General features: G+C 38.2%; 6 protein-coding genes across 9 annotated transcripts in view; 3 read left to right on the top strand and 3 right to left on the bottom strand.

Annotated features, from left to right (window-relative positions):
• Window positions 1-1469: 1469 nt before the first annotated feature.
• Window positions 1470-22931, bottom strand: LOC136676268 (uncharacterized). The gene is made up of 10 exons (XM_066653130.1): window positions 22642-22931; window positions 22204-22476; window positions 18923-19201; window positions 9860-10117; window positions 9422-9694; window positions 4310-4588; window positions 3104-3196; window positions 2930-3022; window positions 2054-2116; window positions 1470-1949 (listed from the first exon to the last, which is right to left on the bottom strand). Exons 1-10 carry the CDS (start codon window positions 22853-22855, stop codon window positions 1894-1896), a joined length of 1881 nt encoding a protein of 626 aa, XP_066509227.1. The 5' UTR covers window positions 22856-22931; the 3' UTR covers window positions 1470-1893.
• Window positions 22932-30750: 7819 nt separating this feature from the next.
• Window positions 30751-39460, bottom strand: LOC136676562 (H-2 class I histocompatibility antigen, Q8 alpha chain-like). The gene is made up of 7 exons (XM_066653658.1): window positions 39416-39460; window positions 39057-39314; window positions 38619-38891; window positions 32106-32384; window positions 31160-31417; window positions 30976-31071; window positions 30751-30878 (listed from the first exon to the last, which is right to left on the bottom strand). The coding sequence occupies exons 2-7, from the start codon at window positions 39268-39270 to the stop codon at window positions 30751-30753; spliced, it is 1248 nt and encodes a 415-aa protein (XP_066509755.1). The 5' UTR covers window positions 39271-39314; window positions 39416-39460.
• Window positions 39461-57019: 17559 nt separating this feature from the next.
• LOC136676300 (uncharacterized) lies at window positions 57020-64627 on the top strand. The gene is made up of 6 exons (XM_066653190.1): window positions 57020-57102; window positions 57613-57666; window positions 58026-58325; window positions 58743-59027; window positions 59344-59382; window positions 64212-64627. The coding sequence occupies exons 2-6, from the start codon at window positions 57615-57617 to the stop codon at window positions 64625-64627; spliced, it is 1092 nt and encodes a 363-aa protein (XP_066509287.1). The 5' UTR covers window positions 57020-57102; window positions 57613-57614.
• A 1638-nt stretch (window positions 64628-66265) lies between these two features.
• Window positions 66266-113624, top strand: LOC136676299 (acetyl-CoA carboxylase 2-like). Of its 4 annotated transcripts, none has more exons than XM_066653186.1 (57): window positions 66266-66340; window positions 69555-69646; window positions 70589-70768; window positions 70909-71109; window positions 76084-76222; window positions 76542-76680; window positions 77320-77429; window positions 77985-78066; window positions 78806-78904; window positions 79803-79912; window positions 80626-80736; window positions 81025-81234; window positions 81814-81984; window positions 82341-82502; window positions 83233-83396; window positions 83733-83883; window positions 84549-84652; window positions 85417-85498; window positions 85715-85860; window positions 88470-88620; window positions 89112-89246; window positions 89378-89524; window positions 89995-90183; window positions 90953-91053; window positions 91910-91998; window positions 92703-92827; window positions 93522-93635; window positions 93759-93872; window positions 94096-94185; window positions 94541-94659; window positions 95438-95479; window positions 97139-97162; window positions 98520-98663; window positions 99236-99335; window positions 99429-99536; window positions 99910-99966; window positions 100047-100088; window positions 100167-100382; window positions 100680-100835; window positions 101099-101302; window positions 102346-102501; window positions 102909-103031; window positions 103427-103696; window positions 103925-104022; window positions 104964-105084; window positions 105177-105287; window positions 105747-105890; window positions 106086-106206; window positions 106708-106804; window positions 107240-107336; window positions 107503-107638; window positions 107778-107955; window positions 108559-108671; window positions 108870-109024; window positions 109274-109444; window positions 109621-109757; window positions 110731-113624. In XM_066653186.1, the coding sequence occupies exons 3-57, from the start codon at window positions 70608-70610 to the stop codon at window positions 110858-110860; spliced, it is 7167 nt and encodes a 2388-aa protein (XP_066509283.1). In that variant the 5' UTR covers window positions 66266-66340; window positions 69555-69646; window positions 70589-70607; the 3' UTR covers window positions 110861-113624. The 4 variants fall into 4 exon arrangements, with proteins under 4 accessions (XP_066509283.1, XP_066509285.1, XP_066509286.1 ...); XM_066653187.1 differs by lacking the exon at window positions 66266-66340 and adding an exon at window positions 66697-66769; XM_066653188.1 differs by lacking the exon at window positions 95438-95479.
• Window positions 113625-113939: 315 nt separating this feature from the next.
• On the bottom strand, window positions 113940-124136 carry LOC136677191 (forkhead box protein N4-like). Its single transcript, XM_066654647.1, has 10 exons — window positions 124038-124136; window positions 122448-122515; window positions 119007-119173; window positions 118702-118793; window positions 118323-118415; window positions 117528-117649; window positions 117296-117392; window positions 116847-117054; window positions 115992-116345; window positions 113940-115178 (listed from the first exon to the last, which is right to left on the bottom strand). The coding sequence occupies exons 2-10, from the start codon at window positions 122510-122512 to the stop codon at window positions 114916-114918; spliced, it is 1461 nt and encodes a 486-aa protein (XP_066510744.1). The 5' UTR covers window positions 122513-122515; window positions 124038-124136; the 3' UTR covers window positions 113940-114915.
• Window positions 124137-137156: 13020 nt separating this feature from the next.
• LOC136676561 (unconventional myosin-Ih-like) overlaps window positions 137157-144179 on the top strand; it is a gene marked incomplete at its 5' end in the record, with an annotated part of 21153 nt that continues 14130 nt past the window's right edge. The window contains 10 exons of the mRNA XM_066653657.1: window positions 137157-137333; window positions 138005-138120; window positions 139051-139249; window positions 139507-139587; window positions 140726-140905; window positions 141313-141411; window positions 141622-141735; window positions 142398-142469; window positions 142742-142861; window positions 143491-143558. Of these exons, the coding sequence (XP_066509754.1) occupies window positions 137157-137333; window positions 138005-138120; window positions 139051-139249; window positions 139507-139587; window positions 140726-140905; window positions 141313-141411; window positions 141622-141735; window positions 142398-142469; window positions 142742-142861; window positions 143491-143558 (1226 nt within the window). The remainder of the gene's footprint in view (window positions 137334-138004; window positions 138121-139050; window positions 139250-139506; window positions 139588-140725; window positions 140906-141312; window positions 141412-141621; window positions 141736-142397; window positions 142470-142741; window positions 142862-143490; window positions 143559-144179) is intronic.

The following is a 144179-nucleotide window of genomic DNA, read 5'->3' as shown; positions in this document are numbered from 1 at the left end:
AACACCTCACCAGAAAGGCATCTGGACCAGATGCCCGAACCACCTCCACTGGCTCCTCTCGCCGTGGAGGAGCAGCGGCTCCACTTCGAGTCTTCTCAGGTTATTAACATTAATTTTTTCATTTATATTTACTACAGTAACACAACATAAGAACAAATCCATATTTACAACAACATTAAAATAAACACAACAATTTCCTGTTGTTGTTCCAGAAGTCCAAAACATTCTAAAAGTGTTTTCACACTGCACAGCAACCCAAACTTCATAGTCTATAATTCAAATTCACTTTCAGTGTGAACACACAATTCTGAATGTGTGAAAATTCCTCACAAATTATGTGTAATAAAGATTTGCAGCTGTAGAAAGATTTTCTGCATGTGTTAATAACTTTCGTACCACCGATATCACTTGCAGATTTTCAACAGTGAGGTTTCACATGTCTGTGATACAGGCTCACACACACTTTGTATGTTTGTGTGAAACACTGAAGTTACAAGCTCAAATCCCAGAAATCTCAGAAATGTGTTTTATGGCTGAGCTGACTAGCCAATCAGCACTCTGCCCACTCATTCACCAATCAGTACCCTCAGTACCACTCAGTAGCCAATCAGGCAGTAAATGATTCTAGCACATATTGTTTATGTGTGTAAATACAAACTGAATTCCAAAAAAGTTGGGACAAGGCCATTTTTTAAGTATGCATTGACATCTGGGACAGTAATTCTGGCACAAGGCGGATGTTGCAGATAATTCTTTCTTTATACAGTGTACGTCAAACTCTATCCGCTGTTGATAAATATTGTGGACCATTGTTTTAACAACCATCACAATACATTTACCAGTAATCCCCATTAACCACCAGGTGTCCTTAATCTTTTATTATTTGGAAAATATCACATATTTTACGTACATAGAAAATATTTTATGGATATTTATGCATTATAATAAATATGGTTAATTTTGAAGATATAAATTAGCATCCTGGAAGGTTATGCCTGCTTTGTATAAATGTGCTTACCTCTGTCAAGCAGTCTGCAGCACTCAAAAAATTAAAATGAAATGATGGCAATAAAAACCTACACAAAACAAAAAAGACTGTAAAGTCAAATATAAACAACTTGACACAAAAAAATCAAGTCTTACCAGGGGATAAATAGGAAGCAAATTTAACACAGATTGCTTTAATAAATGAAGGGAAAACATGCTGATGCTGAAATGTCATTTTAATAATAATTTTCAGCAGATAATAGACATTCACAGCCAGGTCCAAGAGTCTCTTATAAACCCAAACAATGACGTCCTCACACACAATTTCTCTGTTTTCAGATGAAGAAGTAAACAATAAAGCAAGTCCACTGCAGTTGTGAAGCTGAATTCTTGGTTTAATTGAATTAAAATTAAACAAATGGAAAAGTGAAGTAACATGGAGCTAAACGTGCACCTGTCACTTTCTTGGAAAGGTTGCAAATTTAAAACTATTTACAATGTATATTTACAACAATTTGTAGGTAAAACAACAAAGTTGTATTAAATCATGGCTATCTTTCACACACTGTCACAATGTTTTGGGAACTGGGGTTGCAGTAGGAAACATTAATTCATTTATTCATTCACTCATTCATTGCCTGTAACTTAAACAGTTCAGGGTTTTGCGGATGGGTCCGGAGCCTGGAGGGTGCACCAGTCCTTCACAGGGTGACACCCACACCTATGGACCAGTCCACCTGCCAACATGTGATTTTGGACTGTGGGAGAAAACCCATGCGGACACGGGGATAACACGCCAAACTCCTCACAGACAGTCACCCAGAGTGAGACTCGAACCCACAACCTCCAGGTCCCTGGGACTGTGTGACTGTGACACCTGCTACACCACTGTAGTAGGAAATTAATCTATAATAAAAGCAATGAACGGAAGACTTCATCTTCAATTCCACACCCTTCATTCTCTGTAAATACAAAAACAAAATTTCAATAAATAATTTATTATTCAGTCCCAGATAAAAGACAGTTATAGGAGAGTCTTTGGTGTTCACACAGCACTGGAACTGACCTGCAGACGTAAAGTCAACCTGAGAGAAGACAACCTCTGAGAACACAGAATCATCTGAAGAATCTGCTGAGCACAGGGAGTCATAATGTCTAATACTGTAATAAACATGATAATTTCAATTATGATAACTTTTGAATACATAATATTAATTAACGCTTATGAATAGGGCAGGTGGTGACCTGTACAGACCAAACTATGACTCATTTCTGGGGAGTTAACTGTGCTCTGAGCAGCCTTAGTGAACCAAACACTGCACACCTTATGTGAAAAAGGTTATGAATGCCTTTTAAAGAGTACATTCAGCTATTTTAATGTTCATATATATGCCCTGCAGTACACAGATAATTTAGAATGTCTATAGAAAAATGCTGACCAATAAAATAGGATGCTTCTGAGAAACTGCACATGAACCTAAAGTCACCAGGGGCAAGAGTATGCCAGAAGAGTATAAAGCTCCTCTGCATTGGGTTGTGGAGCAGTGGAACTGTGTTCTCTATAGTGCTGGGGCTTCAGTACATTTGGGATGATATGACATACAAGACCTAATCACCCATCATCAATGTCTGACCTCACTAATGTTCCCCAGAGAAGAGACGGCTAAAAGGGACAAACCCTTGATAAATATTGTATCGGAACCAGAGACTTCCTGGGCTACCAGCATGTACTGCGAGCTGCCCTGATTGTAGTTTTAGGGATTATTTTGAGGGTGTTTTACTTGCTACACAGCCAGCCCAAATACTGCCTTGTCCATTCACTCCTTTCTGCACTAGTGACCTTGTTAGGGTGCTTAATTATGTTTGCTTTTGGCAGTAAGGCAGTGTCTCAGTTCACATCTCTGTGTATGCTACAATAATCTTCATTAAGTTGTTTTCTTACCTGAGTTTCCCAAGATCCGATGAATAATAATGAGGAAAACAATTAAAGCTATAGTAAAGATGTAAGTATTCGTGAAAACTGCTGTCAGTACATCTGAAACACCAATGAGAAAAAGAATCTGTCAGGATTCTGAAAATACTGTTTACACTCTTCCATGAAGGAGGATTTTCTCACCATTTTTCTGCCAGGAGATCACTACTGGTTTGGGAAAGGAACTTGTTGCATGACACCCCACTGGACAAGAAGAGTCCCTCTGGAACCGATCCACTTTAGAAAGAAAGAGTGCGAGAGAAAACAGAGAACACAGCTTTCTCTCAGTCAGAATGATCTCACTCCCCAAACAGTGGGTCACAGGAAAAACAGGCAGAGAGAGAGAGAGAAGACAACCAAGAGACAACATTTGCATGATTAGATTACCTATTTACAGTGATTCTGGAGCATTCCACAACATTTCTGACTTGAAATGGCCTCTCTCCCCCCGCAAAAAACAAATACAAAAAACTTTTGATAATTTGGGTTTGTTAGTAAGTTTACAGAAGCATGATACTAACATTTCTAGAGTGAAACTTTAAACATGTACTTACTTCATACACGTGACATTTGTGGTTTGCTGTTCTAATCAAGGTCTTTATCAGCTGTAAACATAGTCCAAAATGTGCACTCTGTGGCTGGCCACAGTTTAGAAACATCATACAGCAAAAAGAACTGGGGTTGTGCATCACTGACCTAATAATTACACTAGCTTGTAAGTGCTAATGTGCACAAGAGGCACCCACATAAAAAAAGATAAGTGCACCCCTAAAAAATACAGACATACACAAAGTAAGAGAAGTGTACAGATAAAAAAGTGAAATGTATCCATAAAAAGCGACAAACACATAAAAAGAGGTGGACACAAAAGAATAACAGGCGCACACACACACACATTCAAAGTGGGAAGGAGAGGCGTTGATTGAAAATTACAATGTTGTTACTGATTAGCTGATGCTGGTGTCAGTGATTAGGATTTGACTCAAAGAGCTGATTCTTCCACCCCAAATCAGTATGACTGACACATGGTTAATGATTGGGAAAGCTTGGAGACGTCTGCCTATTTATCTATGTGTCTGACACAGTGGTTAAAATACAGAAGATGTATATATGCATGATTTGGTTAAAATGAAATGGAGCCAATGTGTTCTTTCTGTGGATGCTGGCAGCAGGAGTGAAAAATCTGAATTGACTCCAAAAAAAAGAAATTCATCATTACCTGTCAGTCCGAGGGAACATGGAGACAAAGATTAAGATTTTTGTGTGTGCATTTGCCTTTACAGACCAACTTAAGAGATAGGCTTTACAGTATATACATTCATATACCACACAGACTCAGCTTTATTCTACCTGTAGCCAGCCGTAGGGTTAGGTCATTTCTCAGTCCAGCGTGCTGAATGACACAAGTGTACTTGTCCCTGTCCAGTTCCTCAGGTGAGACGGTCAGAATACTTCTCTTCTGGAAAGTTCCATCTTCGTTGACCAGTGTCTCTCTGTGATTCACATCCTCATGAAGAACCTTTCCATTCTTCTTCCAGGTGATCGACACATCTTTGGGGAAGAAACCTGTAGCATGACACACCACTGGAGCAAAATAGTTCTTCTGAAACACATCCACTTCAGGAGGAACTGAGAAAGAGAGAGAGAGAGAAAGATTATCTTATAGTAGTGATCTTATTTCAAGGCCAACATGAGTACACTATAGGTAAATTTACTGTTGCAGAGACCCAGGGTCCTGGGCAAAACCAATTCCTAGTGATGCTACAGCCATTCTTAACTGAGAGTCACAGAGAGCTTAACTGACCACTCCCTCTCTTTTAACACATGACTTAACAGAACTGGGCAGTTATTGTTTGTTAACCCTTTAGACTTTTCTATATTTCTGCATAAATATGACCTAAAATATCATCCGAGTTTCACCAATATAACAAATGAGACAAAAATATTATTTATTTAATGAGAGAAATTACTAAATATATATACCAATCTGTGACTGGCAAATATGTGTGAAGCAAAGCCTTCAGCGTTTGATTTGACCCCCTTATGCTGCAATAACTGCAACAAAATATTTCCTGTAACTCTTGATCAGTGCTACACACTAGAGGTGTTTTAGCTCATTTCTACATACGGAACAGCTCCAGGTCTTCAGGTCCTTCCAGTCTATCCATTAGACCAGCTTTTCTCAAAGTGTGGTGTGCGCCCCACTAGTGGCGCGTGTGGGTATTGCAGGTGGGGCACAAAGTATCTGGAGAAATTAGTATTTCTTTATTAATGAGCCTGTCTTTATTAATGCCTTTCTGTTTTGCCTAAAAAAGCTTACTCAGTAAAAAGCACCCACTCACAATGGATTCATTAAACATAAGAAAAGAACATTATATAGGAGACCACGAGATTAACGTGTTTTGGCAGCGAGTCTGAGAAGGTGGGTCTTCTTTAAGCCTTAATTAAGGCACCTGTTGAAATATAAATCTGCTCCAGTCATCAGCTTCACTGGCCTCCAATTTACCATCAGAGTATGATTTATAAAGTTAGTTTTTACAAGCTCTGGGTTTGAGGTCAGTAACGAAAGCACAACAGATAACAACGATGGATACTTTCATAAAACAGTTATGAAAGCGGCTTGGATGTAACTTGTAGGGATACAGAGGAGGATCTGAGAGTTAGTTAATGTTAAAATTAGCTGTGGAATTAGTTGTGAGAAAGCGCTCTTAACATGCAGCAAGTTAATGTTAGTCTCTGGCCTTGTCCCAAACTGCACACTGCTGCTCTGAATAGTATGAAAATACATACATAATCACCCTTAGCAGTGCTTTCTGTAGTGTAGTACGTAAAGTTCCATAGTGTGTTGTTTGGGACACAGCGTCTCTAACATTAATGTTAATCAAATGCTGTTCCACATCATTATAAATGCAGTAATTGACTGCCTTATCTACATAGGAATCAGCTTATAGCTAATATCATGGTTCATACAGCTTTTCAAATTCAAGCACTTTTGAAGCACTTTCAAGGTAAACATTCAAGCTTTTCCAGCACCTTACTGTAAACTGTACTTTTTATATCTGTTTATAAACAGACTTTCCTTGCTATCTAAACTGTCTACATTTTTCTTTTTGCCCTGTGCTTTTGTGCACGAAATGTTTAAATGTGCAGGTTTACATTTTCACCTAGCATTGGCAAGAAAATTATGCAATGAAAACCAACATTCCCCAATTGTATCACACAGAGTGCACATCATTAAGCCTGCAAATTTGCCAGCTAGCAGTATACATAAATATATTAGTATTCACATGGTCTTGAAAATTCTCAACTTCGATGTACCTTTGAACCCTCAGAGTGCACACTGTGAAAGGCTGCAGGTGTTTTTGTAGACTTTGCAGAAGGCTACTCATGGGTTTTGTAATCGTCTTATCCATTATTTGTATTTGTTGTATTCTAGTCAGCGCTAATTAAAACAGCAGCTTCCCACATTTTGAAAGGGTTGATTCCTTGGTTGGTTGATTTCTCTGCCCTTCGTTGATGAATATGTTTCCTTTCTTATTGAACTCTGCAGAGTCCGATATTTGGCTGGCATCGAGTAAATGAGTATTCACAAACCTGCATACAGGTGCTGGTCATAAAATTAGAATATCATGAAAAAGATGATTTATTTCTGTAATTCCATTCAAAAAGTGAAACTTGTTTATTGTACTCATTCACTACACACAGATTTCAAGTGTTTATTTCTTTTAATTTGATATTTATAACTGACAACTTATGAAAACCACAAATTCATTTTCTCAGAAAATTAGAATATTGTGAAAAGGTTCAATATTGAAGACACCTGGTGACACACTGTAATCAGCTAATTAACTCAAAACACCCGCAAAGGTCTTTAAATGGTCTCTCAGTCTAGTTCTGTAGGCTATACATTCATGGGGAAGACTGCTGACTTGACAGTTGTCCAAAATATGACAATTGACACCTTAGACAAGCAGGGTCATTGCTAAAGAGGCTGGCTGTTCACAGAGCTGTGTCTAAGCTCATTAATAGAGAGGCAAAGGGAAGGAAAAGATGTGGTAGAAAAAAGTGTACAAGCAATAGGGATAATCGCACCCTGGAGACGATTGTGAAACAAAACCCATTCAAAAAAGTGGGGGAGATTCACAAAGACTCGACTGCAGCTGGAGTCAGCTGTCGCATTCCTTGTGTCAAGCCACTCTTGAACAAAAGACAGCGTCAGTAGCGTCTCGCCTGTCTAAAGACAAAAAGGACTGGACTGCTACTGAGTGGTCCAAAGTTATGTTCTCTGATGAAAGTAAATTTTGCATTTCCTTTGAAAATCAAGGTTTTAGAGTCTGGAGGAAGAGAAAACGTTGCTTGAGGTCCAGTGTAAAGTTTCCACAGTCAGTGATGGTTTGGGGTGCCCTGTCATCTGCTGGTGTTGGTCCACTGTGTTTTCTGAGGTCCAAGGTCAATGCAGTCGTCTACCAGGAAGTTTTAGAGAACTTCATGCTTCCTGCTGCTGACTATCTTTATGGAGATGCAGATTTCATTTTCCAACAGGACTTGGCACCTGCACACTTTACTTTACTTTATTTCATTTAGGAGACGCTTTTATCCAAAGCGACTTACAATGATAGTACAAAAATATAAAAATTAAAACAATGCAACCTTAAAAGACTATGTCTATATGCATCAGATAGTTATACAGGCTAATGTAGGTGTTCTCTAAAGAGCTCAGTTTTTAGGAGTTTCTTAAAAACGGCGAGGGACTCCACTGCTCTGGTGGAGGTAGGCAGCTTGTTCCACCATCTGGGAACTATGGAAGAGAACAGTCAGGATTGCTTGGTGTGGATGTTGAGTAAAGCAAGGTGACGTTCAGTGGAAGAGCGCAGTGGTCGAGGCGGGACTTAGGCCTTTAGGAGCAAGTGCAGGTAGTAGGGCGCCTGCTCTGTCATCACCTTGTAAGCGATCGTGCAGGCTTTATATTTGATGTGAGCAGCAACCGGAAGCCAATGGAGCTCAATGAGCAGTGTGCTCGCCCGACCTTAACCCCATAGAAAATTTATGGGACATTGTGAAGAGGAAGATTCAGTACACCAGACCCAACAATGCAGAAGAGCTCAAGACCACTATCAGAACAACCTGGGCTCTCATTACACTTGAGCAGTGCCACAGACTGATTGACTCCATGCCACGCCACATTGCTGCAGTAATTCAGGCAAAAGGAGCCCCAACTAAGTATTGAGTGCTGTACATGTTCATAATTTTCATGTTCATAGTTTTCAGTGGGTCAGCATTTCTAAAAATCCTTTTTTTTTTTTGTATTGGTCTTAAGTAATATTCTAATTTTCTGAGATACTGAATTTGGGGTTTTCATTAGGTGTCCATTATAATCATCAAATAAAAGAAATAAACACTTGAAATATATGGGTCTCTGTGTAATGAGTGAGTATAATATACAAGTTTCACTTTTTGAATGGAATTACTGAAATAAATAAACATTTTCATTATATTCTAATTTTATTACCAGCACCTGTACATTACTTGCAGATGAGGTTTGTAGAAAAGCATGCACACTCTCACCTGATCATCCCACTGACAGAAAACCTGTGACTAATTTCATAGACAAGATAATATCTAATCGTAGAGTTTCACATATTTTTGCCACTCACAGGTCTGTGACATTGGATCACTGTCCTCAAATAAATAATCTAATTCTTAGTGTTTTAGTTGAATCATTCTTATTTACTTTTAGAAGATATGTTTAAGTCTGATGAAGATTGAAGTTACATACACATGCAAGAACAAGTGGTTCTCACATTTTTTTTTTTAATCTAAGCACTCGTCTTTGAGTAGCAATGATCAGTGTACATAAGACAGTCCCTCTCCTCGACCCCCATCCCACTTAGAAGAAATTCAACAGATAACTGGAAGGAAATGTAGAGTAGTACCTCTCTGAGAAACATGAAACTACCGTTCTGTGGTCTCACACCTTCAGCAGTTTAATCTGTTTACTGCATGCCTCACTGGATGAAATGGTGCAGCTTTTATCTGGCGTTATGTGAGGTTATGTCACATTTTTAGATTTCTCACAAAGATAAAAAAAAATGAATAAATAAATAAATAATTTTAAAAACACATGTTCTGCCTTTTCTAATCTGTGTCCCACTTTTGATTTTGGGCCAAACTGTAGGCATTTCCAAACAATGTTGTATTTCTCTTTCATCAAACATCACTGACTTTAACTCACACTCCAGCACCATCCATATTAACTCACATTCAAACAACTAAGACTCTAATTAACATTCAAGCACCACTTTTAACTCTATGAATTCTTTCATGTGTTATTATGGTCTTCATATCTGTCCACCACAAATCAGCTATGAAGAAAAACCTTGAGCTGTGAGTCTGAACCAGGCCTAAATGATCTGCAGGTTTTGAGAGTCATGAGAGTGGCAGTGTGTGCATCAGATCATTTACCTTTCCTCTCCAGAGTGGATCTACCGTATTCCACATACTTCTGTAACCAGTCGATACAGGTGTTCTCCAAGTAGTTCTTAACCTGAGAAACCTTGTCTTCATTTTCCCACCTCTGTTTGGTTATCAGAGCTTTAGGATTAGATGCAGTCCAGGTTTTAGCGTTTAGATCCAGACTGAGGAAGTCTTCTCCATCATAACCAAACTGCATGTATCCCTTTTTTGGTCCATTACCATTCAGCTCACAGCCGTATATCCACTGAAGTGTATGAATCCCTGCAGAGACATGTACAAGACATTAATCCCAAATACATTATCTACTGATACAGCACTTCAGTCTGATCCTTACTCAGTTCAGTCTCTGGGACACAGCCATTCACATGAAGAATTAAAATAAGGTTAAACATCCTCAGTATGAATGAAATCAGCACAAAAACACACCTCTGGTCTGGTTGAAGCGCTGCATTGCTGTAGCCATGTTGACTTTGAAGGTTTCCTCGTGACGTTGACTTTTCTGTGTCTCTTCGTCCCAGTAATGTTCTTCACTGGGCTTCATCCACTCTGCCTTTGAGACCATTTTCCTGATCTTACTGTCATAGTACACAATCTGCACACCATCCACTAGTCCCACCACAGTGAACTCTGAGAAATTCATTCCTGGAGTTACTGCAGTGTAAATGTACTGCAGAGAGTGGGAGGCTGTCAAGACAAAAAATGAATGACTTAAATTATTGTGCAGAAACATTCAATACACACCGCGACCCTGAAATGTAGAAGCGGAAAAGAAAATGTATGTATGTATGTATGTAACATACAATACATTTTCAAAACTTTAATGAATTCGGTTACTTTAGTTTCTACTGATACACTACAATCTGGAGCAGCTGCATATGAGATTAAGCTCACTACGTTGATGTGAAATGTTGGTTAGAGTGGTGTTTATCTCTCAGGTTTGGGCTGTGGAGTAATGTAAATGCATTCTCTGTAGCAATGGTTCTTAAACATTTTTGAAAAATTACCACCCATTATCTAACCAAAACCTCCTAGTACCATATATAATCATATCCCAGAAACACACACACACCTCACGTGTACGCTGTAGTCATACATATGCATTTACTGCTTACCAGTTTAATGAAAGAGCTGAGCTTAATCATGCAGTGGAAGGAACAAGATCAGTGAACTTTAAACACAGATCTGGCTCAGCATCCATTTTGAGCTGATATTTTGTTAAAGTTTTTCAAGTGGAATTCTTGCCAATTATGGTACACGACTAACTGGTCTAAAGTCAGTGGCTGGCATTGCCTGATTCTCCACAAAATTATGCTCTGTAGGAGACATGTGTGCACTACAGACAGGTCAGTCAAATACATACATCCTGTCTATAAAACCATGCAGTTATAGCACCTTTAGAATGAGGCCTGGAATTTTTTGCTAAAATGATTCCTTTCAAAAAAAAAAAGGAAAGACTAATGGCAGCCTTTGTCTCAAAGCCTTTGTCTCCATTACCATGAGATAACAATCTGGGTGGTCCCTTATGTTATTCGTCAGTGAAAACACTGGAAATTTCTTCTTTGTGTATTTGAATTATCTGTGAATACTGTCATTTTATTCAACCACAAAATAACCTAAAAATAAAGTACTTTGAAAATGGCAAGTGATAAGAATTTATTTGTCACTGTTACGTCTGGTGACTTATTTGTGTTGTTTCTCTATCCTGAGTAAATGCCACAGGTGCTGCTGCTGATTTGCTGCTGGAACCGTGCTCCGGTTGGCTGACAGGATTAAGGCGGAACAGATTTAAAGCCCTGCTGGATGACTGAAAGAAGCTCCTCCTCTTCCTCCTGGTCATTGCTTCTTCCTGCCAGACTAAAGCTTGTGTGTATGTGCATCTGTGAACATACTATTGTTTGTGATTCAGCTCATGCTATTGTGTGTGAGTCAGCTGTCTAATGTGGTGTTAACCTCATAGTTCTCCTACTCATTTGGAAGCTGTAGGGGGTGTAGCCTTATTTATTTTCATTAAAGGGGTTGACTTGCATTCTGTTTATGTTAGGGAGTTAGGTAATGTTTTTGTATTTTCTTTCTTTATTGATTTGGGTAGGTAAGTTATATATGTTGGGTGGAATGGGATTTGTTTATTTTAGGCTTAGACCACTCCTGAAGTTTTGCTTCCATTGTCATCTTGGAGTAAATAAAACATTTGGAGACTGAATTCTGGTGAACCTGTCGTTTCCTTGGTCTGGTGGGATTGAAGTGTGAGGAGTTGGGGGAGATATATATACTTTTTTTTTTTTCCTTTTTACTTTATGTTGCGGCCTACCTAGACAGGCTGTAACAGTCACTGCATTTGTTTCATGAAGGAAAAAGCATGAGCATCATTTGTTCTGGTCTTGGGATAATATTGTCTTCAAAGACATATGTGTGAGTTTTGGTTTAGATGATTTAAAGATTGTAATTTTTAATTCTACTCAACAGGTACCATAAAACAACTACAGAAAATATTACGTTAACAGTTATGTTACATAAAATGCTTTAAAAGTTATTTATACACTATACATATGAATAAATATCCATATAACTACATTTCTGTGTAAACATTTGAGCATGCCAGTCTAATATAGATATGATAAAAGGTAAACACATCCTCTACATAGAAAATACTGTATTTCTTCCCAATTTAAGCCACAGTGACTTGTTACTAACTGACTTTAACTTTATGGAAGAAATACAAGCACACTTGCAAAAGTAGAGAGAGAATTTGTTCCACTGTATAACAAAACAAAAAACATGTAAACACAAGAAATGACATTTGAATATGACTCTAGCTGTTATTCATGCAAACCTATTACAGGAAAAATTGGAACATATTCTAAATAGCAAAATAAAAACAAAATTCTGGATTAACTTGATTGGAAATCTGTTTGTTAAATACAAAGTGTGGGCTTACCTGCTGATGCCAGGTGGATGATAAATGTAGAAAACAGAATAGATTTCATTATGTTGTTTTAATCTCAATGCGGTTGTAAATAAGTAAAAGCTATCACCTTGTGAATTGCAGCTGATCATAAACATTGGTCAGTGCTATTTCTTTTTTTTTTTTTAGAGCTTATACAAACGAGTCAGTAATGTGTGCCCCTTAAATAGTTGGATTCACTCATTAGAAGAGGTGTCGACAAGTGCATTTGCAGGGTAATGAATACGCGCAACTCTCATTGATACTGTAGACCTACATCAAGTCTACTTCCTTGTTATGTTTACTACTACTACTACTTATTTTTTGCTCAGATCAATATATATCTTATATAGGACACAAATACATAGATTGGTTCGTATGCAGTATAAGATAGTTATGCTTATTTAGCAGCTCCCTATGCATTTTTCTGCCCGGTGTATCCAGTTGTATTGGTGGCTTGCAAGTGAGTCAAGCTCATGCTTGAACTCTTTAATCAGTTGTTCAACAGAGCCACTTTTGGTCTTCTTTACCCAGTTCTTGTATACTTTATTATCAATAGGCATGTCTTCTTTCGTCTAATGTTCCTATCTTGCAGCTACAACACGGTTGCGTTTGGCAAGCTGAATCTCTTCAAAAACAACATTTGGTGCATGTTCTGTACATGCATTCTTTGTTTTCAGCACTACATGTGATACTTTGAAGCAGCAATGACAAGCTTCTTGTTTGAATGATGGCCCTATGTGCCATATGGTCGATGGAGCAGCATGTTCTCATGCTGGAAACAAGCAAAAGTTTTAAGGTCAGTGGTTTTAGCCTCTGTGATATAAAATGGCCTAAATCATACAACTGCCTGTATTTTTCTTTATACCTGTTTAAAAAAAAATAGATTAAGGTCAATGTAACGTATTAAGAAAAATAATTATTACTTGTGTTCCATTATGATATCCCTACTCTTAAATGTTGTATTACTAAAATTTTATCTAATGGTTTTCTTCAAACTTAATTTAATGTCAGTGTGAACCTATAGGCAATATGCTTATAAGTCTATAACCTTTAGATTACAGGCCTATCCTAAGAGTTAATGATGGGTAGCCACTTGGTCATTAAGTATAAAGTGAAGAACTCCATAAGACTGATTCTCAAGCTATACTAGAGTGTGTAAATTATGTGGTATACTGCATTGAAATGGAACATTTCCGTTTGATTTGCTTTCTCAGCCGCTCTGCAATGATCGCTACCCTTCTGTGTGGACTCATCTCGCCCTCAAATCTTACCTTTCTAAAATAGAGTGAAATTGCATCAAACTTATTTTAATGACATTTCATAGCACTAGACACTGTCTCTAAAAACATATTTCAAATTCCAATCCTTGAACTAAATTTCGAATCGTTCGACGGTGACCAAACACACTCTTTTCCCCGGACAAGTACTCATTTTGGGACCTAAAGAATGTATACAGCAGGGATTTCTAAATCGTCAGAATTGTCTGGGATTTTGTCTGCAGGCTTTCCTCTGTCACATTTCTTGTCATAAGCCCTAAATTCTTCATTAAAGTGTTCACTTTGATGACGTTGTTGAAAGGTGAGTAGAAGGAGCGAGGGATGAAGTGTTCACAGGGTCAGAGGGTTGAGAGCTGAACTGGGACACGCTTGTGCAGCTTCAGTGCTGTAGGTCCACCATCCACAACGGGCAAAATCTCTGGATTATTAAAGCCAGAACACCAGAACGAGGTGTTACTCAAAATAAACGAGGCTGTGAATTTGTTACAGCACCGTTTTATCAGTCAGACCCTTATAGAAATGTAAGTCAGTAATAAATATATAGTTCCCAGTGATGCCCTGTTCCTTTATAAAGTGTAGATTACCTGGTTGATAAAATATAAAGGTGCTTGGTTTTAGAAATGTTCAAAAACGTAAATGTTAAAATGTTACTTTCGGGTGAACGAGTTGCTTTAATATCATCTCAACACGGTGCTTCAGTTTTCAGTTGCGTGGTATGAACAGAAAATAACGGGCTTTCCATGATCATACACACCCTGTCAACAACTGACAAGATATTATTTTTTTTATAATTTGCTATTATTTGTCATCATTGTAAACAAAGACATTGATATGAAGCACCAAAGCTTCTCCAGACCTTCCAGTGACAAGGGTATGTATTTTGGGCTTTCCTGTTTCTGAATATGGCTATATGGATAATGGTGGTCTGGCTAAGCTAGGATTTCCTAGTTTCTGTTTGTTGTGTATTTAAAAATTAATATTTATTGAACCAAGGTTGAGACAATCACACTGTAGGATAATTTTAACATTTAGCTCTAAGTAATAAAAATGGACACTCTAAATTTATTACAGTTTGTTTTTACAAAACAGAGAAAGGTTAAACGATTTATAACAATTACAGTTTTAAAGCATTAATTAAATTCATTTTTATTTTGTGAGACATCGAAATTTCCATGTCATGTGAAAAACCCATATATTATAATAAAATGCACTTTTTTAGCTTCCTGGATGGTTATGCCTGCTTTGTGTAAACTTGCTCACCTCTGTCAAGCAGTCTACAGCACTATTTCTTGTGGCCCAGAAAACTCAAATTAAATGACGGCAATAAAAACCTAAAAAACCCAAAAGACTGTAAAAGTCAAATGTAAACAAAAAATCCTGAACTTTTAAATAGGAACTATATTCAACTTAGATTGCTTTAGGAGATGAAGGGAAAACATGCTTCATTTTATTTTATTTTATTCTATAGTTAGTTCCAGTTGATGCTAAAATGGCATTTTAAAAATAATTTTCAGCAGATAGTAGGCATTCACAGCCAGGTCCATGAGTCTCTTATGAACACAAACAATGACGCCCTCACACACCATTTCTCTGTTTTTTGTTTTGAAGGTACAAAACTTAGAATATTTACAATGTATATTTACAACAAGTTCACAAAGTAAAATAACAAAGTTGTATTAATTCATATTTCACACACTGTCACAATATGCTGGGAACTGGGGTTGCAGAAGAAATGACAAAAAAAATCTATAAAAATCCTGAACATGAGATTTCATCTTCATTTCCACACACTTCATTTTCTGTAAATACAAATACAAAATGTAATATCAATATACCCCTTTTTTACATTCAGTGATAAATAAAAGACAGTTTTAGGACTGTCTTTGGTGTTCACACAGCACTGGAACTAACCTGCAGATGGAGAGTCCACCTGAGAGAAAATGACCTCTGTGAACACAGAATCATCTGAAGAATCTGCTGAGAGTCGGATTAAGAAATCATGTCATTAATCTTAATGTCTAATACTGTAATAAACCATGTGATCATTTCAATTGCGATACATTTTGGATATATATTAACTAATGCTTATTAATAGGGCAGGTGGTGACCTGTACAGATCAAACTATGACTACTCTGGGCAGCCTTAGTGAACCAAACACTGCACATGGTATATGCACAAGTTATAAGCCTTCTAATGAGTACATTCAGTTACTTTATTGTTCACCAGTTTGTTCATAGAGATATCCTGCTGTACACACAGATACTAAGAATGTTTATAGAAAAACACTCATCAATAAAATAGGATCCTCTTGAGAAGCTGCACATGAATCTAAGGTCACCAGTGACAAGAGTATGTCAAAAGACTATAAAGCTCCTCTGCATTGGGTTGTGGAGCAGTGGAACTGTGTTCTCTCTAGTACTGGAGCTCCAGTACCTTTGGGATGATATGAAGGACCAGTGTCCAGTGACCTTGCTAATGTTCTCATGGCTATTTGCCAGAGGAGAGACAGCAAAGAGGAACAAACTCTCGATTAATACTGTAGCAGAACCAGAGAATTCCTGGGTTCCCAGCATGCACTGTGGACTGACCATGTTTGTAGATTTGGGGATAATTTTGATAATATATTAATAGTTTTAAGTTGTTCATAGGGTTTTAAATTGTTTATTTGCTGGTGTGTGTGTTGTGGCTTGGTGTGTAGCGAGATGTATTGTTCTACTGTTGCAGGGGTGTGGTGCTCCCGAATGCTGCTACACAGCCAGCGCAAATACTGTCTTGTTCATTCACTCCTTTCTGCACTAGTGACCTTGTTAGGGTGCTTAATAAAGTTTGCTTATGGCAGTAAGGCTGTGTCTCACTTCCCATCTCTGGACATGGTATAACATTCTTTATTGAGTTTTTCTTACCTGAGTTTCTCAATATTATGCAATGAATAAAAATGATGAAAAAAATTAAAGCTATAGCAAAGACGTAAGCATGCAAAAATAGTGCTGATGGCCCATCTGAAACACCAATGAGAAAAAGAATGTCAGTGTTGTGTGTCTGTCAAAAGATTCTGAAAATCCTGTTTACACTCTTCCATGAAGAAGGATTTTCTCACCACTCAGAGGTGTGTGATCTGACATCTGTTGAAATTTTTCCTGTCCAAAGTTCTGAACAGTGCAGGTGAACTGGTTCCTGTTCAGTTCCTCAGGTGAAACACACAGGACACTAATCTTCTGGAAGGTTCCACCCTTACTGACTATGTTCTTTTCAAGAGCCACGTTCTGATGAAGAGCCACTCCATTCCTCTGCCAGGAGATTGCTACTGGTGTTTGAAAGGAACTTGTTGCATGACACCCCACTGGACAAGAAGAGTCCTCCCGAAACCGATCCACTTCAGAAAGAAAGAGAAGACAGCTTTCTCTCAGTCAGAATGACCTCATTCCCCAAACAGTGGGTCACAGGAAAGAGAGAGCAAGTAAGACAGCGAGAAAGAGAGCTAGAGGGAGAGAGAGAGAGATATGGAGGACATAACCTTGAGACAACAATCTCTGGAACCATTATAAGAAAAGTAGTGAGCATTTTATAGCCGTGCATGGTCACCTGTTTACAGTGATTTTGGAGCATTCCACAACATTTCTGACTTAATGGCCTCTCCCCAAAAAAGAACTAAAGTTTGGGTTTGTTAATAAGTTTACTGATAAGATAAAAATAATCCTTTATTAGGCCCACAGTGGGGAAATTTAAAGTGTTACAGCAGCAAAGGGACAGTAAAGTACACTGTAAAAAAATTCTTGTAAATTTTACAGTAAAATACTGGCAACAGAGTTCCCAGCCATTTACTGTATTTTTACAGGAACACTACTGTATTTCAAATTTACAGCATATTACTGTAACTGAATAATACAATAATTTACTGTAAATATTTAAATGTACAGTAAATCCTTTGAGCAGATTAGCCAGGCCTTTTACTGCCTTTTTTTCAGAAACAGTACCTTTTTACAGATGAACACTCAGTAATAAAACCTAGTAATTATTATACACATAAATAATGAAATATAAAATATAATAAAAAATAGAAATGTGAAACACTCTGAAGAATATTTACAACTAATGAACATGACTATTGTACATGGAAATATTGCACATTGGTAGATAGATTGAACTATTGCACATTATATTGTAGAATATCACAGTATTGCATTAGTATTAAGTATTGCACAATGTATATATCATTCAAATAAATGAACGTTCTGTATTCTTAGTGTATGTAAAGTGTCAGTGTAGATGGATGCAAGTGGCTTACTGGGAGTAGTGATTGTAAAGTTGGTTGTAAACTGGTTTACTGAGAGAAGTGCTTGTTGTAAAATCTAACAGCAGCAGGAAGGTAGGACCTCACACACTTGGGATGAAGCAGTCGGTTACTGAAGAAACTGCCCAGTGCTGTCAGAGTCTCATGGGGTGAAAGTCATTCTCCAGCAAGAATCACAGAGCTGATTCTTCCACCCCAAATCAGTATGACTGACACATGGTTAATGATTGGGAAAGCTTGGAGACATCTGTCCATTTATCTATGGGTTTGACAGTGGTTAAAATATAGTTATACACTTTATAATATATATTATAAAGTGTATAACAGAACTCATTTTACTTAAGGGCAAGTGAAAGCATACATAATGGTGCCATGGTATTTACTTAAGGATACATGAATGTCATAATGTAAACTAAAAAACAAAATACAAACAAAACGGTAACAGAGAGACTACATGAATCTAAATTCTAAAAATGTAAAGAGCCAATGCTATTTGGCAAGTAATATCACCACTTTCAACTGACATAACAGCAACAAAAAAAAAAAGCCAATGTCAGCTGTCATTATGTACCATGTCAGAGAATGTTATAACACACTAATGTCACCAAGAATCTAAGATCTAAATCAAAGTTGACAAAAGCAGCCTTTATTACAATTGCTGCTTTTTGGAATAAGTGTTTATAAATGTTTATGTATACTTATGTCAGTTGTCATAAAGGCTTTATGTAGGTGTCATTTAGCCTTAAGAACGGCACCATACAGTAAAGTGTTACCGAAGAGATATATATATATATAGCAGGAGTCCGAAATCTGACTTGACTCCAGCCAAATTCATTTGTCACCACCTGTCAGTCCGAGGGAACATGGAGACAAAGATAAAGAATTTTGTGTGCGCATTTGCCCTTACAGACCACCTTAATTGATAAGCTTTACAGTATATACATTCATATACCACACAGACTCAGCTTTATTCTACCTGTAGCCAGCCGTAGGGTTAAGTCATTCCACAGTCCAGCGTGCTGAATGACACAGGTGTACTTGTCCCTGTCCAGTTCCTCAGGTGAGACGGTCAGAATACTTCTCTTTTGGAAAGTTCCATCTTCATTGACCAGCGTCTCTCTGTGATTCACATTCTCATGAAGAACATCTCCATTCTTCTTCCAGGTGATCGACACATCTTTGGGGAAGAAACCTGTAGCATGACACACCACTGGAGCAAAATAGTTCTTCTGAAACACATCCACTTCAGGAGGAACTGAGAGAGAGAGAGAGAGAGAGAGAGAGAGAGAGAGAGCGCTGTATAGTGTACTAAAACTAGTGTCCCTCTTGCACAGCTCCAGGGTCCCACCTCTGGTCATTTTCTTTGAGGAGTTTGCTCAATCTGTGTCTGTTTCCTTGGTAGTTCCAGTTTCCTCCCACCTCCCACAGAAATACAACCCCTGGCAAAAATTATAGAATCACCAGTCTCTGAGGATGTTCCTTCAGTTGTTTAATTTTGTAGAAAAAAAAGTAGATCACAGACATGACAATAAACTAAAGGCATTTCAAATGGCTAAAATTATGGAATCATGACAAACAAAATAACACTACAACACATCACTAGTACTTTGTTGCACCACCTCTGGCTTTTATAACTGCTTGCCGTCTCTGAGACATTGACTTAATGAGTGACAAACAGTACTCTTCATCAATCTGGCTCCAGCTTTCTCTGATTGCTGTTGCCAGATCAGCTTTGCAGGTTGGAGCCTTGTCATGGACCATTTTCTTTAACTTCCACCAAAGATTTTCAATTGGATTGTTTGCAGTCCATGACATTGACCTTATGTGTCTTATGTGCATTATCATCTTTAAAAATGATTTCATCATCCCCAAACATCCTTTTCGATAGATAGGATAAGAAAAGTGTCCAAAACATCAATGCGAACCTGTGCATTTCTTGAAGATGTAATGACAGCCATCTCCCCAGTGCCTTTACCTGACATGCTGCCCCATTTGCACTACTGTTGACACCGATTCTGTTTATATTGGTACTGTCACTTTAGCTCCTCATCACACCTAACTGTGACTTTTTCAATAGAACCGGTAAGCACTTGTTCATTTTATTTAGTTGTTATACAATTATCTTGCACTATTGTCTACTCTGCCTTGTACATCCTGCATCCTACCGCCTCCTATTTGTACATCCAGCATCCTACCTCCTTCTATTACAATTATCTTGCACTATTGTTTACACTGCCTTGTACATCCATTATCCTACCTCCAAATCAGGTTACTGTCTTCATTCAGTGTCCCATTGACTCATGTATGTCTATCAGTGAGCTGCTGGTATCGTATGTCCTGCACTTGTCTTCTGTTTGTTCATGTTCATATATTTATATATTTAGCTTAGTTGAATTTTGTCTATTTTTTGTTAAATGTTACTGCATCTCGGAGAAGAGAGTAACGTAATTTTAATCCTTTGTATGTCCTGTACATATGCAGAATTGACAATTCAACTCTCTTGACTTGACTCTTGACCATATCATCAAAATTTGCATGTTTTCTTCAGGCAGTCGTCTGCATAAATCTCATTGGAACGGCACCAAACAAAAGTTCCAACATCATCACGTTGCCCAATGACGATTCGAGATTCATCACTGAATATGACTTTCATCCAGTCATCCACAGTCCACGATTGCCTTTCCTTAGCCCATTGTAACCTTGGTTTTTTTCTGTTTAGGTGTTAGTGATGGCTTTCTTTTAGCTTTTCCGTATGTAAATCCCATTTCCTTTAGGTGGTTTCTTACAGTTCGGTCACAGACGTTGACTCCAGTTTCCTCCCATTTGTTCCACATTTGTTTTGTTTTACATTTCCTGTTTTCAAGGCATATTGCTTTAAGTTTTCTGTCTTGACGCTTTGATGTCTTCCTTGGTCTACCAGTACGCTTGCCTTTAACCACCTTCCCATGTTGTTTGTACTTGGTCCAGGTTTTAGACACAGCTGACTGTGAACAACCAACATCTTGTGCAACACTGCGTGATGATTTACCCTCTTTAAGGAGTTTGATAATCCTCTCCTTTGTTTCAATTGACATCTCTGGTGTTGGAGCCATGATTCATGTCAGTCCACTTGTTGCAACAGCTCTCCAAGGTGTGATCACTCATTTTTACCTGCATACTAACCATCAGCTTTAATCTGATGCAGGTGTTAGTGTTTGTAATTCCATATTTTTTTCCTCAGAATTGAGTGATTCCATAATTTATTCCCTGTGCTTCTTCTAAAACTCTAACTGTTACTGGCTCCCACAATTATTTTTCTTGATTTGTTTTAGTGTTTCTTAAAGCCAGAAAGTTGCCATTTGAAATGCCTTTAGTTTTTTGTCATGTCTGTGATCTACTTTTTTTCTACAAAATTAAACAACTGAAGGAACATACTCTGAGACTGGTGATTCCATAATAATTTTGCCAGGGGTTGTAGCTGTACCATACTCTATATTAATTGTAGATGTGGTTTGTAGAAAAGCGTAAACTCACACACATGATCATCCCACTGACAGAAAAAACCTGACTAATTGTATAGATAAATTAACATCTAATTGTAGAGTTTCACATACTTTTGCCACTCACAGGTCTGTGACATTGGATCACTGTCCTCAATTAATAAATAATCAAATAAACTATTTTGTCTCACATTTTCTTAGTAATTTAGTTGAATTCTCCTTATTTACTTTTAGGAAATGTGTAAATCTGATGATGGCTGAGGTTACATATATATGCACAAAATGTGGTTCTCACATGTTTTTCTAATCTAAGCATCTGTCTGTGAGTAGCAATGATCACTGTACATAAGACAGTCCTCCTCCTAGACCCCCACCCCACTTGGAAGATATTCAACAGATAACTGGATGGAAATGTAGAGGTGTAACTTTGTGAGAAATATGAAACTACCGTTCTGTGGTCTCACACCATCAGCAGTTTAATCTGTTTACTGCATGCTTCACTGGATGAGATCGTGCAGCTTTTATCTGGGGTTATGTGTGGTTATGTCACATTTTTAGATTTCTCACAAAGATAAAATAAAAAACAACTAAGACTCTAACATTCAAGCACCACCAATTTTAACTCTAAGAATTCTTTCATGTGTTATTACGCTCTTCATATCTGTCCACCACAAATCAGCTATGAAGAAAAACTTTGAGCTGTGAATCTGAACCAGGCCTAAATGATCTGCAGGTGTTGAGAGTCATGAGAGTGACAGTGTGTGCATCAGATCATTACCTTTTCTCTCCAGAGTGGATCTACCGTATTCCACATACTTCCGTAACCAGTCGATACAGGTTTTCTCCAAATAGTTCTTAACCTGAGAAGCCTTGTCTTCATTTTCCCACCTCTGTTTGGTTATCAGAGCTTTGGGATTAGATGCAGTCCAGGTTTTAGCGTTTAGATCCAGACTGAGGAAGTCTTCTCCATCATAACCAAACTGCATGTATCCCTTTTTAGGTCCATTACCATTCAGCTCACAGCCGTATATCCACTGAAGTGTATGAATCCCTGCAGAGACATGTACAAGACATTAATCCCACATACATTATCTACTGATACAGCACTTCAGTCTGATCCTTACTCAGTTCAGTCTCTGGGACACATCCATTCACATGAAGAATTAAAATAAGGTTAAAAATCCTCAGTATGAATTAAATCAGCACAAAAACACACCTCTGGTCTGGTTGAAGCGCTGCATTGCTGTAGCCATGTTGACTCTGAAGATTTCCTTGTGATGTTGACATTTCTGTGTCTCTTCGTCCCAGTAATTTTCTTCATTGGGCTTCATCCACTCTGCCTTTGAGACCATTTTCCTGATCTTACTGTCATAGTACACAATCTGCACACCATCCACTAGTCCCACCACAGTGAACTCTGAGAAATTCATTCCTGGAGTTACTGCAGTGTAAATGTACTGCAGAGAGTGGGAGGCTGTCAAGACAAAAAAATGAATGACTTAAATTATTGTGCAGAAACATACACTATATTTTCAAAACTTTAATGAATTCAGTTACTTTAGTTTCTACTGATACACTACAATCTGGAGCAGCTGAATATGAGATTAACTCACTATGGTTGATGTGAAATGTTGGTTAGAGTGGTCTATATCTCTCAGGTTTGGGCTGTGGAGTAATGTAAATGTATTCTCTGTAGCAATGGTTCTTAAACATTTTAGACAAATTACCACCCATTATCTAACCAAAACCCCCTAGTACCACCTAAAATCATATCACAGAAACACACACAACACACACACTTCACTTGTACGCTGTAGTCATACATATGCATTTACTGCTTACCAGTTTAATGAAGGAGCTGAGCTTAATCACGCAGTGAAAGGAACTAGATCAGTGAACTTTAAACACAGATCTGGCTCAGCATCCATTTTGTTTTGATACTTGGTCTTTTCATTTCTTTATCAAGTGGTAAACAAAGTTCGTCATCAGTTTTAAGCCACACATCTGATTGTGCTGTCCACAAGCTCGTATGGCAAGATGTTTCTTGGGATTTGGAAACCTATTATTATTTTTTACTTAGTTATTATTTATTTATTTATTTCTGTTATTATTATTATTATTATTATCATTAGAATGAGGTCAGGCACTGTTTTGTTGAAATAATCATGAACTTCCCATGAAAACACATCAGACTGATGGCAGCCAATGTTTCACCTAAAATCTCAGTGTGATTCCACTTCAATGAAAACTTCCCTTATATTCAAGTCACCCCTTGTAGTGTTCAACAATGCTCACCCCTACCATGAGAGGTGTTGGCTTTTGAAACTTTGCTGAGAACAGTGTGGGTGGTCCGTTTTGTTATTAGCATGGAAAACATTACATTATTTTTTCATGAAAACAAGCTGAAACATGGACACAAACCACAGCACATGCTTCTACTGTCCTTTGGACCAACAGAGATGAGTTTAAGCACAGAGAACTTGTGAGTGGTTCCGTATAAGATTGATATATGAATTTCACCTTGGGTAATAATTTCAGGTTGCATTTCTCAATGCAGGGGTGTTAATTTGTCCCAAGATTATTTGACTATTTCACTGTAGCATCACAGTTTCTTATGCAGTGCCATTTTAGGGCTTGAAAGTAATGCTTATTCAGCATTGGTGTCCAGCCTTACCCCACACTGACTGGTAATTCTTCAGATTTCCTGAATCATTTCACAATATTATGTATGGCAGATATCTTTGTTGAAATATTTGCCCGTGTCCCAAATTTTTTGAATGTGTTGCAGACATATTTTGTATTATTTTTTACAATACAGAATTATGTTTGTCAGTGAAAACACTGGAAAAATCTTTTTGTTCAATTATCATTTAAGTAAAATGCCTGGAAATTACATTTGTATTACTGTGTCAATGAACATGTACTAAATGTTAAAATGCGATTTGGAGTTAATGTTTACTTCAAGTGCAAGTCAAATTAACTAAATGTATTTCTTCATATCATTTTATTCAACAAAATTAACCTACAAATTAAGTGTTTAAATTTGTTTCATGAAGAAAAAGCTCTGCAAAAGCATGAGCATTGATATGTTCTGTTCTTGGGGGTAATATTGTCTCCATAGATGAGAGATTTGGTTTAGATGACCTAAAGATGGTGATTTCAATGTTATCATTTAATAAAATGAAAATTTTAATTCTTAATACTACCCAAGTTACCTTAAAATGTACCTAAAATTACCCTGAACTGGATAAGAGGTTACAGACAATGAATTAATACATGAATAATTTTAACTGTGGGGGAAAAAAATAAAACAAACATGCAAAAGTAATGCCGCGTTTCATATTCCGTAAGGTCTTTTTTTTCCCTCAATATATTAAATTCTTATTAAATACAGAGTAAACATACCTGTGTGCTTTCTAAAAAAAATGTTTCGATTTTGTTCAAATAGAAAACTATGTAAACACATGAAATTAATTTTGCATTTGATATATAATGTTATTCTTACAAACCTATTACATGAATAGTTGAAGCGATTTATTAATAACAATAAAAATAAGAATCTGTGTTTTTTAAAATTTTGATGAACTTGACTGGAAATCTCTACTTTGTAAATTAATCAGTTAAATTAGTTTTTAATGCATTTCACGAAATATCCTGACTTTTCTTAAAACAATGTTAAAAAAATTATTTGCTACAATGAAGCCTAAAGAACAAAAAAGTGTGGACTTACCTGCTGATGCCAGGTGGATGAATGTAGAAAATAAAATAGATTTCATTATGTTGTTTTTATCTCAATGCGGTTGTAAAAGAGTAAAAGCTATCACCTTGTCAAGTGCAGCTGCTCCTAAACATTGGTCAGTGCTTTTATATTTAGAGCTTATGCAAACGTGTCAGTAATGTGTACCCCTAAAATAGCTGGATTCACTCATTAGAAGAGGCATCCACACGTGCATTTGCAGGGTAATGAACAATCACAACCCTCATTGATGCTGTGGACCTATATCAGGTCTACTTCCTTATAGCCTATTACTTGTGCTCATCATTTAACATGTTCTGTAATATATTATTTGTATATTTAAAAAAAATCTGTGTTAAATAATGTAATATAATAGTATAATAATAATAATAGTACTTTATTCTTACGTAGAGCTTTTCTAAAACCCAAAGACGTTTACAATCATTGGTATAGAAACATTCAACACACAATCAGTACAGGTTCAACAGTTACAGAGATACATCAAACCAGGAGTACTATTACAAGGAACCTAAAATTAGGAATTTAGGCCGAAGGAAGGCCATAGGCAAAAGAGAAAAAAAGTGAGTAATTATAAATCATACACAAGATAAGATGTAAAAGATCTGAGAGTGTGAGAAGCTTGTAGGGACAGAGATCAGACCGACAGGGAGGTACCAGTTTGTTTAAAGCCTTATAGGTAAGTTGGAGAATCTTGAATTGAATCTGGTATTTAACAGGGAGTCAGTGTAGATCCTGCAGAACAGGTGTAATGTGGTCATGTGTGTGAATGTGAGTGAGTAGCCAAGACGCAGACTTCGGAACCATTTGGAGTTTATGGACAGAAGAGCAAAGGCCAACCAGCGAGGAGTTACAGCCTACTGGAAATAAATGCATGAATGAAGAGCTCAGCAGCAGACTGAGAAAGGGATCGTCGTATCTTAGCTACATTGAGCAGGTGGAAGAATGCAATTTTTACCACAGAGTTTACGTGGGCTGTGAATGAGACAGTAGAATTGAGGAGGACACCCAGATTTTGGACAGGAGTATTAGGCGAAATCTCTACATTACCAATGTTGAGAGAGAAAAGAGAAGTTTGGTTCAGGACTGACTTAGTTCCAATCAGGATGAGCTCAGACTTATCGCCATTTCTAGACAAGACAGATACACAGAGACCTAGACTAGACAAGACAGATACACAGAGACCTAGACTAGACAAGACAGATACACAGAGACCTAGACTAGACAAGACGGATACACAGAGACCTAGACTAGACTAGACAGATACACAGAGACCTAGACTAGACTAGACAGATACAGAGATACCTAGACTAGACTAGACAGATACAGAGATACCTAGACTAGACTAGACAGATACAGAGATACCTAGACTAGACTAGACAGATACAGATACCTAGACTAGACAGATACACAGAGACCTAGACTAGACAGATACAGAGATACCTAGACTAGACAGATACAGAGATACCTAGACTAGACAAATACAGAGACCTAGACTAGACATATACACAGAGACCAGCCTGATTCATTGTACAGAGACCAGCAGTGTACCAAGGAGAGGAAGTAGAGAAGGTCACAATTTTTTTCCTTCTCTACTCCCTCTCCTTGGTACACTGCTGATGTTGTGGCATTAGAGACTCAAGTGTCCCTAAAGGTGCCCTATCCAAAATTTTGCCAGCAAAGGCCGCATTAGCGTCTCAGAGCCAAACATAAAGCCATGGCCTGGGGCAGCTGTGGCCTTACAGATAAGCGATCACGAGGCTGGAGGGTCAGTCAGTTCAATTTCTGGCACCGGTAGGAAAAAAAAATACATTCACACCTGAAGTACCCTTGATCAAGGCAACTAACCCCCAAACTGCTCCCCAGGTGCCGAGGTGGTAGCCCGCTGCTCTGGGTTTTTGTATGTTCACTGCCATGGATGGGTTAAATGCAGAAAAACAATTCCTCTAAGGGGATCAATAAAGGCATGATGCCCTTCCCTTTGCCATCTTTCCCACCTGAACTCAAACTCCTGGCTAAACTTCTCACTTCTTGTCTCATTCTGTGTTAGTGGCTGTTTTGCAAAGGAACGTTTTTTTATTCTCAGTAGAGCAACATGTGAATTGTTGTGCTTTCCTGAATATTTTCTAGTACAATCCACCAATTTATACAATGTATTTAAAAAACAACAAGCTCATAATACTTTATCTGTTAATGGTGGCTTTCTTTCGTGCACTCTCCCAACGTTTTTGGGACAGTGGTTGAATTAGGAAACATACAGAATCTGTTATAACAGGATTGAATCTATGTCTTCATCTTCACTTCCACTCCCATAACTTTCTGTAAATACAAATACAAAACTTTCTGTAAAATATATCACTCATTTATCAATAAGTCCCAGGTAAAAAACAGTTTTAGCAGTCTTTGGTGTTCACACAGCACTGTAACTGACCTGCAGACGGAAAGTCCACCTGAGAGAAGATGACTTCTGTGAACACAGAATCATCTGAAGAATCTGCTGAGCACAGAGAGTGGGATTAAGAAATTATGAAATTAATCTTGTGGAAATTATGACAGCTTTGAATATACAAAAACTAATGCTTATTAATAAAGCGGGGGATGATCCGTTTAGATCAAATTATAACCAGTTCCTATAACAGGCCTCTGCAGCCTTATTGAGCCAAACAATGAACATTGTATGTGCACAAAGATATGAATGCTATTCACTATTAAGTGAAATTGTGTTCTCTGTAGTGCTTGAGCTCCAGTACCTACCCAGCTAGCAAAATTGTATCGGCCCGAATGTACTCGGGGCTGAATCACGCAGAGTCGGCATTGTCTCAGTCGTGATGTATGGCTGTAAAGCAGACCGGTAGTTCTGGCCCGAGTCTGGGAATCTCTCAGCCCAGACTTGGCCTAGTGTTGTGGCTAAGGCGCAGTTCAAATGACTCGGCCCAAGTCCGGCAAGTTATAACTAAATCTCACTAACCGGACCACAACCGAGTTTGAGCCAGAAATACGCCATAGGTGCCAGACCCGTCCCAGATCTGGCTCATTACCAGATATAATAGTTTATTTTCTTTCTATACACGCCCACCCTCCCTTCCCTCAGAAAAGGATAGAATCAGGTTCATGGAGAAATGACTGCTTTATAAAATAACTTACATACAAGCCCAAATCAATGCAATGAGATCAGTAACTGTGCTTTTCATACAACCTTGAAACAATGTAAAAATACAGCAATTGCAAGGTATACAAACAGTACATAAAATCAATAAATAGAAAATACATTTGTAACTGGAAGTGTCATGATTTTCTAAATCCAATTAACATTCAAATACTGTTTTTTTAAAGAAACATAATTGGTTTTACACCCTAAGAACTGCCATTTACATTCAGAATTTTCTTTAAAAATATGAAATTTATGTACTACACTAAGGCCATCAGGCCAAATAACAAAATGCGTAATATCCATAAATAAACATTTTACCAGTAGGTTTGGAACAGTTTAAAAACAAATTAAAACAACAGTTTTAATTTCCTCAAATGTGTGGAAATACACATTTGACACTTAGGCTAAGATTCATGGCATACATCAGTTCCATAAACAGTTTGCAAGCCTCTGTTGTGTTGTTACACTTTGTCAATACCTCACTGTCCTCAACAATGATGGCAACATCAGCTGTATCCTCATCTCTGGCAGCCTGGACAAAAAGGATCTTCAGGATGTGCAGTGTAGTGAAAGAACGCTCAAGTGTAGTCACCTCAGTTGTACTCCTTGTTGAATATAATAATAATATAATTATACAATTATAAATAATTAAACAAATAGAGATTATGTACATGTTCTGTTCACTCATCTAAATATATTAACCACCTGCATTTCTCACTGCACCACTAGTTTTCTTTCCGCTGCAGTCCATCTTTACTCAATTCACACATGACCAATGTGCGCCAGTTCATACTGAAAATGAATTAGTTCAACTTTCAGTTGATACTAAGGAAAATTAATTAGTTCATGTTTCGTAGTTAATTTTGAAAATGTTAAATAACTTCACAGCTCCAAAAATAAACTACTTCACATGCTTTTGTTTTCTCTCAATAAATAGGCTTCTATCTTTTTCAATATAACCTCCTTCAACCCATTAAACACCAGCCCAAAATCAGTGCAACTCTCTGACAAATTTATGTATATGGAATTCATTCATTCATTATCTGTGACCGCTTATCCAGTTCATGGTCGCAGTGGGTCCAGAGCCTACCTGGAATCATTGGGCACAAGGCGGGAATACACCCTGGAGGGGGCGCCAGTCCTTCACAGGGCAACACACACTCACACATTCACTCGCACACTCACACCTACGGACACTTTTGAGTTGCCAAACCACCTACCAACATGTGTTTTTGGACCGTGGGAGGAAACCCATGCGGACACGGGGAGAAGTATGTGGAATTATATTTAAAATATTACATTACACCAAAAACCAGCTCTGAGATTGAGAATGTATTTTAACCTACTTATTACTTAATGTGTTCTTAATGTGTTTAAGCAGTTTTATTTCTTATTTTATTTCTTATACTGAGGGAAGCAGTTCTGTGTGACCATGAACAGACTAAGATGCACCCAGATAACCAAAATAAAAACCCACAAAAATGCTCACGTCATCTTGTAAAATACACCATGGAACCACATAATTAATAAAATTAAAATACTCATGAAAGAGCGGTTGTCATATTATTTAAATGTTTTCTATGTCAGAGGAAAAAAGGGAGTAAGCTAAATTTAAACAGGTTAGCTAAAGTTTGTCATTTGAAAAAATGATTAAATATTATGTATGTGCCATATAGCAGTTAATAGAATAATGTACATAACATTAACAATGTTAACTACATTTGGGCGATACCAAAATACTGATGTATCCAAAGATATAAAATTAAATTGAAATACTTACGGGATGAAGCTGTTCCGAGGCCAATGAGAGCTGCTAGTGCACCACGGTCACAGAAAAGAGTGCGAATCTTCATCTTCATGTTTTTACAGCTGGTAGCTTCTGCCACTTTCCGGTTCTTACTCAGAGTTTATTCGTTTTAAAGCAGTCATTCTAGTCCAGCCATTTTCAAAAACACGTTTTCAATAACAAAAAGCCGTTTTCAATAACAGTTTCCTCCATTCAGCACGGCATTGTCTCTATATTCAAAATCATTTGTCGTTTGCGTCTCAGGCGGTATATCAATTTTCTAAAATATTACAATATTAACAAAGTTTACCTATAACTGTATGGCATTTAACAAGTTAAAATAATGATTCTGTTTATTTAACATTTTTTACTTCGTACTGTCTTTTATTTTTTAAATGTGGGCCACATACGATTAATATGCAGTATTTAATAAAATGCTCTGATCAGTAGTGTGCTAACTGCAATGGCAATCGACTCGCCAGTCATTAGGACCAATGTGCAGCCGGAATTGGGCCAGATGCAGGGTGCTGCATTCACGCCGTGTCACAGCCAGCCGACAGTGCCGAGCCTGAGCCAGAATCGGCCGAGATCTATCTTGCTAGCTGGGTATATGGGATGATTTACAGCACCACAACTAATCATCCAGCATGCTTGGGGTCACCATCTGGTAGAAGGATGTCTGCAGGGGTGTGGTGCCCCCGAATCCCTCTACACAGCCAGCCCAGATACTGCCTTGTTCATTTATGCCTTTCTGTACTTGACCTTGGTAGGGTGCTTAATAAAGTTTGCTTTTACAGTAAGGCTGTGTCTAAATCCTTTGTGTATGATACAATACTTTTTGTTAAGATTTTTTTCTCACCTGAGTCTCTTGAAATAATCCAATGAATAAAAGTGATGAAAATGATTAAAGCTATGACAAAGATGACAACATACAAGGAGTGTGCTGACGACCCATCTGAAACACCAATGAGAAAAAGAATGTCAGTGTTGTGTGTCTGTCAAAAGATTCTGAAAATACTGTTTACACTCTTGAACTGTTGAACCTTTACTCTGTTGAACATTTTCCTGTCCAAAGTTCTGAAGATTGCAGGTGTACCGGTTCCTGTTCAGTTCCTCAGGTGAAACACACAGGACACTAGTCTTCTGGAAGGTTCCACCATTACTGACTATGTTCTTTTCAAGGGCCAGGTTCTTATGAAAAGTCACTCCATTCCTCTGCCTGGAGATCACTACTGGTTTGGGAAAGGAACTTGTTGCATGACACACAACTGGACAAGAAGAGTCCCCCTGGAACGGATCCACTTCAGGAAAAGAGAGAGAGAACACAGCTTTCGCTCAGTCAGAATGATTTCACTCCCCAAACAGTGGGATAGAGAGAGAACGTGTTCCATCAATTGTATTGCAATGAAAATGTAGCATTTTTCTCTGGAAAAATTTAAGGAAAGTGGTGAGCATTTTATAGCCATGCGTGACTAAATTACATGTTTACAGTGATTTTGAAGCATTCCACAACATTTCTGATAGCCTGTCTCCCAACATTTTGTGTAACTTTTTAAAATTTGTATTTGTATTTATAGTTTACACCCAACTCATTGGTTTACACATTTCTAGAGTGAAACTTTAAACATGTACTTACTTCATACATTTGACATTTGTGGTTTGCTTTTCTAATCAAGATCTTTATCTGCAGTAAACACAGACCAAAATGTGCACTCTGTGGCTGTTTAGAAATGTCATACAGCCAAGTAGAGGAAAGATTTTTTTTATGTATTTAACGAGTATTTGGACTTTTAAAACCCTCCATGTACTGTTAACAACCCACCCTTTGCATTAAACAGTCATTCTACAATGTTTTTCAGCTGGAACTACATGTGATATCCTACCAGTTTCTTTAATAGAGTAATTCCTAAGCTGTGATTTAGGCCACCATACGTATTTAGCTGTACACAATATACACTCATCTGCCACACAGACTCAGCTTTATTCTACCTGTAGCCAGTCGTAGGGTTAAGTCATTACTCAGTCCAGCGTGCTGAATGACACAGGTGTACTTGTCCCTGTCCAGTTCCTCAGGTGAGACGGTCAGAACACTTCTCTTTTGGAAAGTTCTATCTTCGTTGACCAGTGTCGCGCCGTGAAACACATCCTCATGAAGAACCTCTCCATTCTTCTTCCAGGTGATAGACACATCTTTGGGGAAGAAACCTGTAGCATAACATACCACTGGAGCAAATGAGTTCTTCTGGAAAATATCCACTTCAGGAGGAACTGAGGAGAGAGAGAGAGGGATTATTGTATAGTTGTATACTTGTTTGAAGGCTAGCATGATTGTACTACAGGTAGTGTTTCTTGCACAGCGCCAGGGTACTACAGCCATCCATAACTGAGAGAGCAAAGTTGACCTCTCCCTCTCTCTTTTATCAGCTAACTTAACACCATTTGACAGTTATTGTTTGAAAACACTTTAGAATTTTCTACATTTCTGCATAAATATGACATACATTATCATTTTGTTCACCAATGCAACAGATGAGGCAAAAATATTATACTTATTTATTGATGCAAATTACCCAATATATACAAATCTGTGACTGGCAAATGTGTGTGATCCAAAGCCTCCAGTGTGCGATTTGATTGCTTCATACAGCAATAACTGCAACAAAATATTTCCTGTAACTCTTGTTCAGTGCTGCACACTGGGGACGTTTTAGCTCATTTCTTCATACACAACAGCTCTGAATCTGTGTGTAGCTTTATTCAGGTGGACTGCTTTCTTCAGGTCCTTCCACAGCCTTTCAGTTGAATTACGGCCATTCTAAAATATTAATTTGGTACTGAAAGTAGTATAAAGAGATGTACCTGCATTTTAAGTAACCTTTATTGAATCCTTAAAAGGGCACAAAGTACAGGAAGCAAGGGAAACGATAATTAATTTGGGCTTGCTGTGTAAGAGGTTTAGGAGTGTGTTTAGGGGAATTTTTGACCATTCTTGCAGAAGGTGCATTTGTGAGGTCAGACACTAATGTTGGAGGAGGAGGACTGGCTCACAGTCTCTGCTCTGATTCATCCCAATGGTGTTCTATTGGCTTGAGGTCAGTACTCTCTGAAGTCCTTCTACACAAAACTCACTCATCCATTTCTTTATGGAACTTGCTTTGTGCACAGGTGTGCAGTCAAGATCAACATTTCAGCTTTTATTTTCTGGTATTTACATCTGGATCTAATACACAGTTCAGAAGATAGCATATTTTGTCTGAACTAACCTATTAGTCTTGTGAGCAAAATATTGGAACAGTTAATATAGAATAAGTAAATAAGACTTAATATTTAGGGCGGCACGGTGGCGCAGCAGGTAGTGCCGCAGTCACACAGCTCCAGGGGCCTGGAGGTTGTGGGTTCGTTTCCCGCTCCGGGTGACTGTCTGTGAGGAGTTGGTGTGTTCTCCCCGTGTCCGTGTGGGTTTCCTCCGGGTGCTCCGGTTTCCTCCCACAGTCCAAAAACACACGTTGCAGGTGGATTGGCGACTCGAAAGTGTCCATAGGTGTGCGTGTGTGAGTGAATGTGTGTGTGTCTGTGTTGCCCTGTGAAGGACTGGCGTCCCCTCCAGGGTGTATTCCCGCCTTGCGCCCAATGATTCCAGGTAGGCTCTGGACCCCCCGCGACCCTAAATTGGATAAGCGGTTACAGATAATGGAATGGATGGACTTAATATTTAGTTGCAAATCCTTTGCTTGCAATAACTGCATCAAGCCTGTGAGCCATTGACATCACTAAACTTTTGCATGTAATGCTTTTCCAGGCTTACACTACAGTCTCTTTCAATTTGTGTTTGTTTTGGGGTTACTCCATTCAGTCTCCTCTTGAGCAGGTAAAATGCATCTTCTATAGGGTGTAAGTCTTGAGATTGATCACTTCTTGCACCTGATGAACTCCATTTGGCAGTGTGTTTTGGGTCATTATCTTGCTGCATGATAATGAATCTTGCTGCATTGTCTTTAAATTGACAGCCAAAATGTTTCTGTAGATTTGAGTTAAGTTTACTGCTGCCATCATCTGTGACATCATCATCATCGATGAAGATTGATGAGCCGTTCCCAGAAGCCATGCAAGCCCAAGCAATGACATTAGGATCCTTTAGGATCATGAGCATATCCTTTCTTTCTCCAAACTTTAGCCTTTCCACCACATTGGTAAAGGTTAATCTTTGTCTCATCAGTCCATAACATTTTGTCCCAGAATTTGAGGCTTGTCTCTGTACTTCTTGGCACATTCCAGCCTGGCCTTCCTATTCTTCTTGCTAATTAATTGTCTGCTTCTTCTGGTGAATTTTGTAATTTTGTTCATGAAGTCTTCTGCAAACAGTAGACTGTGATACCTTCATTCCTGCCCTCTGAAGGTGGTTGCTGATGTCACTAACAGTTGTTTAAGGGTCTTTCTTTCCAGCAGTCACAATGTTTCAAATGTTTCAACTGCTGCTGTTTTCCTTGGTCTACCTGTTAGACATATGCTACTTACTTACCAGTGATGACTTTCTTCCTCAGGACATTATAAACGGTTATACTGGCTATGGCCAATATTTGTGCAATATCTCAGATTGGTTATTCATCTTCTCCCAGCTTCACAATTGCTTGAATTTCACCCATAGACAGCTCTCAGGTTTTCATGTTATTTACAACTCTAACTACAAATGCTCAGTCTGCTTATGCAGAAACCAAATCTGAAACTGAGTGTAGAAATTCAGTGCTATTTATTGCTTGAATAATCAGTGTAACAGGACACAGCTGGGTAACAAAACACACCTGATGTTTACATGTTCCAATGTTTTTGCTCACAAGAAAAATAAATGGGTTCAGACAAAATGTGCTATCTTCGGAACTGTGTATCAGATCCAAATGTAAATACTAGGAAATAAAAGCTGAAATGTTGATCTTTTGTCTCATATTCATCATCATTTAATATTAAACCCAAATGTTTTCAGTGTACAGCAAAAATAAAGAGATTGGCCTCACTGTTCCAATAATTTTGGAGGTGGAGTAAGAGGACGAGCCCAGTTCCTGAAAAACAACCCCACACCATAATCCCTGCTGCACCAAACTTTACACTTGGTGTAATGCAGTCAGACAAGTACCATTCTCCTGGCAACCCCCAAACCCAGACTTGTCCATCAGACTGCCAGATGGCAAAGTGTTATTTGTCACTCCAGAGAACATGTCTCCACTGTTCTAGAGTCCAGTGGCAGCATGTTTTACACGACTGTATCTGATGCTTTGCATTGCGCTTGGTAATAAAAAGGCTTGGATACATCTGCTCGGCCATGGAAACCCATTCCATGAAGCTCTCTACGCACTGTTCTTTTTAGCTAATCTGAAGGCCACATGAAGTTTGGAGGTCTGTAGCGATTGACTTTGAAGAAAGTTGGTGACCTCTGCGCACTATATGCCTTGGCATTGTAGCGTATGTTGGTCATACACCGTGATACCTCTGTGAATATATATTTAACATATATATTTATATTTGTGTTTATAGCTTTGACCTTATTCAAACTCTTATAATCTCTGATATTTGACTTAATGATATTAATTAAAGTTTATAATTGGCTTAAGCAATTAAAACGTTAATAATTAGTTTGAGAATGGATAATAATCAAGCTAAGTGAGTTCTTCAGGATTTTCAGGAATTTTAATGAACAAACTGCATACACTGTGATTTCAAATAATGAAAGTTTTATTAACAAGAAGAAAGATATTTAATTAACATAGCATAACCTTGTAATCTCACGGCATCACCGCAGGGGAAACCGATTTGACCTTAAAGGTGAGCTAAGCACTTCTGGCTTGTGACTAAGATGTTGCTAATTGAGGTTCTATTACGTATAAATTATAAAGGGACTTAATCAGGCATCAGCTTCTGAAAATGTGAGAATTGAGCTAGCTTACTCGTTTGCCGTTTCACCGAGCCGTCGCGTCCTGCTGTTTTAACCTCCGTGTTCTGGGTTGTTTCTCGTCGTTCCCACGTCGTGAAAGACAGGCCCGCTTGTGAAGGAGATTCCCTTCCGGTTGAGTTAGAAGCTCTCGGCCTCAGGCGGAGCGGCGTCGATCGAGAGTTCCCCTTTTCGGAGATTTGCAGGCGTGGCTGGTTTCTCACCGGAGTGGAGTGGCTTCTTCAGAGTGTTAGCTCGTCTCGTTGCTCGGTTCTCCAGAAGTAATGCCCTCAGAAGTCAGCTTATAACGCTAATTAATCTATATATACCTTCAACTAATCTAAAAGGGTGATATCTTATTCTGGCCACGAATAAGTTTCACCTGCTTTGATTACTCGTGAGATCAAACTTAGATTGGGCGATAAAACATAAACACGATTAAAAGAAAAGAAGATATTCAAATCACTCGACGTATTAGTAAGGCTTCATACTCTAGCTAATTCAAGACGTCTCTTGTGAGCTTTGGTGAAGTCTTTAAGGTTCTTCTTTGTTTCTTTCGTCGGCGTGAAGGAGAAAGCGTCTCGCTTTGCAGAGGTTTGGAGCTTGAAGGGATGAACAAAGAGAACGCGTGCAGGCGTTCAGAGCAGAAACGAGATTAAGCTTCTGATCTTCTGAGTTGCGGTTTGAGCTGAGTTGAGCTTCCGATCTTCTGAGCTGCACGGGCGAACTTCTTTCTGTTGCGAACTATATTGTTCTCTGTCCTTGTATCCCGACTCAACTGATCTCAACTCGCTCCTTGATGTGTCGATGTTCTCTGCTGATCTGTGTGCCGAGCTGAACTGTTTTTCAAAGCCAGCGCGGTCACGCCCTAATGGGATGTGTCTTTTTTCCGATTGGGTGCGAGTTCGAGGCTCACGTGACTCTCACGAGAGAGAGAGGAGGGGGAGTTTGAATCAGCGATTCACAAAAAGAGTGGAAATTTCGCGTATCGAAATTTCTTATACATTTTAGTAACATATAACAATGAGTATCCTGGATTATTAATATCAAACATTTACATAAGATTTCATCCTGGGTACGTTGTGTTTACGTCCCAGTTACAATGATACGTTAGAAGTATTAATTCTAGTGTTAATTCACTTTTCTAATCAGAGACAGAACTTCTTTTCATGGTTGACAACAGTAATACACATCATTTCATTAGAAGGTGGACGTTCATCTGAGGACACAGAAAGTGACATTAATACATATTGTTTATACACATTAATCAGAATTTGATTTCATTTCCGTTATTGTTTAGGCGACCCCGAGCGAGGCGTAGTTTCACCAGTGTCCATTTGGGGTCACTGTTGGTCCATGCCGTTAGTCCGTTGCGGATGGTTAATGAGAGGTCAAACCGAGTTCACCCCTGCTAACCATTTGTTGATCCCTGCAAGTGTTAATGACGAGACCCTTAGGCGCCACGTCATAAAAAGGGGGCAGTAAAACTCCCCTCCTTGTTTGAGGTTCCTGTTTCTCACAAGCATCATAAACTGCATAAAATCTTTTTTAGTTCCTGAAGAGAGAAAGGAGGTCGGGGCCATGTGTCCTGGGAAGTGTCTTTGATGTAGATTAAGTGTTTCGTGTGTGTTTGGGGCTTCAGGGTCTTTGCACCCCTGCGGTTTGTGCCTTGGTCGCAGACGAAAAGGTCCTCTTCAGAATGGAAAAGTTTTAATTCAAAACTTTTCATTTCTTCATTTTGATCTCGTTGTCCGGTCCATACTCCACTACAGCATACTCTGACTACGCTCTGTCATTTTACATGGTTTACCACTTTGTGGCTAAGTTACTGTTGTTCCCAATCACTTCCACTTTGTTAAAATATCACTGACAGTTGACTGTGGAATATTTGGTAGCAAGGAAATTTCACAACTTTTGCAATGCAAATGTTGCATAGGTGGCATCCAATCACAGTACTACTCTGGAATTCACTGAGGTCCTGAGAGCAACCCATTTTCCACAAATGCTTGTAGAAGCACAAATGCTTGTAGAAGCATGCCTAGGGGCTAGGATTTATATACCTGTGGACATGGAAGTGATTGTTTTTTTTTTGTTTTGTTTTGTCCGTTTTGCATGTAAAAAAATAATATATATATACAGTACTGTGCAAACGTTATTGGCACTGTAAGTGTTTATTTGCAAAAAAACAAACAACAAATAATGCCCAACATTAAAATGAAACCAAATAATATTATTCCAGTGAGTGATTAAATTTTTCCAAATCTCTCATTATGGAAGTCTCTCCTCATTTATTATTTGAGGTTATCATCCAACACCTAGTTTTACTGGTTAATAAACAATGATTTAAAATAATATGTGCTGTTGATTTAAAAAAAATCATGCAATCAAGGAGAATCTGAACAAAACATTGTTCTTCAAACTCACTCACACCTACAACTTTATAGAAAACAAAAGCATTATAGAAAACAAAAAAACAAAATCAGCAATGAAGAAAACTTGGAACTGTGAGTCTGAACCAGGCCTAAATGATCTGCAGGTGTTGAGAGTCATGAAAGTGGCAGTGTGTGAATCAGATCATTTACCTTTCTTCTCCAGAGTGGATCTACCGTATTCCACATACTTCTGTAACCAGTCGATACAGGTGTTCTCCAAGTAGTTCTTAACCTGAGAAGCCTTGTCTTCATTTTCCCACCTCTGTTTGGTTATCAGAGCTTTAGAATTAGATGCAGTCCAGGTTTTAGCGTTTAGATCCAGACTGAGGAAGTCTTCTCCATCATAACCAAACTGCATGTATCCAAACTTATTTCTATAGTCATTCAGCTCACAGCCGTATATCAACTGAAGTGTATGAATCCCTGCAGAGACATGTACAAGATATTAATCCCACATACATTATCTACTGATACAGCACTTCTGTCTGATCCTTACTCAGTTCAGTCTCTGGGAAACATCCATTCACATGAACAATTAAAATAAGGTTAAACATCCTCAGTATGAATGAAATCAGCACAAAAACACACCTCTGGTCTGGTTGAAGCGCTGCATTGCTGTAGCCATGTTGACTTTGAAGGTTTCCTCATGACGCTGACATTTCTGTGTCTCTTCGTCCCAGTAATTTTCTTCATTGGGCTTCATCCACTCTGCCTTTGAGACCATTTTCCTGATCTTACTGTCATAGTACACAATCTGCACCCCATCCACTAGTCCCACCACAGTGAACTCTGAGAAATTCATTCCTTGAGTTACTGCAGTGTAAATGTACTGCAGAGAGTGGGAGGCTGTCAAGACAAAAAATGAATGACTTAAATTATTGTGCATGTACATGCACTCTATTTTCCTAATATTATAATTAGTGAAAGTTAGCTACATTAAAATTGACCTGGAGCAGCTGCATATGATGCGTGCACAAAAACTGATGCATGCACAAAAAAAAAAAAAACTGATGCATGCACAAAAACTTATGCGTGCACAAAAAAAAAAACTGATGCACGCACAAAGACTCGTGCACACACAAAAAGAAAACTGATGCACGGACAAAGACTGATGCACGTACAAAAAGAAAACTGATGCACGGACAAAAAAAAAAAACTGATGCACGGACAAAAAGAAAACTGATGCACGGACAAAGACTCATGCACACAAAAAAAGAAAACTGATGCACGGACAAAGACTGATGCATGCACAAAAAGAAAACTGATGCACGTACAAAAAGAAAACTGATGCACGGACAAAAAGAAAACTGATGCACGGACAAAGACTGATGCACGGACAAAGACTGATGCACGGACAAAAAGAAAACTGATGCACGCACAAAAAGAAAACTGATGCACGCACAAAAAGAAAACGGATGCACGGACAAAAAGAAAACTGATGCACGGACAAAGACTGATGCACGGACAAAGACTGATGCACGGACAAAGACTGATGCACGGACAAAAAGAAAACTGATGCACGCACAAAAAGAAAACTGATGCACGCACAAAAAGAAAACTGATGCACGCACAAAAAGAAAACGGATGCACGGACAAAAAGAAAACTGATGCACGGACAAAGACTGATGCACGGACAAAAAGAAAACTGATGCGTGCACAAAGACTGATGCACGCACAAAAAGAAAACTGATTCACGGACAAAAAGAAAACTGATGCACGGACAAAAAGAAAACTGATGCACGCACAAAAAGAAAACTGATGCACGCACAAAAAGAAAACTGATGCATGCACAAAGACTGATGCACGCACAAAAAGAAAACGGTGGCACACACAAAAAGAAAACTGATGCGTGCACAAAGACTGACGCACGCACAAAAAGAAAACTGATTCACGAACAAAAAGAAAACTGATGCGCACACAAAAACTGATGCACACACAAAAAAAACTGATGCACACACAAAGACTGATGCACGCACAAAAAGAAAATGGTGGCACACACAAAAAGAAAACTGATGCGTGCACAAAGACTGATGCACGCACAAAAAGAAAACTGATTCACGCACAAAAAGAAAACTGATGCACGCACAAAGACTGATGCGCAACAAAAAGAAAACTGATGCACGCACAAAGACTGACGCACGCACAAAAAGAAAACTGATTCACGAACAAAAAGAAAACTGATGCGCACACAAAAACTGATGCACACACAAAAAAAACTGATGCACACACAAAGACTGATGCACGCACAAAGACTGATGCGCGAACAAAAAGAAAACTGATGCACGCACAAAAACTGATGCACACACAAAAAAAACTGATGCACGCACAAAGACTGATGCACGCACAAAAAAAAGACTGCCCTCTATCTGCAGAGATGGGGTGCTGCTTTTTCCCAGAAAGTTGCTGCTGCAAACAAAAACGAAGCTAATTGCTAAAGCTAGCACGCAAAGCATTATGGTAGTTATGGAGTTTGTAAAGCTACAACCAAATGGCCGCCATGACAACGCAGGAAATGGATAAAACTCATGTCAGTATTATTAATTTTGAGTAAGTTAAGTAATTTTATACTGTTTTCCCTTATGCTAACTATATGCTTGTGTAAATTTAAACTACTGATTTACTCTTAACGTTGAGTTAGCCCAGAAGCTCAATATTGTATTGCAACTTTTCGCTTCCACCTTAAATTACCTGACGCTGGATTATAACTTACTCCTGAACGTTTTTCCTGTATGTTGGGCATGATTTTAATGTGTGAGCAATCATTTTGTACTGACTATATGTAGGTGTATTATTTAACATTCGGACCGGTGACTGGTGTCCGTTAAGAAGCGTTTAAATTTTTCGCTTCCACCTTAAATAATGCAACAGAAACGTTAGCTAACTGTCACTGCCAAAGCATTTAAGGTGGATTTGAAAGTAAGACGTTCAGACAGGAGTAATTCAGCAGGGTAGGCTGGCTCACTGTGGTTACATGTTTGTTGGTTTACTGGCATTATTAATATATCAAAGATAGTTGGAAAGGAAGAATATAGAAGTCTGCCATGGTTTTCTTGCTCATTTATGCCAGTTTCCATAAAGATTTTAAATAAGGTTTAAGGGGTGTGCAGTACTATGAGTGATGTACAATGGCTTATAAATACAGTAATCCCTCGTTTTTCTCGGGGGATGCGTTCCAAGACCACCCACGAAAAACGAATTTCCGCGAAGTAGAGGAACGATATTTTTATGTATTTAACGAGTATTTGGACATTTAAGCCCTCCCTGTACTGTTAACAACCCACCCTTTGCATTAAACCGTCATTCTATAATGTTTTTCAGCTGGAACTACATGTGATATCCTATCAGTTTCTTTAATAGAGTCATTCCTAAGCTGTGATTTAGCGTAAGTACATTTCACTCGGATGTGGACATACTGTACGTAAGAAATACTTGTAAATGATATGTTGTGTCACCTACAGGCCTAGTCATATACATGTAAATAATAAACCCCCCCCCCTCTCCCTTGAAAAAAACACTGGGGTCAAGCTATCCGCACTTTGGAAATTGACGGTGAAGCCATCTGCGCTTCAAATCCGAATGCACGTATAGGCGCGTCATTACGGTTTTTCATTACGGAGAACACATCGGCTTTGGGACAGAATCTGAAACCCACATTTGAGCAGCGATGTCTCTGTTACTAAATAAATGCACGCAATGCTAAAATGGACTAAAATTAACAAGCCATTAGGAATATATTTCGTTTTAAATCACTTTAAAGAATATTTTAACAATCATAAATTCGTCCCTTAGACTGGGTCACATACCCAAAGCATTTAAATGAGCAGTTATTAAACCCCTGATCAAGAATCCGAACCTTGATCCTAGTGTAATATCCAAATACAGACCTATCTCTAACCTTCCCTTCATATCTAAGATCTTAGAAAAAGTTGTGGCCCAACAACTTACTTGCATAAGAATAACATATATGAAAAATTTCAATCTGGTTTTAGGCCACACCATAGCACCGAAACAGCTTTAGCTCAGATAACAAATGACCTTCTTCTCGCCTCTGATCAAGGCTGCGTATCCATGCTAGTTCTACTCGACCTCAGTGCAGCTTTTGATACAATTGATCATACTATTTTGCTAGAAAGCCTAAAAAACATGGTTGGAATAACAGGAACGGCCCTATCATGGTTTACGTCTTACCTCACAGATGGCTACCAGTTTGTAAAAGTAAATAATGTTTCTTCTATTCATACAAAAATGAGATTTGGAGTTCCCCAAGGCTCCATTTTAGGACCTTTAACATACATATTATACACGCTGCCACTGGGCAGAGTTATTAGCAGGCATGGCATTACCTTCCACAGTTACACAGATGACACACAGTTATACATATCAGCCAAACCAGATGACAAACCAACACTAAAGAAAATGGAGGACTGTGTTAAAGAAGTGAAGCATTGGATGTCATACAATTTCCTTCTGCTAAACAGCGACAAAACCGAGGTTCTCCTTCTAGGTCCAAAACCTGCTATAAATAAGGTATCAGGCTTAATAAATAATTTTGACTTCCCTGTTCTCCTTAGCTCATCAGCTAAAAACCTGGGTGTTATAATTGATTCAGATCTATCATTTGATCAGCATATAGGTAACATTACAAGAACAGCTTTCCTACATCTTCGGAACCTCGCTAAGTTAAGAAACTCCTTATCCCTCCCAGATGCGGAAAAGTTTGTTCACGTTTTCATCAAGATTAGATTATTGCAATGCACTTTTATTAGGATGCTCCAGCAGAAACTTGAGTAAACTCCAGGTAATTCAAAATGCTGCAGCCAGGGTCCTCACTAAAACTAGAAAATTTGATCATTTCAGCCCAGTTTTATCAGCCCTTCACTGGCTTCCAGTTAAATTCCGTATTGATTACAAACTTCTTTTACTAACGTATAAATCCCTACATGGTCTCACCCCTGAATACCTGCGAGACCTCATCACGCACTATGAACCACCAAGATTACTCAGATCTCAGGGCGCCAGCCTCTTACTAGTACCCAGAATTCAGCAGGGGGGAAAGCTTTCTCCTACAAAGCCCCTCAGCTCTGGAACAATCTTCCAGCTAGTCAGATCCATCACTACACTAATGAAAATATTCACATGATCTCTTTCTCTGCTGCACTCAACCAAACTAACTGCTTCCCTTTACTGTTTTCTGAGAAAATGGTGGCCCACTGATGGAAGATTGTTTGCTGGATTCTCCTGCGGCCCAGACCAGCTGCTCACCTCCATCTACTGCTGCCAGCCTCTGACCACTCACCATGATCAACTACACTGAAGTAGAAATGGACTGAGATTAGCAACACTGACTGATTCTTCCAATCTGATGCACTATTATTATGCCCCAAGATTGATGTCACTGTTATGATTATTATTATTATTATTGTACTGTGGCATAATGACACTTAATTGGTGATCATTTAAAATTCAATCTATAGTTTGATCAGCTGAGGATGGATCTCCTTTGAGAGTCTTGGTTCCTCCCAAGGTTTCTTCCTCCAGCCTCAAGCCTTTTTCCTTGCCACTGTCGCCTTTGGCTTGCTCGCATTGGGCTTTGATTTAAACGTTCTGTTCTGATAATATGCTGCTTTGTGACAATGTCAGTTGTAAAAGGCCCTATATAAATCAATTTGATTTGATTTAAAGAGGCAAAATACGCATTGATTATTTCATATATTTACGTATTTCTTTACTTTTCTATAAACACTTAATTGGCTTTGAATGGTAATCCTGGTGGACATGTAGAAATACAGATTACAATTTACAGTCATTAAACAGAGGGAGCTCACTGTATAATATTCTCATGAATTTATACTGAATACCTACCGATATGGATTTCTCAAAAAATACCCATAATGCCTAAACCATTCCACTGTCATTAAACAGAGGGACCTCTTGGCTATCAACTGTATGATTTTGACAGAATTTCATTGTATATGCTTCACATAGATAAGAAAGATATTTTCTCAAGCCCATGGGAAATGACCTTGTGCATTTTCATAACATATGGCAAAAGCATTTGAGTTACAGTTGTATTTCTGTGATGCTTGGAAGGCAGACTGCGCAGCTGTTTTTAAACAGAATCTGGAAGTCACACAATAATACAAGTTCTACATAATTTTGATAATTATTAAAGTTCAAGTTGTTAAGATTTTGGGGGGGGGGGGGGGGGGTTAGACCTAGCTGTCTATGTTTTTGAACATAGCCTACATGACAACCAATCAAATGAAAGCATTCCTCCGCTACAGCAACCCAGAGCCCAGCATGCCATGCTTATGTAACTGCGGGGAAAAGACCACTGATGCAACAGGAGAATATATGTTTATTTAAATGTGACTGAATATGTGAATGGAAGTGCATAGGCATCTCAAGAAGGATGATTAACTTTCCGGGACAGACAGTTAAAAAACTAAAACATGAACGAGGCCCATATCTACACCTCCGTTTCAAACTCCATCTCCACAGCAACAACAGAACACCACGGATCACCTTTAAAAACTGTATCTGTATCAGGAAAGGTCATATGCTGACCTCATGCTCTGCATAGATTGTTCACTTTCACCCTGCTCTTCAATGGTCAGCCCATCCCCCCTTCCTCTCCCACTCCTACACCCACTGTCTTAGAGAGGCCCAAATCTACCCCTCCTTCTCACACTCCATCAACACAGAGACAACAGAACACCAAGGACCAATTTTAAAAACACTACAGCATGTACCCTAAAGTGTGGCTTTTGTCTCAGGAAAGGTCATATGTTAAGCATTAGGTGTCTTGCAGTGAAAAATATTTAAATTGCCACTTGCGGCTATATATATATATATTTTTTTTTCTTCAAAACTAGGACTGTCACATTTAAAGTTTCATGGTGATTATCATACATTTTTAAAGATATGCTTGACTAGAATGAGGCCATTTATTGAATTATCTTTGTCAGATCCTATATTTCACACTTGACAAATACAATTTAACTTATTAGAATGTTTTGCATAAAAATAATATGTTACCTGGTGCATTATGTTTAAATCACTTACAGATTAAATCATTAAAAAAACCCAAAAAGAATGACCAGAAATAACATTCAAATTCAAAAACAGGGAGAAGCATTAATTATCACATTTACAGCTTTCAGTACATTTAAAGCAGTTTAAGGTTCATACTGAAAATATAGGCTTTAAAAATATATTTAAAATTGCATGCCAGTCTTTTGATTCAGGCATAAGCAGCTGATGTAGACCAAACTATAGGTGTGTTTAGCTCAAGCACTAAACTTAGCCCCATCACCCCTGAAAATTACCCCCCACTGACCAAGGGTGCTCCTGGACTAAACCACTTGAAACACTGGAGGGGGGTTTGGGTGGATGTAGAGTTGGGCTGCAACAACTAATCGATTAAAATCGATTGTTAAAATAGTTGGCAACTAATTTAATAATCGATTAGTTGGGTCTAAGTTATTATACACATAGGTACAGTTGCTACACGTGACGAACTCTGGAAGAAGAGGTTGAAAAATGGCGGAGGCGGTCACAGCAGAGGATAATGTTAGCACAAGCAGAGAGAAAAACGTACGACCCAAGTCATCAAAAGTATGGGAGCACTTTACATTAACGCCTTCAAGGAACAGCGTTAGGTGCAAAATGTGCACAGCTGATCTCGCATGGCACAGCAGCACACCATCACTGCATGAGGGCCTGAAAATGAAGCCTGTTGGAGCTGTGTGAAAGAGATGAAGTATAGTAAGTTAATTCTACTTTTTCTCTCACTCAATGTTACTAGAGCCTGCTAGAGTAGTTAAACAACATTTGTTTTTCTTAGTACATTGATATTACACTCGTGTTTAGCGAACAAGCCTTAGCTTCCCCCCGAGTTTTCTCTTCCACCTTAAATGCGTCAGCTCGACCAGCAGTTCCAAAACAAGCCGTAGTTTTAGTCGAGATAACGTTAGCGCCGTTAGTTTTTCTCTCACTCAATGTCACTAGAGCCTGCTAGAGCAGTTAAACAAGAGGTCTCATTTTTAGTAAATTTATATCACTCTTGTATTTAGCGAGTTTTCCGTTCCACCTTAAATGTGGCGGCAGTTACATTCATACATTTCAATTTGTCTGCATTCTAGATCAGTAGATATTAACTTAAAAAAGGTGTATGTTCATATCTACACTTTCTCTCTCACCTCAGATAAAAACAGCCCAGCATTGCTGACTATGTTTTGAAGAAGATCTACACACCACAGCAAGCAGCTGTTCTCACTGATGGTGTCCTGAATATGCTAGTAACAGACAGGAAACCAAATTTGACTTGTCTTCCTTTTTATCCGATTAATAATCGATTAATATGTCGATTATTTTTTCGATTAATCGATTATTAATCATCAAATAATCATTAGTTGCAGCCCTAATGTAGAGCTATATGAAATGTAAGCCATATACTAATTCGTCGAATTAATTTAATTTTGAAGTAAGAATAATACATTTTGACATGTTTGGTATGACAAATTTATTAAAGTAATTTAATGTGTACAGTATCTTATATTAAAAAGAGTTAGATCAAGTGGTCTTCACCCACACAAAGATGTCTTTCAGGTAAATGTATTCGCTTATGGAAAAGAAAGTGTTCCCCTTGATTCTTTGTGGTGTTGTGTTGTACTAAAGATGGCAGGGAGGCAGAAAGGGTGAGGGTTGTTACCAATAACTGAAAAGTATGTAACAGACAAGACAGTGACTCATTTATTTTCGTTTTACTTTAGGATTTACACGTTCAAATCATTTGGCAAGGTGAGCCATTTCTAATGTAGCCTGAAGCCATTTACATTTTTGTGCATTTGCATTTGGCTCTCTGCAATTCTGTGTATATTTTTCTCAATTTTCAGGGCCAGCAATATCTTTTGTGAGGAGCATCAAATTTGTGTCTATGACAGCCAAATGCGCAAGCTAGATAACACAGCGAAACAGGCATTATGGTGGATGTTGCAGCCAGGGGCCCCAGAATTTCTGGTGATTCAGCCAGATGTACAACAACAAAAAAGCAACATATGTGGCTTTTTGGCCATTGCTTTTGCTTATGCCATCTGTAGGGGGCTGCGTCCACAAGAGTGCCTTCTTACAGAAAAGCAGATCAGAGGACAACTTTATGCATCTCTCACCCAAGAAACAACAAGATTTGAAATTAGACCTCGGCAACACCACAGAAATAAAGAAGCACAACAGACTAGAGTTGATGTTCACTGCTTGTGCAGAACAGCCTACAATGGGGAGGTCATGGTGCAGTGCACTGACTGCAAAGAGTGGTTCCATCCTTCTTGTGCCAGCATCCCTGAAACAGCTGTTAATACAGAAGAGGAATGGCAGTGCCCAAACTGCAGCTCAGAAGAGTAACTTGAGGAAAATTCTATAATATGCTGGAAAACAATTCAAAATAAATGACATCAAGGTCCCCAAAACTCCAGCTTAGAGACCTAATATTCATTCATTAAAAGTCTTACATTTTCAGGATGAAGACATTCATTCATTGTCTGTAACCCTTATCCAGTTCAGGGTCGCAGTGGGTCCAGAGCCTCCCCAGAATCACTGGGGGCAAGATGGGAATGTGCCCTGGAGAGGGCACAAGTCCTTTACAGGGCAAGACACACACTCACACCTATGGACACATCTGAGTGGCCAATCAACCTACCAATGTGTGTTTTTGAACCGCGGGAGGAAACTGGAGCACCCAGAAGAAACCGGAGCACTCAGAGGATACGGTGAGAACACACCAAACTCCTCACAAACAGTCACCCGGAGCGGGACTCAAACCCCCAACTCCAGATCCCTGGAGCAGTGTGACTGTGACACTGCCTGCTGCTCCACCGTGCCGCCCAGGATGAAGACAAAATTTTCATATTTGTTTGGTTAATGTCTATGCATGTATATTTGTTTGTTTATAATTTTGCATTTTATTTCTTAACTAATTATGTACAATAAACAATCATTATTTGGAATAATTTTTAATGGGGTCATTCATTGTAATTATTTTATCACCATTACCTGCAACAAGGTTCAAATAAGGAAGGTAAGGTCCTGTCTGAATAGTGAAAATTACAGTGGTAGAGTTTATAATACAATAAGTATATCTTCAGCAAACACAAGCTTAAGTGACTACTGGGTGTCTACTTACTTGTCCATGTAATAAATAAATATATAAACACAATTTCTCCCAACACAATTTGTCCTAAAAAAATCTTTACGCAAAACAATGATTTTCCTAAAATGACATTGACAAAATTTAAACTGCAGTTTAAAGGCAAGAAAAATACAGCCAATTATATTTATTTTAAATTGTGTTGCTGTGTAAAAGAAAACTACAATTTAAGATCTACCAAGAAATGTAAAGAGGGCATTTATCATATATTAAAAACCTTTTACCTTAGGAACTGTTATGATGAAAGGTCAGTAAATACATTCAACTCATGATACATTTAAATAAAATGTAAATAAATGTTTAATTTGATTTCTATATCTGTTTTGTATATAATACTGTGGAAATATTATGACAGTAGTCTCATAGGAGAATGCGGAATCATTTGTAAATTATAATACCTCCCATACAATGTTGCATGATGAGCAATAAACCATAGACAACAGTATTTATTATGGACTGTTTTAGGATCAGCAAGTAAAAGTAAAGTAAATCTGTACTAATCAACAAGGTGTGCCACTTGTGGATGACACTTAAATTTTTGAAATATTAGGAAAAATGTTAAATGTCTAACCGCATTCATTATTTTTTACTATAATAATTATGTTACAATATTGCATGATTTAAATGTGGCACTTTAAATAAAAACAGAATAGTAAATGTTTTCATACTGCAGCCTCTTCTGCAGAATATTGTGACTGATATGAATAGTTAAGATGACAGTTGATAGCCAAGAGGCATTATGGGTATTTTTTGAGAAATCCATATCAGTAGGTATTTAATATGACTTTATGAGAAAAGTACACAGTGAAATTCTGCCAAAATCATACAGTTGATAGCCAAGAGGTCCCTCTGTTTAATAACAGTGGAATGGTTTAGGCATTATGGGTATTTTTTGCGAAATCCGGTAGGTATTCAGTATAAATTCATGAGAAAATTATACAGTGAGGTCCCTCTGTTTAATGACAGTAAAATGTAATCTGTATTTCTACATGTCCACCAGGAATACCATTCAAAGCCAATTAAGTGTTTATAGAAAAATAAAGAAATACGTAAATATATGAAATAATCAATGCGTGTTTTGCCTCTTTAAAGTGATTTAAAACGAAATATATTCATAATGGCTTGTTAAATTTAGTCCATTTTAGCATTGCGTGCATTTATTTAGTAACAGAGACGTCTCTGCTCAAATGTGGGTTTCAGATTCTCTATCTGTCCCAAAGCGGATGTGGTGATACGTGCATTCGGATTTGAAGCGCAGATGGCTAAACCGTCAATTTCCAGAGTGCGGATAGCTTCACCCCAGTGTTTTTTCATTATTTACCTGTATATGACTAGGCCTGTAGGTGACACAACATATCATTTACAATTATTTCTTACGTACAGTATGTCCACATCCGAGTGAAATTTACTTACGCTAAATCACAGCTTAGGAATTACTCTATTAAAGAAACTGGTAGGATATCACATGTAGTTCCAGCTGAAAAACATTATAGAATGACGGTTTAATGCAAAGGGTTTTTTTACCCTTTCGTTTTTCGTGGGTGGTCTTGGAACGCATCCCCCGCGAAAAACGAGGGATTACTGTATTTATAAGCCATTGTACATCACTCATAGTACTGCACACCCCTTAAACCTTATTTAAAATCTTTATGGAAACTGGCATAAATGAGGAAGAAAACCATGGCAGACTCTACATTCTTCCTTTCCAACTATCTTTGATATATTAATAATGCCAGTAAACCAACAAACATGTAACCACAGTGAGCCAGCCTACCCTGCTGAATTACTCCTGTCTGAACGTCTTACTTTCAAATCCACCTTAAATGCTTTGGCAGTGACAGTTAGCTAACGTTACTGTTGCATTACTTAAGGTGGAAGCGAAAAATTTAAACGCTTCTTAACGGACACCAGTCACCGGTCCGAATGTTAAATAATACACCTACATATAGTCAGCACAAAATGATTGCTCACACATTAAAATCATGCCCAACATACAGGAAAAACGTTCAGGAGTAAGTTATAATCCAGCGTCAGGTAATTTAAGGTGGAAGCGAAAAGTTGCAATACAATATTGAGCTTCTGGGCTAACTCAACGTTAAGAGTAAATCAGTAGTTTAAATTTACACAAGCATATAGTTAGCATAAGGGAAAACAGTATAAAATTACTTAACTTACTCAAAATTAATAATACTTAGCTACATGAGTTTTTTCCATTTCCCGCGTTGTCATGGCGGCCATTTTGGTTGTGGCTTTACAAACTCCATAACTACCATAATGCTTTGCGTGCTAGCTTTAGCAATTAGCTTCGCTTTTGTTTGCAGCAGCATCTTTCTGGGGAAAAAGCAGCACCCCATCTACAGATAGAGGGTAGGTTTATTTTGTGTGCATCAGTTTTTGTGCTGCATCAGTTTTTGTGCTTGCATTAGTTTTCTTTTTGTGCATTTGCCCTTCAGGGCCATCGTACTTAACTCTATCATCACCATGACAAAATTAATGGAAGCAGTGATGTGGAATAAATGATTATCATGATCATGTTTAATAAAAAAGTATTATTATTATCACAAATCCCATTTCCAGAAAAGTGGAGATTTTTTGTGAAATGCTATTTAAAAACAATAAGCTGAGATGTGTTAATTCTATTGAAGTTTAATTTATCTGACAAAGGCACAAATAACATTTTTCCAATGTATTCACGGAACAACTTGATCATTTTTGTAAATATAAAAACATTTAGAATTTGATGCCTGCAACACACTCCAAAAAATGGGACAGTTTCATATTTACCACTACATTACATTACCTTTCCTTTTAATTACAATGTTAAATCCTTTGGAAACTGAGAATACTTACTGTTAAATTGTTGGATACTGAAATTTTGCCTATTCTTGCTTCATAAAGATACTCAACAAATAATACATTAATAAAAGATGAAAAAGTCAAATGTAAATATAAAATATGAATATAAAATGAATATAAAAAAATGTAAGTCTGCAATTATTTGTCATTGTACAACTAAATATGTGTTCTGCATTTAACCCATCCGTGGCAGTGAACACACACACACACACACACACATATACACACAAGTGCACTAGAGGCTGGGCATTCACCCCCAGAACGGAGGACAGCCATCCCCGGTGCCCGGGGAGCAATTGTGGGTTCAGTGCCTTACTCAAGGGCAACCCAGTCATGGCACTGCCTGATTCTCCTATTTTTGGTGTGCCACAGGAGAAAGATCTAGACTGCAGGCAGGTCAGTCAAGCACACACGCCCTGTGTCTATGAAGCCATGATCTTTTGCTCTGTGAACTTATTTATTTATTTATTTATTTCATTGTGGGTGTTTTTGCATTGCACCACCTTCACTTTTCCCAGTGCATAAGCCATCTGAAATGAGCTTGGGTCCAGAGAAATTGTTAGGAGTTCCCCATAGGATTGCTGTATGGCTTTCTTTTTGTGTAAAAGAGTTTCAGGTCACATTTTGTTGATGCAATGGTGGACTAAGTTTTTTGAAGTACTTCCAAAACATGTGGCTATATTTATCACTATAGCATGACAGATACTTATGCAGTGCCATCTGAAGTCTCAAAGGTGATGCTCATTCAAGATTGGTGTCCAGTCTTACCCTAAATTAACTGGTATTTCTAGAGATTTCCTAAATAATTTTGTAGTACAATCTAGTAGATAGGGAGGCACTGTGGTGCAGCAGGTAGTGTCACAGTCACACAGCTCCAGGGACCTGCGTTCTCCCTGTGTCCGCATGGGTTTCCTCTGGGTGCTCCGGTTTCCTCCCACGGTCCACAAACAGTGGTAGGTGGATTGGCGACTCAAAAGTGTCTGTGTGAATGTGTGTGTCCCCTCCAGGGTGTGTTCCTGCCTTGTGCCCAGTGATTCTGGATAGGCTCCGGACCCACCGCGACCCTGAATTGAATAAGCGGTTTCAGACAATGAATGAATGAATGATAAAAAATGTATATACTTTGCAGGGGAATGCTCCTTTTCTAAATGTTATATTCTCCAGCTTAAAGTGTAATGCTTAAAAACAGTCAAACATGTATTTTCTATAAATGCGTATGTCCTTCCTATTGTGCTCCTGTCCCAATTTTTTTTGGGTGTGTTGTAGGCATCAAATAATTTTTTCATATATTTAAAAAACAGAATCAATTGGTCAGTGAAAACACTGGAAATCATTTCTTTGTGCACATGTCAGTCAAAAAAAGGTTTCTGGAAATGTGGCTTGTTTCACTATATTACAAGGAATATGCACTGTAAAGTTTCATTTTGTTTATAAAATTACAAGTCCTATGTTTCTTCTTTAGTTCAATCAGAATATTAATATTATTCAAAATTAATATCTTTGGCCCATGAAGTTGAAAACCCATATATTAATATGTTAGTATATTAATACATATAAATAAATATAATAAATATTAATAATCACCCATTTACCTATGGTTTTGTGCATAGGTTTGAGCACCTCAGTCTAATGAAAGAATATAATAGGTAATGGGTGAACATATGTTCTACACAGTTCACACTTTTGCATATTTTAATGCACAATGACTGTTTACTGACAAACTTTAACTTTGGGGAAGATTAAATCATACATTGTGGTGTGTGCAAAAGTAATGTCATATTATATAATGCAAGGTGTTTTTCCAATAGGTCCAAACCCATTAAATAAACATTACATCTGTATTAAAATGTGTTGGTGTGTACTCATTCATTCATTCATAGTCTGTAACCGCTCTGTAGAGAAATTATTCCCTTATCTTTAAAAAGACAATTATATAAAAAAATTAAATAGATGTTGCATATTAGTCTAGATGTTATACTGACAAATCCATTACAGAACAATAATTTGTGATTTGCTCATTTTTGATTAACTTGACTGGAAATTCATTCTTTGTACATTTATCAGTTTTATTAAGTTTTAAGAAACTCCAGAAATTAGAGATTGTTGACACTACAGATTCAAGAAACTATAGATTGTCGTTTTTATTGCATTTTACAAAGTGTCCCAACATTTCTGGATTCATAAAAACCATTTGCTGCCTAAAGAACAACATGTTTGGGCTTACCTGCAGATGCCGAGTGGATGAAGAGTATAAAAAACAGAATAGATTTCATTATACTTTTGATCTCATCACCTCTCAATAAGCAGCTGCTCCTAATCATTGGTCAAGGTTTTTCTTTAGAGCTTATACAAACTTCTGTGTCAGTAATGAGTCCCCCTTAAACAGCTGAATTAACTCTTAAGAGTCATTGGTGCTGTAGACCTACATCTGGTCTACTTCCTTCCCAGTAAACAAGGAACGTCCCTGGGCGTTTAAAATAGGTCTAAAAGTAGTCTCTCTGTCAAGGACATATTTTAAACGTCAATGGACGTCCAAAATCCATCTTAATAAGTTAGTTAAGTGGTGACCAATCGATAACGTCAGTGGACGTCCAAAATGCGTTTTATACAAGTAATTTATTTCGGGACCAATTAATAACATAAATGGACGTCCAAAATACGTCTAATATACGTCTTTTCAACTTTCATTTTCAACCTTAAGGTAACGTTGATTAGACATTTATAAAATGTTCGTAAAGTTTATTGTAATATATTTAATTTTATATATTTTTCATTTGGGGCGGCACGGTGGCGCAGCAGGTAGTGTCACAGTCACACAGCTCCAGCGACCTGGAGGTTGTGTTTGATTACCGCTCCTGGTGACTGTCTGTGAGGAGTTGGTGTGTTCTCCCCGTGTCTGCGTGGGTTTCCTCCGGGTGCTCCGGTTTCCTCCCACAGTCCAAAAACACACATTGGTAGGTGGATTGGCGACTCAAATGTGTCCGTAGGTGTGAATGAATGTGTGTGTGTGTCTGTGTTGCCCTGTGAAGGACTAGCGCCCCCTCCAGGGAGTGTTCCCGTCTTGCGCCCAGTGATTCCAGGTAGGCTCTGGACCCACCGCGACCCTGAACTGGATAAGGGTTACAGATAATGAATGAATGTTTTTCATTTCCAAAAGAAAAAAAAAAAAAAAAACCACCAAACAAAAACCGTTTTTAATGTCAATGTGTTATGTGCTCAGACCCTATAGTTTCAAAAAGGTGCATTTAAACAGATAATGTGCTTCATCAGAATGGATGTAGTACTTTTTACTAAAATCCTTAACGTTAACTACCTGATGTTATCATTCATACATATGCAGCTGACAGTCTAATTCAAACTCAGAAGGCAATAAATTAAAATGTATTGAACAAGTTAGATACAGTCGTCCCTCGCCACTTCGTGCTTCACCTTTCGAGGCTTCCGTGCATTGCGGATTTTTATAAAATATTAATGGAAAAAATAAATCGCGGATTTTCGCTATTTCGCGGGTTTTCTTCGGAACTCGATCGGCGGAATATATATATATTTGATTAATTTTTACATGAAAAAATAAAGGAATGTTGTAAATCTTAAATTATTACGAATTACAGTAAATTTGCATATATTCGGAAACAAATGGTTATTAGGGGAATGTGAAAGGTTTATGTAGTGTAAAAGTGTGGGGGAGGGTTTATTAAGCCTTAGAATAGTGTATAAATATTTAAATAAATATAGCGTCCCTACGGATTTTCGTTTATCGCGGGTGGTCCTGGAACATATACGAAACATTCATTATATATATATATATATATATATCACAGGCAGAGGCGATTGCTCTAAGACTGCAAGGGAAGCTCAGCTTCCCCTAAAATGTCAAAAAATAAGTGATCAAATATATACTGTTGTGTGTACATTGCATTGAATAAATATGCACTACAACGCGCTCAACTTTTGTTCAGAATCAGCTTCTTGTCACTGGTAAAGACGCGGCTTTCCTCTCAATCATTCCCTTCACGGTGCTTTAAACAGTGAGGACGCTGAGCGTCCACAGAGTTCAATAGTGAAGCAGCGAAGTGCAGCGAAACGAGACGAGTCATTGGATAAATGCTGGGCTTTGTCCCGCCCATCGGACGCTCAGCGTCTCTGGGGGTCTATGGGGCAGTGGGCTGACCTCGGCTGGCCCGGACGCTCAGCTTCTGCATGATGATTGGATGATCTGTCTGAGGCTTCTATTTCTGGTGGGGTTTTTTTTTTTGTAGCTGCTTGTGTTTGGAGACTGACTTCTATCACTTTTTCTGACTTCTATCGCAGTTTCTGTCCAGCGGGTGCTGCTGAGCCCCTCCACCGTCACAAAGCACTCACAGGCGGACACACTTCACATGGGCCAAGGCCGTTTAAGCAGCCTAGCTCTGCTGGCCATTGAGAGGACACTAGTCAAGTCCCTGGAATAGACGCCTTGTTGGTACGACAGGGTCACAGATCATTTTCTTGAACAGGAACGGAGGGTAGAATTTACGTATAAATAAACCGACACATTTTATGATGTAGGCCGAAATTGAGCTTCCCCTCCTTGAAAGACCAGCATCCACCACTGATATATATGGAAAGAGAGACTGGCCATTAAGATTTTTGATATGATCCAGTTTTGCCCCCTTAGAAAAAAAACTTTGGACACCCCTGAGCTATCCTCAACGCAGTGGTGTGTGGAAGAGACTTAACAAGGCGGCCAAGCTATCATCCATCCTAGACAACACCTCTCATCCACTGCATGAAACTGTGGGGTCTTTAATTGCAGCTCATTCATTAACACTCTTTCCCTGACAGTGTAAGAACAACCAATACCACAGGTGTGTTTATGTGTGCTTATTGACTATTGAACTATTGGTTTGTTGTTGTTGTTGTTTGTTTATATTTATTTACTTATTTATGTACACCCCCCCAAGTAACAATACATTTTCCCAAGAGTTTCAATAAAGCCTTTTCTTATCTAATATTATCTACTTTATCATCTTATATACTCTCATTCATCTTACAAAACCTTATATTCTAATTCTGAGTGGCTTCATTAAAAATGGATTTACTCAGTTTTGTTTACACTCCAATTTCTCTTGCTCGCCCTGTGACAACTTTTAATACAATTGTATTGTTGTATTTGGCACTACTGTCATTTCATTTTGGAATGCGCCATGTTCTGAAGTAACTATTGCGTTCCTCACTCTGCACACCTCTGTCGAGATGGAACTGCAGTAATTGATTTTGACTTTTGTCTATTTTATTACTACAGATATTAAATAATTAAAGATTACATATATCAGTATAGAGCTGTGTTCTTCCCAATAATGTCTCGCGAAAAAGTCTTATTCTAAAACTCTATAACTATTATTTTTACTGAAAATGCTTCATTACTTAAAAGACATATAGGCTTCATAAGAATACAAGAAACACAGTAGGCTGATTGTGCAATAATTAAATAAATAAATGCACACTTCCTCTTGAGGAAAGGTTTTTGGTGTTCCTGGATTATCTTGTGTTATTGTTCGACAGCAGGGGTTAAAACAGCTGGACTACAAAGAGGCAAGTGGCAATAAAAAACATTTAACAAAAAAATCAATTTTATTTTACTATTTTTAGTTATTGATTATTACCGCGATGTCGCTTGATCACTTCCTGTTTTTTAAAGGAACCGTAACAATAAGTAAAGCTCGAGTTACAAAACTTGGGTGACAAATAAAAGCCTACGTTTCGTACTAGTCCTAATCTTTCCTTTATATCGTCGAATATTTGTGATAAATATCGATGTTTAGTTTTTCCGAGTCTGCGCATGCGCACCGGAGGAAATCACGTGCCTTTAAATGTACATAAATATTTGTTGACTAAATAAATCTGTTTTTATTTTTCTTTTAATAAAGATTGCTTTGAATCCTTTGATTTTAAGAAACTATTGAATATATTATATGCTTTCAAATTGGTAACATGGTTTTACACGAGTATGATCATAATGACGTTTCAACCATATACTGTATATAAAATGATTAATTTAATAAGACATCTTTGTGGTTCACATAAACATATTTGTGTCTACAGAAATGATGGACGTGAGGATACTGGGCGTTGCCTTAAAGATGCAGCTGTTTTTTGGTATGTACAGTATGTCTGTGTATTATAAACAGTCTACAAAACTACAAAGTGCTGCTGTATGGTTAGTGGAGCTGATAAAATGGACAATGAATTTAGATATGCGGTAGGTGTAGGATATACAGCTAGAAGTTAGTTGTGTAGTCATTTTTTTGAATCAATAGCCTCAGAGCTAGCTTAATATGCAAATTTTGTAACCAGGTTTAGGTCTAGTCTATTGAAAAGTATCAAATTAATGAACACAAAAAAGATAATAAAAATATCTTAAATGTTATAAAATGCTAAAACATTCTATTTGATGCTGACAGTTTGTAGTTACATTAGCAACAACAACTGAGACATCGTGTTTTGTTTTTCTACAGTTTTTTCTTCAGCATCAGCATTCAATTTCACAATGGTGAAGCTTCATGAGGCTGCCTTTCTACCCTGCTATCACAGCTGCTCTGGTCTGGTAACATGGAGCATGCCTGGTAATAAAGACGTTCTGGCTCAGTGTAACCGAATGTCTTGCCAATTCAAGGAGGGATTTCACATGTCCCATGGTCAGTACCTTCAGGGAAACCTGTCCCTCACCATTCATGATGCTGACTTTAGTAAGAAGAGCTGGTACACATGTACGTGTGGCGGTCAGATCATCTGTGATGTGAGTCTACGGCTAGAGCGTAAGTAGAAACCAAAATAATTATTGAATAATTTCTAGGTTACTAGAGTAATGTTAAGTTTGAGCCTTTAAGAAAGCATTCAGTCAGGCACAAAATAGCAAACTACATTTACAAAGGTGATAAATTATTATTTGTTGATATATCACAGGGTTTAGCTCACTTACGATTAAGAAAAACTGCTTTTTAGGTCCTGAATGAAACAGTTTATTCTACACAGAGTATGTCACACTTGAAAAAAATAGAGTAATGCTGTATCCCTGATAAATGTAGACCACTATATCTGATTAGTGAACTCTGGATAAGAACTTCTGCTAAAAGCTGTGAATGTAAATGTAGACCACTAGGTGTCAGTGATCTACTGTCTCCTAGCATTAAAAATGTAAATTAATCAAAACGACTAATTTTTTCCTCCATAAGCTTTCAGTTTCCCGGTTGTTGTCCAGACTGGAGGGCCCCTCTCCCTGGACTTTCCCAACTCAGATGACATTGAAGTGGCCTTCAAGAGGATAGACAATCCACAGAGCTCTAGACTCTGTACCATTAAGGGAGATAGACTTCAGTGTGAGTCTGCATATGAGAAGAGGGTGATGCTCAGTTCTACTCTACAGCTAAAACAGGTGAAGAGCCGTGATGGAGGCATCTACATCATACGAGACATCAAGAATGACGAGGTCATCGGGATGTACAATGTCACTGTGGAAGGTGTGCCTCAATTTCATTCTCTAGACCTGAGCAGTATTTTCATATATAGTGCAACGTAACAGCATATAAACCTTTAGCTGATGAGCCCTATAATAACAATCATCTTATTTCATAAATGTATTTTTGCAGTTCTTTGAATTTGTGCTTTTGATCTAAAACTATAGATATTGATGACATGACTTAGATGGACATGGGTGATTGCTATATGACCCATCCCTACAGTTCTCCTAGGGAGGACTTCTATACAATCTATGGAACAAAACATATGTACATCTCGGAGTGAAATAATTTTACCTTTTTGTGTTTATTATTATAGGATCAAGTTCACATACCAATGACAGCCTTTCAGTTGAAGGTATGTTTGATGCTTATTTTCAAGTTCTTATAAACTCTTATTGACTAGAGCATAAGAACATTTGCCTGAGGAATTATGCTTCAGTGAACTCAGTCAACTCAGAAGGCAGTAAAGCATTTTAAACAAGCTAGCTGCATACACTAACATCCCAAGCATTTTCTGTATATTTTATTTATATTTATATGGCATTTAATCAACTTGAAATTTTGAGGTGGTGAAATATTCTTATTTAAAAAATTCAGACCCATTCAAACTCATTAAAATCTTAAAAGTTCAGATAAAAAATACAAATCCATGACAGAGGTCAACCATATGGGTTCCTCAGGAAAAGTAAACTTTCAAAAAATGATCAGTGTATTCTTCTCACACCCACCAGTCACAGCTGTCCCACTCTGTCCTAATTCCTGCCGAAGGAAGTGGCCTAAGGCCTTCCTTGAAGTGTGCGCATTGATGACACTGCATAAGGGTGAGCAAAGAGGCAAAGAGCGCATTCCAAAGAGGGTTTTAATACTATACAAGTATATACAATGAATTCTGAAAGTCTCCACTCCCCTTTACTTTTTTTTTACATGTTATGTTGCAAAAAAGGAAAAACTAAAGTATTGCATTGACATACGTATTCAGACCCTTTACTGAGTTGAAGCACCTTTCTCAGTGATTACAGTCTTGTGATGCCACAAGGTTTGGGCACCTGGGTTTTACCACTTTTTGCAGACACTCTCAAACTCTGTCAGCTTGGATGGGGACCATTCATGAACAGCCATTTTCAGGTCTCTCCAGAGATGTTTGATTGGGTTCAAGTCAGGGCTCTGTCTCAGCCACTCATACCCAATCACAAAGTTGTCCCTATACCACCCCTGTGTTTTCTTGGCTGTGTGCTTAGGGTCATTGGCTTGTTGGAAGGTGAACCTTGGTCCAGTCTGAAGTCCCAAGTGCTCTGGAATAGGTTTTCATTAATAATATCTCTGTACATTGCTCCATTCAATCTCCCCTCAACATTGACCAGTCTCCCTGTCCCAGCCACTGACAAACACCCCAATGATGCTGCCACCGCCATGGTTCACAGTGGGGATGGTATTGGGCAGGTAATGAGATACACCTGGTTTCCTCCAGACATGGTGCTTAGAATTGAGGCCAAAAAGTTAAATCTTGTTTTCATCAGACCAGAGAATCTTGTTTCTTACAGTCTAAGAGTCTTTCAGGGCCTTTTTTGGTGTATTTTACTGTGAAGAGATTTCTGTGTGGACACTCTGCCATAAAGCCCAGATTAGTGGAGTGTTGCAGTGATTTGCTGACCTTCTGGAAGTTTCTTCCATCTGCACAGAGGAGCTCAACCAGAGTGACCATGGGTTCTTGGTCACTTCTATTTCCAAGGCCCTTCTCTCCCGATTACTTAATGTGGTGGGGCATCCAACTCTAGGAAGAGTCTTGCTTGTTCCAAACTTCTTCCATTTAAGAATTACAAAGGCCACTGTATTCTTTTCAGCAGTAATGTGTGTTGTCCTCTCCAGGTCTGTGCCTCCACACAATCCAGTCTCTGAGCTATGCAGGCAGTTCTTTCCTCCTCATGGCTTAGTCTTTGCTCTGATATGCATTGTTAACTGAGACCTGAATTTACAAGTGGACTCCAGTCAGGGTGTAGAAACATCTCAAAGATGATCGAGAAGAATAAATAATAAAAGTGTCATAAATAAGTGTCTGAATTATGTTCTTGTGAAATTATTTTTCCTTCATAAAAATGTGCAAACACTTCTAAAATTCTGTTTTCACTTTCTCATTATAGGATATAGAGTGTAGCTTGATATGGTGGTGGGGGGTGTTGATATTTCTTTTATAATTATTATTTTAGCACAAGTGTTAAACATAAAATGTGAAAAATCCTGAAAATTTTATTACTTTGTTAATATACTGTAAAAGTGTACGGATTTAATAATATTTAAAATGTCATTGAAAGTATGCAATCTTTACAGTTCCTCACTAGTTTCTTGTATTAACTAGTTGACTGTCAGGACTGGATTGACTCCCTGGTGCAGACACAAATGCAATAACAGACTATTAAAACAAAGACAATGAAATGAGACAAAACTAAACGTGGCTAACTAGAAGGGCCGATACAGAGAGAACTAGACAAAGATAAATAGACTTCGATACTGTTACAGCCTGTCTAGGTAAGCTGAAACAAAAAATAAATAAATAAATAAAATAAAAAGTCTCCCCCAACTCCTCACACTTCAATCCCTCCAGACCAAGAAAACCACACAATGTCACAAGACTCCAGTCTCAATGTTTTATTGACTGCAAGGCTATAATGGAAGCAAAGCATCAGGAGTGATCTAGGCCCAAAATAATCAAAACCCCTTTCCACCCAACATCTATTACTTACCTAACCAAAAATAATTAAGAAAGAAAATACAAAAACATAACCTAACTCCCTAACAAACAGAAACAATTCAACCCCTTTATGGAAAAGAAATAAGGCTACACCCCCTACAGCTTCCAATCTAGTAGGATAACTATTGAGTTAACACTACATTAGGTAGCTGAATCACACACAATAGCATGTCAACATACACACACAAGCCTTAGTCTGACAGGAAGAAGCAACGGCAAGGAGGAAGAGGAGGAGCTTCTTTCAATCAACCACCGGGGCTTTATATCTGTTCCGCCTTAATACTGTCAGCCAACCAGAGCACGGTTCCTGCAGCAAATCAGCAGCAGCACCTGAGGCATTTACTCAGAGAGTAGAGAAACACAAAACACACAAATAAGTCACTAGACGTAACAGATACTTAGAGAGACTTGGACAGCGAGACTGAGAGAGACCTTGACTAGGAGACAGTTACAGATTCTTTAACACAGGACCTTAAAGACAGAGAGAACTAGACAGGGTCACAGACTGAGAGACCAACAGACTAGAGAGATGGGGAAATACTAACAGATTATATATAGAAGGAACCTAACAGGCTAGGGAGAGGTATAAAAACTAACTAGAGGTACAAACAGACTAGAAGGGGAAGAGAAAGAAACAGACAGACAAGACACACACACACAAAGTGCAACCCAAACAGTAGAACACAGGCATAAACAGGAACTGACAGACGACGAAACAGACAGACAAAACCAGCATAAGAAGGGAAATGTTCAAGAAAGAAACACTAACAGAAGGGAACATAAATACACACCACAGACAAGGAACACCTGGGACAGTTAAAGAGAGGGAAGGATATAAAGGTGTCACAATGAGAGGGTGGAGCTAAGGCAGGACTAGGGTGGAGACAGAAACAATAACAAACAAAGCAGACACAGGAAAAGCAGACACAGGGCCAGGGCTTGACAGACTGAATGTCTTTTCAGTTCACTGTAGTTTCTGTGGTGTAGTTACGAACAGACAATTACAGGCTTTCCATGATCATACACTGTCCTGAACTGCTTGACATATGTTTATATCACTATGGCAAGTTAAACAAGCCTTTTCTAAAATGACACTCAAACATCTAGTTTAAAGGAGAAAACTGATCATGACAGGAATGGATTAAATATTTCTAAATTAAATTGTATTCAACAGAATAACGGATAAAGGGACAGGGTTTCACTGTAGAGGTGAACTGTTCAGAAGGCAGTACCAGTCAGATTTGTTCAGTTAAGCACTGCACTTCTTCACTCTGTAGGAGTTTACTTTTCCTGAGAATCCCGATGGTTTGCATCTGGCCTAGATTTGTATTTTTGAGAACTGCATTTTTAAGATATTAATTTATGGTTTTGAATTTTTAAAAATCTGGATTTTTTTAATAAGAATTTTTGAAATTTAAATATTTCATCACATCAAAAATTAAAATGTATTAAACAGCATACAAATATAATTTAAATATTTAAAAATTTCAGATACATTTCTGGAAGTAAAACCTAATTTTTACATTTGGTCGAGTAAAAAATAAGAAATGGAATATCCATTGTTTTTTCATTTTAAAAATGTAATATTTCTACTACTGTAAATTTGTTGAACCTGTCTGCACATTAAATAGTGAATAAAGTGTCATAACACTTTCTTTCCCAAACAGTCAGATATGATTTTGTAATTAAAACTCAATGAATTTAGTGTAATTAAGGTTTAGAATAAGCTTCCTTTGGGATATATTACTTTGGTACTAGCGTGAGAAATATTGCTGATGGCTGATGCATTTTCATTACATGCAGACTACATGACTGCAGTGGCAATATGTAAATGTAAAAAAGTGTAAATGTTGACACTGCTGCTCTGTGAGTTTTGGTATAATGTCGGTGCTTAACTAAGTAATTTAGTGGAAAGTTTACGTATGTCTATGGTTTATGTGTAGAGGTACATCATGCCTCCTCTGATAGTACAGTCCAACCACTCTTATTACAAGAAGCAGAAAATTAGAAAATGTAATTCATTTTCTTGAGACTCATATTTTGAGGTGCAAAAATGAAGCATAGCAAAGTAGGACAAATGAATTAAATCATTTATTTTCTTACAGTCCTAAATTAAACAATGAAAAAATAAAATGTTACATCAAATTTTCGGTTTCCTTTTTTATTGTTCGAGAGTTTTAAAACAGAATCTCTGGCTTTAGTTCACCTCTGTGGATGTGGGATCTGACATATTCCACCAGATAAAAACAGAACTGTGATAAACAATGAAATACAATAGCAGCATGTTGTTGCAGAGACTAAAGTGTGCTGAAAATGCACAAATACGTGTGTACTGTATTGCACAAATAGTGTATAAATCCTGTGTACATTTAGTCCACTCAGGATAATCTGCATCATGTGCTTGAGTAATAGTTTTGACTCTTCACTGCTGTTTTTAGGAATTCCACGGAGCCAGTACGTGTTTGTTCAAACTCTGGCGGCTGTGTTTGGGGGACTTCTGGTTGTTGCCATTCTGGTGATTGCGGTGCTGATTGACCAGAACAGGAGACTGCAGAAATGCCAGCAAAGAACGGAGAAACCCACAATGAACATGCAGCAATTACAGCAACAACAACAACAGGAACCGCTCAGTAAAGAACTTGAAGTCCACAGTCCAGTGATGGAGACCGTGAATGTAGAGAAGAAAAATAATCATGATTCAAAAGATGAAACAGAGAGAAGTGATGATGAAGGTCAACTGCTGATGGCATATTCTTCTGTAAATGCATTTACGGTCACAGAGGAGCCGCAACTTTCTGTCTCTGACTCCTGCTCTCATTATCCAGACCAGTCACAAAACACTGTGTTTGAGTGACTCTTGTCCAATGAAGTATGGAAATAATTCTTGGCTTACAAAAAAAAAAAACCCTTCGATTTATAGTCTGAAAAGGTATTTATTAGTATTAATACCATATTCAGTTTATAAAAAATAAAAACTAATTTATAATTAATTGGGTACAAGGCAGGAATACACCCTGGAGGGGGTGCCAGTCCTTCACAGGGCAACACACACACAAACACACACCTACGGACACTTTTAAGTCACCAATCCACCTACCAACATGTGTTTTTGGACCGTGGGAGGAAACCAGAGCACCCGGAGGAAACCCACACGGACACAGGGAGTACACACCAAACTCCTCACAGACAGTCACCTGGAGCGGGACTCGAACCCACAACCTCTGTAACTGTGACACAACCTGCTGCGCCACTGTGCCGCCCCTCACTGCCTCAGTTAGTGTTAAATAACTGGTCACCAGCTGAAACATAATCACCCATGCAGTAATTATCCAATGGGAGTCTCTTACCTATTTGCGTAGATAAATCCAGGTAGTGACCTTTTTTTGGGCCACTCCTTTTTAATAATAAGTAGTCCATACAACCATCAGATCTCAGTTCAGTGTTCACCATACAATGTGCCTATGAAATAGGTACATAATAGTGTGATAAACATTGAACTGAGATCCGATGGTTTTATGAACTACTTTTGAGAAATGGCCATTTTATGAAGCAGTAAACTTGACTCATTATTAAACACAATGGACACTTATGGGGATACCGAAATATCACTTCATATTTCATAGGTACATAGTGTGGTAAACACTGAACTGATATCTGTTGGTTGTATGGACTACTTATTAAAAATGACCATTTTATAAAGCACTAAACTTGACTCGTCATTACAAACAGTGGAAAACTATGGGTATTTTGAATGCCATTTACTCAAAAACTATACAGTAATATCACTTCATATTTCATAGGCTCACAGTACGGCAAACACTGAACTGATGTCTGTTGGTTTTATGGACTACTTATTAGAAATGACCATTTTAGAAAGCAGCAAACTTGACCTATGTTTAAAAATAATGGACAATTGGGGATTTTGGATGCCATTTACTCAAAACTTATACAGCAACATCACTTCATATTTACTGATATCTGTTGGATTTGAGTATTTATTAGAAACGATCATTTTATAAACCGCTTAAATGTGGTTACTTTTCCTTTAAAACTGGTCGGTCTTTACGCGTAGAGTATTAGCTCAGTCCCTATCTGCGAACTAAAGTCGGCCGTGCTCAGTTCAGTCAGCACCGCTGCATTGTTTAAGGTGGAAAGGAAAGTTAACATTTGACGTTGGCGAATATACCGCCAGAATTCAAAGAATTTCGAAGTGACCATGGTTTAAACCGAGAAATACGAACTACAGACCCACAGCGGTGTCCCCGTCGTTGCAGCCAATGAACGAACTGAAGCATTTCCGACCTTTGGTTTCTTCGCCACATTTAGCTGAAGTTGTTTGTAAGAGAATCTGAAGCTGACCCTTCACCCAAATACACACATATATACACACACACACACACGTGAAAACAAATGGAAACAAGCTCACAGACTCTCACAGAGGACTGTTAAAAAGAAACAGTTAAAGACACATGCACTAACACTTATATATTAACAAACATTTGCACATGTTCACGCACTCAGAGACAGAGGGAAACGGATGGAACCAAGATCCAAGACTCTCAGTCAGGTAAGAACTGTTAAAATGAAGGTTTGGTCACTGACAGATGAAAGAGGATCTAAACAAGAATCTGAAAACTGGTGCAAAGAGGCACAGAGACACTCGCAGGTGTGTAAAAGATACAAATTGTATCCAAAAGATTTTTAAACTACACTGAACGACAGGCAAAATAAAATAAAATGGATTAATTAATGACAATGCCACTTACAGACGAGTAAAAAGTTCCAACAGTGTATAAACGGTGACCGTCATATTACTCACGAGTACACCTCGTGAACACAGTGGTAACAGTGACCGTTACAAATTGATTAAAAAGTTATAAATAAGAGAACGACAGATTGGCACGGAGTCGTCATCGTTCTGTCCTGTCTGCTGTCTTGGCTGGAGAATCGTCGTTTTTAGTCCCTCCAGAGCGAACAAAGCTGCTACTGGTCTCAGGTTTGTTTGTCTTCTTTTAATTTTAAATACTGTTTTTGTAGAACCTCCTCAAAACAGATTAAGAAACTCACTGATTTAATGTGCGAACGATAAATATGAGCTCCGCCACTGCAGATACGCGTTTATCTCTCAGGTTTGAGAATATAATGCACTGAAAGTAGTTTATGAGACATGTTTACAGTCCGCTACAGGAAATCTAACGGAAATGATGTATGCGTTGTGGTGTTTCTTTCGCGGGAAAGTAAAATCGCATCTTCTTTTCAGTCTGGGAAAGCGTTTTACTGACAAGTGTAACCTGAAACCCAGGGCCATCGTGTAGAGAACCAAAATAAGAATCCACAAAATTAAATTTAGTAAGGGACTGTTATTAAAACCAAGTTTTAAAAAAACAATATTGTAAACAGAATATTTCCATATTGCAGAGTGTGACTATTAATGACTATTGAAATTGTAAAAAAAACTTATATTGTAATATAAAAAAAACCTGCAGTTTTTTTTAGGAAACACATAAGAAAAGCAGTGATGAATAAATTCTTCTTTTCAGGCAACTAACGTCTGTCTAGTTTAAGGTTGTCGTTTCAGGAACTCATGGACATGGAGAATCAGGGTAAACCTGGATGATGTGCTCACAATTTCTCTTGCTTGGAACGAAAGGATGTCTTTGCCTGAGCTCCTTCTGGTTTCCCTCCTCCCAGTCTGTTACAGTCAGATCCCTCACTACACTAAAGAAAATATTCACATGCTCTTATTCTCTGCTGCACTCTCAATCTATAGTTTGATCAGAGGAGGATGGGTCCCCTTTGTGAGTCTTGGTTCCTCCCAAGGTTTCTTCTAGTGATGGGAATTTCGGCTCTTTTTGGGGAGCCGGCTCTTTTGGCTCGGCTCTTCATAAAGAGACGGCTCTTTCGGCTCCTAAATGGCTCTTTGTTTTACCACTTATTTCCACTGGTAAAGAACAACGTTGCCAACATTTTACATGACTATATGGACAAAATATTATTGTTCAATATTAAAAATAATAAATAGTGTTGCAATGGCCAATTGTTTTTATGGCTGTCTTGTAATAACTCACTGATTGCACTCACACATTCAATTGTATAAATAACTGGATTTTTATTTAAACACCTTAATAAAAAATCACTTGTAAACTCTGAAATATAGCCAATGGAACCCAAAAGGTAGATATTACCTTAGCTTATTAAATATAAATAAAAAAATTGCTTATTAAATTAAATAATCATCCATTTCTGGGTAATAAAATAAACAAATACTCTGCAAAGTGCAAAACAGCAGCATTCAACGGTAGTGATTAAAACAACCACAACTGTCAACTGTAACTGATTTCTTCAACTATTTTTTGGAAGGCAGATTGGCATTCGGGAAAACCAAGTGTCTCAGCTTTGTTTGTTGTTCTCTGATTGGTTGAATGACAAGCCTTAGAAAAAAATGGCTCGGTCTTAGACGGGAACCGGCTCTCATCGTTCACTTACAAGAGCCGGCTCTTTGAACCGGTTCGTTCGTGACCGACACATCACTAGTTTCTTCCTCCAGCCTCGAGGGAGTTTTTCCTGGCCACTGTCGCCTTCGGCTTGCTTGCATTGGGCTTTGATTTAAATGTTCTGTTTTGAAACTGTGAAGCTGCTTTGTGACAACGTCAGTTGTAAAAGGCGCTATACAAATACATTTGATTTGATTTGATTTGATTCTTGTTTGCCATTTTCAAACGACTTAAATTAGGCTTAGACAACAGCTAGAAAAGGGGGGTTAACTTCAGAAGTATTAACAATTTTTTTGGTTATGGATTCTCCTTTTTTGTTCTCAGAATATTGGCCCTATTTTATTTAAATACATCCAGATACAAAATGTATGTTAAAGCCTGGTATAAAGGAGCTAAATCTGTATGGACCTGCTCTGTGAAGCATGCCCTGGTTCGTTCAGGGACTACAAAGAAATTTGATTTCAGATTAGTTGTGAGTTGAACTTTATAAAACAATGCATAAAAATAATAAATAGCCATTGTCATAAATATTATTTACTATAGGCTGATGATTGCTCCTGTAAGGTGATGAGGGGAAGGGGGGATGGGTTTGGGGGGGGGGGGGTGCTGTAAATAAACACGGCGAGGTCATACTTATAGGTCTAGAGTTTGCTGGTACTACAACAAGGACGTCCAACAGACACTGACTTGTTTTGAAAGCGTATTTTACACTTTTTTGGGTCAGATAAGCTCCCAGGCACAGTTCTAACTTTTTAAGTCCATATGGCTTAGTGAAGTCTAAGGGATATTACACGCAATCTGTGGGTAAGTCCATTTATTTCAGCACTGCAACTGAACACAGCCTGGATTCACTTTAGCTAAAATGTTAGACAAAGTTTGGGGATACACTTTACTTACTCTTTACTTAATGAATCATGTTTATTTTTATTCTTTATTTCCACTGTGGCTTTTCTGCTATTTACATTTGTAAACCTTTTTTTTCTGTGTTCCTCTTAGAGAAAAAAGAATAACTGCTAAATACCCACTGAAACACATTTGGCCCAAAACAGAAGCACTTGCAAATTTTGAAAAATGTGAAAATTGTGATTACTGACATCACAGCAAGGGGATTTTTTCATTGTTCTCAGTGTAGTCATGTTTATCAGCTGTTCCTTCAGTGATACAATGCCTTAATAGGCCAGTTTTAATATTGTAATCTGAAAATGCTATTTTTTCTTTATAAGTTGTTAATTTGTGTTAGATAAAAATATAATAATGGACAGTATTTGTTTGTATTTTATTTTCCAGGAGGCTGGAGTATATGGATGTTTGGATTCCTCTGAACACTGTAGACTGATGCAAGAATATCCAGTGTTTACAGCACTGCAGGCCAGTCAGAGGTATGGGGCAACATCAAGCTCCATCACAAAACACTATATATTTTGTGATATATGTAATATATAATAGATATTGTGATGTACATTATATCACAATATACTCCACAAATGGATATCCCAATATTTCAGTCTGTGGCAATACTTATTTCTCAGTTTTTTATATTAAATAAAACATACACTAGTAGATATGTTTGAATTTTTTTTATTTTATTTCTGTATACAGGCTGTTAAATGATTTTTAAGTATTTTAGGTCCTGTTGCATATATCAGTGCAAAGGGCAGCTAGGATTTTTTTACTATATAAAATAATTGACATATTTTTATAATGATTTTCTTAGACATTATCTTTTTATTGTGAACTATTTTGGAAGCTTTACAATAAAATAAAATGTGTGTTATTATTAAGTAAAGAACATTTTTATTTGCATGGCATTTTAAAAAAATGCCAAAATAATCATTCATTATCTGTAACCATTATCCAATTCAGGGTCGTGGTGGGTCCAGAGCCTACCTGGAATCATTGGGTGCAAGGCGGGAATACACCCTGGAGGGGGCACCAGTCCTTCACAGGGCAACACAGACACACACACACATTCACTCACACTTTCGAGTCGCCAATCCACCTACCAACGTGTGCTTTTGGACTGTTGGAGGAAACCGGAGCACCCGGAGGAAACCCACGCGGACACGGGGAGAACACACCAACTCCTCACAGACAGTCACCCGGAGCGGGAATCAAACCCACAACCTCCAGGCCCCTGGAGCTGTGTGACTGCGACACTACCTGCTGCGCCACAGTGCCGCCCCCCAAAATAATCAGTTGAACAAATTTCAAGCTAATGTTTCATATTTCTTGTAGGCAGAGGGGTGTGTCTGTGTTATACCTACTTGCCTATAATGACAGACTAACAAATTAAATCAATATTTATTCCTCCTTGATTATAGGGAGGATTAGTCTGTGCTGATGGACTGTGGATCTTCCCTAATTTCGTCAGGAAACATGGAGAAACCCCCACTGGATAAAAACACCCGCGTTAACTGTCCTTCAGTTGGCCACTTGAACACCAGGGAAACCACAGCTCTAGATACATCATGCCCCTCTAAATCCACTGCAGGAACGTCCAGGTACAGTTGCACCAGAGGGCAGAAATATATGGTCATGAGGAAAAGTTTGGATATTTCTGCACCTTTGAGGCAAATTTTATTCAAAGGTGCATTTTAACAAATATAGGTTTATTATAGATATGTCCATCCCCTGTGTCCAGGCCCAAGTTCAGTTCATCTGAAGAAACCAGAGAGAAGCTGAAGTTTATCTTGGGTGCATCCGAAGATAATTCATCTGACGATGAACCTCCAGCTTTGAGCAAAAATATCAAACTTCAAAACTCTCCACCAGAGCCTTCCAAATCAGTAGCTTCAGCTTCAGCATCAGCTTCACAAGAGACTCAGCCCTCCATCAGCCTGAGGTACACTCCACTCACAACTCTCAGGAAAGGTATTTTAAAGGAGTAATCAGTCATTTTTACTACCAAAAAACATCCTTCAAAATGATTATTTAATATTTTTGCATGTCTTTAAGATGCAGCTCATATGAGAGGAATCAAACTGTTATTGTAGTCATTGGGATGAAGCATTTCATGATCAATGGCATGTCCTCCACTTGGGGTCAGCCTTGTATAGCTTCTTCTTCATGTTGTATATAGTCCTGAATTAATCAAAATCTCTGTACTAAACCTGTTTCACACATGGCCACTCCCACATGAGGGATCTGCTCTGTGGAGCATTAATTGGTTCATTCATGGACTTAAAATGAGATTCCTTCTTTGGTAATAAATACTTGTTTCTCCTCAGTAGAGGGTGCTGCTGGACTAAATGATTTTGGCTCTGAAAGCTGTTATGTTTACTCTAAGACTGGCTCCTGGCCACATGACCTTTCTCCATGTGCTCTGGTTTGTGCTCTTAGCACAGGCCAAGTGTCGTGCTATTAAAGGAAACTTCTTTCTGACATTGACACACACTAACACACACACCTGCAGTTGCACAAATGAAATGCAAAAGTAATATCTTAGCAAGAAACATCATCTTAAATGTACTCAGTATATCCAATATTTCTCATTATGAGACTCATATGAATATGAAAAGTCTATTAATTATAAGTGAGTTTATTTTCAGATAGTGTCTTTTTTTTGTATAAAATTCTAGAAGCTACACGGATAATAATAGTATTTTTTTATTTCAATAAATGCTCATTAAAAAGCCATTTCTCTCTACATTAAACACTTAACAATTAAGGCTTTTTGAAGTAATTGTATGATATTCCTATTCATAATATCATAATGAGAACTATTAGTTATATAGATTAAATTGCAGATGCTGTCACTTAAATTGTTTTGCTGTAAATCACACACACACACACACACACACACACACACACACACATGCATACGCTCACAAAGAAAGTCAGAACTCTGGCACACACACTGTGTCCCCAATTCCTTTTGATTGTTTGTTCTCAGGAGACGCTAAATATAGAGCGATACTGAGCGGAGGTTTATTGGTTTTATGTGTTTACCTTGAGTTTGACCTGTGGAAAGAATCTATTCTAATGTTGTAAACAGACAGACATCTGATCCTGGGTCAGTCCTTCCACAGTTGCTTTATTGAGGTCTGGATCGTGAGTCACTTACTTGACTCAGCTGTTGAGTGCCACTGTTAAAGGACAGTTATCCAGAAGAGGACACACCAAAAGACTAATTTCTCTAGAGTGGGGGACACTTTCAGAAATGGAAATTAATCTCTTTGAATCCAGCGGTGAGACAAGCAAGGAGATGTGGATTTACTGGCATTAGACAGATGTTTTAAATATGGGCAGTATAGAGATTTGACACAACAGTCCTATGTAAACATCTGTCCAGTGCTTCAAAAGAATTTATCAGCATTATATGTTTATACATGGCCAATATATCAAATTGAAATATCTATAACCATGTGCCTCTTCCTGATCAGTGCATTAGAACATAAACAATGCACAAATAAACAATTCATCGTGTGTGTGTGTGTGTGTGCAAAACTCACACACCAAACTTGTGTTAATCTAAAGGTGTTCAGTTCATAACTGTTCATAACAAAAGAACAGCTGTCAGTATTTTGCAGTAACAGTTAAAGTACATGCCTTTTGTTTTTTTCCCCTTATGTACTGTTGGTGAGTATGAAGCTCAATGTGGACAAAGTGTTCTGAAAGTAGAACTGTGAGTGTGTGTGTGTCTGTGCGTGTGTGCACCAGGTTTCTCTGATGGTGTGGGGACCAAAGTTTGTTTAAATGCACCCATAGAGGGGAACAGAGGCTGTTCTCCACAGTATGAGTTATTTGATGTAACGGTGAAGACGTATTTTAAGATTAGGCTAAGGCATATACAAGTAATTATGTTTAAGGTTAGAATAAGCTTCCACAAAATGAATATAAGAAAATGTAATGTCCCCACAATGCATGCATGCATATATGTGTGTGTGTGTGTGTGTGTGTGTGTGTGTGTGTGTGTGTGGTGTTATATTTCCTGAAGTTGAGATACTGAAAGTGCTTCAGCTACATGCTTCTGCTTGACAGAGGGAGGGAGAGGGAGAGGGGACAAAACTGGACAGGGTTGGGAAGGGGGAGGAGAGAGAGAAAGACAAGGGAAGAGATATAGTGGAGAGAGGGAATGTAAAACAGCACAAAAGAAGAAAGAGTAGGAAGGTAGAGAAGAAGTGTACGAGTGAGAAAGGAAGTGGGAGGGAAAGGAAGAGGGAGGAGGAAGAAAAGAGAAAGCGAGTAGAGCAGTTCGGTGTGCAAGAGAGGAAAGAAATGAAGAGGGAGAAAAAAGGAAGCAGTGAAAAGGGAAGGGGTGGAGAGAAAAGTGTTTTTGAAGAGTGGTAGGGGAAAAAAGGGAGCAAATGGGCAAGAAAGGAAGAGGGAGAAAGAGTAATTGTTAAAGGGAAAGAAAGTTTGCTCATTTGAGTGTTTATATCATGGACAATGATGGACGACAGATGTTAAGCTGGTTCCAGGACTTTGGGAGGTCAGTAATAACTTAAATAATAAAAACAGTTCTGCAAAAATTAGTTAGAAGCTTATGACAGCATTATTTGTAGTGCACAACCCAAAGGGGAAATGACTGGGGTTATCGCAGTGCTTCTGACTGAGATACACTCCAATACAAGGTTAAATGTGTTTGCTCCTGCTGTAAGACAAAGCCCGGCTCGAGCTGAAGTGAAGACCCGTTGCATAACAAAGCTCCCAACCCCCCCTCTTTCCTCAGCATTTCTTGGGGAAAGTGTCTGGGAACTTTGCACTGACCTCTGGTATTCAGGATGCAATTTATGAAAAGCTTTCATTCTTAAAGGATGAACTCTGGAACACCTTGGAAGTTCTTTACAGGTTCTTTATTTCACCGCAGGAAAGAACAGAGCAGAAGCCTCACTCACTCACATTTAGCAGCTTGAAAATCCTCCATAATGTGGCACTAGAGCAGTTAAAATACAGACATACTTTTATAGCTTTCATTCCTTCTGGATGCATCCAGTGACTGTAGTCTGGGCTGGTCTTTGATTTGCTGCTCAGCCCCTTAATTTAGTGTCTATTTATTTCTCAGTGCAGGCTCTGTCACAGCTGTGGTTTTGTTGAGGTCTGAAGCAAGAGCGAAACTTGATTTTTCTTCTCTTTTTGAGGATGGAGAATTTAATCTGTTTGGAGAGGGCTTTGGTTGTATTTTGGGTTATTTTTTTTGTATTTTGGGTGACCACTTCCTGGTGATTGTCTCATTTAAAAATAAATACAAATGCCTGATTTAAAAAAATATATGTATTTGTATATATTTTAAATGAACCTTTATCAACATGTATTCAACTTTTTTAAATGCATTACCATTCAAAGTTCAGCATCACAACTATTGTCCTTACAATATATTATCAGAGCTTAATTTGTTGTTTGAATTCTGTCTCTGTCACTGGCTTGAGTTTCAAAACCTGTGTCAAAGCCAGCTGGAGAAACACACACTCTTTCATCTCTCCAAGTGGAAACAACAGTCCCTTTATCCTCAACAACAGGGTTAACAAGCCTCTTGAACCTGTAACTCTGGACAGAACTGTCATTTAATCTCCCCAACCATGCCATCCTAAACAGCTCATATTCTACACTGTATTTGTATTGTTTTATATATTGTAGTTTTAAGAAGCAATACATATTTGTATGACCAATTTTCCCGTCTGACTACGGCATATCCTTTAGAAATCTTTTAAATGAAAATTTGTAACTATGCCTTTTAAAACTGACATTTTCAAAAGTATTTTGAAATTTCAACCAAATATTCAAAGCAGTAATGGCTTCTTTCACAACCAACTTCTTTCACACCACAATAATGATCTTTTGAAAAAACTCAATACTAAACATGTGAGTTTAATTTGTCACTGCTGGGTTTTTTCTTTCTATTTCTTTTTTTTCCCTCCCTTTGGTCAGTTTGGAACTGAAGTTATTACATACTTATTGTTCAAGCTCATGCTGTAGTTCATTTGATTACAGTATTTTCCACTGTATGAGGAAGTTGTTGTTCCTGGGCCTGTTTTGGTTGTTGTTATTTCTGTCAGCGGTGCAGAACGGGTTAAAGTTCAGACTGTGATGAAGGGTTTAGCCCCTCCTGTTTGTGTCTGCCATGATTAGATACTGAGCCCTGATTGGTCAGCGAGAATCAGCCTGTAATTGTAGTTAACCAGAGGTGCAGAGTACAGAGAACAGTCAGAAAGTAAAAGGGTCAGCTCAGATCAGCTGAGTGTGATACAGTGCTCTGATGGAATTGTAGCCGGTATGTACTTGCTGCTGTTTTAGAAAGTATTCAAACCAATGCATAAGATATTTGACTCAATTAAGTGCTCTCTTGATAAAAATGTCCTTGTTTGTTGATGCTTTTGTGGTGAAAAAGTCATTTACTTTTCATCACTTTATGAAACAGCCTTTACACTGACACACAGTGGCCTGGATGGATCATGGGACTCTGTACTAAACCTATTAAAGTGCATGAAGTGTATTGTTCAGGGACTATAAAGCAGTTTGGTGTTTCCTCCAGTGTGGAATGAATAGTTAGTTTCATGGATATTGTTTTATAGTTGTTAGTGGTAAAAATGTATTATTGCTCCTTTAACCTTTGCTTGTGCCATTGTAAACAAATTGAGATATAGTCAGGATGATAAGTAAAAGTCAGCAGTATATATGAGTACAGATCAGCACAGTAAACAAATGTGTAACTGCATGGTTATTATCAGTTACCTACAGAAACAGAGAGAGAGAGAGATAAAGTTGGCTTTTCCACCGTAGTCTATTATGTGCCTCTGTTATTTATCTCCTGCTACTGCAGGCTGTGTCAGTCACAAGAGTTTTCCTGTGTGTTTGTGTGTGTGTCTGTGTGTATTAGTTTCAGGTCTAGCATGTCCGGTCCCCACCTGATGAGAAAAGGCAGAGAACAGAGAAGGATGGATGTTCCTCGAGATTTCACTGTTGCGTCTCCAGCCGAATTCGTCAAACGTTTCGGAGGCAAACACGTCATAGAGAAGGTGCTTTTTATTAATTGTGTCTGAAGATGCTGATTCAGCTGTGCTGATTTTCCAGTACTTCCATGTATATTTACATTCAGAAGCATTCTCTGCGACTCATGAATCTCCAACATGTCAGACCTTTAATAACACAATTGCATTAGAACTCAACACACTTGGAGGAGAACACTGACAGCTCATTGTGTTACATCAGTTTAACACACGCTGTTTGAGGACAAGATTAATTTCCATTCTCTCTTTTACAACATTTAAAAACATGCAACGTGAACAGCTAAGAGCTACGTTTAACCAGGTCAATGCTAATGCTGTTACTCTGCAGGTGCTCATAGCGAATAATGGCATCGCTGCAGTGAAGTGCATGCGCTCAATCCGCCGATGGTCGTATGAAATGTTTCGCAATGAACGGACCATTCGCTTTGTTGTCATGGTTACACCTGAAGACCTGAAGGCCAATGCAGGTAGGGTTGTATAGACACTTCTGTTTTATTAGATCAGATGATACAGCTTTGCATAACTGTGTACACATATTCAGATTTCTTTTTTATTTGTGCATGTGTGGAAATAGATAAAGAAGAGTTTCCCAGGAATCTGTAAACACTACAACCATCACATGGTTTCATGAAATTTAGAGTCAGAAAAGCTCATAAAAACATAGATATTAGACATTAATAGAAAGATTACATGATGTTACATGATGTATAGAGTTTTTTGGTTAGTTCCTGTCCAGTCCTGTATTTATAAAGAAATGTGATTACCAAATGACACATGTAGAATCTCGGTTTTCTCATTATCAGGTTATTGAAGTGTTTGTCCATTTAGTGAATGAATTATATGCATGTAGACACCTCTGTTTTAACATTTAGAATGATCACTGTGGTGAAAATACATGTTAAATATTACATGCACTTTCATCATTCGAATAATTTCATAACAACAGTGTTTTAACATTCACTTCTATAACATTATGACTCTTCTGTGATTGTGGGAGTAGAATAAAATATAATAAAAGTTTTCATTATGCAACTTGTATTAATATGTGTGACAGATTTTATGAAACTGGATTAATGAATTAAGCATGTTTTTTTTTGTAATTTTAGAGTACATTAAAATGGCAGATCACTATGTGCCAGTTCCTGGAGGACCCAACAATAATAACTATGCCAATGTGGAGATGATTGTGGACATTGCTAAAAGGATCCCAGTGCAGGTACAGCTCTCACACTGAGGAACACATTTGTTTTCTCTCTATATAAGGATATATAGCTCCAATAAGTAATTATGTGAAAGACTGGCACAACTCCCGAGAATCAGGTCTGGTTACAGGTGTTACAGCTGTTAGGATGAAACCTAATCTCCAAATGTGTAATGTTACATGAGAAGGAAGAATATTCTTTACTTTGTATAGAAATATAATGGAACAATATTTATTTAGTCTAAATCATTTTTAATTAGGATATTTTCATGCAGCGTAAGGGCCAACTGAAGCTTTCACATTAAGTTTTTCTTCTAGTATTGATGATAAGTATTGATAAAATACTGATATTTATCAATGTCTATGCAAAATATACTTTTATAGAACACTCTAGAAGACTTTTCCTTTTTATCTTTTTGTCTGTTCATTTTCATTTTTACTGGGTTTTTTTTTCAGCATGAATCTTTAGCTTAAGCAGTAGTAGTGTGTTGTGTTTATGTATCTATACTGATGTATGGGATGTTCTCTGATGATCATGATGATGATATAATGATGATGTCATGCCTTTAGGCAGTGTGGGCCGGCTGGGGTCATGCCTCAGAAAACCCCAAACTTCCAGAGCTGCTCAATAAAGCAGGAATTTCATTCTTAGGTATGAATCTGAAAACTCACTCCAGCTTAATTTAAATTGATTATGAGAGGTGGTTTCTAGGTTCCAGGCTACACTTAGTTGTTACATCATTAATTTAATCATTCACACTTTAAATTAAGACTAAACCTCAGTAATTAGGGTGAAGTGTATATTCTGTAAATTTGTTGCTGCTACAGAAAAGCTCCTTGCAACAAATAAACATAAATCCAGCAGCAGGATTTGTTCAGTTCCAACAGAATCATCTGATTTTAATGACTGATGGATCTGATAAACTAGGGATTACATATGAACTGTGGTTAATCCATATGGCCAACAGTTTGTGGAGAGCTTTTTCTCCAACATTTCTTTCTAAAATGAATGGTATTAATGGAAACAGAGATAATAAAAGAAAGAAAATAGAGTAAACTAGTTTTGGCTGTGTATGTTTGTTTCAGTTCCACCCATTAGCCTTGACTCTCTCAGTCGTGAAGTCAGAGATTTATGAAAATGCCCACTTTGACTTTTATTTGCTGTTCACACATCAGTAAACATTTCAGCTCATTTGGAGGAGGATACTAACTGATAACAGAGTTAGAGAGAACAGTTTTGATGACATGGACTCCTTGATACGGGCGGCTATTGCATCACCAGGGAACAAAATAACAAATTCCCATTGATAAGGTTAACATTTAGATAGCTGAGCCACTTGGGAGTCCTGTTATAGAAACGTTCTGTACTCAGTGTTGTGTCTCTGTGGCAGGTCCATCCAGTAAAGCCATGTGGGCACTGGGAGATAAAGTGGCTTCTTCTATTGTAGCTCAAACTGCAGGAATCCCAACTTTACCCTGGACCGGATCTGGTAACATCTCACAGTCACCCACACATCTCCACACCAGCACACGCACTCTCACTGCAGCTGGGAAAGATGAATAAAAAGGACTTTGTTCTAGTGAATTCAGTGATTGGAGAGTGATTTGATTTGGTGTGAAATGGTTGAAATGGTGAAATGGAGTGCAGGGACTATATTTTTTATGTGATGGTGAATAGAGCCAGGCATGTCCATGTGTAGCACACAAATATAGGATTTTAGGTTCCCTTAACCCAGTGGCTTCACCAGTCCATATGGAAGTTCCATATGGAATCAGGATGAGGACTATGGAAAATAATTGAAATCTCATTTATGTAAGTTTCTTCACAACACAATGCATGTTCCTCTTTATGAGGACTGATTTTAAAAACAGAAACATTTTGAGAACTATGTTTCAGCTTTCATTTCAGGACAGTTTTACCTTTGTGTAATGAGCTTTTTGAGTCAGATGTCTGGTTCCATTCACTACCACTGTATCAGATTCTCTATGATGGATGATTTCTTACCAAACCAAACCCACATTCATTGGTATTTCCCTTTAATCAGATGTTTTCCAATGAATAATTTTCCACATTGACACTGCTCTAACTAAACCTTATATCTCTAAGAGGAAAGAATCTTCCTACGTTCTTATCTTTCAGTGTAAGAAAAGTTAAAAGAGATTTTATTACAGTATAATTTTTAACCATGTCCATTGGTCCCTACCCTATAAAATATTCTCACATTTTCAAACACTATTTTTGTTTAGTTTCAATAGTGATTAAATATCTTGTGTGGTTTCCTTCCTAATTGCATATTTTTCTGCCTGTGCTTTAAGTCATTTCTACTTTTTATTGTAGAGAAACAATAGAAGCCACATCTCTGATTTTGGATTTTATTTCCCCCACAGGGTTAAAAGTGCAATGGGGAGAAGAGGAGCAGACATTGGGTCATGTGATCAGTGTCCCGCTGGACATTTACACTAAAGGCTGTGTCAGAGATGTGGACGAAGGCCTTGCGGTATATACAAAGCTTAACACAGCAGGATATTTGGATAAATATTTCATCTAGTTCTAATAAATTGTTGTGTAAAAATCAATCATAACAGCAGGACCACCCAATCGTTTCATTACTTACTGTCCATTTCATCAGCTCCGCTGACTGCAGGAACACTTTGTAGCATTACAAATACAGACTATAGTCCATTTGTTTTAAAAAAACAAAGCTTATTGAAATTATCTGCCAGTGGATTCAAAACTGCAAACTTTTGGACATATAGTGTAACTAGAATTTAATCAATACCCTACATCTTCTGAAAATTGCAGTGGATATACATGATGCCGAATGTGGATATTTTCCTTATATCTGTTTGATACTTTTATAAAGTAAAAAAATAATAAATTATTAAGTAAAAAAATGTAATTAAAGCGACTGTCCTTAAGATTTTTTACATTGAAAGTAGTTATACTCTTGAGTGTGGAGGGGAACAAAATATTATATTTAATATCATTTAATATTATATAATAAATGTTTTATATGTTTAGGTGCGATTATCATGCAAAAGTTCACGAATCCACTAAACCTAAGGAGTGTCACTTTAATAATATCACACCAGTTTGTCTACTTTATATATCATTAGCTATTAAATTTGAAGTTTTATTTTATAGTTGTTTATGTTGTGTGTTGCTATAGAGACACTGTTTTAACTGAGTTGTGTGTTTTTTTGGCTGCAGGGGGCAGAGAAGATCGGTTACCCTGTGGTCATAAAGGCATCAGAGGGAGGAGGTGGGAAGGGCATCAGGAAAGTGGACAGTGCTGAAGATTTCCCGAGCTTCTTCAGACAGGTTCAGACACATGATAAAGGCTGAATATATGTTTATTTTTAATATGTGAAAGCGTGCAAACCTTGAATCTCCAAAATAGTAACTTTACAATAGAACAATATTCCATTGTTAACTTTTGGAAGGGTTTTGAATTTATTCCCTAGTAATTTTGGAGCATTTCTATTGGATCTCACACAAAACACATCCATCCATCCATTTTAATAGAAATACCACAGAAATACTATAACTACTACAACACCTCCAATGTTCTACAGTGCTTTTACTGTACTATATTTTTGGATCCTCCAGGTCCAGGTGGAGGTTCCGGGTTCTCCGATCTTCATCATGCAGTTGGCTCAGCATGCTCGTCATCAGGAGGTACAGATCCTGGCGGACGAGTATGGGAACGCCATTTCTCTGTTTGGACGCGATTGCTCGATCCAGCGCAGACACCAGAAGATTATTGAAGAAGCTCCACCCACCATCGTCTCTGCTGCCACCTTTGAGCAGATGGAGCAGGTGAGAATATATAAAACATGAAATGTTTTAAAAGTTTTGAGCATCTTCTCATACAATGTTTATTCTGAAATGAAGGCTGTTAATCAGGAGTTTGTTTCTTCTGTAATTTTCTGGGAAGAACTATATTTGAACATCTGTTCACTGGGAATTGATTCTTGAGCTGGGGATTCTTTAAATATGTTTACAAGTGAAATCTAGAGCAAGGACACTTAGCTTCTTTAGTGTGTAGCTTTGACCTGCACACCCTTTATATGTTCCTAAACATGAGTGAATAGGCATTTATAACACTTGTTATAAGCAAGTTTTAGTAATAATAATAATTAATATTGGTATCTAGTTGCCATTTCTGGATGTAGCAGAGATTCTGTCCTAAATCTATTTTCTTACCCAGGTTTCTACTTCATACAGGTTTTCTTTATAGAAAAAATGTTTTGGTATTAAAATGATAGATTGCTCTTTTAATAATGGCTTTGAGTGTATATTGCTTCTCTGGTTTCTCAATGTAGAGATTCTTCAGTAAGGATGTGTGTGTGTGTGTGTGTGTGTGTGTGTGTGTGTGTGTGTGTGTGTGTGTGTCAGTTTGCAGTACGCATGGCTAAGATGGTGGGTTATGTGAGTGCTGGGACAGTGGAATATTTGTTCTCAGAGGACGGGAGTTTTCATTTTCTGGAACTGAACCCCAGGCTGCAGGTTGAACATCCCTGCACGGAAATGATTGCAGACGTCAACTTGCCAGCTGCACAGCTTCAGGTACTACACACACCCACACACACACACACACACACACACACCAACCAAACAACCACATAATGATCCTACGCTGCACAAATGTAGCATGTGTTTACATGGAGCTGACCCATGTCTGTCTGTCTGTCTGTCTATCTGTAATAGAGCTTATTACAAATGACACACTATAGCATAAAATAGAAGAATAATGCCAGGAACAAAGGTATCTCTGTGTAAAAGTATTGCAGACTTTGAAAAGTTGTTAATTTAATTATGGATCATATAAATAAGATATAAAACAATATGTAAGATACAAATAGCACTGAAGATATCTCACGTTAATGGAGAAAAATACATGGCTTGTTTATTTTTGTGTGTAGATTGCGATGGGGATTCCTCTCCACAGAATAAAGGATATTCGAGTGCTGTATGGAGCGGATCCATGGGGGGACACTGTGATTAATTTTAAATCTCCAGAGTGTGCCCCGTGTCCTCACGGACACGTCATTGCAGCTCGAATCACCAGCGAGAACCCGGATGAGGTGGGGGACATATTTTATTGTGTTTTGTTGTTTCGTTTTACACTGAGCTAAATCACATAGCTTTGTTGGATGTATAATCTTTCAAGCTAGGACCTAAAAGAGCAATCAGTGATTTTCTTTGAATTGTTTTTCATGTTACGAAATATCCATTATACTGTGGCACCTGTCAGTTCCCTTTTTTTAGCACTAGTTTAAACATGGCCACCCCATGTAGGGGAGCGGTTCCACGGAGTCTTTCAGGGACGGTGCTGTTGTGTTTGATCCTTGAGTTAGTTTGACCAAAGGATGACACAGAGGTTCTATTAAGATCCCAGAGAACTGAGTTACCTTGTGGAAAAGGGGTATAGCATAGTATATGCTTCTTATTGTTGATGCTAAAAATGATTGTTTCCTCCTTTAATACTGTCTGCTAGCTTGATGATGATACTTGTTTTAATGTGTGTTTGAATCAGCAACATATTTTACAGTGCACCAATGGTAATTAATATGCATTCTGGCATGTTCGGTTTTGAAATTACTGAGCACTGAATAATGATATTAACATGCCTTTCAAAACTACTGCCATTTATATTAATTAAGCAGATAATATATCCATTTTTCTTGAAGTATAGAAAAAAAAGAAAACCAATACACAGACAAATAATGGTTGATGTAAAGGTTCAGTGTACCATAGCAAAACCATGAATATCAGAATTGGAGACCACTGATTAATCATCAGTCTCTTCTTCAGGGTTTCAAGCCCAGCTCCGGTACAGTGCAGGAGCTAAATTTCCGAAGCAGTAAGAACGTCTGGGGATACTTCAGTGTGGGGGCTACGGGGGGTCTTCACGAATTTGCTGATTCTCAGTTTGGACACTGCTTCTCCTGGGGGGAGAACCGAGAGGAGGCCATCTCGTGAGTGCCGTCATTTACACCAGTGTATATAACCTGTCAGATTCATTTTATTGTCTTCAGTAATGACATACACTTTACATATTGAAAGCAACATGCAGTACGGATTTGTAAATTAGACAGTGAATTAAATTGCTTGATTTATATTTGGTTTTATTAGAACTAGCTACTTTTTAACTGCTGAGAACTTAACAGTTTAAGAAAATTGCATTTATTTCCAACACATATTTAGTTTTAACTATATATTTTTTAAATAAACATTTTTTATCAGCATTTTTGTGACAGGAACTGGTTTTATTCCATAAATGTGTTTATTGAGTTTTGTTTTTCTGTGGGCAGTAACATGGTGGTGGCGATGAAGGAACTTTCTATCCGAGGCGATTTCAGGACTACTGTGGAGTATCTCATTAAACTGCTGGAGACTGAGAGTTTCAGAAATAATGACATAGACACAGGCTGGCTGGACCACCTCATTGCTGAGAAAGTACAGGTACAGATACAAAAAGAGGAAAATAAAATACAAGACAGTGTTAACATTTCTGAATTGGCTCACTGAGTTCCATTAGTACCTTACACAAGGCTCTGGAACAGGGCTGAACAATACAATAAAACTAAAATCCAGTTATGCTGCACTACATGTCCCAACTGTTTTAGAGACTCTTTGTACTGAATTCTATTAAATCAGGTATTTTGGGGTGCACAAACAGATTTATATTTGTTTAAAAACATGAAATGTACCGTGATACTCTTTAGCATCATCACATGAACCTTAAAGATAAACAGCCACAGAAATTTGTATCACTTTAAATGTCAGTCACAGGGCACCACACACTCACTCTCAAAACTATATGGATACTTTCGCTTTCCAATTCTCTTACTAACATGAGATTTTGAACTGTGTGAGGAAACTGGAGCACCTAGAGGAAACCCACACCAAACTCACAGGACCCTGGGAGGACCCTGATAGTGACACTGCGGTAGAAACTTGTAATTGTTTGGGATCTCCTAGAATCCTCTAAAATGTTGTGCAAAGGCTTAGATTGCAGTAACAGTAAATAAACAATACTAGGGCATCTCTTGGTTTGGTGGATCATTTGTAAACCTATTCTGACAACACAATAAATGCTCATCTGGACGTGTGTGTTTGTGTTTAAGGCAGAGAGGCCGGACACCATGTTGGGTGTGGTGTGTGGAGCGCTGCATGTGGCTGACGCTAATTTCAGAAAGAGCATGTCAGACTTTCTCCATTCACTTGAAAGGTGAGCTTCTTTATAATAAATTCAGTAATAACATAAATTCAGAAGAACTTGATTGTTCTTAAAACCTATATAATTCCAGACATTTAAACCTATCTAAAGCTGGTGTATAATACTTAAAAACTAAAACCTATATAATTCCAGACATTTAAACCTATCTAAAGCTGGTGTATAATACTTAAAAACTAAAACCTATATAATTCCAGACATTTAAACCTATCTAAAGCTGGTGTATAATACTTAAAAACTGTCCATGACCAGAGCTGTGTTGGTTTAAATGTTCAGTGATTGCTGTTAAATAAAGCTAGATATTGAAGCTAATATTAACAATGAAAAATAATTGATACAGATTATACATTTACACCAGATTTGATCAGCAACTCAACATCTCTGGCTAAATTTTGCTTTCGTTTATTCTTGGCATTACAAGGAAAACTTTCCACTGTAGCCAATCACATAAGTGACCCACTCCATCATGTTCATGATTTCTGTTTTTTTCTGACACAAAACATATATTTTTGCTGAAAGAAACCAAGGTTAACAGGGTTAAACATGACTGCAGTGTTTATTCCAAATTATAGCAGGAGCACACATTATCGATTGTTTAGAGGTTGAGTCCCACTGCTTTGGAATCTGGTGTTTTCATTTTTAGTAGGAGATGAAACCTACAGCCATACTGGCTCTCAGAGGCCACTGTGGGTAAAACCAGATTTTAGGTCTGTCTTTTCTAGATTAGAGCTGTAATCTGGGTGTCTTTTGGTCCTCAGGGGTCAAGTATTACCTGCTGCCAGTCTGGTGAACACAGTGGATGTGGATCTGATTTATGAGGGAATCAAATACTCTCTCCAGGTAACAGGAGATGAACTAATCCCTTTACTCAAGCCTGTGGAATCTCCATGTTAGTTTTTTGTTCATCAAAGATACAGTGTAAATCTCAAGTTATGGAAAGTAAAGTTGCACTACAATAACCATAGTGCATGTTTTAGTAGAATATTGTAAAGTTTAGTTGTGTAATCAAAAACTTTAATTGCAGGTATGTGTGTTAATCTGTGTGTGTGTGTGTAGGTGGCCCGTCAGTCCCCTACCACCTATGTGATTATCATGAACAGATCTGATATTGAGATTGACGTCCACAGACTGAGTGATGGAGGCCTGCTCTTCTCCTACGGTGGCAGCAGCTACACCACATACATGAAGGAGGAAGTAGACAGGTACCATCTCCTTTCTCTTTTACCTTCAGTGGTGTTCTTATACAGTGGTGTGAAAAAAACAAAACAGATGTAATCCCCTAAAGCCGAGTCTGTGACAAAAGGCCATCAGTGTTACCCTTTATATTCCGTACCATGCTTTTTTAGTTATACAATTGTATGGTAGGTACAATTATATACAGTGGTGTGAAAAAGTGTTTGATGATTACTTATTTTATTGCACGTTTGTCACACTTAAAAGTTTCAGATCATTAAAAAAATTAAATATGGGTCAAAGACAACACAAGTAAACACAAAATGCAGTTTTTAAATGAAGGTTTTTTATTATTATGGGAGAAATCCAAAACTACATGGCCCTGTGTGAAAAAGTGTTTGCCCCCCTGTTAAAACATAAGTTAACTGTGGTTTATCAAACATGAGTTCAATTTCTCTAGCCACACCCAGGCCTGATTACTGCTACACTTGTTCTCAATCAAGAAATCACTTAAATAAGACCTGCCTGACAAAGCAAAGTAGACATCATGCCAAGATCCAAAGAAATTCAGGAGCAAATGAGAAAGAAAGTAATTGAGATTTATCACTCTGGAAAGGGTTATAAAGCCATTTCTAAAGTTTTGGAACTCCAGCGAACCACAGTGAGAGCCATTATCCACAAATGGTGAAAACGTGTAACAATGGTGAACTTTCCCAGCAGTGGCCAGCCGACCAAACTTACCCCAAGTGCGCAGCAATGACCCATCCAAGAGGTCACAAAAGACCCCACAACAACTGCAGGCCTCACTTGCCTCAGTTAAGGTCAACACTCATGATTCCACCATAAGAAAGAGACAGGGCAAAAATTGCCTGCATGGCAGAGTGCCAAGACGAAAACCACTGTTGAGCAAAAACAACATTAAGGCTTATCTCAATTTTGCCAGAAAGCATCTTGATGATCCCCAAGACTTTTGGAAAAATACTCTTTAGACTGACGAGACAGAAGTTGAACTTTTTGGAAGGTGTCCCATTACATCTGTAAAAGTAGCACAGCATTTCAGAAAAAGAGCATCATACCTACAGTAAAACATGGTGGTGGTGGTAGTGTGATGGTCTGGGGCTGTTTTGCTGCTTCAGGACCTGTAAGACTTGCTTTGATAAATGGAATCATTAATTCTGCTGTCTACCAAAAAAATCCTGAAGGAGAATCTTCAGCCGTCTGTCCGTGACCTCAAGCTGAAACAAACTTGGGTTCTGCAGCAGGACAGTGATCCAAAACCCACCAGCAAGTCCACCTCTGACTAGGCCACTCAAGTCTTCTCTTTGTTTTTCTTCAGTCATTCAAAGTCCTGACCTGAATCCTATTGAGATACTGTGGCATGACCTTAAAAAGGTGGTTCATGCTCGAACACGCTCCAATGTGACTGAATTGCAAAGATGAGTGGGCCAAAATTCCTCCACAGCGCTGTGAAGGACTCATTGCAATTTACCGCAAACGGTTGTTCGCAGTTTTTGCTGCTAAGGGTGGCCCAACCAGTTATTAGGTTTAGGGGCAAACACTTTTTCACACAGGGCCTTGTAGGTTTGAATTTTTTTTTCACTTAATAAAAACCTTCATTTAAAAACTCAATTTGGTGTTTACTTGTGTTGTCTTTGAATAATATTTAAACTTGTTTGATGATCTGAAACATTTAAGAGTGACAAACATGCAAAAAAAAAAAATCATGAAGAGGGCAAACACTTCACACCACTGTATATAATTATACCCATCATACAGTTATATAATTAAAAAAGCATGGTAAAGAAAATAAAGGGTAACACTGATGGCCTCTTCGTCACAGACTGGGCTTTAGAGGTTTACATCTGTTTTTTCCATCATGTGATTTTGCTACATACTGAGGAAAAATCCCCCTTCTAGTTCTAAGTGAATAATCTTAATATAATAATGGTGAATGTTCTTGCAGAGGTGCTTGTCTTTTGGAAGGGGATATGCATGTTTTGTAGTGCAGCCAAAACAGTACAAAGCTCACACAGTAGTTTTCCCCACATTTAAAGGCGTGCTAGGATTTAGTAGTCTATTAAATAGTTCAGAAGAGTGATTGGAAAGTCTCCTGATCTCAAACCTAATCTGCAGAGAGTCATTCATATTGGTTATGTGCTTGGACTCGGTTGTCTAATCTGTTAGACACACCTATCTTGTTGGTCCCTTTTGTAGGTGTAATGTAAGAGACAGTAGCTCATCTGCTTCTGCACAGTTTGTGTAAGTCATCCTCTTGTCCTTTATCAGTGGTCACAAGACTCTGCAACATGCACTATCTCTTCACCACCATGGAGTGTTGGGGCTGATCCAACTCCCAAATAATAACTGCCCTATGGTAGTGTTGTGGAGCTTCTGACCATAGAAGAACAGGGTATAGCACAAATGAACCTGTACATTAAATGGAGCTGAAAAAAAGTGGACAATAAGTGAAGAAACAATGTGGTCATTTGAATGTTTTTGCTAATCTTTGTGTCCAGGCAGACAGGGAAGGGCATGTACGTATAGAGAAGGGCATATACAATACATAAAAACACACAGTATATTGTTTCTATAAACAGTATAAAAATGAATCTGAATATATCCTGATCTCTCTCTGCAGTTATCGGATAATTGTGGGCAATAAGACGTGTGTGTTTGAGAAAGAACGAGATCCCACGGTGCTTCGCTCTCCCTCGGCTGGAAAACTGCTGCAGTACATGGTGGATGATGGAAGTCACGTGACAGCTGGATATCCTTATGCTGAGATAGAGGTGAGGATCTGCAAAAGCCAGTGGTCATTTTGAGTATTTGCAGTAACTTACACTGATATTAAAATTGGCTGTACATGCCTCACAAAGTTTATTAACAGCTAGATTCACTGTTTATGAACAATAGGCCTGGGCATTGTGACACTAATATTATTGAAATGCAGTAATGTTTTAGTTCAGAGACAAATAACCGAGTTGAATTAGTCCTTTGATGCTTAAACCCCAGGATATGGGTCCACACTGTATTCTAGAGTAGTAAAACATTAAGGCTTTATTACTTCTTAATTTATTCATACTCTTTGTGATCATATCATAAGCCATATTCATTTTAATATCAATATTAAGTTTATGGCTCATATGATTAAGAGTTGAAAACAATTAATTTTGGCCCAGTTCTTATTAATCTGTTGTGCTAATTTGTTTAATTAAACATATCTCCCAAAAAATACAAGGTACATTTCCACTGACTGTCTGTGTGGGTGTGTGTTATTTAGGTGATGAAGATGGTGATGACTCTGATGGTACAGGAGTCTGGTCACATTAAATTTGTGAAGAGGCCTGGGGCGGTTTTGGAGACTGGCTGTGTGGTGGCCCGTATTGATCTGGATGACCCCAGCAGCATTCATCCTGTAACTACTGTTATTTTGAATGCATTGAAAACATCTTAATGACATAAAGCAGAGACATTGGATATAAAAAGTCTGTGTTGTAATGAGGTTTTTTTTTCCCTCACATCATAAACCTGGTGTTTTAACTTTAGGTGGAGCTGAACACTCAGCCTTTACCTGCTCAAGAGCCCCTCCCTATGGTGGGAGAGAAACTGCACCAGGTTTTCCACAGTGTCTTGGAGAACCTGGAGAAGGTGATGGATGGGTATTGTCTCCCGGAGCCGTACTTCAGCAGTAGGGTAAGAAGCATCCTCACTATGAGCATTTAATGCAGCCTTCTCATTAATGTGCATCAGACAACACAAAGGTGAAGGCCATTACCCACAATCTACTGTACTTCCACATAAACACTGTCACTGTGATTGGAGACACGTAGAATGTCTAATGGATGTCTAATTCTGATGAGAGCCAAATCAGAACAACATGTTGAATCTCATTTTTTCTGAGTTAGGCAGCCCACAAAACACTGGCTAGGGTAAACACTTCAGGCTCCCAAATATAATATATATATATATATATATTTTAATAATAAGTTAAATTAAAGTTAAACCAAAGCATTTAAGGGGGTATGAGTTAAAAGTATCTCTTAATCATCCTATAATGATGTCACATTATTGAAATTAGGCCTGTAGTTTCTGCTGCGTAATTTGCATCTTTCTCTCCCTCTCTCCCTCCCTCCCTCTCTCTCTCACTCTTACTCTGTTGTCAGTTGAATAAGTGGGTGGGGACTTTAATGAAGACCCTGAGAGACCCTTCTCTGCCGCTGCTGGAGCTGCAGGAGATAATGACCAGTGTTTCCGGACGAGTTCCTGTTGCTGTGGAGAAGGCTATCCGCAAAATCATGGCCCAGTACGCCAGCAACATCACCTCTGTACTCAGCCAGTTTCCCAGCCAGAGGGTTAGCATTAAAATATTATTACTATGGACAATTACGGTCCCCATTTTCAGATTAAATAAGTTTAATTGAGTATATTCACTGAACAACTTAATTTTATTTTGTAAATATATATATAAACAAATGTAGAATTTGATGCCTACAACATACAAAAAGGCAGAGGCAAAATTAGAGGGAAGTAGTTAGAATATTTAGGATATATTTTAAGCTTAAAACATGCCTTGATAAGCAGGTGAATTGATAATGGGAGGGGATCATGGTTGGGAACAAAAAGAGTATCCAGTCTTTTTGAATTGTTCAGTACAATATTTCAGTATATTTCACCAGCTTCTGTACATAATATTGTAAAAAGGTTGATGCTCAATGCCAAACAGGGGCCAGAGGGGTGTAATGCATAGGACAACTGTGGAATAGTTGGACTGTGTTTTCTGGAATGACTGAGCTTTTGGATGATTTGGGATATGTACCTAATCACGTAACATCAGAGCTTGACCTGAATGCTTGTAGCTGAATGCAATCAAATCCTCAAAGCAATGTTCCAACATCTAAACCACCCAACGTCCACAGCCTGATCATTTACCCTATATTAAACTTTGGAGACCTAGTACTGACAACTACCAACAATAAACAATGTAAATGTTGTCATAATTGAGTACTGCATTGGTGTGACATAACTGTAACATTAATTTGTTAGAGAATTGTATTGAGCAATCCAATTTACTCCAGTTTATCATCTGGCTCCTAAGGCACTGTTGTGTTTTGTCTACTGCAGATAGCGAATATCCTGGACAGTCATGCAGCCACTCTGCAGAGGAAAGCAGACCGCGAGGTTTTCTTCATGAACACTCAGAGCATTGTACAGCTGGTACAGAGGTGAGACACTGAGGTTCAAACTGGAAATGGAATTTCACACCATCATTGTGTCTCAGTAAACAGCAAGCATTTGCAGTATCAAATGGTCTTATTTTTAGTTTTTTCAGTTGTGTTTGCTCTTTTTTTCACATTTTTGTTAGATCTCAGGTATTTCTAGATTAACCTTTTGTTTCAACTGGGAAGTTAATAGCTAACTGTTTCTCTTCTGCTTTTCAGCTTTTTCTCTTGTTAAGCATTATACAGTAATGTTATCATGAGGTGGGGATATCACTGAAATAATCACTGTTTAACTACTTTGACTGAATACTTTTGAGTGAGATTAGAGTTTGATTAAATAATGCTTATATTGGCAACAGGCAGCAAGGCAGCTGACTATTTTGAGACAGGCCCCATATCTCAAGGTCGCTGTCAGACACTGTGGAAAATAGTCCATATTCATGTCCTTGTTTTCTTTCTAGTGAATTATTAATGTCTGTGCAGAATATAATTGTTCCAGCAATGTCTGTTTATTACTGCTCACTACTGTGTTACTGTTAACATTTTAAAGCATTTTCTCTTCAAGTATTCCTTCAGTGATCTTTGTCAGATAGTTATTGATGGACCAGAAGGTTTTCATGAGGAATTCCCTATTACTGGGTAATTCAGACCAAGGTCCCCAGATAAATTAAATGTACAAGTAAATTAGATATATAACAATCTCAGAATATTTTGTAAAATGATTCCATTCATTTTTAGACATTTTTAGTGAATAATTCCAGAGAACATAGTTCCATATTTTTTACATGTTCAATTTTGCTATTTATTTACATTAAATCCTACTATTATTTGTTTGTTTGTCTGCTGTTTGTCTGTTCAGGTATCGCAGTGGTATTAGAGGTTATATGAAGTCTGTTGTGCTGGATCTTCTGCGGAGATACCTACAGGTGGAGAGACAATTCCAGCAAGGTAATATATTCACCTGCAGCATTTAATAAAACATAAATAAATAAAATAAATTAGTATTTTGGAATTTGCTTCTATTCCCTGCCCTGACCTATGTCATAGCAAACTGCGATTAGTTATTTTGGAGTGATGGTGATATAGCACAGGCTTTCTCAGCCACCAAGCTGCCCTCTGGTGGACAAAACTAAAGAGAAGTCATGTTCTGAAGTGGGCGGTGATGGCACTGTCTCATAAAATCAGGGAGAATATGATTTGATGATAATACTGACTTAATATTTACAAAAAGCAACAAAAATGATTTTATATGGCAAACAATATAAGTACATGCCCTGCTCCAGTAGTCCAGTAGTGACAGATTCATCCTCTTTGCCAGTTGTCTAAAGAAAATAAATCTCACGTTTCAATCATCCACTTGTTATTGAATTTAAACTGAAGTCTCTAATTCACCACCATTCAGTCTGCTTTTATTTATTAAATAACCTTAGCCTTATCAATTGAGATGTATTTTATGTATCTTCTGTGTTTTTATTTTTAAATTTAAATACATTTTTCCCCTTTGGCTTTATGCTTAGGAATAAAACATTGGGCTTTAAGCTGGAAACATCTGCTAAAACTATAGAACTCCTGATATCACCATGATGTAGATTTTAATGATTATCTTTCATTTAAATCACAAAATGGATTACTGTCTTCTTTGCCACCCACAGCCACATATGATAAATGTGTCATAAACCTGAGAGAGCAGCATAAACCAGATATGACACCAGTTCTGGAGTTCATCTTCTCTCACTCTCAGGTCTCCAAGAAGAACATGCTCGTCACCATGCTTACAGTAAGATTCATATTTACTCTGTTAGACTCTTATTTTATTCTTATTGTAGCATTTTTAAGACAGAAATAGGACGATTTCACATAAAGTCTGTTTCTTATTCCTCAGACTTTATGCTTCACATTCTTCTGTGAAACATATGAATCACTTACTTAAGACAAACAGTAAATCTTACCAAGTTTTATGTTTTCTGTAATTTATCTCTATTATGACACTGTAGTATCAACCAGTAATTTTATTTCTGCATTGAGATAGTGTTTATCTATTTTGCCGCTTTGTTAAATTCTAATTAAATATTCTGAAAGAAACTTCTGCTATTGTCTTTCATAAAATTAGTTTTTTGTTTATGGAAAGATTTTTGTTTTTGACAGCTGAATATAGCCCACCCTGGATATGAGAAAACTTAAGCACCCATGACACTCATACATATTTTTAGCACTCATTTCTTTTACTCCATCTTAAACAGGAAAGAATTATTCATATTTGTGTCACTTTCAAGGAGAGGGATTACACTTAACTATGCGCCATTTTGAATAGAGATTATAGTAAAATACTAAGCGTAATCACTGCCCTGGAAACCACCACTTTCTGTTAAACTGAGCACTGTGTTGTTGTTTTTTTTCTTGTTTTAAATAGACAAGGCTGTATTACTAGATCACCGAGTATAAATAAACACTGTGTGCGATGTGATTGGCAGGACCAGCTGTGTGGGCGCGACCCAACTTTGCCGGATGATGTTGTGGTGATTCTGAATGATTTCACTCAGCTCAGTAAGATGGAGAACTCAAAGGTTGCTCTGTGTGCCAGACAGGTAAATGATCTTTGAGTCATTCTTATCCACCTCTTCTCAAACACTTGTGTGGGTGTTTGTTAGTTAACATAATACAGTTAGAAGGTGCAGCAGGTAATGAGTATTCTGTGGTTTTCTTTTCAGGCTCTGATTGCATCTCATTTACCTTCTTATGAAGTGAGGCACAACCAGGTGGAGTCTATCTTTCTGTCTGCTATCGACATGTATGGACACCAGTTCTGCCCTGAAAACCTCAGGGTACAGTCAAGAAGAAAATTAATTATTCATTAATTTAATTATTCATTCATGCATTCATACATTGTCTGTAACTGCTTATCCAAATCCAATTCAGTGTTGCAGTGGGTCTGGAGCCTACCCAGAGTCACTGGGCGCAAAGGGAACGCTAAATATATAGACCTTTACATGGAGCTAATTGAGACCTATAGATATTAAAACGTCTTGTCTCAATCTCTTTACGCAGAAACTCATCATGTCTGAAACCTCCATCTTTGATGTTTTGCCCAGTTTCTTCTACCACAGCAACCGAGTTGTGTGTATGGCTGCTTTAGAGGTAAATACTGTTTTTTTTTTTTTCCTTTTACAGATACAGTCACATATATCACATTGTAAACACGTTGAAAAGTTAGTGATAGTTAATCAGTTTGCTTCTTTTCTCTGTTGAGGTTTAGGTGTTGAGGGCTTAAAGTCATTATTTGTTCATTTATTTTGAAGACATTTCACAAAGCTGGATAGTTGGAACCTAAAGTCAGAGTAGTCCAGTGAACTTATGTCTTGGCTCTTCTCCTGTAGGACAGATTTGACTGCAGACCTTGGTTCAGTTTTTTTAGAAGCACTGTAAATATGAATTATCAAAGGATATGGGAGAGTGGTGTGGGTATATATGTAAGTGTTTTATATGTTTGCAGGTGTACGTGAGGAGAGGTTATATCGCCTACGAGCTCAACAGCCTGCAGCATCACCCGCTGCTGGATGGCACATGTGCTGTACTCTTTCAGTTCATGCTTCCTTCATCACATCCCAACAGGTAAAACTCTTAACTCCACCTTAAACTGAATCCCAACATATGTGCACACACACACACACACACATATGGAGACCTCCCAACTTTTAGATTATTCATCTCAGTCTGAGCTCAAAGTGAGGGTTTAGTCAGAAATCAATTTTACAGTTTCCCTTCCTTCCTTAAATAAAGTAAGTCAGCCAAGACGTAAACTGCCTGAAATGTTACTTCAATTTAAGCACTGGATCTACAGTGGCTGTGTGCACATGTACAAATGTATCCAGACACTCTTCTAATCAGTGAATTCAATGAAAATGAAAGTTCACCATCTCTGTCTGCATGTTAAATTGTGCACAGTTTATATAATCTTCATAGACAAGTGTTGACCAATAGAATGGGATTCTTTGGAACATCTGCAGAACCCAATTGTGTGGCCGAGAGATGGATTACATGTTGCAGTGTCAACAAGCACATAATCGAGTCATAATACACAGATTTTAGAATTGCAATTAATGCTGATTGCTGTATATATGTCTATCATATGCCATAGCTTCAGTGCAGAATTCTTAATGCAAACTTCAGACACCAAACTATTGCTTCATGTTTTGAATAAGCCATGTAACATGTTAAGAACAGAAACCTTGTCATTCACAATGTGACTAGGCTGACTACTCTGTTGGTTTTACTGTTGATGACATCTATTTGAGATCCAATTTATAGCTGTAAAATGACTCACCATTGTTTCGCTTGTTTTAATATTCATATGTTTACTGTGTGTGTTGTATTTGTTTCTCCATAAAAGAGAGCCATACACCAGAGTGAACAGCTCAGTGCCCAAACCCACGTAATGGCCTCTTTGTTTCTTAAAGCCTCTAATATACTCCACAACTGAAATATAACTGATATTGAGCTGTAGCGCAAGGTGTGCACCATTTTAAAGCAACTTCTCACTCTCACCATGCTAACGGGGCTAGCAGCGCTAAACGTCTAAAGCTGTGGTTTATGGAGCCTATGCTAAAGCTGCACTGGGCGATGTGGACACCTTGCATATCCATCCTGAAATATTCTTTGTTTTCCTCTTTTCTCACAACATGATGGCAGTTGGTTGCAGTGAGTTCTAGTGGTGTGGTTGAAGTGATTCATCCAGTGAGAAGCTTTATTCGTTTAGAGGAGCAAGAATCTTCTCTAACATACTTTTTATGCTTTTGGAGCATACAGCTCTAATGAGGACTTAATTAACACAAACACACACAGATTCTCTTACTCCTCTGATCAAAATCAAGCTTGGCTAATCACAGCAAATCACATTCTACACAAAAGCAGACTGGTTTCCTTAATATGTTTTTTATTTATTTTTTTTTTCCACTAAAGTATCTTCTGTAACATATTTAATGCAAATATCTACTTAAGAACTTTCATAACTGCAATGGTCTCTGTCATAACAAAACCTGAGAATAATAAATATGATGATAAAGTAGTGGGTTATTTGTGTTTGTAAAAACAGTATTCATAATGCACCTGTAGTTGCTATAAACAGTGTTATTCAATAGGGCTGAAACTCCATTATCTCCTTTTACTACATGACCAAAGCAGGCAACTTGGAAACAAAGCAGTATTATTGCTATTGTAATCAATTTTAGAATATGTTAACATTAGAACAGCACACTGTCATTTTTCTGAGAAGTAAGAAGTAATGTTGAATTCTTTTATAATTGAGTATAAAATACAAGGTTAAATGTCTAGTTCATTCATCATGGAATATTCACTCAAAGTGAATGACAGTAGTTGTTACACAATGATACAAAAGTAGAGTGCCAAGGTCTTGATATGACAGCGGTGATATACTCATATCTGAGTGTGTGTATCAGCAGACAAACACACACACACTGCAGTGGTCATTTTCATTTACAAGCCTTATGGAGTCCTTAAGTAGAAATGTCAGTGTGTTTCTTTTTGTTCTGTAGGGTTTGTTTAAATTTGCTTTATTTGGTAACCCAATAATACATAAATCATCTTTCTCTTTTCTGAACCTTTGATTAATGTTCTTCATTTTCACAGTTTGTGGGTTTTGCTTTGGAACTAAGGCTCTTAAACATTAAGGTTAAGGGAACCCTAACTGTTGAGACATGTGAGACTCAATGTGGTGTACATATCAGATAAAGTTAAAATGCTGTAAAAGCAAACAAAGGCTTTATTTATTATTAGAAATAGACAAGATCCCTAATACTAGGGGATACTCACCATTTTGGTTTTAGCATCAGACGAGTACCTACTGTCCCTCACAAAAACTCTGTTTTAATTAATATTTTATATTAAGAGTCTTGTTTAACATTTTACTAGGGACATTGAACAAGACAAATGTTTTTGATTGTACTGTTTCTCATAGCACTAAATCACTGAAGCACTGTACACTATTTTAAAGCATGCAAGTCTAAACAGCGAGGGTTCCTTTTAAGTTCGCAAAGCCCTGGCTAACACTGACCTGTAATTGCTCTTGTTACAGAGGGAGCAGTCCAACCTTGAACAGGTAGAGTATGAGCTCCTTCCACCAGCGAATCAGCTGCCTCTGTGCTCTCTCCTCACCTGGCCTGTTTGTGTGAAGCAATGCATGCTGGGTGCACTATTTGAACTTTATATGCTAAAGAAATTGATGTTGTGTAGAAGGACAAGTCCAGTCTGAAGAGAATATTTCAGTCCAGCAGTTCTGACATGGCTTACGCCAGTTGTATTAGAACTGTGTGGCTGATCTCTCAGGTTTATAGACCATTTAAAGACCAGGTGTCATTCTGTAGTCAGAGCCATGCCCATAAAAATATTCCTCAACCTCCAAAATTCCAGTGATATGTAATATATAAATAGGTAAATGTAATGCAGTGGAAATGTATATTTAGAACAAAATTTAAAAGGTTTGGATCTATCCAGCCATTTTTAAAACATTAGATACATTTCTGTTATAGATCAAGAACCAGCTTAGACCTGGAATTTCTAATATGGACATGACACCCACTACAGGACAATGACCCAGCTTCAGCTGTATATGTCCTTCATAGTTGTTGTAATTTGAGTTTTTTTTTTTTTAAATAAATTATTAATTTTGTCATTTTAAAAGCCTCCAGTACAATCTCAGCTCCAAGTCAAACACAGGGGCAGCTTGATGCTTGCTGAGGAGGAACTTAGTTTAGTATATATATATAATTCAGTTATTTAATTAATGAAAATTAATTACATTTTTTAAATTTCATCAGTATCAGTATCAATCCCTGTTAAATTACAATATTGTAATTACATTATGAGGACTGTAATCTCACTCTAGTTAATGTAGCCATGCTTTACTAACACTCCATTTTCTTGTGAATGAAGAGAAATATTTTGGGAAATGTTCCATAAAATAGAGACCCTTGATGATTAGTAAAATGTTTTATAAATACATTTATGGAACACGTATAAATTACTTACATTTCTTACAGGAGAAGCTCTCTCAAATTGGCTACTTAGCTTAGTGCGCAGTTTTGCTAAGCTGCTAGCATCACTGCTGACACCTCAACAAAGAAAATAAAAATCTAGAATTTGGCTGATTTTAGTAGAATTGTTTAGAGTTTTCTGAGTATGTGCATGTATCAAGATTTAAGTAACTTTGTACTGTTTCTGTAGGTCATTTTTTTAATGAACTGTTGACACAGTGGTAAGGGCAGCTGGTGTCATGGTCTACAGAAATGGAGATAGAAGGTTCTGATGTGACAGTACGGAAATAAGAGTGTTAGAGATTTGTTTGCAATTGTTCGTGTTGTAGCTTCAGCTATTTTATGTGTGGCTTCATAATAATAAACGCAGTGTGCTTTTTTTGTTGATATTGATTACTAACACAAACTCTCACACATTCCCAGGCTCTCACTAGCAGTGAGCAGTTCTGATCAGTTCGAGACGATGCAGCGACAAGGAAGTGAGCTGTTCCTGGAAGGTTCTTTATCTCCCCCCTGTCAGAGGATGGGAGCCATGGTGGCCTTCCAGTGCTTTGATGACTTCAAGAGGTAAGAATATTATTACAACATTTATAAGATTAATTGAATAAATACAATTGTACAAAATCTTTCACTGATTAAATTTACATGAAATTAAGCTAATCTGTCAGGAGCTGCAATTTTTTCACAATTATACATAATCAGAGAGAGAGAGAGAGAGAGAATTTTTTAAATTTTATTATATTATTTTTTTTAATATAGGTATATAATATTTTTTTAAGTATCAGCCATTTTTATTACTAACAATACCAGACATTAGAAAACAATATTTATGAATGTGTTTGTGTATTATTTGTACTTTTATCCTGTAAAGTGAATCTCAGGTCAAATTGCTTGAAGTTCCTAAATGCAACACTTGCTTCCACAGAGCAGTTTCCCCACAAGATGGCGGCCATATATAAGTTAGGTTTAGTACAGTACCTTTGATACCTCCAGGCTATTAGTCATCACTGTAATGGCAGTTTTATAATGGAATTGAAAGAATCACTGAAGATATAGCTTTGCTTTACTGTAGTATGAAGTCTGTTGGATAGTGTGAAGTCTAGAGTTCTAACTGCTGTTCTAATGAAATGTGTGTCCAGGTGTTTTGATGAGGTGATCGCCTGTTTTGCTGATCCTTTGAGTGAGAGTCCACAGTTCTCTGACTCTGTCTCCTGCCTATTCGACGAGGAGAACAATAAGGTAGGTTTGGAGAAATGCAAACACCCACAAAATGTTTGGAGAGAACAGAGAAAAATAGCTCACCATAGTCATGGTTTTCTGTCTTTCCTGCAGAACATGAGGGAAAATCCTATTCACATCCTCAATGTCTCAATCAAATCGGCCGACACTGAAGACGACGATGCACTGGTCACAGCCTTCACTGACTTTGCTCAGTCTAAAGTGAGTCGTTTTTCAAATTATTTTGTACATATCTCATTCATACTTGAATATCTCATGAGACATAAACGAAACAGACCCAAATAAGTTCTAGAACACATTTGAATTCTGTATAATGTATTCACAAATTATCCTCAACTGTAGTGTAAGCGAACTTTAACATTTGATGCACTGTTTAAACTGGTGCTAACACAATGTCACTGGAGCTTAACGTACTAGGAGAAGAATGTTAACTGCTTGTTCTGTTACATCCCCTCAACACACTTAGGAGGCCTGTTACATCCTATTACATCAGCTAACAGATGAAATACCAAGCTGAATATTTGGTGTTTATGACCAAGCTGTGTTGCTAACTTTGTATTATTTATTTCTTCAGAAATCTCTGCTGTATGAGTATGGAATCAGAAGGATCACATTCCTGTTAGCACAGAAGGTACTGATATTTGATATTTAATTAAGACATTACATTTTAAATGAATGTAAAGGAACATAACATGTATCTCTTTTAAACAGAGGGAATTTCCCAAGTTCTTCACGTTCAGAGCCAGAGATGAGGTAAAAAAAAATAAGTCAAGTGTTACTCTCTAGGCATTGAACACAGTGCACATGTTTAATTGTGTCCTCTCTCCTCAGTTCCAGGAAGACCGAATTTATCGGAATCTGGAGCCGGCTCTGGCCTTCCAGCTGGAGCTGAACCGGATGAGGAACTTTGAGCTGAAAGCTGTTCCCTGTGCTAACCACAAGATGCACCTTTACTTGGGTGCCGCACGTGTGGAGGAGGGGGCAGAGGTCACAGACTATCGCTTCTTCGTCAGAGCCATCGTCCGACATTCGGACCTCGTCACCAAGGTAACCAACACCAAGGAAGCATGCTCACAACTGGGTTCTGATTGAAGGAAATTTTTTAAATGCATAGAACCTCGGGGGACTGGCTCGCTGACTTATACATTCACCCTCACCTTTTCACTCTCTCACTCACATTTAACAAAGTGTGAAAAAAAGGATGAAATTTAGTGATTTGCATCAGTGAAATTATTAGTGTTACCACCTTGTAGTGCTATTATTTGTAATCAGGAATGTCTTTTTATAAAGTCTGTTGTTTAAAAATGGCCAATTTTAATATAAAGACTTTTCTTCCTTTGGCAGGAGGCTTCTTTTGAATACCTGCAGAACGAGGGGGAGAGGCTGTTGTTGGAGGCTCTGGACGAACTGGAGGTGGCCTTCAGTAACACACCCACCCGCACAGACTGCAACCACATCTTCCTCAACTTTGTCCCCACCGTCATCATGGACCCCATCAAGGTCAGCACTAAACCTGATTAAAACATGGGGCAGGAAGTGGTTAATTCAGGAGCTACAAAGCAATTTGATTTTGTGTAATGTGAAATGTACTTTACAGAAAAAATATGAAAAATACTAATGAATCACAGTAATATGTTTACTGTGTTTGGTATTAAAATTAACTTACTTCTTCAAAGGCTATTAGTCTGTAATGGTGCTTGTAAAGTTGAATTTTATGTTCTGCTCCCGTTGCTGACGGAGTTCTCCTGCGTTCTGTGGGATAGATTGAGGAGAACGTCCGCTCTATGGTGATGCGTTATGGCCGGCGTTTGTGGAAGCTCAGAGTGCTGCAGGCTGAGCTGAAGATGGGCATCAGACTTAATCCAACAGGAGACACCATCCCCATCCGGCTCTTTATCACCAATGAGAGCGGATACTACCTCGACATTAGTCTCTACAAAGAAGTCACTGACACCACCAGTGGACAGGTGACCCTCTCATCTCACTAAAATAACAAACATACAGGGGTTGGACAATGAAACTGAAACACCTGTCATTTTAGTGTGGGAGGTTTCATGGCTAAATTGGAGCAGCCTGGTGGCCAATCTTCATTAACTGCACACTGCACCAGTAAGACCATGTGCATCCAATGGTTCAAACATTGTGTCCTGAAGGCGGTGCCGTGTATCAGGACGACAATGCACCAATACACACAGAAGACTGGTGAAAGATTGGTTTGATGAACATGAAAGTGAAGTTGAACATCTCCCATGGCCTGCACAGTCACCAGATCTAAATATTATTGAGCCACTTTGGGGTGTTTTGGAGGAGCGAGTCAGGACACGTTTTCCTCCACCAGCATCACGTAGAGACCTGGCCACTATCCTGCAAGAAGAATGGCTTCAAATCCCTCTGACCACTGTGCAGGACTTGTATATGTCGTTCCCAAGACGAATTGACGCTGTATTGGCCGCAAAAGGAGGCCCTACACCATACTAATAAATTATTGTGGTCTAAAATGACAGGTGTTTCAGTTTCATTGTTCAACCCCTGTAGTTTATCTCCTGATCAACAGGTAAAGTGTATATACTCTTTAGGGTACGATTGACAATTTCTATAATTTTAAAGTTCTGTTTTAATTACATTGGTGCCCTTGTTACTTTGATTTGATGGAAAAAGAACAATGCTGGTCATCTCTAGGTTGTTTGGGTGTCACAGCATTTTGAGCAAGCAAACACACAAATATGAATATGATTCAAATTATAGTGGTCTTTCATTGAAACTCAGCGAAAAGCATTTAGCAGTGTGGATGCTTATACAAATAAAGGTAACTTGGAGCTTCTTTTGCACAGTGATAGGAAACGTGCTGCAGAAAGAAAGCTTTGGTTTGATCTGCTGATCTAAAAGTGATGTGCTGCTACTACATTGGGGACGGATTTTTATCAGATAATAGAGATAAATTCAAACACATTTAGCGATCACCAATGATAATAGTCATTTGATATGTAAATCGTGTGTCTCTGTGTTGCAGATCATGTTTCAGTCGTACACAGGGAAGCATGGTCCTCTTCACGGAATGATCATCAACACTCCTTATGTCACCAAAGACCTGCTGCAGGCCAAACGCTTCCAAGCCCAGAGCCTCGGCACCACCTATGTCTACGACTTCCCTGAGCTGTTCCGCCAGGTGGATGGAGCTTCTTAAACCACTCTGATACACACTTTGTCTTTAAAATTAATGAAAAAAGAGTATATAAAGGGGCTATATCCTGCCACTTGTAATAGATACTACACGGACATCAGGTTATGCACTCTGCACTTCGTTTCCTCTGAAATTAAGACGTTTTACTACTACTTCAGGGAAGAATATATGCTGTTGTATTTTTAAGAATAGTAACGTCATGTGTTCACACTGCAAGATCAATTCTGACTCATCAGCTCATCATTTGGCATGATGACCTTAATCTCATTTGAGCTTCCATTTGGTGTCCTGTTTTGTTTTGTTTTTAATGGAGATTACACAACACTTCACTCATCATGAGCTGTGCCTGGACCTATTGTAACCTCTCTGTTGTTGATGTTGTGGTCTGGCAGGCTCTGTTTAAGCTGTGGGGTCCGGATGACAGCTACCCTAAAGACGTGCTGCTGTGTAATGAGCTGTTGTTGGATCCTCAGGGAAGACTTGTCCAAATGAACCGTCTTCCAGGAGACAACGAGGTTGTACACACTGTTCTCATGGAAATACAACATAGTGCTGACCACAGTAGCAGACTTTCTTAATTTATCCACATCCTCTCAGACCCAAAGTGTTAAGTTGTTTGTCTCTTACTGAAAGGATGGACACAACCAGCTTTTACCTATATAATAAAATTGGAGCTTGATTTTCTCTTTTGTTTAAAAGTTGCCAGTTGTTTAATGTTGTAATGGTTTCCATTTTTTTCTTTAGGACTTTATAACTTATGATTATCTTATATCTAATGTCCTCAGGAATATCTCCTGAGGCTCATTTGCACTTATTGGATGTTTAAGACTGGAAATTATATATATATATAACTTACATAAACAATGTAATTAATTCCTCTTTTCCTTGGTTTATCATCCTGCATGTGCAGGTGGGGATGGTGGCATTCCGGATGAAGATGAAGACTCCGGAGTATCCTGAAGGTCGTGACATCATCGTGATCTGTAATGACATCACATATCGTATCGGTTCTTTCGGGCCTCAGGAGGACCAGCTGTTTCTGAGGGCTTCCGAGCTGGCCCGAGCTGAGGGAATCCCGCGGATTTATATCTCTGCCAACAGCGGTGCTCGCATTGGTCTTGCAGAGGAGGTCCAGAATAAGTTCCAGGTTGCCTGGCTCGACCCCACTGACCCCTACAAGGTGACAACTTCCTTTTGGTGTAAATTCATTCTTGTTTAATCTGATTTGATTAGGTTATGTACAGCTTTAAACAGATGGTATACTTTACATTTGATACCCCCCTTTATTCCAAACATAGTCTGTTCAAATTCATTTCTGCCCCTCATTAATAAATATGGGGTAAGAGAATATTTACGTTGTGCTTATACAAGTGTTGTTTTTCCTCACTTTTTGTGTTGACTCCTGCAGGGTTTTAAATATCTGTACCTGACGCCTCAGGACTACACCCGCATCAGCTCCACAAACTCAGTCCACTGCCGCCACATAGAAGAAGGAGGAGAATCGAGGTCAGTCCTGGCACTTAGAATTTATCAGATCTTTCTCTGTGCTCATTTTGAGTTTAATTTTTCTCATTAAAGGAATCAGTCATATTCTTCAATAATATTGCTTCATGCTATGAACAGTCCTTATGCTGACACTCGGACACCTGAATGGAGCATAAACTAGAAGTTTGATTCTTCTGAGAATATAATATATGAATACCATTCATTCATTCATTATCTGTAACCCTTATCCAGTTCAGGGTCGCGGTGGGTCCAGAGCCTACCTGGAATCATTGGGCACAAGGCGGGAATACACCCTGGAGGGGGCGCCAGTCCTTCACAGGGCAATACATTATATATATATATATATATATATATATATATATATATATATATATATATATATATATATATATATATATATATATATATATATATATATATATATATATATATATATATATTATAATAATGGGCGGCACAGTGGCGCAGCATGTAGTGTCTCAGTCACACAGCTCCAGGGGCCTGGAGGTTGTGGGTTCGATTCCCGCTCCGGGTGACTGTCTGTGAGGAGTTGGTGTGTTCTCCCTGTGTCCGCGTGGGTTTCCTCCCACAGTCCAAAAACACACAGGTGGATTGGTGACTCAAAAGTGTCCGGAGGTGTGAATGTGTGTGTGTCTGTGTTGCCCTGTGAAGGACTGGCGCCCCCTCCAGGGTGTATTCCCTCCTTGCGCCCAATGATTCCAGGTAGGCTCTGGACCCACCGCGACCCTGAACTGGATAAGGGTTACAGATAATGAATGAATATATTTCTAATATATAGAAATAAACATTGTATAATATTCTTGTGATGTTCTTAAAATGAAAGAATTCAGATAAAATGAATTAAAATGACATAATTAAACTAAATTTAAGATGATTTCACTTAATAAAACTTATGATTCCCCTCATGTGACCTCCTGCAGGTACATTATCACAGACATAATTGGAAAGGAGGAGGGTCTGGGGGTCGAGAATCTGAGGGGCTCAGGGATGATCGCAGGCGAGACTTCTCAGGCGTACGAGGAGATCATCACCATCAGCATGGTCAGAGCTGATTATTAACTCACCTATTTATGGTGTATATCTAAATGTTACGTCTTTTTGTCTGATTGAGTTTTTTCTTTTGGTTTCTGCAGGTGACGTGTCGAGCCATAGGTATCGGCGCATACCTGGTTCGTTTGGGACAGAGGGTGATACAGGTGGAAAACTCCCACATCATCCTCACTGGAGCAGGAGCCCTCAACAAGGTCTTTCACTGGGCCATATCAAGAAATATAAAATATCATTAAATATATTCTGACATTACACAGCTTAAGGAATATATAGAGTCTTCACTTAAACACAAAATCACATTTAAGCGAACAAAATGTAATATTTTTACGTAAAAATTACAGCTTCAGAGCATAGAGCCTCTGTTGTAAATCTTGTGGGCTCAGCACTGCAGAAAATGTAACTTGTGGAGGATCATAGGAAACCACCCCCTCCCCATTGATTTCAGTACAGTGCTGTCAAAATGAATTACACTAGAGGGAGCCACAAGAGCAAAAAATCTAAATTATTTTCAATAAAAAACAAGTGGTTTTCTTTTAGAGCTGACACTAACAATATGCTCAGATAACATTATATACATAAGTGTTTACTCCACTTTTACACAATCTCTTCTACTGTTCCACTGCTCTATCTGATCTCTTTATGTTGTTGTGTAGGTCCTGGGTCGAGAGGTGTACACCTCTAATAATCAGCTGGGTGGAGTGCAGATTATGCATAACAACGGAGTCACACACACCACGATTCCAGACGACTTTGAGGGGGTCTTCACCATCCTGCAGTGGCTCTCATACATGCCCAAGGTTCCAATGCTCTGTGAAGATTTTGTTTTATTTTTTCCTCTGAAAGAAGTAATGTCATTAAAGTCGAAAAGTTGAAATGAAACCACGTTATTTTTGCCTTTTACGTTCATATATTCTCTACTTTATTTATGTAAATGTATATAGCTTTGGTAAGGTGATTACATTTTATATTTATTTATTTATTTATTTTGGCAGAATCAGCACAGCCCAGTGCCTGTGATGCCCCCTACTGACCCAGTGGACAGGGAGGTTGAGTTTATTCCCACAAAAGCTCCATACGACCCTCGCTGGATGCTGTGTGGACGACCCCACCCCAGTGAGCCCCTCTCTTCTCTACCACACACTATACACACTGAATATTACTGAATATACTTTGTTTTAACTTTACACCTAGTCTGTATGCTATGTTTTGTTCATTTCAAATATAGAACGGTGCATTTAGGAAGCAATGCAAGTATGACATTATGTCAGCAGCTGCATATATTTTAAAACGAATTATTTTAATAAGTGAAAGCCATTAATGGAGAAATATAATTAATGGACTAGCATTGAAAGATTTATATTTTATTTATATATATACGTATGTGTGTATGTAGTAGAATTATAGTAGCTTGTCTTTGGGAATATGTCTCCGGCTTTGGGGACCATATGTCTTTGGAGCAGTTGGTTCACCCAAAATGTTGACTTTTACAGAGCTTAATGCAATGATTTTATATAACGATTAATTATAAACAGCTGTTTTTGGAAGAATGGGATAAAAGAAGACTTGATTTACAGGTTTAGATTGTGTTTGTTCATTTGTGTGTTGTGTTTGCAGGTGTGAAGGGGGCATGGCAGAGCGGATTTTTTGACCATGGTTCTTTCATGGAGGTGATGGCAACCTGGGCTCAGACAGTGGTGGTGGGCAGGGCCAGGTGAGCTTACCCACAATCCTCTTCACCTGTGTGCTGACCTCATATCCCCCTCTGTGTGTGTGAAACGTCCTGCAAGACTTTATCCAAATACACTTGTGAAAGGCCACCTGAATAATTTCTGAAGACTTTTCTTATGAACACCTCTTACACAAATAAACTGGGATCACACAGTACAGGAATTTAAAAGCGGCTGCTAAACTGAAGCAAAAGTGGTGAACTCAAACTTGTACGCTCTTCTCTTGCCTGGAGACACAGATAAATAAATAAGAAGGTATCATTTCTACAAATAAAGGAAAGAATGGCTAAGAAACCAGATGTGTTCAGACACTGAACTGTGTTTCTGTCACAAACAGATAAGGAATCATGGTTAATACTAAGCAAAAGTCGTGCTACCCCAGTTTAATAGAAGTGTTTCTGATGATTGTGATGTTACAGGCTTGGGGGGATTCCTCTCGGGGTTATCGCTGTGGAAACAAGGACTGTGGAGGCCACCATCCCAGCAGACCCAGCTAACCTGGACTCAGAGGCCAAAGTGAGTGATGATTTTGATTATATGAGCTTTATACGGTGTAATCAGTGTTGTAGAACATTAATGAGGTGCTTTAGGAAGTGGCTTTAGTTTTCTTTGTATGGAATAAAAATGTTACTGCCACTGCTTTTCTGTTTAATTGTGTGTGTGCTTGTGTGTGTGTGTGTAGATTGTACAGCAGGCTGGGCAGGTGTGGTTTCCAGACTCTGCATATAAAACAGCTCAGGCCATCAAGGACTTCAACAGAGAGAACCTGCCCCTCATGGTGTTTGCTAATTGGAGAGGCTTTTCTGGGGGGATGAAAGGTGTTCTCATATTTCTGGTGTTTTTATTAAACATTTATTACACAAATAACCATCATATGTTAGATATCATAGCATTTTTACAGTGTTTGTCCATAAAACTAATTGTGTGTGTGTGTGTGTGTGTGTGTGTGTGTTTCAGACATGTATGACCAGGTGCTGAAGTTTGGGGCGTATATAGTGGATGCGCTGAGAGAGTATCGACAGCCTGTTTTGGTCTATATCCCACCCCATGCTGAGCTGAGAGGAGGATCATGGGTAGTGATCGACCCCACCATTAACCCCCAGTACATGGAGCTGTATGCTGACCGCGAGAGCAGGTCAGTCTCTAATTTACCACTCGTCACTTCTTTCTGTGGCCTTTTTCCATCAGTTTTCTTTCATCTGTGATGTTTATCTGTTTGTTAACTTCAGATATGAATAGCCCTTTACATTTTTCACCTCATAGTCACAGTGTCCTGTGCTCCAGCGTAGCTCCAGCAACGATTGTTTGTCAATGTCCAATTATTTATACAACTTTATGCACTTCACATTTGACTCTCTCTCTCTCTCTCTCTCTCTCTCTCTCTCTCTCTCTCTCTCTCTCTCTCTCTCTCTCTCTCTTTCTTTCTTTCTCTTTCTCTCTCTCACTCTCTCTCTCTTCTTTCTCTCTCTCTCTCTCTCTCTCTCTCTCTCTCTCTTCTTTCTTTCTGTCTACTACTTTTCTCCTTGTCTCACTTTTTTCTTTCCCTTTTTCTTCTGTCTCTCTCTCTCTGCTCCCTAACGTCTCACTTATCTGTACTCTCAATCACTCTTCTCTCTTTTACTTTGTTGTGTTACTCTCTCTCGCTTTCTGTATTGTCTCTGTGTTCTCTGCCTGCACTCTCTATTATTTCTCTACCCTCTCTCCGTTCGCTCTCTTTGTGCCCTCTCTCTGTCTGTAGGGGTGGTGTATTAGAAGCTGAGGGGACAGTGGAGATTAAGTTCAGAAAGAAGGATCTGCTGAAGACGATGCAGAGGATTGACTCTGAGTATTGTAGACTGACTGAACAGCTCAGTGAGTTCTCTCTGTGTGTGTGTGTGAGAGAGAGAGAGAGTGAGAAAAATGGAGAGATTTGTTTGTGCCTTCCTTAATGAGCTGATTGGTGTTCCTGGCTTATACACATTCATTTTTGAAGCTGTAACCTGTCTCCTCCTCCTTTATAATAAACTCATCTTTGTGTATTTATTTTGTGTTGCTGCTGTGTGTATCCAGATTCTGTGGAGTTGTCTGATAAAGGGCGCAGAGAGCTAGAGGCTCAGCTGAAAACCAGAGAAGAGTTCCTCCTGCCCATATACCACCAGGTCGCGGTGCAGTTTGCAGACCTCCACGACACGCCTGGGAGAATGCAGGAGAAGGGAGTGATCACGGTAAAAACTTTCAGTAACACAGGAAGCACAGATAGCTTTATGTTTCTGACAGAACATAATACTAAGAAAGTATATTAAATAATAAACCATCTGTAGAAAAAACATGAAAACACAGTGATAGTTATTGTCTGCACAAAAAGACATTTGTAATTGAAAGACAATTGTAATATCAGTTCTACATTTATAGACATTTGCATCTTGATTTCACTGTGCTGCATATCCAAGGTGTGTGTGTGTGTGTGTGTTTAGGATATCCTGGACTGGAAAGCCTCTCGACTGTTTTTTTACTGGCGTCTGCGGCGCCTCCTCTTGGAGGAGGTGGTGAAGGGAGAAATAGTTGAGGCGAATAAAGACCTGGGGAACGGACACATCCAGTCCATGCTGCGGCGCTGGTTCATCGAGACTGAAGGCACAGTCAAGGTCTAGAATTTCTGCTTTTTTTACTCATTTATTTATTACCTGTTTTATAAAATGTGATGGATTTTGAGGACCATGTCACATATTGTTTCATTTCACAGAAGTTATGTATTATACAAAATGAATATCGAAATTTTACCTGAAAAAAACATTGTGTGGTTTGCTGTGGTTAATTTCAGGCGTATTTATGGGACAATAACCAGGCTGTGGTGGAGTGGCTAGAGAAACATCTGTCCCAACAGGAGGGAACACGCTCTGCCATCAGAGAGAACATCAGATACCTGAAGAGAGACTACGCTCTCAAACACATCCGCAGGTATTCACTGTCAAACAGACTTACTCCCGCTCCCAATTCCTACTCAGAGGCCCAGTTAACTGAGATCTAATTAACCCAGGCTCCTTGCTATGACAATCACACCCTGCTGAAGCTGTGATGGTGAGGAGCACACGCTTCCACTGAGACATGTGAAGCTCTACCGTTTCTGTTCACACTGCCACTACGTCACTGGACAGCTCAGCATACTTTAAGAAGAAAGATTTATTTTATCAAATATTATGACACCCACTTCAGCGAAATAGGTGTAATAGTTGCCATTGTCTGCTACTTCCTGCTTCCACATGTGGCACTTTTCCACTGCATGGTCCCTACTTGACTCTACTTGGTTCTTTTCCTTTTCCATTAAGTGAGTCTTGTACCTGGTCCCTGGAACCGGAGTGCCTGCTCACGCCTGGTTCTACACAAGCTGAGTAGGGACTAAATGCTGACAGGCAAACTTTGCAGAGTGCTGATAGGCCAAAGAGATGTGTCAACATGAAATGCAGACCTCAGTGATACAGTAGTGATCACTTTTTTTTTTTTATCTGACTCACAACGGCAGCTTATAAAATTACACCATGGTGTTTTGAAGAGTTTCAAACACTCCTTCGATCAGTGGCTGATGAATAAAACTCCAGACGTGTAACAACAAAAACTCTGATCTGTGAGAACTGGGCTGCGAGGCCATGTTCAGTCCCAAAAAAAAAAAAACAGCAACACTCAAATACATAAAGAGTAAACAGCACCTAATTACCACTGTCATAAATGCCATTGTTGAGCTTTTCAAAGCCTGAGGTTAATGTTAGAGACGGTGTTTTACTGCATCACATGCTACATTTCACAGTGGAGCTGTGGAAATGGAAACACGACCAGGGAAACGGGAGTCAAGCCGAGCCAATGCCATGCTGTGGAAAAGTCCCAAACTGAGCCCGTAAATAATGGCTGTATTAAAGTCTGTATGTTGTGATTACAGCCTGGTGGAGGCCAACCCTGACGTAGCTATGGACTGCATCATGCACATGGCCCAGAACATCACTCCGTCCCAGAGAGCCAAAGTGTCACACCTGCTGGCCACGATGGACAACGGCACAGACAGCAGCTAAATTCACAGACGGAGTCAACACCACGCACAAAAACACAGCACACATTCATAACCCTGTCTTTAAAGGATCGTAAGGAGTCAAACACCTGGCTGCTCACCTTCAGCTGTGTAAGAACCAGGTAAGAGGATTAATGAGCAGAAGAGGACTTTTATTTAGTCGGTTTCTCAGGAGCACAGTATAAATGCGCACATGAAAAATGCCAAGTCACTCCAAGTACATTTCAGTCTGGGGTCCAGATGCTGGGCATTTGTTCTTTCTGGTGTTTTTTCTCTTTCTGTTTATTCCTCTTCAACATTGTGTCTGAGCACTTTTTGTTTTTCAAGATGCTGATGTTCATAATGTTTAAAAAAAAAAAAAAAAAAAACGCACAGCCCTGCAAAACGAGCCAGTGCTTAGCAAAGAGAATCATCTAAAAACAGTTGATCCACTTTTCTCACAAATAAAATGTACCTCACTCTCTAGAAAAAACTTAGTGAGATCATTTCACTTGATAACTTTTTTAAAACACATTTAATTGACTTAAAATATAGATTCTCATGTAAACATAAAAAACGTGAAGCTATATATAGACTAGATTTTAGAAGATTTCTCTTGCTAATACATCGTTTATTGCAGTGAAGTGTGTACATTCTTGTTTTGCTGTAAGCGTTGCCTCTGTGCTACATTTGAGCCTTTCATGTTCATATTTTAGTCTGAATATTGCGTAAGATCCAGAGTCGGACTCTGGTTCTGCGGCTCCACTGACACGCCACGGTTTAATCAGGTAATAAGCTCACATCCTCACGTCTCCGATTTCATTTATTTTAGAGCAGGGAAACGTAAAACACTAAAAACCCGTCCCTCAGGTCTGGAGTGTCAAGTTCTGATGGAGAGACTCTTGAATGTATTGTAAAGACTTAAGAGATTAAAACACAGCATCTCTATAGTGTTATTTGTGTGGTGGTGTAGTGTATTGGCTGCCGCTTACGCAGAACACTATGGTGTGATTCCCTACACCTAACTACACCAACAAGAGTTCTTGGGCAAGACTCTAAACACACTGTTGCCTACATCTCTAACAAGATCAGAACTGCCTGCCAAATGCTGTTAAAATGCTTTAACAGAAGAAGCCTGGAAATGCTGACGTTAATGAACGAAAGTGATTTACCACAGTTGTCATTACCAGACATCAACCACTTCAACTCTTCAGGCTCCACCCATGTTAGCAACAGTTGCTAGGTTGGACAAGCTTTAACTCATTTAACACAGAACATTGTACCAGATCTGTCTCAGCAATGTGACCTGCCTCTCTTTGTTGTTTTTGTTAGCGGAGTTAAAATTTAATTGAATGTGATTTCTGTTCTGTAATGTGTCCAACTTGTCCACTTGCTAACGGTAAAATTTGTAGAATGGACATTGTTTGCTGCTAGCTTTAATTTGTTAGCTGTTGTTAAATGTCCTCAGTCAGTTCCTGTCATTTCAAGAATAAGTTTATCAGAGTTGTTTTGGGGACACTGACCTCACTGTATCAGACTTGCCAAAGAACAATGGATTTTATAGACAATATAAAAGTGTAGCTAGTTTTTAATTCTATATCAGTATTATAAACTAATGATAGCCACTGGGCTTTTGAGAAGCTGTTGTGTATATACTGTATTTTTGTGAAATGTACCTTTCTCAGGTTTGACTGTTCGATATGTGCTTACAAAAGCTGAGATATTGCCAGTATGTGCTTTTAAGTTTGTTATCAGTAATTGACTGTTTCCACTTTAATACTAAGAGAGTTTCAGGGGATATCTGAGTGTCAGATGAGTTCTGTTTCATTGTTAAAGCTCAGATCATTACAGTTTACTATGAACAGTGTTAGAGATGGCATACACCTAGCTTTATAACTATGTTAAAAGAAAAACAGAAAAACTCTAACTCTAACTCTAACAAACAGTGAATAATGTTTAAACTGCTAATGATTGACTGATCTGTGAATCATGAGCCGATGCTAATGAGCAATATTTGTTTTGTTTTTTTCAAATGCAGTCACAGAAACGTTCATAAATTTGGACTAAATCAACCTGAACTAGCATTACAGAGAATGATAACATTTATATGATGATGTTGAGTAGCAAAGGAATTAAATTATGTAGATTGACACTGTCACGGCAAAACCTTGTATATTAATTTTGAACACATTACAATTACACAAGACCTTACGAGTCACCTGAATCCTGTACTGAAGTGTAAGTATTCTGTGGCTTGAAACAAATAATTTATGAACTTCCTTTAAATGTTGCTTTTATTTAACCTCTCTTGTAAAGTTGCTATTCTGGAGAAATGGCCAAAAACAATGAGTTATTGTAGCGCAGTGGTGTGGTGTCACATACAAATTTGTTTCTTCCAGAGTAGAGTAAAAATGGCATGAACCAGTTTAAAATACTGATCAAATTCTAAACCTCAATGCAGTGCCAGTCAGTTTTTAAAGACATGATAATGATCCTGATCACTGTGCATTATTATAAAATCCATACTTTATTCAATGACACTTTATTCCTCATCATGAAGTACCTGACTGATTTTTATTTTTTTACTGTAAAAATGATCAGGAAGTTTGAAAAAGGTGGCCACCACTTATATATGACAGGAATAAATGTATTTTTGACTGTATTATTGTGTCCTGTGTTCTTATTGTGTTTGTGTCTTACCCTCAGTCTGTAGTGTTTTTGGTCCTGATATATTTCTGACAGTTATAACAGGAGTCTGTTTTTGTGATGGCTATCTGAAACTGCACTGAAACAGGTTTTTGTATGTTTTAAGACCAGTCTAAACCCCCCCTGTTCTGGTGTGGAATGATTGGTTGTAGAGAAACTTGTGGATTCCTTTAACGTAGTGGTGAATGGAACCAGACTCCGTATGTGTTTCTCAGACCGCTCTCAATGACATTCTGAAATTTTGAAATAAATCTATGTAGTACCCTTTTATCATATAGAAGAATTTGATATTTAAAATAAAAAACAATAAAAGAGAATCATTTACAGCCCCATTCAAAATTTCATTTATAAATATAAATAATAAACAATAATTACAAGTAGTTTTACCATCTATCACAATACAACAAAAGACAGAAACTACAGTAACACGACTAATGGCAAACACAGATATAAAACATGAAACAGCTCAGTTAGAGGCTCAAAACCTACAACTCAAATTGCTCACAAATCCCTTCTTTTTTCCTGGAATTGGCTTTTGGGATCTGTTGGTTTACAAAAAATAGCTCAAGTATCAGTTCCATTTGTGAGACACTGTTAATGCACGTTTGTTTCAATGATGGAGAAAAATACCATAAAGACTTAAGCAAAATATACTTCAACAAAACTCGTTCTCTTATTTAGAAGTGTTTAAACACCACATGACCATATGTTTGTGGACACCTGCTCATCCAGTGTTTCCAGTTTGTTCCTCTTGGCCTTCATTTCTGGGAAGGCTTTAAACAAGATGTTGGAATGTTGCTGTGAGGATTTGATCACAGCTACAACAGCAGCAGGATGGTGAAAGATTAGTCCTGACATTCCCAACTGATTCCAAGGGTATGAGCTCCTCACTGCTTCATGTGCATCTGTTACAGAGTGCTCCATTTTGTTTTCTGCTTGTCTATAGAGATAAAACAAACTTTGTGTACAGTCGAACTGCTGTGTCCACACTGACTGATCCTTAAAGCTGAGTTACACTCTAAAGAATTTGGACGTATAGTGTAGGTACGACATCATTAGCCATTATATATTTTTTTCGATTATTTTTCCAGAAATGCCTCATTTCAGTCATTTCCTTTCAGTCGTGGTATCAGACATTAAATCCACATGTCTTTCTTTTGTAAAATCAGTTTTCCAGAGGCTCTGTCTCACAGTGATGAGTGCAGGAGCTGTCCACAAAAAATACTTAAGTCTATGCTGTTCATTAGTTGCCAGAAAGAAACTGAAAAAAATAAAGAAAAAGTCAAACTTCTCTTGATTGGTCCTTTGGAGTAAAGCTTGATCGGGCTTGTGTTGTGTGTCCAGTGTATGTGTGTGTGTGTGTGTGTGTGTGTGTTAATGCATGATGATGGGTTTGCTGCTGCCCTGTGTACTGATGTACTGGCTGGCAAGGCTGTTGTGCTCCAGAGAGTTATAGGATGTGTAGACACTGGTGACCTGCAGGTCCGAGTAGGGCAGTCCCACAGTCCCTGTGCTGGACACTGGTGTCAGGTTCACCGCATCCAGGTCACAATCAGACAGGCGCAGGGGAGAGTTACTGAACGTCCCTAGGGCCTCCAAGTTAAAGCTGTCGTCCTTCATCTCCTCCCACAAGTTACCTACACAGAGCAGCAAGATGTGTTAAAAGAATCATATAAGCTGGCACATGTCTTTAATAAGGGGTGCATCAGTGACCATAAGGCTACATTCACCTGTCAAGTAAAAGCAGCCCAAATCTGAGCTTTTCTTCAAAAAAAAACACTGAATCTGAAATTTTCAGTTTGGATTTGGGCCACTTTTTATTTTTATTAGGTTTATGTGTCCTTGTGAATTAGAAAATGGCCTCTTTACTGGCCATATATTGTATATTTCATATGCTTTATAAAATTATATTAAAAAAAGAACACTTTGATTCAATTTACAATATTTAGAGGTTTTCAAAATGATGTTTCATTCTGACAGAATATGATGATAAAGACCTGTTACCCAGAAGAATTTGTAGAGGTTGCAGTGCCTAATTGCATTTTTATAGATGTGACCATCCTAATGGCTTACACCACACCTGAGCCATGTCTAAACCATTAGGATTTTTTCCTGAAAAATATCTTGTAACCTTTCATTTAGAGGAAGAGGTGAATTTTTAGGGTTTTTGATCGATGATGGGAGGGATTTTTTTAAATACAGAACAAATCTAGAATTATAGATGCCATTATAGACATGAAAATCAGGAACATGTCCCCTGTAGAGGGTAAGAGATGTAGTGATTCTAACCTGAAAACTGTTTCATTCTGATCCTGAGACTAATAAACAGAGCTAAGTAGAAAGCAAATATTTAATTTATTCTTGGGTTTAGATGGATTCCATGCAAATTACACTTGTCCAGTGACGCTGCTGTAGAGACGGTTTAGCTGTTGTTGTCCTGAGACACTGACCTTGTAGAGCAAAGTCCATGATGCTGGGATCAAGACCGTCCACCTCTGAGTGAGCGTCATTGGGGGCTGTGTAGATGTCGGAGGGTAGTTTTGAGGGCAACGGGCTGCTGTGTATGAGCTCAGGGGCAGTGTGAAGTGGGGGGGTTTGGGCCGGAGCTGGAGAAGCGGGGGTCAGTCTAGGCTGACTGTGGAGCTGCAGCTGCAGCTGTTGGTGAATAGGCAGACACGGCAGAGACAGGGTTACCACTGGCTGTGGCTGCACTGGAACACAGCTTGGCAAACGTGTCATTGAAGTGTCCAGAGGTTTCCTCCGACAGCTCTCAGGACGGTCCGTGATCAGTTTGTCTAATTCATCTACAGAACAGAGAGGAAGAGGAGACAGGCTGTTAGAAGGTTTGTGGCCTGCAGAAAAATTAGGAGTGTCAGGAAAAAGGCCTGAGCTTTGACTTAATATCAACAGATTATTAAAAGACTAAGAAGAATTATATGAATTCCTTCTTTCATTAATTTTCCACTTTATCCTGTTTCAGTGAAACTGAAACCTTAATTTCTGGATGTTCTGGCTGAGATTTTACTTTTCGTAATTAACAGTTGATAAAAAGTGAACAATACATTATAGAAAATAGTCATATATTTTGTACTGGAGGCTATATGCTACCTGTTGGTTAAGAGGGAATCTAAGCAAAGACAACTAAACTATAATTTTACAATTTTAAGTGAGATCATGCTTAAAATCACAAATATCTACAGCTATTTTGTCTTAAATTTTAAATTTGATTTAGATTTAGCCTGTGAGTATAAATAAGCAAATACGTAAAGGGAAAATAACATGGATTGTTTCAGGGAGGCACTAACCTGGGTTGGCCATGCTGCGGCGGATGGCCGGCAGATCTTTACGTTTCCATTTCTGCATCTCCTCCTCCATCTTGTCGATCTTAGCAGGGTTCAGTGCCCACAGACAGCCTTTCCTTGAGGAGCCACTCATTTTATTTTCCACTTTCTCAAAGCATTTATTCAGGGACAGGTTGTGCCGCACTGAATTTTTCCAGCCGTCTGGTGCTGTCTAAGGATCAGACACAGAACAAGAAAATGTAGGATTTACCACTGATTGCTTATTTGTGCCTGGAGTTGCAGTGTTAGCTTATTGTGAACCCTTTATTATTTTGACAGGATTAAGTCCCAGAGCAATCCTATACCTTTTTCTTAGTTTTTATTTTTGTTGGTTAAGTTTCAATTTTAATGCATTAAAGGGTTTGTGTTGGCATTATTTTAAACTTTTAACATGAAATGTTTCTTGTCCTTACCTTAAAATAAGGGAAGTGCTCTTTCATGAAGCTGTAAATTTCGCTGACTGGAAGGCTGCCTGTTTTACTGTTCTTCAGTGCCATAGCAATAAGACAACTGAGAAAAAAATGAGAGACATTATACTTTACATTAGACTCCAACATGTGAGTGAGTGGCTCATGCTGGTGATTATAATTTTTGTTTGTTTAGAGTTCAAATGAGGTTTTGGCCATCAGAGGCTCGGATGGTTACCTGTAGGAGTAGATGGGTTTGGGGAAGGTTTTGGGTTGCAGATCTTGGCTGTGTGGAGGGATGTGCTGCTGTGGGAATATACTCTGGTTGTTATAACCACCGTAATGTCCTCCAGGAGAACACTTAAGAGAGACAGAGATAATAGAGCACTTGTGAATCCTGTGTTTTCAGTGCATATTTTGGCTGTTTTTTAGTAAATCTATCAGTTAATTAACATAAAAATACCTTTCACAAATCATGATTTATAGTAGATTATGTGTTAAATGCAAAGCTTTTGAAACTATTCCATTGTTTTACAGTATGAAAATCACCTTACTGAGTCACTTGATGACCTGTACAATTCCTTTTTTTTTTTTCATATTCATATTTCACTTTTTCATATTTCCAGGAGTAAGAATTGCCTATGGTCCACTTAATAAATTCAATCAGTAAGAAAAGCATAGTTTCTCACTTCAGTGTAATGTTCCTATATATTGTCTCTGACACAATAAACATCATAAAAAAACAGCTATCACTATCATTAAAACTTCAAACACAGACTAAACAGACTTAGATCAGTGTTCTTACACTGGAGTACTTGGCAAATACTGGCCACTGACTCCCCTGTTCTGATTCTTCTGAAGACCTGATCAGACTTGACTGGGTATGTCATATTAGGGTTTGAAATAAAGTAAACCATGCTTAAATCTCCAGAATCAAGGGTGGACTATCCCACTTGAAGATAGACAGAGTTATTGCCTACCAGGGCATGTCTGGTACAGGTGAATGCAAAACGGTTTTAATTATGTGAGGTACCTGCTGGTTGGCCTGGGAGAAGGTCAGCACCTGCTGAGAGGTTGCCTGGTAAACAGAGGCAGGACAAGGGAACCCAGGAGAGAACTGAGGTATCTGGAAAACAGAAGCGTTACATCATTCACAACAACATAATAATTAATCAAGACATCCAATGTATGCTCATACGCTAGCGCTGTATACTACTCTTTGACTGGTGCTTGGGAAACAGAGTTGATTATCACAGAGAATATGTTATTGACTCAGAACCGTTATTCTGTTGATGTACCTGCCCTTAGGCCCTCACTGGATTTTCTGTTCCTTTTTAACGTACACGAAAAAGCCTATGCGTCAATGATAAACCATATGCAGCAATTTTTAAAGTCAGCAGGTGTTAACTTACACTGTTCATTCCCACTGGGCTGTGCTGCATGTTGCTCTGCAGATGGATCATGGAAGCAGCTCCTCCTGCTACAGTCATGTTATTCAGCTGGGCTGGAATTTAATCACAGTTCAAAGTCATGGTTTTATATATTTTCGTATATTTTGTCCTGAACTCAGGACAATCAAATCAGTTATTTATTTATAAGTCATTATATAAATTTAATAGTATTAGGTCTGTTAAAATAAACTGATTAAGACATATTTAAAACTATCTTGTCTTTTGTCTTGAGTAATGAGTTTTAAATGTAGAGGCTGTTATCTGACCTGTCTGCTGCTCCAGCAGGCCGTTCTGTGCGGAGATGCTAAAGTCTGGCCGTCCAGGGCCTAGTTGCTGCAGCCGGGGGACGTCCACCGCTGTGAGCCAGGACAGAGACTGGAGGTCACCAGGGAGCTCATCTTTATTCAGCTGGGAGGGGTCTGTGGTCAACAGCCTTCCAAAACACAACACAACACAACACTTAAACCAACTGACACTTTTCAATCAGCCATGATTAAAACAGCTGCTGTAGGAGATGACATGTTAGAAGATGGAAATTGGTTTGCGCCATATGAGAAACATCATTATTTCACTTCAGAATAATTTTCTAACAAATATAACAAACTAATACAAAGAAAAGAACATAATGAATGTTGTGAACTTAGTACCATTAAATAACATTTTAAGGAATATCCTTTTTGTTGTTCTTTCCACCAGTTCTGGTCGTACAGTTAAAACAAAAATAAGAACCAAGAAAACTAATATAATGATGGAATGAGGGAAGTAATGCACTTGAGACAGGAGAACAGGGAAGAGAGGGAATAAAAAGAAGAGTGGCTCTTGAATCCTCTCCAGACGTCCCTGCACTCACTCACCATTGAGCCCAATAATTGGGGTCGCTATGACAACCCTCACTTTTTCGGTTATTTTGTGGGTCTTTGTACCCCTCCAGCCAACACACCAAATCTCTGACTTCAGTCATGTGACCAGGCCCTGCCTCTCCACCATTGGCTGAATCGTATGTAAACAGCGCGTGGGATCGTTTGAAATGTGGTTATGGGGCACACTTTGTCTGCAACAGTTGGTCCGGCCCTATTGAAAAATGATCACCCATTGTGTCCCAAACGACAAATCTGCACCCCGGCACGTGGCGCCATTGTTTTGCCCCGTGCCCCTCCTCCACACCCTTCCTTGATTGTCTCTACCGTTTTTTTCTCTTTTTTTAACCAACCCCTTGCATTAATCTGCTGGAATGACAGGCCTCACACAACTCAGACAAATAGGATGCCATCTGTTTCCCTGTCCCTTTCCACCAGAGCCCTGCCTTCTGCCCCCTCCCCCCCTGAGTAGACAGTGCCTGAGGGGGTAGTTTAGGAGGAGAGAGGGGGTAGAAGAAGCACTACCAGTCTGTCACCTGAATAAATTACATCACTGGAAAGGATATAACAGGAACAGGGCCTTGGATTCCGTATTTTACTTGGTATTACAGAGTAAAATAGAGCTGTGTAGAAATCCAATGTTCTCTATCAATGGTCAGCATTATTTTTAGTAGTAGTATTTAGCATAATATGTAGTATTAATATAATAATAATAATAATAATATTTGGAGGATGGTAGAATCTTCTGACCACTTCCTTTTTAACATTTAATTTCATTATGTTACATTTGTAGCAGCAATTGAGCTGCTTTTTGGTTAGTCACACAGCTGACTTCTGTGTTTTAAACTTTCTAAGATGATTAGTGCGTGCTAATTTCTACTGCATTCCAAAAACTACTCAGTACTTAAGTAGTTTTTTGAGCTGGAACATTAATCTTTTTTTTTTTTTTAGATTTTGGTCATTTCACTTTTACTGGAGTCATTGTTTCATCACTTTAAAATAATTTTACTTTACGTATTTTAACAGGTTCAACAATAACAACTCTAAAAAGATCAAAGTAAGTTGTCATGTCTATAATTATATACAAGTGTATAAAAAAACCTGTCTATAGATACTGTTTAAATAAAATAAAAAGTGAAACTTTATACCTCAACCTTTATTCCTCTAAGCTTTGAAGGACGTCTAGCCCTGAACCACAAAAAAGTAGACATATTGCAACCACACTTTTAACATCTGTTTACCACCTCAAATATCATTACACAAAAGCTTCCCTGTAGAATGACACCTGGTGAACGTCTTGTGAATGTTGTCCTCCATATGACTGTAACAGATTTATAACCTTAATTGTTAGTAATTAAGACCAACGTCTTAAAAAGTATATTTTTGAAAAATTATTTTACGAACAATGAGGAGGGAAAAGATCACTTTGGTTGGATCTGCCCTTTCTAAATGTCATACTAGTCCAGTGTGATTGCAGTTATGATGAAATATGCCAGTAAATGCATGATGATTTTTTTTTTCATGAATTCAGAAAGACAGCAAGAATATCTGTGTTTAAAAAAAGTGCTCAGTTTTATTAAACTCTATACTAAACCAGCTGTTCATTGCAATCAGTTAAAAACAAAATGCCTGATGAAAAAACAAAAAACTAAAATGACTAAAATCAAAATACCACACTGTCCCTTGGAAATCAATACAGAAAATTACTACAAAACACCAACCTGTCTAGCTCTCCAGTGAATAAATTCCTGAATTGTTCTGCCCTTTATTGTACTAAATGCCTGGCACAAACCCACAAAATTTCCTGCAGATCTAGCAGATGTCTGGGGCTGAATTTGGCACAAAAACACCAGCTGATCTGATCCAACACCACAGCCACTTGTTGCTGTGGCGTGTTGTTAGTGTCAAATATTGGCAAGAATAACTGTAACATTCAACCTGAAATAAAATCCTAATTTGTTTTGTGCCAAAACCCAGCAACAATGAGCTGCAATTGTCCATATTGTTTCTATGGCCAGATCAAACCATTCAAAATGAATTGTTCAGCTTCTGCTGATGCACGAATATAATGAAAGACCACTGCACTTTATAAAACAATCTTCATTGTGCTTCACTAATTGTGGAGCCCTGGAAGGTCAGGAATGTCCTTTGTGGTTCTTAAAAAAATCATAACAATAACACAAATTTGTGATAATCAGGGCCTGTGGAGGGAGGGGGAAACATCCTGGTACTTATTTGCATTTCTGATGTCTCATTGTAAAGCCAGCTGTGTATTGTAAGATTTCTTCACAGTAATTAGAGTGAAGTTGGACAAATAGAAGGAGAGACAGAGAAAAAGAAAAAATGATTAGATTTGCTCACTGATGCAAACCGTTAAGTATCTACGGGAGAAGTGTGAGGGGGTGGATGGAGATTCTCTGTTCTGTCCCTTACTCTCTCTCCCTCTCTCCCTGACTGACGGAGTGGGACGGTGCGTGTACACAGAGCTGATGCTTTTTGACAGCTCCATTCACAGGCAAACATGGTGCATTCTCCCACTCCTTAATGTCTGCACAAAAAATAAAAAACCTGCCTCCCAAATGCACATCACCAGGTAGTAGAATATGGACTACTTGAAATGTATTAATCTATTACAGAGCAGTTGAACTAATGGACAAAACTCTATACAACAATTTTTGTCAACTACTAATTCAAAATACAATGCAAATTAACTCCCTGAAAAAGCTTTGTAATTCAAACACTAAAGAAACAAAGGAATTTATGAAAAAAACATAGTGAGGAATGGTGCACACTCAGTTTACTCTGACCACTGAGCCCCCGTTTAAGCGTAAATGCTGGTATAAACTCTACCTGTAGTCTTGAGCTGAATTTTCCATCAGTCCTGCAATCCTCTGTGGAAAAGCCCCTTCTATCATTTCCTACAGCAGAAAGACACAAACTAAGGACATTAATGCTACTCTTATGTTCTCTACATTTTTCATGACAAATGTACATGCCTGTGAATCTTTATTAATATTTGTGCTATAATTATCAATAAACAGACAGTGTTAAAGGTGAAACACTTCTCATTCACAAAATATAGGGCTAATTACAAATTAAATTAATCCTGTTTTGAAAAATAGCTTGAAAGTAGTTGTGGGAAATATAGCAAAAAATCCCATAACACGACAATTAAAGATATCTTCACAGTACACAATACGTATCACAGTATTTTGTCAAACTAGTCTAGATTTAACATAAATTATTATACACGTTTTTATGTAAGCACAGAAATATCCGAATGATTTACATTTTTCCAGTTAGGATTTAGAAGGTAGGCAGTGTCTGAGACTTACAGCAGTCCAGCAACTAATGTAGTAATTTAGTTAGGGACAAATAGAGATTTTTTTCTAATGAATCTAATTAAATATTAAGACGTATTTCTCTGTATACTTCTGTATACTGATCTAATAAAATCAGGTGGAATTTCTTCAGTGAGGTTTTCAAACAGTTAATACTGACCATGTAGTTTTTTTAGAGAAATAACTTGTAGCATATCACAAGATCTAACATGTACATTTAAATGATAAAACACAATTTGCTGTAACAATCTTCAGTTTAAACTCAGAGAACAGACAAAGAAAAAATGGTATGTATATATACATACAATATAATGAGTTACTGTGATTTAGTCAAATAAAATGAAAGAGACGTGAAAATGACCTTATGGAGAGCTGTTCAGAGACAGATAAATGAGATTATATATGTCATTATATAACTATATATACATAATGTGTTAATGTTCATATGCTTGACATCTCAATAAATTATTCTGTTTATTCTGTGATAATGGAATAAACCATCAGATATTTTGATTAAACAAACAGAATTAACTTATTATTGTGATAAAATGAAGAAAAATGGTGCAAAACCATGGTCTTTTAGTGCTGCTGTACCTTATTTTGTGAACTGTAGTAAGGTTAATGAAGCTGTAGCTCCGCCCACTTTTGTCATAACAGTGGAGTCTTTATCAGCTCCATACAGACAGAATCTAAACTGAACTATACAGTGTCTGTTTCCTTCATATTAATGACATTTCAGCATTAATGACACAATGTACATTTTCTGAGAAAAATATTTTTTTCTGTCTAGACTGATCCAGATTTAGTTTTTCTCAGTTAATTTCCAAATATAGTCAATCATAAAATCAGCTATAGGATAATTTCCCAATACTGCCTGAATTTTATATTTTCAGTGCCACAAAATAGCTCGAAATATACCCTAAAAATAGGTTATTTACTGCAGCATTTAACAGAAAATGGAGAATTCTTATAAAGAAGCTGAAGAATAAGAATCCAACCAGAACCAGAACCAAACAGGGTTAACCGCTTAGTTTGCCTTTCTCTCCCCTTCTGTCCTCAGTATAGCCTCATATTTTATAATAAACTCGTCTTTTCTCACCTGTTTTGTCTCCGCTGTGTTTTCTGTCCGTTTCTCGGCGGCTGTCAGCCGTTAATCTCAGAGGCGCTCGAGCCCCAAAAACCGTTTTTTAAATTTCCCTCCCTGCGCATGCGCAGAGAAGAGAAGCGGGGGGAGCACAGGACACCGAGCACTGTACTAAGAACAGCGCGAGAGGCTTAAACAACATAAATCAATAAACAAGTGTATAATTTTATACAGCTATTTTTAAAAGTCACAGAGCTCCGTATACCGTGGAATGCTCTGAAAAAAATATTAAATATATATTTTAAAAAAAAATCTGAAAAAAAAAAAAAATCACAAAACGGCCAAACAGATCTGTGCTATATAAAAATCATTCTACAGTAACCGCAAGTGCAGATTTCCATAAACTTGTATATTCAAAAAAATAAGTAAATCAATCAATAAAATAAAAAATTGCACGGACAGCAGCCATCAAAAGGGTATTTCATAAATATTTATACACCTGTCTACACTGTTCTATAAAACAAAAAGCGTTAAAAAAAACAAACAAAAAAAAAACAACAATTGTATATTTTCTATAAACTTTTAAAAGCACGCTTTAAAAAATCAATTTTGAAATAAGGAATTAAAACCCATCTTTAAATCGACAGCGTTAGTGTCTATTTAAAAACATTGGGAAATAAGTTTTTTAAAAAGATGGCCAAGTCATATTTGTTTGTTGTTCCTCAGTAAAGCTGTGGTCTGCAGAGAGTTTCACCTGCAGCTCCGGGCAACAAAAAAAGACCAAAAACAGCTAGGAGTAGGATACACTCTCCGCGCGCGCGCACAAACACACACACACACACACACACACACACACAAACAAACTTGTATCACTACACTTCCGAGGACATTTCATACTCTATCTCAGCGTACTCTGGGCATTCTCTCTCTCTCTCCCTCTCTCTCCCTCTCTCTCTCTCTCTCTCATACACACACACACACGCACACTCATACACACACACACATAAAATCACTCCTCGCGCCCCGGATGCGCGCGCTACTCGTGCAGCGGGAAAAGAGGCGCGAGCGGCGCGCGGCTGCACGTCTGCATGAATGAAAACCAGTCGTGTCCAACTGTTTGTTGATTTTATTTGTACATTGTGGCCGACTCTTTCACTACATAGCATTCAGTCAGTTGCTGTATTAAAATGCACAGAAGTGTGTCAACAAACAGGCAGGTTGATGCAGGGGTGCCAAAAGTAACAGGACTGTAAAAATCTTATCAGGCTATTTACCGTATCACTGAAATCAGTTCCGAGACAAAAAACAGGAGAAAAGAGGACTAATTTAAGAATAAAGAAAGCATGAGGCATGTTACAGAAATAAATGCAACCAAACTGGATTTGGGCAGCACTGGACCTTCCAACAAGACCATGATACAAAACCTATAGGCAATCAGGTCAGGAAATGGTTAAGAGAAATCATTGTCCACATTTTGGTGTCCAGATGTGAAAGGCATCAAAAATAAAAGGAGGGAATTAAAAACCTGTGTAATGACAATAAAGTCTTCCACCCTCATAAACCTGGAGACAGTTTCAAAAGAGAAATGGTTCATAACCTCAGTGGAGACTATAAGCTTAAGCTATAAGCCTGTTGTCATTTTTTCCAATTTATTTTTTCACATAGTGTCTTCCTGTCTTTTATAATCGATTTGTGTAATTTCCGACCAGAAGAAAACTATTGGTTAATAATACAATTAAATTTGTCATAAGTTTGAATAATGCTAACACAGAGGTTTATAATGACACAGATTATAAATTATGTTTATGTTTAATTTGATTTTCCACTGTAGCAACAATAATACTTAAATAGTACAATAACATGATATAAAATTAATTGAGAAAATGCCAGATTTCCGAGGACTTGTTCAATGACTTTCAAATTTATTTTGATTATTTATGAATTTATTCTGTATTTATTTATATTTTTAATTATTTTAAAATCAACAAAACATCTTTTGCCTCGGATGCAAAACCTTTGCACACTACTGTATGTATGAATAATGCTTACGTGCTTTGTGATATTTTTATGAACATGGCAGTTAAAAACAGAGCAGTTATTTTGTTATTTTCATGTTAATGCACAAATTTTTAACTCATTTGATTTTTAATGCATTCTTTTCAAGAGACCAATGTGTGTGTGTGTGTGTGTGTGTGTGTGTTAATTGACTTGACCCTCGCGGGACATTAACGTTACAGATGGAGCTCCACGTCACAATGACCACGATCAATGCACGAGCTGCAACGGACAAAAAGAAACCACTTGATCCGCAGGGTCCTAATGCCTGCACACCCTGTCCAAAATTTTCTAGAATATAATGTGTGCAATCGTCTACTTTACACTGCACAGCCTTTTTATAATATGCTTAGAAGAGCATATGTTAATAGAAGTGGACACACTGTAACAGCTGCACATGAGCCTAAAAGTACCCCTGGCCAATGCCAAAGATGAACTAGATATAAGCCTCCCTGGCTTTTGAGCTGGATCAGTTGAGGTGTCATGTCTGATAGAATCAAATTCTCGCTAAAAACTAAACAGGCTTCCCCTTTTTTTTAGTTAAATTAAACAAAAAATAGTACAGTATTCCTTTCAGATGTATATATTAAGAAAATGAATGATCTATGTGTAGATATAAATGAAGATGCAGGAGTGGTCTTTGTGGTTGTAGTGTGACACAAGTGGTCTGTGTATACAAGCTGCTCATTTAAAGCAGTGAGCCGACAGAGGCTGGACCATTAATCCCCTCCTTGTGTTATTGTTTATGTAGCTTTCAGAGAGGACGTCCTCTTTCACGGCTCCCTGTAGCTTTTCAATGGCCTGGTTCTCCACATAATCCCAAATAATTGCCTGTAATCACAAAATGACTCTGCTCTTGTTTTGACTTTCAGGCCCAAACACCAGAGCAGGGTTGTATAGGACCTTATATAAGAAAATTCATGGGAAATTATTTTCAGAATTTCACTAAGGGACCAAAAGTTTGTAAGATTGCTCATCCAAATGAAGGCCATTAATCAGAAGTTTGTTCCTCTTTACTGCAGACATAGCTTCTATTCCCCTGCAGCTTCACACTAGACATTGGAAAACTGCTGTGAGGGTTTGATGGCATTCAGTGATGAGAGCATTAATCAGGTCAGTTGCAGATGTTTGATGACTAGCTCTGAAGCACCACTCTAAAACATTCCACAGGTATATGATGGAGCTCCATCACTCTAAAGACAGCTCCACTGCTCCACAGTCCAGTGCAGGCAGGCTTTATACAAGTGCAGCCCAGGCTGGGCATTGAGCAGTTGAGTGGGCACTCAGAAACAAAACACAGGAGCACTGTCATTATACAATCATGTCCTTGTATTTCCTTCTTTACTTGCCATCCTAATGATAGAGGATGAGTCTTTCTAACTCAGTTATTTACTGCTCATGGGATGCAATGGCACTGGGGACAAAGCTCTGCTGATGTTTATTGTTTCTTGAAGAAACATGTCTGTGTAAAATGGTCAGTGATTGCAATTAATTAGTGCATTTCAATTGGATCAACTGGACAAAAGTCATAAGTGATGATAAACATACATTTTAACAATCAACAAAAGACTTTTAGAGCTAGGCCTCAAATTCAGAAAATAAATATTATAAAACACCTCTGTGGGCGTCACGGTGGCGCAGCAGGTAGTGTCGCAGTCACACAGCTCCAGGGGCCTGGAGGTTGTGGGTTCGATTCCCGCTCCGGGTGACCCTCTGTGAGGAGTTGGTGTGTTCTCCCTGTGTCTGCGTAGGTTTCCTCCGGGTGCTCCAGTTTCCTCCCACAGTCCAAAAACACACGTTGCAGGTGGATTGGCGACTCGAAAGTGTCCATAGGTGTGAGTGAATGAGTGTGTGTCTGTGCTGCCCTGTGAAGGACTGGTGTCCCCTCCAGGGTGTATTCCCGCCTTGCGTCCAATGATTCCAGGTAGGCTCTGGACCCCCCGCGACGCTAAATTGGATAAGCTGTTACAGATAATGGATGGATGGAAAACACCTCTGTGGTAAGACTAAATATCTATGAGATTCCTGTTATGACAGTGAACAAGTAAATCATTCAGGTTATGTTTCTGGGCCATTCTAGACTAAACACATTTGTTTTCTATATTTTCACTGTCCAAAGACATTATGTGAAAAGTCATGATTTTTCTCAAAATTTCATGATTAATGGAACAAAATATATACTCCAATATATATATATATATACTCCAAACTAGTTCAAATACAAAATATGTTTTTCATTGATTCCACTGGAAGTTAAGAACGTTTTGTCCTTCTCCTGTAAAATTGTTATTTTGGAGATACATGTTGTTCTTTGGACAGTGAAGATATGCATTAGAAATTTTTACTGGACATAATATAAATAACATTAGTCTTGACCAGATCAGTGTCAGTGTAGTAAAATATGGTGAAAAGCTCTGTGGTGCTATGGCAACCATGTACGACACAGGTGAATGACTTCCGTAAAACATCAGCAGTAAGAGAATGAGAGACAAGTGATTGAATAAGCTCTTACGCTTTCCTCCCACTGCAGTGTCCCCACACTCACTCTCTTTGATCCCCTTAGTGACATCACAAAAAAGGGGTCATCAGCAGGGTCACCCCTGAGCTCAGTCTTGACCTTTGGTCACGTCCACACTCTGCCAGTGAAATCCTGACACCAGCTCATCGTCCATTCAGCAGTGCATTTGACATGTCTGTGACTTATGTCAGAACTGTTTGTCTTCGTTACTTTGAAAATGCTACAACACACACACACACACACACACACACACACACACTCTCACACACACACACACACACAGTGTGTGTCTTGAAAGAGAGCTTCTATAATACCATGGTCAATAGAACTCTTAAATAGAATTTGCATCAGATATTTTCCAAAAAAACAATATTAGCCTTTTTGAAAGCTGGTTGGTCATCAGTTCTCCTTATTTTCCTTATATTAAGTACAATTTATTCACTTTTCCAGAGATATTTCTTCCATGCCACTCGCATAAGTAAGGACAAAGGAAAGGCAATGAAAAACAAAGTGTTTTCCAAAGTTGGAGTAAAGAAACAGAGAAAATAGGACTATTAAGAACCGCACAAACATGATAAGAACCACAGCGGCTTGGGTTTGTCATTCCACTGTGAGAAAAACAATTCAACACTACGGGTCTGAATGAATGGTCCACCCCAGAGCTCAACATCTGAGTTTCTGACTTCTAAGAGTGAATTTTGGAGTGTGGCTGGAGAGTCCTAGTTAGATAAAGTTAGATAAAGGCAAACCAAGATCAGAGTCAATACTGTGATGTCACTGAAACTCACTGTGTACAAATTACTGTGTAGTTTTTTCCAAATATATCCATTAAGTATTTAAATATTTCTGGACATGTTATACATGTTTTTTGTGTTGTTGTTGTTATTGTTTTTAACCTGCATTAGCAATTCAGAGATGATGAACACAGCAGTGGAAAAAAAAATGAGTGTCGCACCTTCTCACGAGAAAGAGTAACGATGAAAGACACCAGAACACAGTGGATATTTGAAACAAGGAGCAAATCTGAAAATAGAAGAGCAAGAGAGAGAGAGAGAGAAACAGAGAGAGTGAGTGAGAGGTGGTTGGATTTTTCGGTGGGAACGCAGCAAAGCTCGTGTTATAATACACCCTTATTCTCTTTTTGGAATCTCTAATGAGAGAATCAAGTGCTGTGACTCATGTGTAATGGGATTTGCAGAGTCTCGTGCGGTACCGAGGCCCAGCAGGCGGTTCAAAGCCTGTTAAGGTTGGACAAGCATTACAGGCCCGGGGGTGTGTGGTGTTGTGGGGGGGTAAGAGGTGTGAGGTAGCCCTGACAACGCAGTTCAGCAGTTTGGGACAACTAAGAACGTGGAAAAATGTAGAGGATCATATTGGCAAGACAGGACTGATCTTCAATCTTCTGGTCATCAAATGTGTGTATAAAATCTCCACAGTGGCGAGATTTTTTACATTTTTAAGTAAATTTGGAGCATTTTTATTGATTAAATATCTTCATACAGTTGAGGTTGTTGGTGGTATTTTCCAAAAATGAAAAACATCAAAAACCTATGTCAAAGTTTTTGTTCCGACAGTGACAGCATAGGCAGAAATAAGAAGTTGGTGTTCTCCTCAAATCGTGTTGCGATCCAGTGTTGATATAGTGACCGTTTGAAAAACGCAGTGGAGGATAACATGCCTGGACACTGTGCACTAAGACTGACATTTCTACGGTGTCTGTCTCCCTCTGAGTCAAGAGCTGCAAACACAGAAACTCTAGATTTGTTCTGAAGGCTCAGGGCATACAAGGTGAGGAAAGGGACACCAGGCATTGCTGGCAACATGCTCCAGGTAAACTAGGTGACTGAGGAACCTAAGCTGGTGTTTGTTGCCACCTAAAGGACAATTTCAGTCTTCTAAATCCTGCTTTTGAAACTGATTTGTTGTAGGTTTGATCAGGGCCTCGAAAACTTAAAGCAAGTTTCCCAAGACCTGGAGTTAATTTTCCCAAGTCCTCCTCAGAAGATTGTATTTACAAGTTCAGAGTTTGTATTTAAAGCTTGGTATATAATTTTCATTTGAAAATTATACTCAATGATATACTCAAAGAGATTAATTCATTTTGTTTGACTGGAACACAGTAAAGTACAGAATATGCTCCAATGTTTAAAAGCATAGCATAATGCTAGGGGAATTTATAAGCCACTGGTCTGCGCTGGACATTCAGCATGGTGATGTTCTTGTGCAGCTCAGCAATTCTATTTTTGTTTCATGCATTTCTATAGAGATTGTACTGTACATTGTGTGTGTACAACTGAACATCTGTGTCTACAATGGGTGCACTGAAAAGAAGCTAAATCCATGTTTTAAAAGGGGTGTCTCCAATGCATTTACAACAGTCTGCATTACTCAGAACTCAGAAAGCTTCTTCTTTGTGCTCATTATGTAATGATTTTTGATGGAGTTACACTTGATGTTAGCATATTTGATTAGTATACTTTAATTTACGAGAGGGTGTTTGTCTTGGTGACAGCTTGATTCACTGCCCTCCTTCAATCTAAAGAATTCTAAAGAATGACTGAGACTGAGCTGTGAGTGATGAGGTATTATTGTATTACACTAATCAAAGATCAGTAACGGGACCTGCGGGGAAGCATGTAGCACTGAGGGAGTGGAGGAGCGCTAATCGGGTTTGGTAGGATTGTGTTTCTGTATCTTTGTGTTACACACCCAGTGGAGTAGGAGACACCCAGTTAAGCACTGAATAAGATCTGGTTCCTTACCCCCGGACTAGGCCATGAATCATTTAGCATAGCTTTAGCTGCTAGCGCAAGGAGCTAGAGTCCACACTAACTCCGCAGAGCTTGGAAGAGCTTTGTGTGAAGTAGCATCATTCATAGAACTCAGAGATCAATGTATTTTGACATTTTGAAGGTCTTAAGATTTATTTCCAGGCGTTGAGTGGATTCTCAGATTGTTCTGTGACTCACGTTAGCATGAGAAGAAATTCTAGAATTGGCTGAATTCTCAGAGGGAAATTTATACTGATGGAAGACTCTGAGTAGACACCAGTGAAAATGCAGGTATGATGAATGTACTTGTAGTCTTTGTGTCCATTGAGATTCAATGTGTTACAGATCTTAACTTTAAACATCAGTGGGACTCTTTTTAAAGGTATATGCACCTGATAGGGATAATTATTAAATGTCTAGTTAGCGTCTGATGCATAATGATAGTGAAAGATATTTTTAGTGTCATTTTCTAGAGAAGCCAGTCCATTTCTCTGACAAACACCAGCAGCTTCTTTGTCTGACAATTTTCTTTTGTGTCTGTTTCCTGTTCTCAGTATGAGATTCTTGGCAGCTACACATTCTTTCAGACCCATGGTGTTGAGCTATTCTTCTTACAGTGGAAGGATGCAAACAAACAGCTGTAGGTTTTTAGGCCTGAAGCAGATTTGGAAATTTTTTCCTCACTCTCAAAGATGACAGTTTTAAGTGCTATAGGGAAACTGTGCACTATAGTGCACCATTCTGTGGTTCTGCCATTTTGTAGTGGTGTCTGAGAACATACTGTAAAATCCCATAATACACACTGCACTAATTCTGCAGAGGCTGTTAGATTGTTTATGAAATGCAATCTTCTGTTATAATATGTCAGATATTCACTAGCTTCACAGTTATCAAACACTCCTCTCTATAATCATGCACTATGTTGTAAGCCTAATTTTCACATGTAGGGAATAGTGAATAGGGCACAGTTTTAGACACAGCTTTGCTTACATTATTACTAAAAATCCCAGTTTTTGAATTTTAGTTTTCGGAAACATTGTTTGTTCTCTGACTTCTCCCTTCCTTATTCAAGTGTATGAACTTGTATACTCTTAAAAATGTCTCCTGAAAGGAATACATTTTATAGTCTTTTTGAATGTAAGGTAACCTCTGACCGTCCCTAGATCCTAGGGTTCGTATATCAATTATGTTCACTGAAGGTCTGATTTTTTTCTGATTTGACTTAAACGCTTCAGCTTTCTCATGCAAATTCACCATCAATATCATTAATCGCTGACATGAACAATGAGGTTTACCACCCACTTTCTATGAGAGGAATGTAACAGGATCCCACAGGTCACTTCAAGAGATCCTATCATGGATACTCTTTCTTTTTCTTGGCCTAGGCTGCTTGAAGAGTAGAGTATCCTCCCTCTCTCAGTCTCTGTCTCTCTGTCTCTCTCTCTTCATCTTTCCCTCCCTCTTTCTTTCCCTAAGATGAGGTCATCTCCAATCAGCCATGACGGACACACTACACTAGGCCAAGGGACCATCTCTTAATTAAAAGACAATGGCTTCACTGCACAGGAGGTTTGCCGGAGCACCTATGGAGTGTTGTGACAGTTGGGTGATTAAGTTCACTTTCTGTGGGTTCTCTGGATGTCCTCATCAGAAAATGTGGATTACATGTGGAATTTGTCTTCAAGCCAGAAATCCAGACAGTAGATAGTCAGCCTTTTGAATGGGATTCAATTTATTTTCCAAAATCTATGAATAATTCAGTGGTTAATGTAAACAAACCCACTAAGAGTGGTTAAACCATGGTCACTAACTTGCTCGTGAACCTGGACATCTGTAGTACATCTTGACCTTCACAGAAGCTTTAATTAAGATTATACACAGACAGCTACATTTTTCCAGACAGTAATATGGAGGGTATATTTAAAATGCTGAAATGATGAAATCAAAGCAGACACTTTTTTCTCATTTTGGATTTTATCTTCTGTTTTTTTTCTTAAGTGGAAATTGACTGTACTGGTGTCTGTGTGTATTATTGTGCTCCTAGTGTCACTTTAAGAGGTCAATCTATGGTCAACGTTTAACTGTTCCAGGATCATCAGAAACATTCACATAAAGTTTATAGTCATTTTTTCTAGAGAACACATTCAAATGCAATGCCATTGTCCAGGTAAACACATTCAGAGGAGAACTCTTACTGTTAATTCTGTTACATCAGCTCAACACGCTCAGAGGAGAACCCTGTTGAGTCACATGAGCTCAGCATACTTGTGGGAGAACACTGGGGATGCTGATTTGTCCGCTACAGATGCTCATGTTGGCTTATGCTGGGGGGAGAGGGAGGACCAAGTTCTTGGACTGAACTTGCTTAGACACCTGCGATTTTAAAGGGTTGTATTAGAAGTAGATATATTTGCCTTATTTTGTGTTCCTTATCCTACTTCACGGCACCTTTCCGAGCATCTTATCACATCAAGTGTGTCACACCGTGATGTATTAGCACCCCTTCTGTCTTTGCCTCCATTGTTGTGGCCGGTGTGCTCTGGGTTCAGCTCGTTCCCATGTAAAAACTATGGAAAATAAGAGAGAGTGGAGATGAGGGGGAGGTGGGGCAATTCCACCCTCTTCACAATGCCCCCCAAGACTCAGATTGGTTCTGACATCTCAAATGGGGGACCTTCAATGATATTGTTCACCTGCCTCTTTGGCTTAGAGCGAGGGGTGAGAGGGGGGTGGGGAATGTTTTGGGCTTGGTTTGTGGGGAGGGGTATTATGTACACTGCAAAAAAAATGACACCTTAGCAACTTATCACTTTAAATCTAGTCCGTTTATCTAATAATTCTCATTATGACATGGTTGTAAGAATATTATAGGCTTATTCAACCCATTTCTAGACGATTATTGGTGGTTTTAAGTGATTTGATCCATTACAATTGTGTGTCCTTTTGCCAAATCATTTTAATTATTTTATGAAATAACATTTCAAATCAATCTGTATGTGAATAAAACATAAATTATTATAAATAAATGTATCTGGAAGTAGGATAAATATTAATTTTTAATTATAATGGTACACAAATGTTAGATAAACAGATTACATATGATATTTGATATAGAGTACTAAATATGAATGAAACAGTTTGGATGACCCTCCACAAATAACACATTCTGTCAGTTTTCTAAGTGAAGAAAATCTTCTGTAGGAAACAAACACATTAAATAAAACAAATATTAATATTGAGGATCTTGTAGAAAATGTGCCACTTCTATTCATTAGCTGACTTTACAAATAACCATTCACAGCATGTAAAATGCACAGATATGTTTAGATACCTTTGGTGAAATCAGTGACTAATGTTGTTGAAGTGAAAATAAGAAAATACAAGACGAAAAACAGTTAACAGCAAGTGGACGTTAAAAGTGGGCAAAATGTACTTGAGTGTGTTGTCTGTAGACGGTGTGCTGATGCATTTTCACAGAAGATCAGAAGATTAACAAGACATGGGGTTGGAGCATGTGGTGCCAAAACGCTTGCACACATCCAGGCTCAAGCCGCATCCCTGTGGAACGCTGGGATATTACGGCTCATAACAACAAGTCTCTATTGTGTGGGAGGAGGCCTGTTCTAATTGAGGGATCCAGGACCGTTACAGCACTATTTTAGTCTGAGTCTCAAGAAGACCCCATTTACAGATCAGACAAACCCACCCTCCCTCCATCTCCCTCTCCTCTCTCTCCCTCCCTCTCTCTCTCCCTCTGTCCCCCGCTCCTTTGCCCTCTCCTCTTTCTCTCTCCATCCCTCCATCCCTTCTCCCGCCGCCCAAAATAGGCCAAATCTGGGTCCATTGTCCCTGGATGGGTCACTGTGAAATTGGCTGTGACGTTAAATGTTTTCTAATGAATAAATTCTGAAAGGATATGCAGAGGGAATATATGTAATGGAATGTAGACTGCATTTTAAAAGCTTTTTCATTGTCCCTCATCTTTTTTTTTTTTCTTTTTGAAAAAAAGGAATTTACAGGACAAAAAGAAAAGAAGCAGAAAGAAAGAAAGTGGCCTCTTTCAGAGAGAGAACTAACGAGGACTGTGTGTGTGAAGGGGGTCGGTCATTAGATTAGATTTAATGTTTCTCTCCCGTTTTTATCCTCATTGAAATTTGAAAGTCAAATTGCTGAGGCTTCTCAGCGACGACAGGAGGACGATCTGAAAACAGCACAGAACAGAAAGAGAAACACTGCAGCGCTGAAGATGAACATATTTCTTTTATATTCCTTTAAAACAACTACATTTTAAGTGTTTCAAAATAGAACTTTTTAAAAATAAAACTTTTTTTTAAAAATTTCCAACTCTCCACCAAATGAACTCACTAAATAACTACCTAAACAGATGTGTGTATCAATATATAGATAAATACATAACTCACCAACAACCAAGTCACTAACTGAACATATTAACTACCCAAATAATCCATAGCACTCGTATATTAAGTAGATAGTTATTAACTAACTAAACATTTAAATTACTACATACCATAATAATCAAATGTTATACTAGAGGTGTCCAAACCTTGGCACATAATGGTACAGCTTTTTCCAACAGTTAGTGTGTGTGTGTGTGTGTGTGTGAGAGAGAGAGAGAGAGAGAGAGAGAGAGAGAGTAAGAATGCCCAGAGTACACTGAGAGAGAGTGTGTGTGATTTCACATGTTTTGCTTACCCAGTGAGCACCAAACCATTTGAAAAATTGAGATTATGTAAACATGGGGACCTCCTCTCTGTTGCTGAGCCCCTCCAGCATATGATTTTTCTAAACATAAATGTAGTCTCTGTATTTACTATTTACTGTATTTATCGCAGACACACCAGTTTAGACAGACACAGAGAGAGAGTATGTGTGAGTGTGTGTGAGGGAGTGAACATTTAGTCCTGTACAGGTGTGTGTGTGTGTGTGTGTGTGTGTGTGTGTGTGTGTGTGTGTGTGTGTGTGTGTGTGTGTGTATGTTTGTACAGTGGAGACCTAAACCTGTGTTTGTGTGTTTGTTTAAGTGAAGTGCCAGGACAAGTTTCTAGACAACACACTCACCTCTCAGGACAAACAATTTTATTTCAAATAGGAAATTTTTTATTTTATTTTTCTTTTTGTTAAAAAACAAACCAAAAGCACCAAAACATAGGGTTAGGTTAGGGTTAGGGTTAGGTGTAGGTGTGTGTGTGTGTGTGTGTGTGTGTGCTTAAAGAGCACTGGAGTGGAGGGGATGAGATGTGATCCCTAGGCAAACATCCAGCCAGAGAGAAGGCCAGGAACCAGTTACACTGTCAATCATACACACACACGCACATGCACACACACAGACACACACACACACCCATACAGCTCCACGGAGAGCCAAGAACCAGAGAGTTAGACTGTCAATCATACTGCACACTATATCTAATTACTTACATCACACACAAAGAGAGAGAGAGAGAGAGAGAGAGAGAGAGAGAGAGAGAGAGAGAGAGAGAGAGAGAGAGAGAGAGAGAGTGTTAGTTAAACATCAGCAGGAGACTGTGCGCTTGGATGACTGCATTTCAATTCTTCTCCCAATCTTGATCAGTATCCGATCACTATTAGACATGTTTCCCAGAGGAGGGTTTCAATTATACTGGTCCAATTTTAGTCAATTCAAATGTAATACACTTGTTTCCTAATGGGAATAAACACTAGAGACCACTAGAGTCCTAAATTCAGTATATTTTTTTCAATATACGTTTTCTGAAGGCTTGCTATCAGATTGTTTAAAAAAAATAAAAATTTGCATTCTCTGATTGGCAGAAAAGAAAGGGTAAACTGGGTCACCTGGACCTGGAGGGGGCACTAACGGCTAGAGACCAAGTTGGGGTCCAGGACTTTGTGCTGCTGGACGCTCACAACAGTGAAACAGCCTTCCTGGACAACCTGAAGAAGCGCTTCTCTGAGGATCTCATATATGTGAGTGAGAGCTTGAGCAATTTCATCAAAATAAGGCCAAACTTTTGAGTCCTTAAGCAGGAATTCAAAATATGTAAATAAATGCAGTTCATTTAAGACAGTAAAGAGTAAAACAAAATATTTCAATGTTTAACCACCAGTTTGTTCATTTACTCTCATATAATAATAAATGTGCTCTTTCCCTCACATTTTCTTAGGTCTCTTCACGTGTATCTGGGTATTTAGACTTTTGTCTGCATTTTCAAAAAATTATTTGTCCAAAGATTTGTCCAGAAATTTTGAAAATATACACAAATAAATGAGAATGCAATAACTGAAAAATGCTGAAATGAGCATGCCAGCCCAGTAGATGACGATAGTGCATGTGTCATTACAACACAGAGTTGAGCAGATAATGAGCATGCTCACTACTGTGTGTCTACAGCTTTGTTGTGTTTGTGTCATAAACGATAAAAGAATGTCTAAAAAGTACATGAAAGTACATTAAGTGTTTCTGCTACACTGTATAATGTACAAAATAAAGCAGAATTTAGCTGTAAACAATCCACAATTCTCTAAGGCAACAGAACTAGCCAAGTTTATTGTCATATTTAAGACTCAGTCTTAACAAGCTCAACAGAAACAGACGTGTGACTGAAAGTGTGAAAAACTGTATCCATGTCTTTCTGCAGACCTATATAGGGACCCTTCTGATCTCGGTCAATCCGTACAAACAGCTGGATATATACAGCAAGAAACACATGGACCTTTATATGGGAGTCAATTTCTATGAGCTTCCACCTCACATGTAAGAGCTTTTATTTTATTTTATTTCATTTACAGTTGGTATATTTCTTTTGTAATGTCATTTTTGTCTTGTTTTGTCTTTTTCTGAAACATTCCAATAACTTGAACGTGAATGAGCCTATCTAATGTACTGCAGATTGAACATAGAATTAACAGGCTCTACGATTTGTAGAAAATAAAATATGTAGACTGTAGAATGTATAGAATCTATAAAAAACTGAACCCTGCAAAAAAGTCCACTAAGCATCTGTGTAATTTTAATATTATAGGGTGACCAGACGTCCTCTTTTACCCGGACATGGCCTTATTTTTAGACTTTTTTAGAGAAATGTCTGGGAATCTTGTCTCGGAATTTCACAAATGTCCAGGATTTAGTTTTTCTGGAGCTTACATAGAATTTCGAGAAGCGTTTCGTTCACAAACTAGTCCCGCCCTCCCCTACTCCGATTGGTTCGCTTGAGTGAGAAGGGGGTGTGGTGAAGTAGCCTAAAATCGGATTGGACGGTCTGACTGTAGAGTTATCGTTATTGATCGATAACCTTCTCTGTAAACATTTAATTGGTCAGTCTGCACGTCAGTAGTCCTTGTTTACATCAGGCAAAGCTCCTGTACCTACCCTCATCTCGAGCAGCTATGCAGAAACGTAAATGTAAGTTCTCGGATTAATTAAAAAAGAAATTCCCATGTTTTGTGTAGCAAATAAAAGTGTAAAGGACCTAAAAGCACACATAGGTTCAGCTAAGAATACAGCAAGGGGCGAGAGCTCATCAAGCCCACCCTCTCCCCCCTCCCCGAGACATGTCCTCTTTTTGTGCATCTCAGATCTGGTCACGCTAAATATTAAGAAGTTTAATAATAATATTAAGAATATCAAGAAGAACACTGTTCTACAACACGAACACCTTATTGGATTTTTTTCTCTTCAATGCAGATATGCACTGGCTGATAATGCCTACCACACCATGCTAGCAGAGGCTAACAACCACTTCATTCTGATCTCTGGAGAGAGTGGGGCAGGCAAAACCGAGGCGTCCAAAAAGATCCTGCAGTACTACGCAGTGAGCTGTCCCAGCAGTGCCCTCCTGGACACTGTCCGTGATCGCATGCTCATGTCCAACCCTGTCCTGGAGGCCAGTACTCTTTAAAGGAGATATCTGTTAAATCCAATAAACTACTTATGCATCTGTTTCCTCTCAGCAGCACTGTGAACAGTTTTTCCTGGTTCTTATGATTTTATTTGGCAGAAATTAATTAATTTGTGCATATTCCTGCTGTAATTTTACAGAATTGTACTGTAAATTAGGTTTTGGATTTATTATATTAGCCAGAAAAAAAACACTGATCTATGTTGAACTGACCGATAAAGGTGGCCTTGTTTTCCCATCAGGCCTTTGGAAATGCCAAAACACTGAAGAATGACAACTCCAGCCGCTTTGGAAAATACATGGACATCCAGTTTGACACACAGGTCTGAACAGTTTACCAGTTTTAACTGATTCTTCACTACTTTTTCATTCTCTTAGCTCCACTCACCATCCAGGAACACTTTGCAGCTCTGTAGCATAGTTTAACCCCTTTCACCCTGTTCTACAATGCTCAGGACTACTACAGGACCACCACAGAGCAGGTATGGTTCAGCTGGATCACTCTCAGCTCTGCAGTGACACTGACATGGTGCAAATGGATCAGACACAGCAGTGCTGCTTAAGATTCTGCTATACACTGCCCACTCTGTTAGACAAACCTCACTGGTCCACCTTATAGATGTAAAGACAGAGACAGTAGCTCATCTGTTGCTGCACAATTTGTGTCGGCTGACTTCTAGTCTTTCAGCGGACACAGGACGCTTTTTGCTGGATATTTTTGGTTGGTGGACTGTTTTCAGTCCAGCAGAGACACTGAGGGCTTTAAAATCTCCAGCAGCACTGCTGTGTCTGATCCAATCACACCAGCATAAGGAAACACTAACACAGTGTCACTACAATGCTGAGAATCATCTAACAGCTAAATATAATCTGCTCTGTGGTGGTCCCATGGGATCAAAGTATGTATATATATCAAAGTATGCAGAGCAACAGGTGGACTACATAGTGTTTAATTGTAGAACTACAAAATGGATCTGAGAGAATGGACAGTAAGTGCAAAAACAAAGAGAAAAAGAAATTTGTGTATTTCCAATTGCCTTTGACTCCTTAATATATTTTACTGTTTTTATTTGAATTATTAATTTTTTTTAAATTATACCTGGTTTCAGGTAGCTAATCATAACATGTTGTATTATTTAATTTATGAACAGATGATGCCACTGCCATCCATAATAAAAGCTATAGTGGGACTAGTCATTTTGGCCTGATTGTTGTGGATGTTTTTTACTCAGGGCTCATCAGTGCCATTAGAACAGTGCTCTGACCAATATTACATATGTTGGCTCCTAAAGCTGGAGAAACTTGTGGACCGAATGTCTATTTGCTTTAGTGATTTAATGTTTGTGTTTATTCCCTTTATCACACCATCAGATCACATTCATGACCATTACATTCCTCTTTAATTATTTTGACCACAAGCTTTTTTATTTAGCTTAAGTTCCTGCTCTTTCCCTGCTTCAGGGAGATGCAGTTGGGGGTCATATCCTGAGTTATTTGCTGGAGAAATCACGTGTAGCCCATCAGAACCACGGTGAGAGGAACTTCCACATCTTCTACCAGCTAGTGGAGGGAGGAGAGGAGGATCTGCTGAGGCAGCTGGGCCTGGAGAGAGACATACAGCACTATAAATACCTGGTACAGGTACGGACCACTGACTCCGATCACTGCAGTTGGTCAGACGGGAACTAAATAAAATTTTTTCTGGGGCCGATTTTCTAAAATCAATTTTAGTGATAAAAAAATGAGATGGAGAATTGAATTGCTTATTACTCCCTGAATTAATCAGTTTATGCTTCATAGAGTGGGTTTGCTACATGGGAGAAGACATTTAGTATGGAATTTCTGACACATGCAAGCCAGCATTATATAAGGGCTGTGTCATCACATAAAGAAGAACCACTGAAGAAAGTGTCTGTTTGCTCATTTAATTCGTTTAATTAGTGTTATACTGGAATGTATTAGCATTGAATTTTAAATTCTATTCTGGATATAATCCAATTAAAAACAGTGTACAGAATAATGCAGTGCATGATGCTTCACTTCTTCAGGGAAAGTGTTCCAGTGTGAGCTCCATCAATGATAAGAACGACTGGAAAACTGTCAAAAACGCCCTGTCAGTCATCCACTTTGATGACAGTGATACTGAGGTGGGAACACAGAAACACACTGTTGTTATACGTATAGTATTTTGGAAGCTACTCTAAAGGCACTTTAATTTGTCCAGCTTTTTCTTGTCCTATAGAGTCTAGGTTCTTCTCATTGGTTCTTGATAAACATTATTTGCTCAAAAGCTGTGTACTGTTGAAACTGAATTAGGCTGAAGTCATGTGGTGTTTAAAGCCTGTTTCTATCCGTAGCACTTGTTTGGGGTCGTTGCAAGTGTCCTCCACCTGGGGAATGTCCATTTCGACAGAGACACCAGAGGCTATGCCGTCCTCAACTCCAACGCAGAACTACGCTGGGTGTCTAAGGTCAGATAAAAGGATGTACCCTGTTAAAGGGCTGCAGCAGCTAATTGATAATGTTCATAATGACAAAAATGCACCATCAATGAATGCTATTATCATATTATGATGTCATGTCACTTTAAAAGCTGCCTCTACCCTGAGCTCTGAATATAGCTCCTTGTACCTACCCATGACTGCTTAACCAAACTACAGCCCGCTGCAGACAAATACAACTACATTTTTCTCTGTGCTCTGGTGTCCTCCCACAGTCCAAAAACATATGCTGGTTTATTGACTGTGTGAAATTATCCATAGGAGTGAGTGTGTGAGTGACTGGGTGAGTGTGTGTGATCCCCTGTGATGGATTGGTTGTAGTCTCCAGACCCACTGCAAACCCGAACAGGATGAAGTGTTTACAGATGGTGAATAAATTAATTAAATACACAAAATCAGCCCTGTTCTGCCATGTTAGATTTCTTGGAGTTGTTCCCAGAGGAATTTCTTCTGCAGGTCTTTATCTTCACACATTAAAAGTACCACAGTGGAACATCTAAGCAATTCTGAAAAGAGTTGCGTGTTGCAGCTCCACTCTGCTTTGGTGATTTTTGAATCACATGCAGTTACCTCTCACTGTCACTGGGATAAAGTACAAAGCAATACTTTTTACAACTGCATTTTCTTTGCAGCTGGTTGGGGTCCATGTCCAGGTTCTTCAAGAAGCTCTGACCTACAGGAAAATTGAAGCCAAAACTGACGAGGTAACACGAGGCCCCTGACACAAAGCATAATTTCTTAGCCTTGTCAGAATCTCAGGATATTTATTTATATATTGTTTTTTATGCCGTACATTGATTTAACACTTTAATACATGGTGATCATTGTTAAGTTATATTTGGTTCTCTGTTTTTTTTAATTTATTAAATATGTATGAATACATTAATAGATGGTGACTTCAACTGGACACATGAAGTAAAATAAATGAACTTATAAACATTCCTGAAAAGTGGTCATTAAAATTATTATGTTCCAGGTGATGTGTCCCTTCACAGTGGACCATGCCGTTTATGTCAGAGACGCTCTGGCCAAAGCTATTTATGGACGAACCTTCACTTGGCTGGTCAACCGCATCAACGAATCTCTGGAGAACCAGGTCAGAACATAAAAAAGCACTTATCAGGAGAAATTTAGATTTTACTGTAATTTAATAATCCTCGTGTTCTCAGATCCAGGTTTTTAAAGCCATATTAAATTTAACACTGGATTAAATTTAGGTTTTTGGAGATGTTTTATTTATTTTCTAAATGAAAACAAGTGAACACATGACTATAGCTCTGGAGCATTTGGCTTATAGTGTTATACTTACAACCAATGGCCTAGCAGTATCGTGATCTTATACTAAACCTTTTTTAAACATAGTTGCCCCACTTAGGGGACCCAGTCTGTAGAGCATTAACTAGTTCATTTGAGCAGTACAAAACACATTCTTCTTCTCATGTGAGTGGCAAATTGTAGACAATTGTGATACATAGAAAATGTGAATGTAAAAAAAATAAAATTATGAATCAAAAAAGTTGCTTGCTAATTTTTCTGCAGATATTTGTACAAAGGTTTTACTTATTTCTGAGTTTATTATATTGACAATATTAAGTGCATTACAATGCATGTGAATGTGTTACATATTATTTTACAAATTAAAACATCTGACTATGAGGGTAAAAAAACAAAACAAAACGAAAAATCACAAATCTAAGAATTTTCACATTTATTTCTGATTTTTAGGACTCGAGCAGAAAGACTGTGATTGGGCTGCTTGACATCTACGGGTTTGAGGTGTTCAATGTGAACAGGTACATGCTTACAGACTATGACTTTGATATATAGATAGGGCTGGAAGATATGGCCAAAATGTATCACAATATATTTCTTAATTTTGGTCACCCTCAAACATAAACCTATTGGCTTTGTCAATATTAATATTTTTAAACTAACTTTTAAACAGAGTGATCATCAGTCAGTGCCAGATGCTGTAAATAATGTATATAGAGATATTGAAAATCTGTTTCAAAATCATATAATTGGCATTGAAACATTATATAGTGTGATATATATTGATACTGAATTATTGTCCTAAATGTGTTTTAACAACTGCTCACCCATCATTTCTATTGAAACGAAAAGTATTTATCAGGAGTTGTTGGTGACCGCAGGCTCAATTGCCATTGTCTTCTATTAGCAATGCTTTTCTTTACAATATAATTGAAGTTATGTAATAACATAATTTTGGGAGTAGGACCACACCCAAACTCCTCCTGTCATTTCGGTCCTCCGTGCACAAGGCGGGAATACACCCTGGAGGGGGCGCCAGTCCTTCACAGGGCAACACATACACATTCACTCACACACACCTATGGACAATTTTGAGTCACCAATCCACCTACCAACGTGTGTTTTTGGACTGTGGGAGGAAA

The sequence above is a fragment of the Hoplias malabaricus genome, chromosome X2, assembly GCF_029633855.1.
Source record: "Hoplias malabaricus isolate fHopMal1 chromosome X2, fHopMal1.hap1, whole genome shotgun sequence".
In the NCBI taxonomy this organism is placed as follows: domain Eukaryota; kingdom Metazoa; phylum Chordata; class Actinopteri; order Characiformes; family Erythrinidae; genus Hoplias; species Hoplias malabaricus.
Note: the sequence above shows the minus strand (reverse complement) of the source record. Positions and strands in the feature narration are given on the sequence as shown.

What these genes read in the sequence shown, in the direction of transcription:
- LOC136676268 (XM_066653130.1), bottom strand. Translation starts at nt 22,855, where the DNA reads ATGAATTTCTCAGAGTTCACTGTGGTGGGACTAGTGGATGGTGTGCAG. An exon ending in AACCCTACGGCTGGCTACAG is followed by an intron (nt 10,118 to 18,922) that starts GTAGAATAAAGC and finishes TTGTCTTGACAG; the next exon opens with CCTCCCACTCTCTGCAGTAC. An exon ending in TCGGATCTTGGGAAACTCAG is followed by an intron (nt 2,117 to 2,929) that starts GTAAGAAAACAA and finishes TGTGCTCAGCAG; the next exon opens with ATTCTTCAGATGATTCTGTG.
- LOC136676562 (XM_066653658.1), bottom strand. Translation starts at nt 39,270, where the DNA reads ATGAATTTCTCAGAGTTCACTGTGGTGGGACTAGTGGATGGGGTGCAG. An exon ending in ATCCACTCTGGAGAAGAAAG is followed by an intron (nt 32,385 to 38,618) that starts GTAAATGATCTG and finishes CTCTCTCCTCAG; the next exon opens with TTCCTCCTGAAGTGGATATT. An exon ending in AACCCTACGACTGGCTACAG is followed by an intron (nt 31,418 to 32,105) that starts GTAGAATAAAGC and finishes CTTTTCCTGAAG; the next exon opens with TGGATCCGTTCCAGGGGGAC.
- LOC136676300 (XM_066653190.1), top strand. Translation starts at nt 57,615, where the DNA reads ATGATGGACGTGAGGATACTGGGCGTTGCCTTAAAGATGCAGCTGTTT. An exon ending in TGTGAGTCTACGGCTAGAGC is followed by an intron (nt 58,326 to 58,742) that starts GTAAGTAGAAAC and finishes TTCCTCCATAAG; the next exon opens with CTTTCAGTTTCCCGGTTGTT. An exon ending in GTACAATGTCACTGTGGAAG is followed by an intron (nt 59,028 to 59,343) that starts GTGTGCCTCAAT and finishes TTATTATTATAG; the next exon opens with GATCAAGTTCACATACCAAT.
- LOC136676299 (XM_066653186.1), top strand. Translation starts at nt 70,608, where the DNA reads ATGGACTGTGGATCTTCCCTAATTTCGTCAGGAAACATGGAGAAACCC. An exon ending in CCTTCATCACATCCCAACAG is followed by an intron (nt 94,660 to 95,437) that starts GTAAAACTCTTA and finishes TCTCCATAAAAG; the next exon opens with AGAGCCATACACCAGAGTGA. An exon ending in GTGTGGACGACCCCACCCCA is followed by an intron (nt 106,207 to 106,707) that starts GTGAGCCCCTCT and finishes TTGTGTTTGCAG; the next exon opens with GTGTGAAGGGGGCATGGCAG.
- LOC136677191 (XM_066654647.1), bottom strand. Translation starts at nt 122,512, where the DNA reads ATGATAGAAGGGGCTTTTCCACAGAGGATTGCAGGACTGATGGAAAAT. An exon ending in AATTCAGCTCAAGACTACAG is followed by an intron (nt 119,174 to 122,447) that starts GTAGAGTTTATA and finishes GTGTTTTGGAAG; the next exon opens with GCTGTTGACCACAGACCCCT. An exon ending in AGCACTTCCCTTATTTTAAG is followed by an intron (nt 117,055 to 117,295) that starts GTAAGGACAAGA and finishes TCTGATCCTTAG; the next exon opens with ACAGCACCAGACGGCTGGAA.